The 144,179-nt window shown below is 38.9% G+C and overlaps 2 protein-coding genes across 7 annotated transcripts; one reads left to right on the plus strand and one right to left on the minus strand.

Annotated features, from left to right (window-relative positions):
• Window positions 1-370: 370 nt before the first annotated feature.
• pnpla6 (patatin-like phospholipase domain containing 6) lies at window positions 371-50,595 on the plus strand. Of its 6 annotated transcripts, none has more exons than XM_084716130.1 (37): window positions 371-454; window positions 7,656-7,744; window positions 12,488-12,541; window positions 13,302-13,389; window positions 13,493-13,575; window positions 13,715-13,806; window positions 13,932-14,072; window positions 16,964-17,123; window positions 17,554-17,634; window positions 19,063-19,191; window positions 20,085-20,165; window positions 20,427-20,562; window positions 21,370-21,444; window positions 23,053-23,153; window positions 24,057-24,236; window positions 26,411-26,488; window positions 27,383-27,588; window positions 27,820-27,951; window positions 28,080-28,203; window positions 29,346-29,459; window positions 29,535-29,610; window positions 29,926-30,075; window positions 30,195-30,258; window positions 31,432-31,600; window positions 31,735-31,917; window positions 32,176-32,294; window positions 32,868-33,024; window positions 33,980-34,096; window positions 34,576-34,645; window positions 39,483-39,599; window positions 42,677-42,793; window positions 45,339-45,487; window positions 45,672-45,824; window positions 47,547-47,663; window positions 47,788-47,875; window positions 48,209-48,354; window positions 49,726-50,595. In XM_084716130.1, the coding sequence occupies exons 2-37, from the start codon at window positions 7,697-7,699 to the stop codon at window positions 49,798-49,800; spliced, it is 4,170 nt and encodes a 1,389-aa protein (XP_084572256.1). In that variant the 5' UTR covers window positions 371-454; window positions 7,656-7,696; the 3' UTR covers window positions 49,801-50,595. The 6 variants fall into 6 exon arrangements, with proteins under 6 accessions (XP_084572256.1, XP_084572258.1, XP_084572260.1 ...); XM_084716132.1 differs by having other exon boundaries at window positions 372-454; window positions 48,212-48,354; XM_084716131.1 differs by lacking the exon at window positions 371-454 and adding an exon at window positions 582-599.
• Window positions 50,596-54,793: 4,198 nt separating this feature from the next.
• On the minus strand, window positions 54,794-58,930 carry LOC146330576 (ependymin-2-like). The gene is made up of 6 exons (XM_084714210.1): window positions 58,712-58,930; window positions 57,397-57,431; window positions 57,164-57,295; window positions 56,692-56,875; window positions 55,279-55,366; window positions 54,794-55,144 (listed from the first exon to the last, which is right to left on the minus strand). The coding sequence occupies exons 1-6, from the start codon at window positions 58,785-58,787 to the stop codon at window positions 54,994-54,996; spliced, it is 666 nt and encodes a 221-aa protein (XP_084570336.1). The 5' UTR covers window positions 58,788-58,930; the 3' UTR covers window positions 54,794-54,993.
• Window positions 58,931-144,179: the final 85,249 nt, after the last annotated feature.

Genomic DNA, 144,179 nt, shown 5'->3' on the forward strand with positions numbered 1-144,179 from the left:
TGTCTAATATCTCTCCAATACATTTCTCTGATGCTGCTCTTTCACATAACTAAGTAGAAGTCTAAAAAATAGTCTACGTTAAATTATTTCAAGGGACACGCATGAGGGGTCCCCGATATATTTTCTGTCCTTGGATGAGAAAAAACTTAAGAACTTGTCCTGCGTGTTCATGTCTAAGCGCAATATGTCAATCACTCCTAATATTATCCAGTCGTGGATCGGGAGGTTTTGTCCTTTAATAATCATTGGACACCTACAAATTATTTACATAGCGGGGGTGGGATATCGGGCCTTCGCCCCATTCTTGCATTTTGATTGGTCCAGCCTTACAGCGGCTCAGTTGTTGATTGGCCAGAGTTCCGGGGGAAGTAAAACAGGAGGGGATTCATGAAGCTGGTTTCCGTTGTGTGTTATTTGACAGTCAGTGGCGATTGACGGGAGTCCATCAGCTCAGGTAAATGCCTTCTTTAATAACTATATGTAATTAAATGACATGTTTTCTTTAAGATAAGTTTTAGCTCACGGTGGTGTGATTTACTGGGAGTTTCTCTCCGGCGTTGGCGAGAAACCAGTGATGAAAACAGGAGCTATCCGATCAAGTGAGTCAATAACGGGAGGGCTCAGTCAGATTTCTCCTGCGGAGGTCAAAAAGGGAAAGCCAAAAGCAACAGAGACCCCTTTTGTTTGACCATTTGTGGTGATTTTTAGGCGTTTTGTCTCCCCATCCCTTATGATGAGCACAGTGGATCGCCATCAGTAGCATCGATAGCTAGCAGCATGATAGCGTTAGCCACAAGAGATTACGTTATGGATGGGATAGTCAGCCAGGTGCCCTCTGCCCTGGATGGTAGAAAGACGTTTGAGTCCGCTATTTTCACACTACAAATTTATCCACAGGATAATGGCAATATAACCCTAAATGCTTAATGTTTCTCCAAGTGGAAAGCGGTCATTTTACACTCGTCTGGACATAAACAATAAGGCCTGACTGTATCTATTTAGCCACAATCACCTATAGGCTTCATATGACTGTTAGCTAGCTAACGGTCCACCACTGCGTCAAAACACCCTCTGCTGGTGTGTATTAGCCACATTTTGTCCGAGCTTCAGGTTTATTGAAAGGAAATGCCACATTTTAAGTCTCCTGTTAAATGTTTCCTCACCGGCTTGGTGTGTTTACAACACAACTAAACAATCCTGACAAGGGATTTACGAGAGGTCAGTAAGGCAACACCTCTGTGGGTGCAAATGATGCAAAACTATTTTGGCTAGAGGGAAATATGAGCTGAGGTCGTCCGCTGAGTTCACCTTGGTCAGTAATGTACTGTTGTTTGTATTAGAGCTTATGTTATGTTATTTATTGCCTTATCAGCTCCCAATTTGCTCAAACTTTGACGACGTGTTTCTCTGAAGGTATACTGTGACAGTGAAATTGAACAAGTTGACATGACTTCCGAAGTCAAAGGTGACCGACCAGCTTGTGTCCAAGCTAGTTGGTGCAGGTTTTTGTAGCACATTAATGTTGCTTTGTAGGTATTCAGTTATCATCTTCCACTGTAATTTAAAGGTATAATATGCAATATTTTTTTTAAAGACAACATATAGACGCATATAAACATAATATTATGATCGACTAGTAGTGTGTAGTGGTGACTGTATCTGCAGAGACCTTGCACTCTGTCTGTATTTACTTTTTTGCAGTGTTCAGGACCAGGAGATTATAGGCAACTGTTGTTGCAGTGGCATCAGGAGAAGGCTGAAATTCATAGTATTCAATCGCACATCTTTGTTGAGAATGAAAGGTGATTTTAAAGCTACTAAAAGGAACTTTAACATTGTGTTTATTTTTGATGGCCCCTGTAGACAAAAGTGGTTGTATTTTCTCTGCCATAACCACAAAATGTTATGTCTAAAATAAAAATATTTGAAGAAAATAGTTTTTTTTCTTTCTTCTGCTCTCTAACTAGCCACCATAATACTCTCTGTAGCTTTGTCAGGGAAACTGGAAACACAGGCTCATTTAATCTGTTTTTTACAGAGAACCCGACCCAGTAACAGGCAAAGTGATTGTAAAGAAATAGCTGTTCTTCTTGTTGATGGTCTCATTTGCTCATATAGGTCATATTGAGATATCATTATTAAATTAAGACTCTTTCATAACTAGTTAAAAGCTCCACATGAACAAAATAGCAGGTGATTGGTATTAAATGACAGAGGAGGCTAATAAGCTGTGGCACTGTGCCAGTTTGTTAGTAACTACCTAAAATAAATGACAAAAATACTTAACAACTGAAAAAGCTACTAAGATTTGAACGTAGTTAAACAACCACCCAGCTACTGTAATTGTACTTAAACTAGCAATTAAACCACATATAGTTAACTACATTCCAATTGCATGCATCATGGAAATGATGGGCTCAATCACATCCTAAGGCCTCATAATCCTACAGGCTTGTTATTGTGAATCTCATGGTCTGTAGTGTGTATTGTGTTAGGTGAATACAGAGGTGGTTGTGTTATTTGTCGGCCTAGGTCTGCTCCTGGACAGTGGAGTCAACAAACACTAGCGTCATTGTTGACAGAGAACAATGGGAGTAGGCCAGCATGGAGGGAGGCACTGCTAGGAGGCTAGAGGTTGACTACTGTCTCATCCCTCGGGGATACTGCAGGCCTGTGCTTTTCCTACAGTCTTATTACCACACACAAGGCTATGTAGAGACAATGTGAAGCAAAACCTCATCTGTTGCAACACGTTTAGGGTACCTTTCTTAATCAGAATGATGACAATGTTGTTACAGAGGCCACTGCATGCGACACAGAGTAAGAAATGTTGTACAACAAATGGGACAAAAGTTACAGTCATATCCCCAAATCCACAAGCTATTCTCAGTTTTTGACCAAGCAGAGTAGGGAAGTATTTGCAAATTATGACACTGGCTACCTCCCAGAAAACAAGTAACCACAACAAAAAAAAGAATAAATGAAAAGTTCAAATGAAAAATCCAACTGCGGCTGAAAGTAGCTAATATTTGGCTGCTGATGATTTCCCACTCTGAAAGACTGACACAAATTCCATCCTTAATCATTTGCGTGCAGCATTATGAGATTGCTTAAATTTCAATTTTCAGTCAGAAATCTACTTGCCCAAAGTCAATTTTTACTTTCCCCTGTACTAATTGTTTTATGTATTAGTGGTTATAAAATGGCAGCAAAGACTAAAGTTAATTGTCATGTTTAATCTAGGGCTGCATTATCTATAAAATGTCAGAACATAGTAGAGCTGCAACAATTAATCAATCATAAATAGATTATTAAATTAATTGCCAACAATTTTGATAATCGATTAATTGGTTTGAGCAAGAAAAAAAAAGTAAAAAATCTTTGATTCCAGCTTCATAAATGTGAGTTTCTTTACTCCTCTATGACACAAAACTGAATATTTTTGGGTTTTGAGTAAAACAAGATATTTTTCAAAGTTTTCTGACATTTAAAACAAACAACTATTAATCAGTTAATTGAGAATAAACAACAGATTGATCGACTATAAAAATTTTCATTAATTGCCGCCCAAGGACATGACGTGAAAAATGTGCATCCCAGTTTCTCAAAGTCCAAGGTGATGTCTTTAAAAGTCTAAAACCTAAAGATGTTAAGTTTAATATGTTAAGAAATGAAGAAGAGCGTGGAATCTCCATATTTGAGAGGCTTAAAACAGTATTGTCTGCCATTCTGCATGAACAGTTACCTTAAAGATTAATCAATTATCAGAATATGTTAAAAGTAAAAAAAAAAAAAAAATCAGCCAGATTTTCTTACCCAACAAGTCTTATCGTTGAGCCCTGCCACAGTTTCTGTTTACAATGAAATCCCTCTTATTACATTGGAATAAATACAAATATTGGAGTATTAAATGTAGTTTTAGTAAACACATACAGTATTTTAATGTTATGATTCGCTGCTGAACATAAGTAGTCAATGTATATGCTGAAAATTCTAATTTGAGAGATTATGGCCTTGAAACTCTCTGTCCCTCAGACCAGCATCCTGTTCTGTGGTTTGTTTGTGACTCACGGGGTTACTTCACGTAACGCAACACCACATCCTCAACCCTTCACTGATTGAATTTCATCCATGCAGCAGTGTAGCCACCCTCTCCCAGCCACTGATGTTATAGATTAAGCAGGAAATACATCAGACGACAGACGCAGCTGATGGCAGCCTCTGTTGACGCTTTATATGAAGGCTGGACAATATTGGAACGTTGCTTGCATCACTGGCAAATGGGCTTTGTGAATTTTAGATGTCAGTATCAGCACAGAACATAGTCATTGTTACAAACAATCAAACCTCAGATTATAGCTGAAATGATTAGTCAATTAATCAATTAATCAATAATAAAGACTAAAGTTGATTGCCATGTTTAATTCAGAGCTACAGTGTCCATAAAATGTCAGAAAATAGTGACAAATGTCCATTCCAGTTTCTCAGAGTCCAGGTTTTTAGTCTAAAACCCAATGATATTCAGTTTAAAATAATAATAAATGAGCAAAAGTGGAAAAAACCATTAATCAATTATCAAAATTATTTAATAGCTGAAGTCTTTGTTACCTCGTTTGGTTGGGCAAGTGAGCCACTAGATTTACTTGACACATTGCTTGCCCAGGGCAAGCTGGCAATCTTTATTATTGAGCCCAGGAATCATACGTTATAGTGCAGATACAGATTATTATTTTCATTATCAATTCATATGCCAATTATTGAAGAAGGTGGAGCCAGATTTTTTTTTTTTTTTTTGCTTTAAAAATGATTGAACAGATTCATCAATTATAAAAAATAAAAAGATAAAAAGTTTTTGTTTTTGTTTTTGTTAGTTTTTTATTAGCAGAGTATTTGCATCACAGTGTATTGACTTAAGGGCAATTGGTTCTATCTATCAATATTAATATACATTAAAATCACTGAGATAAACACTTGGGACACAGAACAAGAGGTCTATTTGTAGTCTATTCTATAGCTATGGTAATGCCTTTTCTCTAGTGTCCTTCGAGATTTGGCTTTTAGCCAATGAGATGCTTGTTTGCTTAAAGGCTTCTTCATGCAAGTGCTGTAGCCTACTTTGTATGCCCTCAGCAGACATGGAGTCCGTGTTGTTAGCCAGCTTGTTTTCACTCCAGCCTCACTTTCTGCCGGAGTCGTCACAGTAGGAGTGGGAAATCTGTGGACCTCGTCGTGCTAAGCTAGCATAGCTGTTTATTTGTCCGTAGACAGTGAATGAAGCTTGTTGTCCTGTCCCAGTTACTGCACATACGCCTGTGTCAGCTGAATCAGTCTGTACTGGCAGATGTGGGCAGGGAGGTGGTATGTAGCCGGCCTGGATGAACTTTAGGAATTATTGCTTCAGTGCAGTAGCTCAGTGACCAGTGTCAGAGGATTCTGGTTGTACTGGGCAACTACCAATAAAAATGCATGGTTATATGGCTGTGAAAAGGGGAAACTTGGGTAGGTAAAATATTAAGAGTATGTAGAAGTATCTGTTTCTTTGCAGGGGTAGTGTTTACATGAATGGTTGTGGATGTGCAGTAAATTAAAGAAAACCAAACATATGTTCTATTAATGCAGCAGTTTCAAAGGGACAGGCAGTGCAAGTACTCTCAAAAAAAGTATTACAGAAACCTACTTTTTTTTTTTTGCAGATCCTATCTTAACTGTTTGGTAACCACGGTCATTAAGGTTAGGGCGTGATGGAGGGGGAAGCAGTTCTGAAGGTGTATTACACAAGAATCCTAACTTCCTCAAACCTTAAATAAACACTCATTAACTTTAATAATAACTGTTATGCCATTATAACTTTTACTTTCACCTGTAGCAGTAACTAACTTACTAACTAGAAAACAGTAGCTAATGGGAGTGTTTGCTAATAGAAGCTAATGGTTTTGTTCACCAACAGTAGTGTTCGCTAACTGTTTTCTAGCAGTAGCTAAAGGTAGTGCAGATTAACAGTAGCTAGCAGTATTGTTAGGTAACAGTTAGGGTGGGACCTCACAATGGGTGACAGTCATCGACCACTGAGCCCTCTACCATTGTAACACTGTGATTTCAAAGCCCTCTGTATTTGATGCAGTGTGTCCCCTATGAGTTGCCATAGAATTGTTTGAGTTCCATTTTTTTTCTTTAAAAAAAAAAGAAAAGCTGTGGCTGCTGTTCATTGCACGGCCTCTCCATGTCGTGGTTTGAGGTAACAGTAGCTAATGGTTGTATTAGTTAACTTGATGAATTCATGTAGCAGCTCTTTTATTGCTTTCAAACAATGGATGCTGGATACAATGGAGACTGTCTTCTGTCTGAGCCCACTGTCTTTCTGTTATCTCCTGAGACATTAGTGTTGATAATTGATGTTGGAGGGTGAAAATAAGGTAGGATTCCTACAGTTAGTTAGGGTTTGCTTATGTAATTCCAAATTGGTAAAAATCTTATCTTAGACTCTTCTTAACTCAACTTTCTTCACTCAAGATTTAAGAAAGGTAGTTCTTGTAATATGGCCACTGGTTCTCTATAGCCCTCCTCACAAAGACATCAACTTGTATGTTGGCGAAAACCTCTGCATCAGTACCACAATCAATGAAAAAATTTGTGTGAAAAACAAAACCCACAAACATTTAATTTTTGTTGCTGCATTCAATGTTCTCTCTAAATCCTCAGCAGAAGTGGTAACAAGGAATTGGGACAGTAAGAAGATCATCTCACAGGGTGGCGAATAGAGAGGGATGGATGGATAAAAAGAAGGGAAGGGGTTACCATCTGGATAGGTTTTATCTGTTATCTAGATAGCCTGCTGTGTGTGTGTGTGTGTGTGTGTGTGTGTGTGTGTGTGTGTGTGTGTGTGTGTTTGTTCGTGTGTGTTTGAGAGAGAAAAAGCCTGGCCTAATGTCCTCTGCAGTGTGCTGCAATAATTTGATTTGTCTCTGACTCTAGTACTCAGTGATTTTAAGGACAGATTAAGTATGGTTGTTTGTTACAACCTGACTGTTAAGAATTCAAACAGGGACTTTCAAACCCTTTGCCCTGAGACAAGGCTACATGCTAACAGCTTCATATTCTTTAGCCGCACCATGTGTGTCTATAGTAACAATAAGACATTTTCTTGATAAGAGTGACAGCTGCAGGGAGGTAATTTGTATATCACAGGAAATGAGAAAAGCCTTGATAGCCAGACGTTACAGGCGGCAGCCACAATGAAACTCTGCTGAGTGTTGAGGTGTGAGTGGTTGTCTGAGGACGTCAAGTTCCTGCAAGTAAGGTGGCATCTTTCCATGGCTGCAACTGAAACATCAGGAAAGAGACGTGTTTACCCCTTTGATAAACAGTTTTCACAGCAGACTTTTGAAATCGTCATAGTAGGAAAATCACAGGTAATATTGAGTGTCAAGAAATTTATTGTGGTTTATGGTGAAACTGATTATCGTTTCATCCTTGTAACATTATCCATTCTATTCAGCTGTCTCTGTAAGGCACAGCAATGTAACAGAAAGCATGTACATCAGGAGCGGCTAAATGGAATTCAGACATCACTGATTTTCATATTCACATGTGTGGTTTTTCTGCTGTGACTTGGCAAAGTGACAGTTGTTGAGTATGTATGTCTGTCTTTGTTTTAGTGGCCGTTGATGGACCATCCCTATGAAGAAACAGGGTTACAATGGGACAGAGTGCCTCGGAACAAGAGGTCCAAGGAGACAGCCCAGAGGTTGGTGTGTTCACTGTATTTATTTGTATTATGCTAACCTCTGGTGGCTGCACACTACAATACATCAACTCTATAGAGCATCTCGGTATCAATTTAATAAAAAAGAGGAGTGTCTCTATTTATGACGGTATTGAAAATCATACCAGCAGGAATTCTCAATATCCTGGTATACTTAAATGCCAGGGTACACCGCCCAAGCCTAGCAACAGTATATGTTGTTAGAGTTTTGTTTAGATAAGTATGTTTATGGAAAAATGTGACTCGTCTGGGCTAGAGGTCCAAGAGGTCCAAGGAGACAACTCCGAGGCTCAGGGTTGTCAGGTCTGTGGGACAAAACCAGCCCAATTGCAAAAAAACAAAAAAACAAAAAACAGCCCAATGGCCAATAAAACTGGTGCTGGCACATGGAAAGTATAGGCACATCATATTTGTGTGTTTATGTGCTCATGTGTGGGACTTGTGCCAGGTGTGCATGTGTATGTGCTGATATGGAGTCAGTTTGGTAGTATAAATAAAAGATTTCATTTCAAATATGGATGAGTATTTATAGTATTTATAGTAATTTGCATGCAAAATCGATCCAGTGAACCAGCGGACAAAAAATTCCTCAAAAGTAGCCCCATTCCTTTGAAAAAACACAGACCAGGCAACCTCGCAGAGGTGTTTTTTTCACTGTATTTATTTGCATAATGTCAAAAAAACTAAAATAAAGCAATAAAACTTGTCTACAAGTACAGCAAATGCAGCTCTGCAACAGGGATGTACCTCAGAAGTTAGTAAAGACACAAAATCAGGTTGGGTATCATTTGTTTTTTTTCTGACACCGGGCCTAAAACGATACTTTAGAAACAGTACCAGTGCCTATTTCAATTGACAGCACAGACTGAGGCACCGTAAGGTACCAGTCATATAGGAACTGGTGTCACTATGGCACAATTTTTGGTACACAACCTAATTTTTTCTGCCAAATTTCATCCCTTTAAAGGAAAGGAAAAAGGCCTGCTTCAGACACACAGACAGTCACTCTGACCAGCCATAGTGACCCTACACCAGGACAAAACTGTGCCCTGCTATTTCATATTAGTTAATGAGAAAATAATCTTAGGTTACATATTTACACTGCACACATTGTAGTCAACTAGCAGCACAGAACACGATAACAATCTGTAATAGCAAACCGTTACTAGCATTGAACTAAACATGACCGTTTCCCAACATTGGTCAGATGAATGTGGCTGGTGTTTCCCAGCTTAACATGATGACCGTTCAAACTGCCACAATCACAAGTCATAATGTTCCCACAATGAAGCAGCCGTCCACAAGTAAGTGGGGATTTTGAGCTTCCCTTTAAAATAACGTTTTTGCATTATTTGTCTCTAGTATGGACTGTTACCTTGATTATTTAATGCAGCGCACAGGCTATGCTCTGTCTCTGTGTTTTTTTTCCCGGCGAAACATTGCTTCTTTTATTTTGAAATTAATTTAACCAAACCCAGACCATAAGCCCAAAGCTGTGCACAACAAATCATCTTGAACTTGACCCCAAGCCCCATTACATTGTCCAGACACATCAGGTTTGGTTTGAGTAGCACAACTTGACACAAGAAAGAGTTTGTCTAAATAAGTAGTCTAAGGAGGCACCTAAAAAAAATGTTAAAGCTAGACATGCACTGTATTAAATGTTTCTCTGATGTCTTACGCAATCATTTACTCTGTCATGTGAAGAAATATGACAGTGTCCTCACGTGAACAGCAGCATGTGAAACATTGTTTATGACACTTAGCCTTCTAGCATTGTGCAAACTGCATTTTTTTAGTTACATTTTCAGTTTGTCGATTTATTGAATCGGTCACCTTAACACTGTAAATTGCACACACACGTACACTTTTCACACTTACAGCATGATATTGAAACTCCATTGCGCCTACTTGAAGCCTCCAGCTAAAATACCTCTCTGTGTGCACATGCTGCCTATGCACTAACCCATCTGTCAGGCCCGCTGTCAGTATCCCCAGTGTCCAGCTTAGGCTTTTTACTGCCAAATAACCCTCAGCTCCTCTCACACTAATCAATAACCACTGATAACAGACATGTGCTCTCATTGGCTGTCAGCCAGAACACTAAAAACGTATTACTCTTGCTCTTACGAGACTGCATCTGATGGCTCGCTACCCACTCACACACATACACACCCACAGTACAACAAACAAGCTTATCTTGGCCACAGGATCTTTCCATTCCCTCCCCCTGCACTGACAGTCTTGCTTTGATGACTAAATAACTGATTAGTTGCTGAACTTAAGTGATTAAAGTCTCTTTAATCAAGTCAAAAGGAAAAACATCTATTTTCTATGAGTATATTTTACTTGTTTTTGGAAGACAGTGTACATGATTAGAAATAAGAAGTGTCCTCCTTGTTTTTGTTCGTTCCTCTTGTCTTTTCTCTCTGGGATTCTTTCATGCTTTGTTGCTCTTTGTTTCCCTCTACCTTGCCCAAAGTCCACCAGCCCCATCAGTTTTCATTACATCTTGTTATGGGCCTATGGGCCCCGTCTGTGTGTAGAAAATCTTACATCCCCTCACAGCATCAGGAGGCCATATTATTGCCTATTCAAAGCCAGACTGGACTGCCCCAACCTCTGGTGTAATAAGTTAGGAATTGGGGAGTTCTGGGCCTGATATTCGGCACAGGTTATCTTATAGAATGACCTGCAGGACCACTCAGAGCCTGATAGCATTTTTTTTCTGACCATCTGTTCTTGTCTGTCCCACGAATAAATTCAATTTAGTATTATCTGCATTCTCTTGATCTATTGTTGCAAAACGAACAAGTTTATCATGTTTACAGCAAGACTTGGGTGGTATCTACTGGTGATATATGTGTAAAACAGTTCAATTCAACTGTCCTCTGCTAAACTGTAGTATTCCCACACTGTAGGGAGAACTGATTGGCATAGCAGTGCTATTCCTGCAGTCGGGAAACAACACACACTCAGGAGCTTTGCTTTGGGTTTGAGAAGCTGCTACCTTTATTCTCTGTCAAACTCAACTGTACATTTAATGCCAGACCAAGAACTTCACTGCTCACCTTTTCCTTCACTCAGCACACAATCTTTGTGGGGCAACTGGACTCACAAGATCACGAGAGAATCCATCTTGCCAGGCTTCAAGTTATCTGTTTGTGTCTGCACCAAAAGTGGTGCAGCCAGTCAGTGTCCTAGGTGGGACTAATGACAGCTAGGGTGTAGTTGGTTGTAGTTGTGACAACAGTGAGAAGTGTCTATGGAAGTGACTTGTCTATAACAAACAATGGCAGCTCCTGAAGAGGTTAGGGTAGATACTGCAGTAACATCAGTTATATCAGAACTGGAGTATTTCTTCATTGAAAGAAGAGCAAAGAACGACACTGAATGCTTATCTCCACGAAAAATATTTTTTTGCTGTTCTCCCGACTGGCTTCAGCAAAGTTTGAGCTGATTGGTTGAAGTTAGCTGTTTCATCCAATCGCCTGATAGGCAGTGCCTGCCCTGTTCACCGTTACTACTTGCCACCATATACAGTAATTTGTCCGCCACTGTCCCTCTCTGATGCTTGTTAAAGTTACATACTCACTTCTGTACACTACTCTTACCAGTCAGTAGTCTGCTGGCTTACCTTAATCACTGGGACTAAATCCAAAATACTCCTTTTTTTACTAGTTAGTCCTGTAACTTAATACCTCAGGCGCCATGTTTCTCAGCTCAGCTGTGCTGCCTTGTCCACCAGTAGAGAGACTGACCTCTGGTGGTGCATGCTGCACACTACAATACATCAGCTCTTAACAGCATCTCGGTATCAGTTCAATTAAAAGAAGAGCATCTCTATTTATTACAGCATTGAAAATCATACCATCAGGATTTCTTAATACTCAGGTATACTGTAATGCCAGGTCACAGTATCTGTAGTCAAAGTTTTGTTTAGATAAGTAAGTTTATGGAAATAAATTTATGTTTATGGACTGGGGTTGCAAATTTTGTGCATTTTCCTTAACTGATATTTGAAAATGCTAATAATTGCTTAATCACTGATAATTTATAAGATACACAGCTCATGTTTTTTTCTCATTTTAAGTTTAAGTTGAATTTTTCTTATTCCACAAATGTCTTCGCGAGACAAAACAAATATCAAATGAGGCACAATTACTGCCATTGCTAGTTAATACATTTTTAAACAGTTAAATTCTTAACAGCGATTAATCAATGAATGAGTGATCATAAACATCCCTAATCTAGGCTGTATCGCACCATCCAGCCCCATGTGCCAGTTTGTCACCTATAAACCCAACATTTTCACATCGTGGCTCCTCAGTCTGTACACGGAGCAGAGCGAGGACCCACTGAGTGGTGCTCTGGGATAAAAAAAAAAGTGAAAAGTAAAGGCTTGGCATCATTACACTTGTTTGGGCACAAGCGTGGAGAAGTTCAGATAAGATGTTAGATCTTCATCCCCTTCTCCTCTCGTTTTCCCTGGCACTGGCAGCCAGACATTCCTGCCCCCGAGGCAAATCCCTTATTCCCACATTCCATTACAGTTCAGTGGAATTGAAGCCTTCAGGCCCTGACTCACATAGTGTTTCAGTCTTAATATACTGTAGAGAGGTAGCAGCCATCAGGCACACCACTAAACGACTAACATGCTTCCTTTAGAGGCCCGTAGAGCTGTTTGTTTGAATTAGTAATGTGTATGTCTTTCTGTTATTTTAGGACGGGCTTGATAACATTAAGAACTTTGTGGAGGAGGAACTACAGACGAGCATGGTGAGTTTCAGTGAGACACATTGTCCTTTTCCCATTGCATTCATTCAATAAATTGAAACTTAGCTCAATAATGTTTAGAAAGCACAAGCTTGTAGGTGAAATAATGAAGTACTCTCAGGCCATGGGTGCCTTAGCTGACAGAAAGATGAAGCAGGGACCCCCCCCGCTACAAATATCACAATGGATATTTTTTGGATCCTCTCCTGTTTGTGCGTAACACGTAGCTGCTAAGTGAGTGGCAATTGTAGCATGGCTAATGTTAGGTGCGTTAGCCTCACGCTCAGCACTTTCCTCAGTGGTTTATGAGATGGAGGGTGAGGTGAGGTTTGTGTCAGAGCTGATAACGATATGATAATTTCACATGTTTGTATTGTAAAAAGAAGTCCACATAATGTGAGGGTAAGAAAGGCACAGATGTAGTTAACAAAGACGGATAACCCAACATCGGCCAAGCAACCCCAATATTTATTGTGTGTCCCTAAAAATGATCCATTGAGTGTCTTTTTTTTTGTTGATAATATGTTGGTTTCATGATAATGTGTATTTTCAGACATTTTCATGTTTGAGATTAAAAAAAAAAATCAAAAAATTATTAAACAATAATTTGGTGACCCACTGTTGGTGACCTGGACAATAAAACATCCAAGTAAATATAATTTTATTGTTGCAGCCAGTGTGAACCAGTACATTTTATCACTATGCAATCTTTGACCCTGTACACACACCAATTCTCTTCCTCTTTTTGTTGTTTTCTCTTCAGATGGTGGGGATGGTGATTGGCGCGGGCATCGCCATAGTCCTCATTGCCATCCTCATCTTCTTCATCTTACGGAGGATCCAGCTTCGAAGTCAGTAACTGCTGAAACCCTCATCTCATCAATGCACTGAGCACATAAAAATGAGATCTTGAATTTATTTTTGCGGTAATTTGTCATTTGCTGTATTTCACAGACTTAGAAGCTCAGGAGGCACCCAAATACCGCTTCCGCAAGAGGGACAAAGTCATGTTCTACGGGCGAAAGATCATGCGTAAAGTGAGTGTGTGGCTGACAGAAAATTAAATCAGTGCTGTAGTTTTCACGAGTTTGCTCTTTATAGTGACTCACATGTTATTCCTCTACTACAACAGCAAGATCATGGGAATACCATTTAAACCAACATGTTTCCCAACAGGTCTCTCAGTCTACCTCTTCCCTGGTGGGTACATCCTCCTCCTCTCGGCCACGTCTAAAGAAGAAGCAGAAGATGCTCAACATTGCCAAAAAGTACACCAGAAATTCACTCTCACCAACAATAAAACTATTATAACTATCATTATAAGTTCACTGTTAGTGGTTCTTTCCCATCTCTCCATCTCACCCCACTGTCCTCCTGTCTTCCTCCTGTGCAGGATCCTGCGCTTTAAAAAGGAGGTGCCCACCCTGCAGGCCAAGGAGCCCCCTCCCTCAGTGCTGGAGGCTGACCTCACTGAGTTTGATGTGGCCAACTCCCACCTCCCCTCTGAGGTGCTCTACATGCTCAAAAACGTCCGGTAGGTTGTTGTCTTCTGTCATGGCTGTGTAATTCTAAAAAAAAAAATCAGTCTTCTTAAGGCCTAAACATGTCGAGTTGATTTGCATGTTTGATAAGCACCTTCTGCGAAACGCGAGTACCACTGGTACAGACGTGTCTTTAAGATGTGTGGTTGTGTTGTGAAGCGGTTGCCTAGCAAACCGTGCCCATAAAGCTCAGTTACTGGCATTCCATACAACTGAACACAGATTTTCTCTGCAACCACAATTCCAAAAAAGTTGGGACGCTGTGTAAATAAAAACAGAATGCAATGATTTGCAAATCCTTTTCCACTTGTATCCAATTAATAACAGTATACACTTATTCTGAATTTGATGCAACACGTTTCAAAAAAGTTGGGACGGGGGAAACAAAAGACTGGGAAAGTTGTGGAATGCTGAAAAAACACCTGTTTTGGAATATTCCACAGGTTAATAGGCAGAACAGGCAGAACTACATTAAAAACCCACATAATTGTACAAATACTAAACAGGCTCTGGAACACTTTGGAAAACTGTTGTCAGTAAACAGAGTTTGTTGCTGCATCTACAAATGCAAGTTTAGACTACCATGAAAAGTGAAAGCCATAAAGCAACAACATCTGGAAACACTCCAGACCTCTATAGGGCTGCAGCTCATCTGAGATGGACTGACTGACTGTGGAAAAGTGTGCTGTGGTCTGATGAGTCCACATTTCAGATTGTCTTGAGAAATCATGAACATCGTGATGTCTGGGCTAAAGAGGAGAAGGACCATCTAGATTGTTATCAGCAGTAACTTCAAAAGCCAGCATCTGTTTGGTGTGATGGTGCATTATGAAGCACAGATAAGACAACAATGACGCTGGGAGCATGAAGTTGTATATCAAGCAAAAATGGGAAAAGATTTCGCTTTAAAAACTTCAACAATTATTGTCCTCAGCTCCCAAACGCTTACTGAGTGTTGTTAAAAGAAAAGGCAATGTACACAGTGTCCTGTATTCAGTTGAATATAGGTTGGAAGTTTTTGCAATTTATTGCAGTCTGTTTTTATATAACTATTTTGGAATTGGGGCTGTAAAAGCCTTGCTTTTATGAATGTGTAAACTAGGGATGCACTGATACTGATACCACCATTGGGTATTGGTCTGATACTGTCCTCATGTACTCATACCTGTACTCATAAAACTACTCCGATACCTCACGCCCAATACCATATTATGAAAAGCAGATGCTCGACACAAGTGACTCGATAAAACAACTTAAGAACCAACATGACACAGAGTTCAAGGTAGAGCTGGGCAATATATTAAAATTTTCCAAATGATCAGCGTCAGCCCATCCATCAGCGAGTGGCGATATCATCGTCCCCCTGCCACCTCTTCCCGTCCTCTCAGGTCTCAGGTCACTATGTTACGTGTTACGCACGCTGCGTATATTTACTACGTCCATTAGACAAAATAAACTCACAAATTGTCTAGAATTACACGTTCTCACACTTATTTTCCATTTTAAACAGAGAAACACAACCATACACCTTCTGAATTCAAGTTTCTCTCTTTTACCGAACAAAGATGACCTTAATTGGCCTCGGAAAACACACTTAATTTAAACTGGACAGAAAAACATGTAAAACTCACCAAAACCGTCCTTGTTAGTCTGTCCACTCTTCCAACAATCATCAACTCTGGTTTGGTCAAAATAAATCCTTAATTCACCACATGAAAACAGTGTAAGAGACTCTGCAGGCTGTTTTCCTCTCACTCGTCACCCAGCTCAGAGCACTCATGGTCGGCTGAGTGGGTGTGTACTGTGCCGCTGGATGAGAGCGAGGTGCAGAGCAGAAGCTGTCATTCTGCAGAGTATTACATTAGCAAAATAAAACGACAAATATCGCCCTAAAAATCTGCCAAAAAGCAACTGGCGATGGATCCAGCCCATCGTCGATAGACGATATAGTCGTCCAATCGCCCAACCCTAGCTCATGGAGTTGATGATTGCTAATGATCACAGCAACTTTGGCCTCTGCTTGTTAAATCCATTTAAGTTAATTTAAAACTGAAACAACCTCAGACCACAGCCAGCCGCTGTTCAATTAGCCCTGGTGGGCGTTAAGTAGTTGAATGCCCTGACTAATTAAGATGAAGAAAAAAAACTGTGTCTTGGTAACAAGTGGGCAACAACTTCTCTTTGTGTACTCTTCTTTAATCTCCTGTTACTCTTCACCAAAATGGCATGACAGTTCAGTATACCCAGCTTCACTGCTGGGTAAACAAAACTGTTGCACATGGCACCACACTCATACCTGTCCCCCACAAACAATGTGAGGTAGGAACTAATTAGCTCTTAGACGAGAGGGACATGAAGAAGAAACTTAAATGTTTCACATGTAAATGTGTAATTAGTATACTTGTTAAATTGCTGTAAATGATAATGAAATAATTATATGTAACAGTAAACTTAATTCTGCAAGTCCATAACAATGTTGCGGAATTATTCCTACTGAATAATATAATAATATATAATGTACACAGTAAACTACAGCTTAATAAAGGCACACAAAATTAGAAAAGTAACTTACTACAATAACCCTAAAATGTCATGTGTACAGTAACTACGGTTACACTAGTAGCAGGAAACAGCAACAACAGTTTGTTTCCAACAGTTTGGAACATCTGATGAAAATAAAACATCTTTTTAAAGTGATTATAAGAACTGTAATGGCATTATTAAGTACTCATATTGGTACTCAGTATTGGCAAGAACCCAAACATGAGTGCATGTGCTTGTACTTCGTATGAAAAATCGGTAATGGTGCATCCCTGGCGTACACCCTATTCCCACCTACTTGAGTGTAAAAACCTCTTAACCTCTGTGTTGTCTCTCCCTGTAGTGTGCTGGGTCACTTTGAGAAGCCCCTCTTCCTCGAGCTGTGCAAGCACATGGTGTTTGTGCAATTCCAGCAGGGGGAGTACGTCTTCAGGCCAGGCCAGCCTGACAGCAGCATCTACGTGGTTCAGGATGGAAAACTAGAATTGTGCCTTACTGGAGCGGTACGCATGCCCCTTCATCGTGATTACCTGTGAATTTCACAGTTTGTGAGGATTTTATGGTCTAAAGTGGTCCGCAGTTCAAACTTATGGGACCAAATCTACTAAGGAGCTTAAACATGGGAGTTCTGGCTTTAACAACATACTAGCGTCTGTTCAGATTTGATTTACAGCAGATAATCTCATTAGGGAATCAGGGGAATATGGCTGTTAGCAAAGGTTGGTCTCTTAATGACTATAATCATAAGAATCCCACAACCAGTCTCAGTGGCTGTTAACAAGCTTTAAATGGGATATTTATCCTATTAGAGATTCTAGTCCAGTTGTTTTTTTAATCTCTCAAACTGATCGTAGCTACATAACTTAGAAAAACATATGATCACAGGTTGGTTGATGCGTACACTGATATTCGTGACTTCTTTCTGTCCTCCAGGATGGCAAAGAAAGTGTGGTGAAGGAAGTTTACCCAGGAGACAGTGTCCACAGCCTCCTCAGCATCCTGGATGTCATCACAGTAGGCCACGCCCACACATGTTGCTACACAAACGAAGGCATTGCGTACACACACAGGCTTCTCCAATACACGCACATAAACATGGAGCACACCTTTCCTGAATGTGATGCAGTCGTGGATATGAGTGTGTGAGACCGCACCCACTTGCTCACTCCTCACATCATTCACCAGCTGACTCATCCAACCAACCTTCTCCACCTGCATACACATGACTCATACATGGATCTTTAGCTATAATCCAACGCCCTGTACGAACTGATCGTAACCAGTATGATACCAATGTTTCTTAAATGAAGAGGGTTCACATGATAACCAGGGTCCAACAATAATATTAATTATTAATTATAATATTTTTACAGCACTGTCTGTGAGGTCGTCATAAAACTTAGAGTGAACTGTCGTATATCAGTCTTTTTCTCATGTTGACATTTCCATTAATCAAAATGTTTAATATTATCTGAGGGTAGTTGAGCTTTCCCCAGCACCAAACAGGAAGCAGTAAACAGGGTAATTTGTTGGGTAATAGCTGAAAAAACACACACAATAGACAGTGGATGAACAGTGTTCTGAGTCACTGTTTAATTTGAACTGTATCTGACCCACTAACCAACATGTATTTTAGTGAGAAATCCTAATATTAAAATGTGTTTGTTCATTCTCACAGTCTTCTCCCACTAAAACAGTGAATTAACCAGCTGAGGTTGGTAGAGTTGGTAGAGTTTTTAACATTTTGTCACGACTACAGAAACAATAATGTGTGTGTGTGTATTTATTACTGAAGGTGACTAAGTGATCAGGCTAATGAACAGCTGATGTACCCAGTTTCTGATGGCAGAATGCAGTAAATGGTTGACCTTTGTGCCCATGTTTTTAGACTACTTTCATAATTATAGAGCATCCATAGAGCAGTGGCTGAGAGAAAACCGATCTCTGTGCGCCAAAAGGTATCAGGGAGCTCACTCTGGCAAAACACTCAATAGAAAGTGAGTCTGTGTACAAATCAGAAAAAAAGACAAGATACATATGTTGGTAGAAACAGATGAAAGAGCGGGGGGGGGGGGGGACAGAAAATAGAATAATTACAATTTTATATGTTCTCTTTTAAATGAAACATCCCTGATACTTAGTAGCGTCATTCATAAAGCAATGGCTGGAAATTATTTAAGTAAAAGGGTGTTTTTGTTTTTACTTTCTCAGGCCTGATCAGGTAACTGGTTGACTGTATTTACTGTCCCACTGTCACTTTTAACTGGCCCTGTGCCATTGGTAAATCTTTATCATTGGACCCTGGATAACTATAAAGATTTCAGTTTGTTTTAAAACTGAAAATAACACTAGTCAAAGAATTGTCTAGAAGAAAAACCCACATTAGAACTTCCTAAAAATGTGAACATTTTGTGAGGTATTCTGTTGGTTGTTTGTTTGCAGGGCCACCAGAAGCCTTACAGAACGGTGTCAGCACGGGCTGCAGAGGTTTCCACTGTTCTCCGTTTACCTGTAGAAGCCTTCCTCTCTATATTTGAAAAGTACCCTGAGAGCCTGGTGCGGGTAGTACAGGTGAGTTGTGTGTAATTTGGTTGATTTGTTTTTTAGTTTAAATGTATATTTAAGGGCTGGGTATGTTCAAAATAATGATGAAACCGGTATCAATACCAATACCCTTAAAGTGATACCCATACCAATAGAACACTTCATGTGATACCTTTGTTCTACTCCATTTGATACCCATCATGTTAGTGGCAGCATTTGTGAAATATGCCTTCCGCATGTAAGGCATTTATGTTTAACACCACACCACAGACTGTGTGGGTTGTAGCTGCTGTGATAGTGGACCAATCACATGTCGCATTAAATCGAAGAACACTTGTCATGATTGGCTGCGAGCAAAACCACAGAAATATTTTTCAAGCTCTGGGTACAAAAAGGATTGACTGCAGGTATCATTTGACTGGAGACGCTACGATGCTACTTGATACTGGGTGATTTTAGTCAATGTCTGTCTTCTCTCCAACATAATAAACTAGAAAACTAGATGGCACTCAGCTTGTTGTGTTCAAAGTGCCCCCAAAAGAACATTTTGCTGTGTCTTTTTCCAGAAATCACAACGCAATTATTCAAGATAAATCTAGTTCCATTATATTGGAGAGAAGGCAGACATCTATGGCTGATTTTCCAATATTCAGCAGCTCACAACAAAACAATGTAAGTGGATAAATAGCACTACAGGCCAGGTGAAAAACATGTATTTTAGATTTTAAGAATGAACTGTCCCCTTAAAGGTATTGAGCACAGATACCAAGCCCTATACATATGCACACTGTATATGTATTTTATGAGTTTCGTTTTGCTGTACTATGCAGTTTATAAACTCATAAAACTGAGGAGGTTTTGATAAAGTTATCAGTTCACATCTGCTGTGTAATGAGTCACTTCCTGTTGTATCTGTTTAGATTATCATGGTTCGTCTCCAAAGAGTAACAGTCCTCGCTCTGCACAACTATCTGGGTCTCACCAATGAGCTCTTCAGCCATGTGAGTTTATCACACACACACACACACACACACACACACACACACACACACACACACACACACACACACACACACACAGAGTACACCAGACAGTCCCATGAAAACATCTGTGGCTGATGTGGTTTGGCATTTATCAGGAATTCTGCATCATTAGTTCAGCACACACACTGTTTTTATTACAATTTGAGTCTTTAAATTGTACCGTTGCGTCTCTCTTTCCACTGTCCCACAATCACACACATACTCACACTTGTGCCATAGGAAATGCAGCCCTCACGTCTGCCACCTCCGTCTCCCCACCCAACTCGCACCAGTCCCATTCGCCATGGCAAACGCTTCGGCAGCCTGACAGTGCCTGAGGAGCACCGGGAAGCTGCAATTAAGGGTGAAGCTACAGGTATATACATGACTGAACGTTGTTAGTGAATGATGAACTGCATCTGAATGAATCTTAAATGAGCTATATGTAGCATTTGTGTGTGCAAAATTGAGTACAGCAGTGCAAACAGCTAGTTGGAGCCATAGACTGTATTTTGAATAGGTTAAGTCCTATTTAATATACAGAACAGAAAGTTCAGCTTCCTCCTTCCCAGACTTTGCTGAGAAAAATCATTTTTCCATGCACAGGGAAGTTTGTGCTGACTGCAGGAACACTGCAGGAGTGCAAAATGTGTGCAACTTTGTAAAATGACAATAACAAGTGAGGACAAGTCCTACACTGTAAGTTATCAGCTGTTTATAACTGTCAGTTGTCTGTCAATGTAAAGTTAAGCCTGTTATCCTGAAAACAAAAGCCCACTGCTCTGAAAATACACACTCTGGAGTTTGAGTTAAGAGTCTTCCTGCCTGCCAGACTCCATTAACATATTGCTTAATTTAACTGGTTTAAACATCTTCTCCTTCTAAAAGAGTAATAATAATTTCTTACGATTCACACGCAGACACTTAGGTGAACATTCTGCGCTAATTTGGATTCTAATTAACATGAAACAGGCAAACAAAAACAGTAATCTCAGCCCGTAATATAAATTTCTATAGTTGTGGTCAGAGAGGCGAGTGCTTCGACTTACTTGTTTCCTCAATATCTGGTGACATATCATGGTCATTTTATGATTTATTACAGTTAATATTACAGGTTTCTTCTGTAATTTTTGGTTTTGTCTTGACTCTTCAATTCTGCATCTGTGCGTTACTCTATGTACAGGAGGGGAACAAGGGAAGGATGGAGCAACAGTGCCAACTCTTAGCAGAACCATCTCTATGCCTGTGGACATTGCTGGTGAGGGACTGTGGGATAATGTTTCCTCAATGTTCTTTAGTTTCACAAATAAACAGGATGTGTTTCAGCTGTATGATGTGCTATGCTGGGAAAGTACATTTGTGGAATTACCTGACCGCATCACCACAAAAAGGTTTGGCACGTGTCCTAAAACAACCCCACTCTGCTCTTCTGATGTCTACAGTGCACTACATGTCCCTTGTCTTTGGGCATGTCCACACCTGTCATACTGAAAGCATTTTATTCAAGTTACGAACCCTTTAATATAGCTTCTTTTGGACATGTATTAACAGTCATTAGCAGTTACTGTAGCTGCTTGAAAAAACAGGTCTCTGTTCTCTTTCACATGAAGCACAGTGAGGTTAGAAAGATGATCAAAGCTGTCTCTCAACCATCTGCAGGTAATGGCACGTTGACACAGATTTATGGATCTGAAGGCGCAGATGTTGACACGTGATAGCCAGCAGTGAGGTCATGCTCGGAAAGCCTGGCATGACAGAATGAAGTGAGGGCAAACTGCAGTCTTGCTGCTTACCTCTACTCAGTAATGTCTTCATGACAGTAAAGACAAATGAGTTCATCATGATAAAATTGATTGAAGTTACAGAGATTTGATTTGTTGAGTTTTTTACTCATCTGATTTTATAAACTTTGCATTCCTACTCTTATTTATACTCTGAAAAAGTGAACACAGGTGTGCCTTGAAAAGGCTCAGAGGATAGCAGCCCCCCTGGCTTCAAGAAATATGTTTCTGATTTTAAAAAACATTTCTCTTGTCTTTTTCAGACCTATCCTCACAATATAGTTGCTTTTACAACCCCAGTTCCAAAAAAGTTTGGATGCTCTGTAAAAGGCAAATAAAAATGGAATGGAATGGTTTGCAAATCCCTTTGACATCTGTTCAGTTGAAAATAATACAAAGACAAGTTATTTAATGTTCATACTGATAAACTTTATTGTTTTTTGTAAATATACACTCATTCTAAATTTAATGCCTGCAACATGTTCAAAAGAGTTGGTACAGCAGCAACAAAAGACCAAGAAAAGTTATGGACCGCCCAAAAACACCTGTTTGAAACAATTTCACTTTCAAAACTTCATCAGTCAGTGTTCTCACCTTACTGGGTGTTGTTAAAAGAAAACATGCTCCTGTTCAAACTTTTTTAAAACATGTTGCAGGAATCAAATTCAGAATGAGTGCATATTTACAGAAAAAGAAACAATAATGTTAAGTTTGAACATCAAATATCTTGACTTGTACTTCATTAAATTGAATATAGGTTGAAAAGGATTTGCAAATCATTGCATTCTGTTTGTATTTATATTTTACACGATGCCCCAGCTTTTTTGGAATTAGTTAGTAGATTGGCACTTGTGTAAATGTTGGATACAACATGTAGATTATAGTGCAGACTGATTACCATGTTTTTTTTTTTTAAACGTGTTACACATTTTGTCTCTTCCTATGATTGGATTACTGTGTTATGCTAGTCATTTGCTTTGTTTTAACATAATAATCACCCAGAGTTTGTATGTATATTTTTCAACTAACCAGAGAAGAATGTGGATCAAAGACTGAAGAGCACTTTGTACATTGTGTCTGTGCAGGTATACAGAAAAGTCTGAGATCAGACTTTGACATGGCATACGAAAGGGGACGGATCTCTGTCTCTGCAGAGGATGGCAACACCCCTCCTACTTTTACTCGGGTCAGTACACTCTATACTCTTGAGACACACATGAGATAAGGTTTACTTAACCGGCATAAAACGGGCTAAATGCACCAGCAGCTACACACCAGTGGTGTTTGAGTTCAGAGAAGTTCATTTCAGGGCATAAGTAACACAGAGTTTAGGGGAAAGGGGTACAAAACAATCACAAATCCAATTTTTATACAACAGAAAACATATTATTTATATTCTCCCACACTCTCAAATTTAGAAATTTGATGGACTTTAAAGCTGCACAATTTATGTATTAAATTAAAAATAAGATGCTTCCAGACTGTATCCAGTGGTTGTTTCAAATTAGAGTGAGTCACTGTGAACTGAGAGGAATTTGCATGTTTACAGAAACAAATGACTAGAACAAAGGCAAAACAAACATATGTATCAGTTAACAGACCAGACTAACAGAGTTATTTTGTGGAAGAGTTTTGAAAATGAAATGAAAATGTGTAATACACTAAATAGATTGCTAAAAATAAGATGATCAACAAAACTGAGGTATGAACACTAGCATTAAAGGGACCAAAATAAACTAAATTTAAAAAGCAATAACAGAGTAATTCAAGTGCCCCAAATATTTACAATGAATTGAATATCTCTCTTTGCCTTCTGAAAAATATTAATGAATTGTTACAGGAAAAGGTTATCGTATCAATAATGTTATCCCGTGGACAAAACAAACATCATCTAATCACCTCTGCTGTTTGTTATTAAAATATTTGCTTATCAGTTGTGAACATGTAAATGTCATGTTAACTGTTCAGTAGCTGTTCAATATATGATCTGACAGTTATGAGATTGCAAGTCAAAGTCGTATTCAATAATCTCATCGTTAGAGATTAAATTGAACCTCACCAACATTTTCTTCCATGTTCACTGTTACAGTCGGTATCCCAGGACCAGCGGGAGAGGAGGGTGACAGTAGACGAGGTTCCCTCAGGGATCTATCTGTATCCAGAGGAGGAGTCGGGAGTGGACAATATTTTCACTCCTGTATCCAGTCGATCCAGTACTGCTCTGTTTGAGGAGGCTCAGAAAGAGGTCCTCAAACTCATGAGGATTGAGGTTTGTTTCTTTTTTTTTCTTTTTTGGTTACTGGTTCTATGGTGGTATCACATTAAGCAATATTGTGTAACATTCTGATTATAGAACAGGGTACGAACAAAATAAAAGATTTAATCAAAATGTCTTCACATTGTGGGGCAATTTGCTCCCAAAATACAACTTTTTGCGAATGCTTGCTCTGTTTTCCTGGAAACACATGGGATTTAATTATTAACTGGAAAACGATCAGTCATGTCAGTAGACTACTATGTAATAAAACCTTGTTTACTACTCCAGTAACTAGGCTGGCCCTTAGTTACGACCTAGTAACACAGACGATTTCTAGTCCCTGTTGTGTTAACGTTAACGCTTTCTAGAGATTGTGGGATTTCTCAAACTAAATTAATACAACACCAAACACAAAACTGCTCAATCTTGTTGTAACTAAAATATTTGCTGAGAAAAATCATTTTTCCATGCACAGATTTAGCTATGTCTGTGAACTTTACATGTATTTTTAGTCAGAAGCACCTGTCAGACTCATCAGCACAGCTCATGAAGGATGCCAAACAGACTGTGTGATCTAAACATTTCAAAAAAATCTAAATTTATTGAAAAAAGTTGTTGTTTTTAAACCATTCAAAAACATGTTCACTGCAGTAACTAAGCTGTTTGCTCTGTAGCTTGCCACATCTGTATTAACGGGGCAGCATAGCAACAATCTAACAGGATCATCAGTTATATTAATCAAAGACGGTGGATTTAATTATTCTGTAAATGTTATTTAAAAAGCTACAATAAATAGCCGAACAGGAGGTCATAGTCTATAGGCCCACTGAAGTCGAGTGAATACGAATAAAACCTTTTCAAAAACATTCCTGTCTCTGAGTAACATCTTTAGTGATGAGCACCATGTGCTGTCCTGTCCTGTTTTATCGTATAATGGCTCATAGGTGGTATGGCACAAACACTATTGAGAAGAGACAAAAAATAAAATATAACTTCTAGTCAAATGCTTTCCACATGCTGGTTTACAGAACCTAAAGTGTATTTATTTTTAGCAATGTAATGAAACCCACAGGGTTTTTGAGCTAGGCTCCACAATCAAACACGAGTGCTTAATAGAATTTCCTAGTGTTTACGTCAAGAAAAATGTGTCTTTTTGTATTTGTGATCAATGACATCTGTTTATAAATATCAGAACACATTCATCACACTGGCTGAAAAACCCAGAGTATAAAATGTATAATAGCAAATGACAGCAAGATAACCTAAGGCACAGTTTCAAGTCATTTTCATTTACTTATGATTTCTCAACTTTAAAATCCAGATAGATGTCTAGATGTGTTCTATAATATGTTAAATGTGTTTTCATATTATTACATTAGTTATTTGTTCTGTTTTCAGCTGAAACAGTTCAACTACAGCAGACAAAGCAGGATGTAATCATGCTGTTACTGCAGTGCTCTCCCTGTCATTCTATATACAGTAGGACCAAATAAAGAAATAATAATAGTCTCATTACATTGTTCTGTTGGTTTTTTGTTTTTGCATGAATGAGCACATTGTTGCAAATCATTTAGGAGCATCTGCTGACAGATTATGATGTGGAAAGGGGGTCAGTCAGCAGAGGAGCTGTGCCCAGTCTATAGATGAGGGGAGGGAGGGCTGATGTGTCAACCCACAGTCTCTTAGATGCTGAGACAAGAGTTGTTCCTCTGCGTTTGATAATAAACACAAGTGACAATAGAAAATGCAGGCTGAATAAGTACCTCAAAAACATGAGACAAACCAGAGTTCAGCTGAACTGGACACTTGTGACTGTTACACATTGTATTAATCATTTAGAAGATCCAGAGTTATTGATAAAAAAAAATAAATGCTCGATGCTTCTGTGATGCATCTCTGCAGATGTAATTCTAATGCAGATTTCAGCCCAAGACTAAAACTGGTAGGATGTTGTATGCATGCATTTGATGCAATCTGTGGTAAAGCCTCTCTGTGTGCCTTTGCGCAAGTATTTCAAAACATCACATTGCTGTAGATCAAAGCATGATAAATGAACTAAATGTTGCAAAAGCATCTGCAGCTTGAACAAAGTAGAATGAAGACATTTCACTCCACAATGCTCCTCCAGTGACTCACTCTTTTATCACTGCTTGACTTGATTTTTTTCTCTTTCTTCTTACATCCAGGACCCATCTTTGCTAAATGGGAGAGTGACTCTGCATCATGCAAAAGCTGGGGCCGTCTTAGCCAGACAGGGAGACCAGGTACTCAACATAAGACATACTGGACCCCTGCTTTGAAAAAAATACAGTGTAATGGGCCAATCACCCTCCCTTGCTGTGTACTGCCACACAGAGGAAGAGTGCAGTAACTACAGTACAGGAACAGTGAAGTTTATAGAGAAAATAAGGATTTACATTTTTCAGGCTGGCTTGGATACTGTGTAACAGACAGAAATTTATTAATTAAAGTTGGTGCTTTCAGTTTTCTTCTCCGATTTAACTTAAATAAACTTCATTTTGATCATCCGCAGTTCATAGTTTATAGGCACTGAAATCAATATAATAATGTGCTGTTTTTTTTACAACTTAATACTTTAAATGCTTAACATTAAGCACACCAAGTTCCATGAATTCACTTGAGTCAAAGCTATTTAAAGACAGTGTTATTTTTGAAGTTACATTTTGTGGTTATTACATAATGTTTTACAGCTAATCGATTAATTGACTAATCGTTGCAGCTCTAGCGCTGGCTCTCTCACCAGTGAGCTTTCATTTGATGTAGCACTTTTGACAGCTATAGCCCAGAATGTAGTTTGTTCTTTAGTTCCGTTTTGTAGTTACTGAACATTTGAAAAGCTGTTTCCATAGAAAATAGCACCTTAGCATTGCCCTAATTTTCTTATATAGAAAAGTCAGGTTCAGGCCTTACCTCAGTTTTGGCAGGGTAGTTGTAGTGGTTACTGTGTTTTGCCTTTTGTTGGGCAGTATAATAAACTAGTAGTAGTAATTATAGCAATAAAATGTAGTAAATAGAACTGCAACACAAGTTTGAATGTGCCAGATAGGATAGCAAACTTATCTTTTATGTTTACAACTTATCTTGCATGTTTCTGTTTTCTCCAATTTCTCTTCCTCTTTTCGTTTTGTTTCGTTCAGGACGTGAGTCTGCACTTTGTCCTGTCCGGTTGTCTTCATGTCTACCAGCGGATGATCAACAAGCAGGAGGCTGTCTGCTTGTTTGTGACCCACCCGGGGGAGATGGTGGGTCAGCTCGCTGTGCTCACTGGAGAGCCCCTCATCTTCACCATCAAGGCTGTCAGAGACTGCACTTACCTCAAGATCTCAAAGTCGGATTTCTACGAGTGAGTCGATCGTATTAAAGGTGGACAAACAGGAATGACAAGCAGGCATACAGCCGTATCTAACATTATCTATGTGCTCTCATCAATAAAGAAACAGTGTCTTTTTATTGATCGTCCATAATTGCTGTAATCATTCAGTTTTGCTATAAATCATCTAAATACAAACAATAAAAATACTGTATAGCCAGTGTTGTTTAGGTCCATATCTGTGCTCTTTGTTGCCCCCTGCAGGATCATGAGGGAGCAGCCCAGTGTGGTGCTGAGTGCAGCTCACACAGTGGCCATCCGCATGTCGCCTTTTGTCAGGCAGATGGACTTTGCTATCGACTGGATGGCTGTGGAAGCTGGCAGAGCCCTCTACAGGTATTCTACTTCAGCTATTTCTTGGATAAGTGTAGAGACAAGGTGCCATTGCCTTGTTTTAACATCACATCCTTGTTAATTTAATCCGTGTATTAATGGCTGTGTTTTTTCTCTCTTCACATCTACAGACAGGACGACCAGTCAGACTGCACATACATTGTTCTGAACGGACGTCTGCGTTCAGTCATCCGCAAGGCGAATGGCAAGAAAGAACTGGTCGGGGAATATGGTAGAGGAGACCTCATCGGAGTGGTGAGAACCAAGCTCAGTCACAGTTGAAACTTCCATGTCCAAACTAAGCATGGGTGCTGATAATGATTATGTTAAAAATGTCTATTATATTAATGACTTGAAGAGCTGCTGTTGCAATTTATGCAGTGTTTTTGTTTTAAATTGCTTGTAATGCAGTATGGATGGATTTCTTCCACATCAGGACACTTTTAGAAAGATGTCTTTTCTATATTAGATCACTCTTTGAATATAATTACTGTATACTGAGTACTTAAAAATAGTTTGGCATCATTTTGACTGAAAAGACAAACCCAATCACCTTGCTTGAAATACAGATCAATTATTCATCACAATTTAAAGATAACCTTTTTTTTTTATCAACTTGGAAACCTATTTTCCCATGTTTTGTTATGCAAACAACAATTTTTGAAATTGTTCCAGTATTGAGGGAAGCAAAACTGAGCTACAACATAATCTCTCCAGGCGACTTTGCACTGTCAAAGTACATTTGCTTTAAGTGCTTGTTTTGCCATGGACAGGCTCAAATTGTTATTCGAAGTGTCTGACAATCGTTGTGAAAAATACTTAATACTAAACTACACAGACAAAAAAACAAAAACAAAAAAAACTCATCTTTCCACTGCTCCAGCAATCACTAACTCTGGTTGTTTGGTTGAAATAATGCCTTAATTCACAGAGATAGGTGTAGAAATATTCTGTCTGTAGGCTACATGCCATTTCTCCTGATACTCTCACTTCTAACACAGTGATTTAAAGGTGTATTTCCACCAAACCACAGTTGGGAATTTTTGGAAGAGTGGAATGATGTTTTTTGATGATTTTTATTTAGTTTTTTTGAGTTTGAATGACACCGACGATGATAAAATAACTGTGTCTGTAAATGGAGTTGGTGAATTTGGCGAGAGTAATACAACAGCAATGCACCTCACTCTGTAGGGATCCCTTCCTTAACAGTTAGAATAACAATCTGAGCCTCTCAGTGGCAAAAACAAACACTTTTAGTGGACACTTGCTCAATAGTCAAGGTCACTTAGACACAAAAAACATGGGAAAAAACAGGTCCAGGTTGAAATATATCAATGTTACCTTTTAAGTCTTTTAGTGCTAAAACATATCATGGTCTTTTTCTGTCCATACTTTAGGTGGAGGCCTTGACCAGACAGCCGAGAGCCACCACTGTCCACGCTGTGAGGGACACAGAGCTGGTCAAACTGCCGGAGGGGACACTCAATAACATCAAACGGCGATATCCCCAGGTCAGTGACTTTATCTTGGGGCTGATTGTGTTTGTCTTTTCATCTGAAGTGGTGCTGACCCTGATGTCTGTTCAGGTGGTGACGAGGCTGATCCATTTATTAGGCCAGAAGATTCTGGGGAACCTGCAGCAGGGTCGAGGGCCCTTTTCAGGTAAGATGATAAGTGAAAAAAGTTTGACACGTCTTCTCATTCAGTGTTTTTTTCTATTGTTTTACATTGTCAAATTACAAATGCTGGAGACATCAAAACTACAAAATATGAATTTATGTAGTCAGCCAGAAATGTGAAAACAAGCCAAAATATTTATTTGGTTTTTAGGAATCTAAAATATGAGACTCTCACACACTGTCCATTGACTGAAAAACACTGAATGAGGAGTGTGTCCAAATGTCCTACTGGCACTGTGAACATACTGATTCATGTAATGTACAGTGTACTCACACACTGTGTGATCCTGTCCTCCAGGTTCAGCCCTGAGTCTGCCCAGTATGACAACCAGTGCTGATGTCACCAACCCTGCCAGCAACCTCTCCACCGTGGCGGTCCTGCCTGTGTGTGATGAGGTGCCAATCAACGCATTCAACCTGGAACTCAGCCATGCCCTCAGTGCTATCGGTAGGCCCATGAATTTTTGTTTTGGATTTCTGTTAAGTTCCTAGTTATACCAGAAATATACAGTACTGCATGTTTTGTACATTTATACATGTCACACTGCCTCTGTTTTACAATTTCAGGGCCCACTCTGCTGTTAACCAGCGACATAATCAGAGAGCGACTGGGTGCTTCTGCTTTGGACAGGTCAGTCTCGTGATCGCAGAAGCATCTCGTCTTCATCTTTTTAAGCATCAAAAATCTTTCCAACTGTAACCTTTTTTCATTATCTCACACACTTTTTCACATTTAAAGGGATTGTTCCGATTTTTTGAATTGGAGCTTTATGAAGCTCTTATCCATAGTCAGTGTTGCTCAATCCTTGCCACCTAATTTCTTTGACAAAAACATTTTATCTTGCCAAACACAGGAGTTGCTCTTCTATGGTTGCCTGGATTGTTAGTTTGTTTATGCAGTTTTGTGACTTCAGTGTTTGAGAGGGTGTGCTTGCATTAGTTCATGACAAAAGTCACACAATAACACAAACAAACTCGCAGATTGAGACAGAAATTCAAGGATGGTTCAATAGCACTTTTTCATGTCCGATACTGCAACTGTGAGTATCAGCCAATACCAATACGATATCATCTTTTTTTTCTCTCTTTAACAACTGAACTGTTAATAATACGTTTCTATGGATGCAACAACTTAGTCATCTAAAGAACATGATATTAAAACTGTATTAAAACATGACTCAGTTTTGCTGCAGCTTCTTTTTATTTAAGCTTTTTCCCACTCAAATTTTTAAGCAGCTATTTTGATTGTTCAACTTTCAAAATGAAATTTATTTACTTAGCTGTTTTGTTTCATTCTTCCTTTTAAAGTAACTCCACATAGGTGCTGTAGCATGATGACACCTGCTGTTTAAGTTTTTTATATGACAGCTTTTGGATTGTGTGGGATTACACTCGTTCTTTTTTCCTGATATCCAGTCCGGTGATTTTGGTCCAGTATCAGACAACACCAATACCAAATATCATTTCAGTATCATTGCAAGGTTAAGTGGTGCAAAATATTCTACATATAGTGTGCACTTAATCTGATATAGAGCAGTTGTACATTGTTTAGCTTCCTATATGAGCAGTCCTGCTGCTTCTCCAAGCTGGGGGTATATTGACCGCCAGCTACTGTAGCTAACACACTAACTATCAATAACACTCCAAAAAATCAAACTGTCCCTTTAGGTTTGTCTGTATTGATCACTATGATATCCACGTACATCATCGTCCAGTTTTCTTTCTTCTCACTGTCGGTGTCTGTTTTGGTGAATTAAAACCCTGTTCCATATCCTCATCCCTGTTTTTCTCCTGCATCCATCAGTATCCACGAGTACCGTCTGTCTGGCTGGCTGGCCCAGCAGGAGGACATCAACCGAATTGTCCTGTACCAGACTGACAACAGCATGACCCCGTGGACTCAGCGCTGCATCCGTCAGGCTGACTGCATCCTCATCGTCGGCCTGGGGGACCAGGAGCCTACTCTGGGAGAGGTATGTGTGTGTCTCAGAGAGGACGTTTCTGGTAAAAAAAACAAAAAAACAAAAAAACAAAAAAAACCAAACCTTTCAAATACGAATAAGTTCTCTCTCTGTCTCTGTTTCCCACCTCTTCTGTTGCCCTCCAGTTGGAGCAGATGCTGGAGAACACAGCAGTGCGAGCTCTGAAGCAGCTGGTTCTCCTGCACAAAGAGGATGGGCCGGGCCCCTCCAGGACTGTTGAGTGGCTCAACATGCGTAGCTGGTGCTCCGGGCATCTGCACCTCAAGTGTCCCCGCAGGGTCTTCTCCCGACGTAGTCCCAGCAAACTAGTACGAAGCAAACTTTGCTGTCATTTTCTGGCTGTTATTCTTTAGTATACTACATTTCTACTATATTATGGTATGCTATATGAGCTAGAACTAGAAGAGGTGACCTAGTGGACAGTGAAACTGATGAGCGACTCCTTCATAACTGTAAACTAAAAACACGATGACGTGATGAATCCATGGAGCTTCAACATGAAAAATGTGTAGGAATGCTGGTCTTGTGTTGCTGTATTTTCATGTGTATTTTCCGTGTTTGTGCAGAGGGAGGTGTATGAGAAGGTGTTTGAGAAAACAGCAGACAGGCACAGTGACTTCTCTCGGCTGGCCCGAGTCCTGACTGGAAACAGCATCGCCCTGGTGCTGGGAGGAGGAGGAGCCAGGTGAGCAGAGAAATGTGCATGATACAAAAAAAAAAAAAAAAGTTTTGGAGATATCAACCGTAGAGATGTCTGCCTTCTTGGCAGTCCTGTGTTGCTGAAAACGATGAAGAATGTATTTGAAAAATTCTCAACCCGTCTCTCCTTGCAAAAAACATGACCAGGTTGCTCAAAATAATCCACAGACCTTGTTGTGAGCAGTTTCATGCAGGAACTACTTTCTTTCTCCAATAGGCTCTACTGGAACTACTTTAGAATCTTTTGGAACTACTTTCTGTGAATTATCTTGAGTAACTGTGTCATGTTTTTGGAAAGAGACGCTGGTTTTGAAATTTTCAAATGTATTTTTTGTGAGTGAACTGTCCCTTTAACAGTTGAGTTTACCCACCTGATGGAAATGTTATGTAATCTGTCAGAAACTCTAAACTTCCTTTTATAATGTCAAAATACACCTAACAGTCTTGTGTTAATTTCCTCTATGTTGAAACTTCAATGATTTGTATGTTTTCGTTGACACTAAATTCTAACGATCGTCCACCTGACTGTTCTCAAACACGTCTGTCTTCCCTCATGCAGGGGCTGTTCTCATGTGGGTGTGATCAAAGCTATGGAGGAAGCGGGGATTCCTATTGACATAGTGGGAGGGACCTCAATCGGCTCATTCATTGGTGCACTGTACGCTGAGGAGAGGAGTGCCGTCAGAACCAAACAAAGAGCCAGAGAGTGGTCCAAGGTCCAGCTCTATATCCATTATTCAGTCATTTCTGTCTCACCAGTTGCCACTATGTCTAAAGCCTTGTTTGCACAGGACTAGTATTACAAGGGATGTAGAAATTACCCCTCATGACTGTTATATTCAAACATTTTATTGAGAGTGGAATCCAGGGTGCACAATTCATGAATAGATTTATACATATAGGGACTATTGATATATAAATACACATGCAATATAAAGATAATCAGTAAAAATATACAAAACCTATATAGACACTGTTCTCTATAAAGACAGAAAGAAACTAACAGTAAAAGAAAAGAAAGAAATGAAAAGAAAAGAATAGATACTTTTTAAAAAAAAAAAAAAAAAACAAACTGACTGTGTTTCACATTCACACAGGATATGCAAACTCTATATTTTACTCAAATTTACTGACATCCATCAGATATGATGTATGATGGTTGACGGATAACATCAGCTTCCTGAATGACGAGAGCAATGAGCTGCCTGAATTTGCACCCAGAATGCTGTCAAAACTTCAGCGATGCAGCCTCTATAATTCTCAATCGGGAATGAAGCAGAAAAAAAAAGTGCAAGGAAAACAAAACCTCTTGAAAAAAAAAAAAAGCGACCCCTCTACCAAGATGCCACTTTACACAGAACTAATATTATCACATGACCTTTGTGTTTGATGAAATATGGTGAATCATTTGCAGTGACATTTTAACTTAACAAATTACAGACATAGCAGATGACCTCCGCAATTATTACAAATGCTAGATGTCCCCAGGTAATACCAGTTCTGTGTGAAAAGGCCTTAAGATGATAATTTTTAAACTTTGCTCTAAAAATGAAAAAGGTTTAATGTATCCAGCAGCCTTCAATTCAACTTTTTTAACTGTAGGAATTCCCAGCAGCTGATAAGAAATACCAGACTTACCATCCAGTTTCTCTGTGTTTTGTTTCTCAACAGGCAATGAACTCTGTGTTTAAAACAGTCCTGGACCTGACCTATCCCATCACCTCCATGTTCTCTGGGTCTGCCTTCAACACCAGCATCTATAAAGTGTTCCAGGACAAGCAAGCAGAGGTGAGGGATTGAAGAATCTTTGTTCAAGTTCAGGGAGTGTTTATTTTCCGCTGGAGTAAGACAATCTCAAGGGTAGAGTTGTAACGATTAGTCTGTTATTATATTTAGCATTTTGAGTCATTTTCCAAGGAAAAACATGTCCAAATTCTCTGATTTCATCTTCTTGGATATGTGTATTTTCTGATTTCTTTAGTCCTCTTTGGTTTATCTAGTCCTCTTTAGTCCCCTCAGTAAACTGAATATATTTGGGTTGTGGACAAAACAAGACGTTTGAAGTCATCTTGGGTTTTGTGAAATAGTAAATACCATTTTAACCATTTTATATATTTATGGACTAATTGAGAAAATAGTCAGTAGATTAACTTATAATGAAAATAATCGTCAGTTACAGCCCTGCACAAGTGTGTCATGATTTTATATCAGTCACTGGGAAAACAATAATAAGGTTAATGACACTGAAATACTGTCTGTGTCCCCAGGACCTGTGGCTGCCATACTTCAACGTCACCACTGACATCACAGCTTCAGCCATGCGTGTTCACCAGGATGGTAAGTGACAGCTGAGCTGACTGCAGGGGCCGCCACCCATCTCTGTCATATTACGATTGGTGTTCGGCTGAATGCTTTAAAGTTTAGACCAGCTCAAAACAGGACTGTTACATTGCTTTTTATATTATACGATAGCTGTAAATGTGCACACATACATGCAAACACAAACGCATACATACACAAAGGGCATGAGTAATTGCTTAAGTCTCTAAACATTTAACACAACTCAAATCAATAATACTGCTCTGATTGACAGAAAACTAATGTGTGAAATTGGCATCATCAATTCATGTTCCTGAAGTAATTAAACAGTGAGTAATGCTTGCAGCAGTCAGTCAGGAGTAAATGCCACAGTAACTAAAGCTGTTACTAAGCAAATATATTGTTGTTGCACTCGATTTCAGACTTCACTTCAGGCATTTTTTATCCTTTACACACAAGCCTATAAATATTGTATGAGCAGTTAGGCACAACTTGGAGGGATACACAAAGATTTAACAGTGTTACGCATCATCTAGAGTGACTGAACTGCATGCCCTTGGATTACAGCTGGTTTACTCCAATCTAAATTGAAGCTGGTGTGTTCTCAAACTCCTGCTGATGAAAGCCTGTATAGTTACTGCGACTCCAGTTTAATAGTTTTCTTCACATGCTGTAGGACCTTGTGATGCCTCTTGCTTAACTGGAAGCCACACGATCAAGCAAGCGGGTAAACAGCTGATTGCTTTTGGGGTTTTTTTTCCCCAATGAGGATGTCCTAACCTGAACAGGCTCAGCACCGTGTCACCCTATTTTAGCAAAGTTTTGCACACTTGCTTCACCTCCAGACTATTTCATTTGGTCAAAATCGATGCTTACATCTTTGACGTTTCTGTTTCCCATCATCAAAGCAGTCAGTAGGGAAGGCAAGAGACTAACAAGGCTGAGAAATGACACATTATATATAAGCTATGGCAGCCTTTTTGTGGGAATATCCTCAAAAGATGAGGTTTGGAAGATAAACACAGAGCTGTTGGGAGTTAAAAGTAAAATAGACTGTCCTCCAACTATATAGAAACAAGTCTGACTTAAGAAAACTAGGTTAGTTCTCAATAAATAACGTAGACACTTAACTTACTCATCTGCAGAGGGAAATATTACAAGTGGCGCCGCTATGACATCACTATATATATCTGGAAAATTTTTCTCCCTCTATCAGCTCAGGTTTGCTCTCTTGCTTCCAGTTAGGAAGATTCGTAATTCTCACTGGAAGTAGAAAGGTTCCTCACAACGAAGTAGTGAACATATTGAAACTACTAAAATTAAATGGATACAATCCTAAAACATGAGGCTCAGAGTGTAGAGTCACTGTGTAAAGGCTGTAATATACGCCAGTCTGCATTACAGCCATCAAAGGATGCTTCATTTTAGTCGCGACCCCGCTTATTTTGCCTCTACAAAAATACCAGTTTCAATCTGGTTTGGAGTAAGCCCCCCTGCCTCGGGCTTAGAAAGTAATTTCACTAAATCTGTTCAGAAGAAATCAGTGTAGATGTTTATTTGCTTGTGTCTGTGTTAGCTGATATAAAGGCAAATGTGTTCTGTTTGATAATATGCATAGAAATGCACCATCACTAACATTAGCTAAAGTAGATTTAGCCTGAAAGGACCCCCAACCAACCCCACAAATCCAGTGCATCGCATTTCAATCGCATTGTGCATCAAAATAAGGCATTACTACCTTCATTGTAAATGTTTTCAGTGATTGTAATTCATGCTGATTACTGGATTTGAGGAGTTTGCAGGGAAACAATGAATGTTTGCATCTTGGCATGTGTATGAACTAACTGCTGGAGCAAAGCCTTTTCTTCTCTCTGTCTCATTGTTCCCATCATCTGCCTCTCTTACTTTATTGCACTAGGTTTTCTTTCTTTCTTTCTTTCTTTCTGTTTAGTATTTTACCATTTTTCTGTTTATAAATCTTAATTTTCCTTTCTGTCTCCATTAAACTCCTCGTCTTAACTTTTTCCTTTTCATAAACTAAACTGATAAAGCTCTAGCTGTTTCATCATTTTCTTGTCCATCACATTTGTGATAATGCATATATGTATGTCAGGTCTTTCTGTACATAGAGAGACATCACAGAGCTGCCTATCTGTAGGTTACGCCATAGGCAAAATAACCTGTGTAGGCGTTGATTCCCCTCCTGCGTCCATGTCAACATGTAGGATCCAGAACACTCCACCTTGCCTCCCCCTACTCGCTCCTTAATGACATCCCATGTTGCTTCTCCCACTCCTTTACCTCCATTCTCTGCTTTCTGTAGTTTTTTCTGGTGTGCTTTTGTCAAACATTGCTAGGGTGGTGCTATTCTGAATATGTCACCTTGGCTCCAGCCATTGCACAAAAAAAGAGTAACTGTAGTTCACTTTGGCAGGTGTAAGGTTCACAGTGCCACTGGTTAACATTACGTCCTTTGTCCAGTTTCCTTTCAGTTTCATTCTACAGTTTGGAGCATTTAGCTTAATGCCCAGCAGCATTTATTGAAATGGTGGGCTCTCTCTTTCTTTATCTTTCAGCCTCTTCCTGCACTTTTCTGTCTCTCTCTCTCTGCTTGTCTTCTGCCCATCTTGCTTGTCAGACCAGATATCTAACCACGCTAATACTATTTTCTTACTATGCTTAATGAACACATCAACCATTGCTGTTTTTCTTACTTTTTGTAAAGCTAATTTACATACATCTAGTGTCATCCAACATGTTTGTTGTTATTTATATCACATACTGGTTTCAGTGATACGTAGCCTCAATTGTCTTGTTTGTAGCACACTCTCAAAATCTTATTGTGTGTATATTTTTGTTTCCTGTCATAATTCTGAGCAAATGTTATTACAGAATGAATCACAATGGTTGTTTACAATAACCTCTGGGTAGAAAACCCCTGCGTCACATACATATAATTTAATGGCAGCACGTTGAATGTTTTCTATTTTCATGCTGTTATTTTAAACTGTATGCATCTAATTCATTTGAAATACGTGTTAGATGCTTTCACTGACGTTAGGTTGGAGATGAAAAGGTTTGGGTGGTATCTATTTTTTCATACCTTCATAAATCCCTGACATTTTACCAGGGTATACAGTATTATGATGCTATTGTGTAAAACGGCCCAACTCGACTGTCCTAACATAGACGGAGCTGATTGTCATAGCAACACTATTCCCACAGCTGGGAAACAACACACACTCAGGACTCTGCTTCAGTCTTGATAAGCTTCGCTTTTTATTCACTGACAAACTCAAAACTAAACTGTACATTTACTGCCAGGCCGACAACTTCACTGCGCATCTTTTCCTCCTCTCAGCGCGCTTCCTCTGTCACTTTCTGCCCTGGTAAACTATAATTAGTCTGTCCCTTGCCCTCTTTCATACTCACTGAAGTTACACACTTACTGTGATTCACTACTCTGACCAGTTAGTAGTATACAGTGTTTGATGTCTTGCCTTTATCATCATGATTAAATCCCAAATCCTCCCAGGGCAGAACCATTTCTCTTCATTTTTACTAGTTAGAGCTGCAAATTTATCTCCTGGACACCATGTTTGACTGCTTAGTTGCACTGCAGCACAGAGACTGACCCCTGGTGGTATGTGCTGTGTACTGCAACACAGCTTCTCCTCATCAGTTTAATAGAAGGATGAGTCTTTATGTAGAACAGTATTGAAAATCATACTGTCGGGATTGTCCTAGGATACTGTAATATCTTTTAACTGCCCAAGCCTAGTTGTAATTTACCTGTTGTGCCACAAACTGAAGAAAATGACAGCTTGAGTTTACCCAAAACAGACTGTATTCAGACCAAATCAGGATTGTGTGGCTGTGTGAGGGCTTGGTGGGTGTTTGAGGTTTATACATAACCACTGTGGAACAATCAGAAACTGAATTTGGAAATCAGAAACTGGATTTCTTGCTACAATCCCTCATCCCATTCAGTCTCTTTGATCACTATGCTCTCTCTTTCAAAGAAATAGATACAAACCAAAGGAAGCTTCTTGGTCTCGCTATTTTGCAGCATAAACTGCAACCGGACACAGACAGTCAAACACGGGGTACACGAAATAAACCAAGCGAGGACACAACTGAGAGAGTATCATCGTTTCGTCTGTAAACTTTGCCTGGATAGTGACGGATTTCTCAGAAACAACCGTCGGTATTGAGTGGTCAACAAAGACGACAGCAAAGCAACGCAGCGCATGAAATAATCACAGCAGAAAAATCAGATAGGTAGCATCATGACCGTTACAGTGACAGCTGAAAATAACAGCAGAAATAAACAAGTTTGCTGATTCTACATGTCTCAGCAATTCCAATCAACTGGCAGTTTTCTACCTGGAAGTTGTTAGCATGATGTCATGGTGATTCCTTACTTCCTTAATTAGCCTTTGAATAGTTCAATTTCATTGGCCATGGAGTAGTCCTACAATATGTTTTTTTTTAAATTGGTCTTATTTTTTTATTTTTTTTACTACATTTGGTTAGAAACGTTTGGCATGAGTAAATAGTTTTGTTGATATTGTATTACCCTTCCTCTGTCTTACTCCTGGCAGCTTCAAGCACTCTTCTTCTCTATGTTGCGGGCATTTCTGTCTCTCCATTTCTTTCTCTCACCCTCCATATCCTCTCTTTTTCAGCATTCTTCTCTCTCTCTCTCTCTCCCTCTCTCTCTCTCTCTCTCTCCCTCTATCTCTATCTCTATTTCTATCTCTCTCTCTCTCTCTCTCTCTCTTTTTCCATCTGTGACGTGGAGTCCGGCCCATATTTGATGTGTTCCTCCTTCTCCATCTCCATTTCCCGACAGGTTGCGTCTGGCGCTATGTTAGAGCCAGCGCCTCCTACACCCCCTATTTACCTCCCCTGTGCGACCCCAAGGATGGCCACTTGCTTGTGGATGGTTGCTATGTTAACAATGTCCCAGGTCAGATTTTAAACACCCGCTCACCAAAACCTCCTCCCCCTCATCCCCAAGTCGACAATCAACCACTCGGCTACCCTCCCCCTCTTTCTTGTCCTCTCCCTCCCAAGTTCTCACTCGTAACTAACCCCACCCAGACCAGGTGGACACTGGGAGCCCATGGTTTGGAAGGAAAGACTCTTAGGAAAAGACTCACTGGCCATTAGGACAATTGGGTTTTTGTTTCGTACTCACACAACACACTTTATCCAGTTGACTTGGCACCTCCTCTAAAATAACCGCTGACCTTAACTTTCTTATTAAATGTGAGGTTCTGTCCACGCATGTCTGGACATCTCTGGGTCATAGAGGGATGCATGATGGTCTGGCTTCTTCTGGTGTCCTGTATTCGCTAAAATCTTCCCCTTTACCACCCCTACTCCAAAAAAGTTGGGATGCTGTGTAAAACATAAATAAAAACAGAATGCACCGATTTGCAAATCCTTTTCAACATATACTGAACATAGTAACATTGAATACAGTACAAAGACAAGATACATAATGTTGAAACTGATTAACTTTATTGGTTTTTTTTGTAAATATTCACTCCAAACACACTCTAAAAAAGTTGTTACATCACCTTTTCTTTTAACAACGCTCAGTCAGTGTTTGGGAACTGAGGACACTAATTGTTCAAGTTCCAAAAGTGAAATTCTTTCTCATTCTTGCTTGATATATGACTTCAAGTGCTCAACAGTCCGAGGGCTCTGTTGTATTTTGTGCTTCACAATGTGCCACACATTTTCAGTGGGAGACAGGTCTGGACTGCAGGCAGGTCAGTCTAGTACCTGAACTCTTTTACTATGAAGCCATCCTGCTGTAACACATGCAGAATGTGTCTTGGCAATGTCTTGCTGAAATAAGCAGGGACATTCCTGAAGAAGATGTCGTCTGGATGGCAGCATATGTTGCTCCAAAAGTAGTATGTGCCTTTCAGCATTAATGGTTGAGTTATCCATGATGCCATGGGTACTAACACACCCCTCTGCCATCAGATGCTGGCTTTTGAACTTTGTGCTGGTAACAATTTTGATGGTCCTTTTCCTCTTTAGGTCACGGTGTCCGTGATTTCCAAAAGCAGTTTGAAATGTGGATTCATCAGGGCCGCAGGGCACTTTTCCACTTTCCGTCATTCCCTCTCAGATGAGCTTGGCTAAGAGAAGCTGGTGACATTTTTGGATGTTGTTGACCGATGGCTTTCTGTTTGCATGGCAGAGTCTTAACATGCACTAGTAGTAGAGAATGACACAGGAGTGGATTTTCTCTCCTATCCCATCCCACCCCAACAAAAATGCTCCTGTCCCATCCCAATCCTATGACAAATTAAAAAACAACCCTGTCCCATCCCCCTTTGCCCCTTTAATACTCAATCGTGAAAGTGTCACCAGCTATCCTGTGGAATTTTCCACCCGGGTGTTTTTTAGCATTCCACAACTTTCCCAGTCTTTTTTTGCTCTGGCACTGACTTTTTTGAAATGAACAATAACGTTAACGAACAATAAAGTTAATCAGTTTGAACATTAAATATCTCGTCATTGTACTGTATTCAAAAGAATATGGATCAAAATGTTTTTGCAAATCATTGCATTCTGTTTTATTTACATTTCACACAACATCCCAATTTATTTGGAAATGGGGTTTTATATATTAATATATAAAGTTCTGGATGTGGCTTGTTCACACTGATGTCTTCATGCACCACCATACTCGCTTGTTTGTACATTTACAAAAAGACAGTTACTTACAAGTAGCTCAGCTTGGCCGACGTAAATCAAACTTTGACTGGTGTGGATTTAGCTGGATTTTCAGGTTGAGAACTCTTACAGAGACCAGACAGTACCGTGTTTGTTCTGATTAAAGGAAAGCTCATAGGAGACAGCGAAGGGCTACACCATGTCAACATCGCATCTGTCTGTCGTTGTGGATCATCGTGCGTTTCGGTGGGCCTAAATGTGTCTGCCCTTTGGATTGAACTGCAGCTTGTTTCCCATAAGGAGGTCCATGTGCTTCTGTTTCATTTCAATCACGTCCACCTACAGGAACATGTCCAGTCTCTCCTACACAGCACCTGTCCTCTCCCCTGGCTTTGCTTGCTTCTATGTGCATGCCAGTGCTAGACTCTGTGAGCCAATCTATATATTTCTCATGGATATATATTGATGGCATGTGTTATCTTTTTTATTTTTCTGTTTCTTTTGAATTATTCAAGAATATGTGTTCTGGATCCTGCTGTTGCCCATTGAAGCTCCTGTACAAACTGAATAAAGCCCTGAAGTTAGAATAAATCCAAAGTAAACAAATGGAAAGCCGTAGGTGGTAGTAAGTAATCCCTCTGAAACCGTATTGCAGTAAGATAAATTCTGCCTCAGAATTCACATATACTCCATGCACAGTTGCACCCCTCGCTTTTCTCTGCGGTGCTCCCTATCCTTCCAACCCATGCAGCACCCGGCCTGCTCCTGCCCCCTCTGCTGGCACTGAGCTGAACTGCAAGACTGGGCAGGCTGGGTGCTTCCCTGCCATGTTCACGGTGAAGGATCTTCAAACACTGTCACAACATCTACCGCTGCTCCTCCTCTGACATGTAGGCAGTTTAAGTAGGTCCATTATAATAATTTCAACTTCTTCTCCCCAAGATTGTGATGATTGGCTTCAGCTTAAATATTCAGTATCTGTGGATTTTGTACAAACTTCAGGAGCAAATTCCTATGATGACATGCTCCAAAGCGCTGCTGTTGAGACACAGTTTGGAGATCCAAACCGCCTTGGTGCTCTGTGATGGTTGCCATTTACTTTTTTACCTTATGCACAAGTCACACAGGGCCTCTGTGCAAGGTAATGAGGTTTGCAGTGGTGTACAACAGAGTCTAAAGGTGGACAGAACCGCAGTCCTTGCCTTGGCAGGGATCGGCTACTTCCCTCTGGTGTTTGGACTGCGGTCTGTGTCGACACTAACCTGAAACATATAGCAAACGTTATTGAGATGTTATCCCCCCCCCTTCCTCCTCCTTCCCTCCCTCCTTCCCTCCCCGGTGTGTCAGGCTCTCTGTGGCGCTATGTGCGAGCGAGCATGACCCTCTCTGGGTATCTGCCGCCTCTCTGCGACCCCAAAGATGGCAACTTGCTAATGGACGGTGGCTACATCAACAACCTGCCAGGCAAGTAGAGGTGGTACTCCCCAGCCCACCCCCACCCAATCTTCAATGTCCACCAAACTCCTGTTCTCCCAGAGGAGTGGGGAGGTGGAGTGAGAGATGGGGATGATTGTTATGAGGGGTTTTAATTAAATTGTTTGTAGGCTGGGTAAGTATATAGAAACTTCATAATGCTGATGGAGGGAAGTCCAGGTGGTGGTGGAGGAGTGAGCTGAGTTTTTCCCCATCTGATTGGATATTGAGCCGGTTTAGATCATCAAATAAGACAAACTGAGTCATAATCAACCACATTTACAAAAATAAGTTAAAAACTGAGTGACTTTAGTGAGAAAACAATCTATCAGACCTTGAAATATTCTGTATTCCTAGATGGGGAAAAAGTCAGCATTTACAGCTGTATTGTAAAGTGGATGACAAGTTTTCACTTGAACTAAGAAATACCACATTGATTAAGGGGGATGTGGTATTTCTCTGTCAAGCAGCCTGGTGTCAGAAAGTTGTTGAGTTGAAATTGGAGAGCAGGGGGATAATTCAGATCAATTTTTCTATGAGGTATATAGTTAGTGTATTAACTGCAATACATCAGCACACCCCCAGTTTGGAGAAGCTGCAGGAGAACCAGTGTAGGAAGCTAAGCAATGTAATGCTGTCTACAGTGTCAGCAGCAAAACATAAAGGTCCACCTAAAAAAACCTATATCAGTTTATGTATAAGCTGTATTTAGAATATTTTCACAGCTTTAACTTGCTGTCAGACTGCCTTTTTCCGATGTATCCTGCTGTAATATGAGCCAAATACTGATCTCTATGAAGCAGCCAGACTCCTTAAGGAAAAAATTTTACCTCACAGAACACGGGAGTTGCTGGTCTGCCATTGCCTCAATTGGTTAGTTTGTCTGTGTTATTGTGTGACTTTGATGAATCCAAACTATCCATTTAAAGCACCAAAGTCACAAAATAATGCTAACAAATCAAGGCAGCGGCAGTCCAGCAACTTTCATGTTCTGCGGTTTAAAATTACTACGAGTTTGGTTGAGCAAGACAGAGTGATACATATTTAGCTTACATAATAGCGGTTTCCCATCAGAAAAAGCTGTCTGATGGCAAGGTAAAGTGGTAAAAATAATCTCAAACAGTGGCTAAAATACATTTTGCTGCTGACCCTGCCCACAGCAGTGCATTACTTAGCGTTCATATTGTTAATCCTCTCTACTTCTCCAAAGTTGGGGCATGCCAACCGCCATCTGCGGCAATTAATACACTAATCCGAACTATCCCTTTAAAACTATAACTTCATTTGCAATTTTCCAATGCCATAAGATGCCAGTCTGCTTTGAGATTGAAGTCTGGTTCCCCTCATGTCGAAATGAGCACTGTTCTGCAGGGCTTGGCAATAATTCATTACTGTTTAGGGACTTTCACCAGAATCATACTGTATCATTCTGTTGTCAACAAATCAAAATTAGTTATTGAAGTTTTTGTTTTACAACTATGAGGAGTTTTGACTGATAATATATGATATTGGAACATATGTTTCTTCATATTGTGATAATGATCACACCCATATTGCCCAGCCCTACATATTTGTGCTTTATACTGAAGCTTCATTTTTAAAAAAAGTATTTTCTTCTATTTCACACAGAGTAAAAATGAGTAAAGTCTGTTTAGAAAGAGGGGAGGAGCTTTTTTTTGTCCGCGCACCATTAAATACATTCTCATTACCAGAAAGCATCTTAAATATACACCAGACCAAATGTGCACATTGCTATAATGTTTACAGAGGTAAGACATGAACTGTTTTTAGCTTCCATCATGGTGCGCAGATGAAAACTCCCCAGAGTCTGTCTCTGTAGTTAAATAAACACTGTATTGTACTCAGCCATATTTCACAAAGCTCTGGACTGAGTTATTGGTCTTTGTATGGGAATCATGTTCCATTATCGCCCAAGCTCTGTTCATTCCCAAGCAATGAGGGTTGTGAAATATGGTGCTTTCTGGGCCCAAAGATTGATCCAACTAAAGGAAGCCAAAATGCTTTATTTCTGAGTTTTGTTCCTCTGCCTTCTCCCTGAAGAGTTTTGTGCTCCATCAGCTGCATTTATAGTTGTTCTTGGCACACTGGATCAGTGCTTTGGGCTCGTGGGATGTCGTCCTGTTTCTGTCTTTGAATAGGCTCATACCACAAAAATTTAACACTAGTGAGTCAATGAGAAAGGTCATGACCTCGGGGCCTGTGCTCATTGGCCTGGAAAATATATATATATTTTTCTTTTTTTTTTTTTTTTTTGTTCAGTCTGCAATGTTTTCTGTCACTAATTGGCTATAAAGCCTCTGTAGTGTCTAAAAAAAGATATTTTTTGTGGTGTGAGTCTGTTAGACCGTTGTGGCTTCTAAAATGAAGGTTTAAATATAACAATAATATCCTGAAACAAGCTTAATAACACCGTATTCGTTGTTTTACCATCTCTGCTGCTGGATTTTGTCGTGCTGTGTTTGTTCGTCTGCACGGTTGTGTGTGAATGCTGGTGTACATGTTACACATCCAACAGCGGACATCGCGCGAAATATGGGCGCCAGAACAGTCATTGCCATCGACGTGGGTAGCCAAGATGAGACCGACCTCTGTAACTATGGCGACTGCCTGTCTGGCTGGTGGTTGCTGTGGAAACGAATCAATCCCTGGGCAGAGAAAGTAAAGGTACAGTACGGCCTGACAGCACAGGGCACTGGTAACTCTTCATGACTCAGCATCTCAAAATATAAAATACTGCATTTTAAGTTTAAGTTTAATCCTTCCGATCAATACATAGCAGAGAGGAATTTGCTCAAAATGTTTCTGTTTGTGAGTCCTGCAAGTGTTCTCAGACCGCCCTCATCCACAGGTGCCAGACATGGCAGAGATCCAGTCGCGGTTGGCCTACGTATCCTGTGTGCGGCAGTTAGAGGTGGTGAAGAAGAGTGCGTACTGCGAGTACATCAGACCACCCATCGACCGCTTCAAGACCATGGACTTCGGCAAGTTTGATGAGATCTATGTGAGTTATGCACGGACTGTGTGTCTCTATGCTATTTTGGTTCATGTACGTGCAGCAGCACGACAGACAAAAGGGCTGTGTGAGGGTGAAGACAGATCAGCAGGTGGTGATCAAATAGTTCAATAGTAGTTAGTTAAATTAGATTAAATAGTCGCATCACTGGTTTCAGCGCTCTGAAACAGATGTGCCAGTCACTGAAACGGATTTGGTTATAATTACATTGGACTGACACTGTTTTAGCAGGAAGTCTAATGTAACTCACTCTGTATGTTGTACTGTGGCAGCCTAGTGTTGTGATTTAATGAAGTTAAAACAGTGAGCAACCACCTGTAAGAGGCACTGCACTCTAGTGCTGCTACCTTTAGGTGTTTCAGGGATTTCATGAACTGAAGGAGAAGCTTCTCTTACAGTATGAATCAGCTGCAGTAGAGGAATTATCTACATTTATTCATAGATCTATAAAATAGATGTTATTTTTACCTTTACTAATTTCAGATACACCCTAATTAATTTTATTCTGGAACAGGAACTGTTGTTAGGGTCTGGAGCACTGAAATAAGTGTCCCTGATATATCATTTTAATTTATAATAATATAATTCTATATATAACTTTAATTTATCCTGATGAAAATATGTGTGCTGCTTGTGCATGACTGGGCGGGTACATGTAATTGTCCTGGGTTGGGGGTTGGACATATGGTCACTCTGTACTAGTCATATTAATAGTGGTTAGTGTCAAACCCACAGCATCATTCTGCAGAGAGGATGTTGTTTTTCTGGCGTCGGTCCATGTGCATTTGTTTTGAAGGCTACAGCCAAGTTCAGACGGACATTGAATTAAAAGACGCAGCCCCCTCATTCATTTCAATGAGGCCACTACGTTGACACAACATGATTGCTGATAGCAGGGCGCCAGCAAATGAAAGGAAGAACCACCTGTCAAAAAACTTAAACCTAACTTTTGTTTTAAAGTTTCACTGTGTACGATTTACAGGAATGTATAGGCAGATTATGACAGAAAGGGAATATAATATTCAGAAGTATATTTTTATTAGTGTACAATCACCTGAAAATTACAGTTGTTCAGTTTTCATTACCTTTGAATGTTAGAATGATACTGTTAATATGAGCTGTGGGCGCAGGTCCTCATCCATGGAAGCCGCCATGTTACACCACCATCTTTCTACAGTAGCCCAGAAGGAACAAACCAAACACCGGCTCTGGACAAGACCTTTTGAAAGTTTTGTGGCCACCACATTGAGCTCCCTTGCTTGTTCCTTGCTGCCTTCCAGCTTGAAATCTTGAATTAAGTTCTTTAGCTGCGTCATTGTACACAGAGCAAACAACAGCATGACAGGCTGTTACCTTTACAAACCCAGTCTCTGAAAGAAGCAGAGAAAAGTGATCGAAACATAGCGCTGGTGACGCGCTGTCAGCTGTGTACCTGAACTATGAGCAGAACACTTGTTTACCACATCATATGTTTTCAAATGACGGATGATAAAGAACTTAACTGGTAAAACACAGTCATGTAGGCTGAACAAATCTTCAAACGTTCTCCAGTGAACATCTAAATCTGATTCGACTGACAAAAAATCTGACTGATGCACATCCCTAATAATCTGGTAATCTGTTGTCAGGTACAAAGTATTTCCTCATAACATGTATCTACTGTGTTTACTTTATTTAAAGTTCTTCACATTTCTATTTAAACCACTTCAGGACGTGGGCTTCCAGCACGGCAAGTTGGTGTTTACTGGCTGGGCCCGAGGTGACATTATCGAGAACATGCTGAAGGACCACCGCTCAGCTGACTACAACGACAGCAAGAGAACTGACGTGAGAAGAGCGCGTGCACATACACACACACACAAATGAAATGTGATATGCTTGATGTATAAGTACATGTATGTTCACCATCAAAGTTATTACATCAGTGTAATAATAATCTCTTGCCTTGTAGTCCTGCACGTGTCCAGGAGCTGACTTCACTGACCTTGCAGAGATTGTATCCAGGATAGAGCCGGTTCAAAGCTACGTCGCTGCAGAAGGTGAAGGATCACTTGCAAATTCATTATTATCTGGAAATAATGGCTTTTTATAGTGCTTAAATTATACTAGACAATTATATTCTTATAAACTAGCAGGCATCTTGCTAAAAGTCCTTGTTGCAGCAGTCTTCTCCGCTAGATGTACAGCTCCCCTTCAAGATCATGTCAGTTTTAATGAGTGTAATAAATAAAGGGTCACAGCTTTCACCTGGCCTGTTTTATTGAAATACAGTAGGAGACGTCCCTGATGTTTTATGGGTGCTATTGAAACGCAGTGGGTCACTCACGCAATAAATCCTCTCTTTAATATATCCCTTAAATCTTTCCATTCAGCAGAGGAGTCCGACTGTCTGACGGAGTACGAGGAAGACGGAATGGACACAGTGAGGGAGGAGGAGGGGGAGGAAGAGGAGGAGGAGGCAGAGGACCCTGAGGATCACTCCCCCGGAGAGTGGGGTCAGAATGGAGTCTTTCAGACTGTAAGCACACACAAAAACAGACAATGTGATATAACAGATCCACGTTAACTACAGTTTCTTCTTCAGTGTTATTAAAATATTGAGTCAGTGTTTCTCCTGTCAGTTATATTCATTCAGTTCAGCGGCCACACGCTGGTTTTAGTGGCACAACAATCCCTGGCCTCTTTTTTCATTAGGGAAAAGTTATTTTAACAAGTTCCATCCAGTGATGTTCACAGATTTAAAACTTGGAAAAGAAAATATTCAAAATAGTTTAATCAGTGCCGGTACACATTATAAACTCAGAAATCTATACTTGAATGGCCATGATGTTTAAAATGAGAAAGTTTATATTTTTTTCTTGTTGTTAAGAATAGTAAAATAGATAAATAATTAATGTTACATGAGAAATTACCGACTTCATTAGACCTTATGATCAGTTTCAGCTGATACCACTTCCGACGGTTAATGATCGGCCCCCAGAAATCTTTATCGGAGCATCTTTAAGTAGTGGATTGGTAGAAAATCAGTATCAGCAGATATCCTCAATTATCAGGATCAGTTTTGGGAGACAAGAAGTCAGATGTTAGAAAAATACAGGCACGCAGGTGATTGTGTTCCCAACTCTTCTTTTATTTTACATGGACCGCACATTTGTAGTTGAACTATTACAAATATCCATGTAGAATAAGTTATTTTTTTTGGTATGTGCAAGGATGTATAGAGTGAGAGACCTTTTTCTAAACAGTCAAGTGTAGCACTATCTTGAGAGCTGCAGCAAGCTTGCAGCCGTCACCAGTTCTGGTTTGGTTTATACAAACCCCTTATTCAGGGCATGAAGGAGAACGGAGCATGCAGGGTAAGTGATGCTAGACAGCAGCTACAGTGTTCTTGCAACCCAGGGAGAGAAGCTCTGGTGCGCTGGTTTTATAACTGAACTACAGGAAGATGCACATTTCAACTTTCTCTGACTGTGTAAAAAACTGGTCACGTCAAGAAAAGTGTTAAAATGCGAGTCTTACTTGCCAAATAGACAAATGTAGGCTGATAAAGGAGTTTAGTGTGGCGCACTTGACTAAAAAAAAATATATATATTTCATTAGACTGAAAAAAAATGTTTGGAATGAAATAAACTATGCTGCCACTTTGAGGGAGGCTTCTGTACAGGCTGTTCCTGGATCTGCATGGGAAAGCTGCGTCACCAGCACACATAATCACTGACACCTGAGTCATTACCACAGTCTGAGCTGATCACTTTAAAAATAACAGTCTGTCTTAAAGATCATAATTGAGAAACAAATCTGATTTGCTGCCGTCTGAGCAAAGCCTAATTAATGCTTAGATTTCAGCTGTACAGAACCGATGAAGACGACTCTCTCTTTTGCTCTGCAGGATGAGGAGAAATCTGTGAGACAACGCAGGAAACTCACCAGTGACTCCAACACCTCCGAAGTCTCCGACTGCTGACAGAGGGCCATGGAGGAGTAGAGGGAGTTTTAACAGGAACAAGGGCCAAATGATGGGTCCATAAACTGTCACGGCTAAAGACTCGGACGCAACACTTTGCTTTTCTGGATGAGATCACGGTTCATCCTGGGAAAATGTCGAACCTTCTTTGCATCAAGTGGCTTCCTCCTCGCTCTCACACTGGCTGCATCTGTTCTCACTCTGACACCACTGTCAAAAATGAATACTCTGGGTCTCAAATAAGACCATCTACCCCACCCAGTTGTTTCTCTCAATACTTTGACACCAGACTGATACGGTTGCCAGATTCCCTGCTTGCCAACTCCCAAACCTGCCAAAACCAGGATCCCCCCCCCCAGTAAGAAACAACCAAACAGAGAACTTCCAGTTCACTCTCCTGTTCCTCAGTTTCAGATGGCCAGAAGGACCCGCCTACATGTCCCGTCTGCATCTCTGTATCTTCGTTCATGTCTCTACTGTTCATACATCTTGATTGCACTCCATTTTTTTTGACGGTCCATTGATTGCTTGTGCGAGTGTGTGAGTGTTGTCTGAATTAGTATGACTGTCGTAGCAGGACACCGAAAAGAAAAGTGAAAAATCCACACAATAGAGCCGTAGCTGTACTGTAGATGTCATGTAGGGAGTCAGGTAGGGGAAGCTTTAGTAGAGTAGATGTTCATGTAGACATCAGAGTAGACTTCATGTTGAATAAACAGAGGTGGACCAGTGCAGAACAAAGACATTTAAAGGGACAGTTCACCCTAAAATAAAAAATACATATTTTTCCCCTGGCCTGTATTTAGAGAGAGTAGAGTTTTGGAGATATCAGTCATAGATGACGTCTGCCTTCTCTTCAGTATGATGGGACGAAACTGCACTCGGCTTGTGCTGCGCAAAGATCAAAAAATATATTTTTAAAATTCAAAAATCAAATACAATGTCTTTTTTTCAAAAAAATAATGACCCAGTTAATCAGGATAATCCAGACTTGGTGTGAGCAGCTACTTGCTTTCTAGTAGAAAAGGATTATAATACAATCCAATATATATCCAATATAATACAATACAATATACTGAAGCTGTTGGCAAATATCAGCCTGATATAGGCTGACTGATATATTGGTCTAGCTCTAGTTTTGTTTGCCATTTAGCCCCATTGTGTTGGAGAGAAGGCAGACATCTCTACAGCTTAAATGTCCAAAACTCCACTCAAACCAAATAAAAATCTAGATGGATAAATTACACATCAGGCCAGGAGAAATATATGTATTTTTGATTTTGGGGTGAACTCTCCCTTTAAAGAGAAAGAGGAGTTCAAATGAATGCTTTAGAAAGTTTTGAAATGTGGATTTAAGTAAATATATTAAGTGTGTAGAAAAAAAACGAGATGGACCAGTCATCAAAGTGTTATTTTAATTTAATTTATTTGAAATTTACTCACTATAAAGTAGAGTGAGCTTGATGCGCTGTAGGTAGAGAGCGAGCGTGGGGAGAAACGTGGACTGAAAATTTAGGATGAATGAGGTGATTTCATGAGTGGATGACGTTGTGTCTGCGTGTATAAGAAATTCCGTGTTTTGCGTGAGATAAAAGTCGATGCCTTTTCTAGAAGTGTTCGATCCGCTCGCAGTGAACAGTGACTGTGGAGAGGAGAGCGATCATTTGACTGACACTACATGACAAACCAGTGTGGGCCCGCCTCCGCCTGCACGAGGTCACACAGACGATGCTCAAGGTTCCTGCGTATATAGTGAACAATATCGTGTCTGATGCTGTGAAGTAAAATCTCTCAAAGACTAGCCAACAAATTATCGTCGAAGAATAAATCACGTAGACATGGATAATACGCAGAAACCCTGAGTAATCCTCTATTTCAAATGGGCAGAAGTTCACCTCATGTAACTATTAACATTTAATTATTAATATGGACCTCTTGTAGAAATTGTAACAAGATTATATTATAATATACACATTGTTAATATTCATATATGTATATCAGGTGGAAATTTGTAAGTTGATGCTTTGCTGCAAAACAAGGGAACCTACACCTAAACAAAAAAAAGAAGTTTTCTTCTCTTAAAATTCTGTTTTATTTATACATGTTAACTACTGGCTTTTTAAAATTGATTTCCTTTTTTTTTTTAATTTAGGGATGGGGGTTGTCCTATTTTAATTAACTTGGCTTTAGCTGTTTTTGCACTGAAATATTTGAAGTATTCCTTGCTCAGAAGATGTTTGGTTTAACAATTACCATCCACCTTGAGATGCCAAGAGAATCTAAAGAATAAAAACAGAGATGATAATTTAATATGCATATTGGAAAATAAACATAATATGCATCATGTCATGTGGCAGCTGAGTGTTGTTCTTTCTTATACCTTTTAATTGCATGTTATGAGCTTTATATATTAATACGTTAACACTGGAAGTGACAGATGTCCTGATTCTACCAGGGAGAGCCTACTTTAAACTGAAATACCTAATAAAGGATTTTCAGTTTTATGACTTTTATGAACATTTAAAACTGATTTTTAAAACTTTTTTTTTTGGAAAGAAGCAGTTTAAGACTATATAATTTTTATTTAAAAAATATGCATAATAGGCAGCAGCACACAGTGGAAGAGCCCTATTCAGGCACTCTATGATGCATGATGGTCTATAATACATTTCTCTACTTAAACGCTACATAATCTGGGCACAAGTTGCAAAGAGGTTGTACTGTATTTAGTCTTGAAATTAATAGGAGTGTTTTGGGCATAACATGCATTAATCTAATCATCTCCTATTGCCCTTCTGATTAGTATGATGGTGCGGTTGTTAGCATTGTCGCCTCACAGCAAGAAGACTATATTGCGAGTAGGTGCGAGTGTGAGGGTTCTTTTTGTCTCTGTTGATGAACTGGTGGCCTGTCCAGGATGTGTCCCACCACTCGCCCAGTGTCAGCATAGATAGGCTCCAGGTCCCGCCCTCCACAACCCAGTTATGGATAATCAATGACTGATGATCTCTTATTCCTTTTAAGAGCCATTTGCGCCTGTCCCTGATGCGTTGTTATTAAACAGTAAATTCGGCAAGTTGCAGAAGTGAACGTGGAAGCTGAAATGACTGCTCAGTCCAGAATTAAAACTGTGCACACTGTGGTTAATAAGCGGGTCGGGCAGGCAGGTGGGTGAAAAAGGGTGAAGCATCTTCCTATTAAGAGAGACACTGTGTGCCTTTACGCACGAGGCACGGCAGCTGTAACTACGTTGATTGTTCAAATCTGACAGGAACAGTCAGGATCTAATGTTTATTAATGTCCCCTGTCCTACGAATCTAAAATGAGGTAAAGTAGCTCTTAAATCAAACCTGTAAACAAACCTACAGAGTAACAATCATCTGACCAGTAGAACAGTACTTTATATATAAGGATATTTTGAGTACATAAAAGTGTACATAAAAACAGAGATGATGATGTGTCATCTGTAGTTGGTGTCAGGAAATTGTCCATGCTTAAATTTATCTCCAAGTACTAACATTATGACTGACATGAAAAAACATTTGCATATGCAGAATTCATGTAGGAGGCAGGTTTATTCCAAATAAGAATATTATTTATTGTTGACTGTTGCCAGTCACAGATATACTGCCTTCACAGTAAGGCAGTGGCTTACTGCTACTACAGTTCAGCTCAAACCTCCTCATGGATGACGTGTGCATACAATACATGCATCAGTGTATACAGCTCTGAAAAAAATGAAGAGACCACTGTCACAAATGTTTCTTAAATCAGCATCTCTACATGTATGGCAGCCAGTCCATTCCAGTGTTTGTTGGATTCCAACACAAGCCTCCTCATTCTACTTAATGAGACACTGATCAGATGATTCTAAACTCTTAGTTAAAATATTAGTGTTCTGTTGTTTAAAAATCAATATGAACATGTTTTCTTTGCATTGTTTGAGGTCTGAAAACTGCATCTTTTTCATTTTGACCAGCTGTCATTTTCTGCCAATAGATGCACTAAATGTCAATTTTTTTATTTCAGATTTGAGAGAAATGTTGTCAGCAGTTTATAGAATAAAACAAAAATGTTAATTTTACTCAAACACATACCTATAAATAGTAAAACCAGAGAAACTGATCATTTTGCATGGTCTCTTAATATTTTCCAGAGCTGTATATGTAGCAGACTTAAACAAGCAGCGATCAGCGATCTCCTTCTTTATGTATTTTTAATCTGAAACTTTGTAGTATTTTGTTTATATGTTTTTTAATTAACTTCTGTAATTGTTAAAATTTTAATACATTGCTCAGTGTACCACTAGATCGAGGTTGAATAGCCATATTCATTACCAACAGAACTTTATAGCAGGAATATTCAACACAAATATCAAGTGTTTAAAATGAGTACAGTCCAAATTCAGAATATGGGGGACTGGGGCTGAACAATTCATTCTATCAAAATCGCAACATGGTCTACTGCAATGTTTAAATTGTAGGATGCGCAGTATTTGTTGAAGGTGAAATGTGTGTTATAATTCCATTTTAAATTAAATGTTGTGGTGTCCTGGTCAGCATATCATCCTCTATCCTTCTTAAAACATCTGTGTTTAGTGGAGCTACATGGAAAAAAATAACACACCATAATCATTTTGTGTTTTTGAAGAGAATAATGATGTAATAATTATTCTTTACTCTAAAATCACAAGTTATATCACAACTGCAATTCGAAATAATTGCATAATAAGCACCAGAATTGAAATTTCAAAGGAGAGCATACTGGATGTATAACATTGTTGTCAAGGAAGTCATCATTTCAATTTAGCACATTTCCTTAATCTCTGATGACATATCCTGCTCATTTTATAATTCAGTACAATATATTACATATTTTTCCTTTAACATGTATTTTCTTTGAAATGTTGTACTGTTGTATTTGTTTTTCCTGTTATTTCCGCTGTCTAATTCACTCAACCATTCAAGCATCCAACTCCAAATAAAGTACAGTGTTATTTAATGCTTTCAATCGATTTTATTGAAGAGGCTTACAGAGATAGAACACACAGCAGGGAAGGCTTGTTTTAGTTAGTGCTCATCGTGTACCTCTACTTTTCACTCTCATCAGTCTGGATTTGCTCCTAATATCTTACAAATATCCTTTAATCTGGGATAAAAAAGACTGATTATGTTGGTGAGACGCTCCAGGTGTTCACTCCAGTTTCTTGCTCTTCATGGCCAGAGACTTCAAAGCGGTGAACATGTTATCTGGGGTGTCGGTCTCCTCCAGTTTAGACTTGGCACAGAAGAAGGGGGGGCTGTAGTCCATGGGGTTTGTGTTGCCCAAAACCCAGTTGAAGGTGCTGAAATGCAAAACAGAAGTTAGCTTTTTGAGAGCGATTCACGATTCTTCTTCTTATTATTATTATTATTATTATTGAAGTTGAGTATTTGGCGGTTTCTCTGCTCCTGTGGTTTTGTCAGCTCAGGCTCTCACCTGACTGTGACCCATCCAGTTGCTGGAGTGACGCTGGTGAGGGTCAGAGGAATGCAGCCAATCTCAGTGAAGACGCTCGAGTACATGCCTGAAGACATGAAGCACAAGTCACAGGTGAGGGCTCAACAATAAACAGAGAGATAGTGATTAAGTTCAGCAAATAGTTACACTCACAAATGCAAACAGTATTTTTTTATTTATTTTTTTATTCTCTGCCCTGCTTGGTGACAGTTTCATTGAAACTTACAGCACGGAGATGCACAGAAAAGCATATAGCTTATAAGCATATATGAGCACACTTCAGAGAATAACATACACACAGATTTTTCCAAATGTTCATTTATTTGCTGTTGGTCTCCAAATATTATCCAGTGTTAATTATAGGGACACTATTAAAAAATTAAAATACTCACCAATGCAAATTAAAAATAAGTTGCAAGTGAATTGTCACTTGAAAACATTCATTTTAGGACAAATAAACATTGTTAACAAAATTCATATTATTCCTTCTCTCTTCAGCCCTAAAAATCGCTATGTTATGGAAATATCACATTGTTTTTATTATTATTATTATTATTATTATTATTATTATTATTATTCTTGCTTATGCATCAGAAGGCTAAACTAAGCCTTAAAACAACAGGCATGCTGTATATTGTATAACCACAGAAAAACAAATTTTAAAGATAAAAGGCTATCATTGTAAATAAGAGTTACCTGGTTAAATAAAGATCAAATAAAATGTTGCTGGGGGTCTTGTGAAAGTGACATATAGTCATTTGTTATCTTAACTAATATTGTCAAAACACTATTTAAGATCCAAGTAGATTAAATAGCTGGTTAGCTAGTGTTTTCTTTTGCTAGATAGTTGCCAGCATTTTGCAAACATTAAAGGGATGGTTCACACAAAAATGAAAATTTGGAGGGTTCTAGTAGACCTGGATTAAACCAGACAAGCAGTATAGTGGTATTTTATGGACATTTGAGTGTAAAACATAAGAAGCCTAAAAAAATCAGCAATAACCAAGGGCAGCAGCTAATAAGGATTCAAGTTGAAATTTACTGAACTAACTCTCACTCTATATTCCTCCCCTGGTCATCCACTCCCTCCTGCAGTGGCTCCACGCCGCCCAGTTTGCAAACCACTGAACTAACTTAAGATGTGACAACAGGCCTGTAAATGTTTCTATTACAGGTCAGCATTTTTCAACCATCTTCAAAACTTGATTTTCTTGTCAACATAGGCCTAACAGACATCTGAGTTGAGGAAACAGGAAATTGCACAGACGCTCTGTGAAAAAGGATGGGACTTAGGAAGGTCAGTGTCCTCATAAAGCCAGGACCAGGCTTATCAGTGACACGGAGCCACCATCTCTCCCTCCTCTGTGTTTGACATACAATGTTTCTTCTTACCAGAATTTGGCAGGCTGCCGTACCAGTTGTTGACCAGCACGCCCATTCCCCAGGAGGAGGAGGAGCCCATGAACACCTGACCCATCAGTTTAGCATCAGTGGGAACACGCATGGGAATGAAGGAGGTATCCAGTGGTTTCTTCTTGCAAGAGAATCTGCTCCAGTCGATCTCATAGTAGACTTTCTGAAAGGACAAAGACAGACAGATGTTATCTTTCCTTTCACTGTTTTGTGTCCCATTTTTGTAACCCCCTGTATCTTCCCCTGCTGTAGAGTTAGCAAACATGAATGTTCAAACACAAAATAATTATTTTACATTATGATGTAATGTTAACTTCTGTGGATCTCAGGCAGAGTTGTTGCTGTCTATGTAGAGGCTACTGGGGGATCCAAAAATGTAACAAAGCCCACTCTGTACAGAAATAGATTAAAACAAATCCTGACACATTTGAACTTGACTTTTTTTTTATACCTTATTGAAAAGCATCAGCTGGTCCAGAGCAAAGGTCTCGTTGCCGGCATACCCGAAGTTTCTGACCCGCATCCTCTGACCAAAAGCATCATAGCTTACTGTTCCTGTGGATGTCATGAGTCCACCGGCCATCTGAAGAGACAGAGAGCAGAAAGTGAAGGGACAGACGGAGATCACTGGACATGAGTTCATCCAAGAGAGACTCCATGTGTGGAGCACATGAGCAGACTCACCACAGTGATGCCTCCACTCATCAAAGCTGGTGACACTGTGGAAGAGGAAATCAAAATGTTGAAGACAAAAGAGGATATGTATCAGCAGCATGCTGGGTAAATCAACTCTGTGTCAGCAAAGTCATACTTTTTTTTTTACTTCTTTTTTACTTTTTAGAGATCTGTCTTCATCACTGATTGTTAGATTGTAAACAATATTAAGACAGAATAAAAAATAGAAATTTATCTGCCTCATTTGTTTTTGTTGGTAAACACAAATAATCTGTCATACAGTTTGAATTAGATTACCCCAAATTACAGATTCAGACACATAAAAAGTACATCTGTCAAAGGCACTAGTATTATCATACATGGTCATCAAAAACTAAAATTTAATCTCAACTAAACTGCAAAAACTGAAATCAAAATGTAAAAATAACACTAGACAACAAATCAAAACATTAACAGTTAATGTCCAACTGCTCTTCATGTATTTCAGTATTGTAAAAGACAAGTGATCACCATGAAAGTGAAACCTATCCATGTATGAATTCTTCGTGCCAGTATTGTTCTTTAAATGCTCTTCGGGCCATGTGTGAAAAATGTAATGAAGTTCTGAATTTAAAGTCAAAATTTCAAGAAGAAAAAAACACAATACTGAGAAAGAACATTTACTTGGGTTCTGAGTGTAAAGTCAGATTTCTAAGTTTAAGAGTCAGAATTGAGAGAGAAAAAGCCCAATACAGGCAAAAAAAAAAAAAAAAAGAGTTGTGATTCGAAGTATAAAGTTAACAAACAAAGAAACAAAAACAAACAAAAAAAAATTGTTTTTTGTTTGGAGTAAGAATTCTGAGAAGTCAGAAATCTGATGGGAAAAAGTTGAAATTCTGGGAAAAAGAGTCAGAAAATCTATTTGAGTTCTGAGTTAAAAATCAGAATTCCAAGAAGAAAAAAAAAAACTAGGAAAAAAGTGTTTTCTGAGTTTAAAGAACATTTACTTGGCTTGGAGTTTAAAGTCAGAATTCTGAGAAATAACAACATAAAACACAATATTGAGAGAGAGAGAAAAAATGGTTTAAGTAAGAAAATATACTGGAGTGCTGAGTTTAAAAGTCATAATTCCAAGACAAAAAGCACAACACTGGCAAGAAAAAGTTGGAATTCTGAGTATAAAGTAAAAAAAAAAAAATTGCTTGAATTCTGAGTTTAAATTCATATTCCGCCTTTAACATCAGAACTTAGATACATTTTTACATGTGATCCTGATCCTCTTCTGTTGCCTTGTTTTTATTTCTCCCCGTATAATGAAGTTCTACTTGTCTGTGGTCATACTCACCGCAGGGTTTTGGTGCTTGGCTGGCAGCAGCGGCCAGCAGCAGGCTGAAGCAGGACAGCACACTGACGGAGTTCATGCTGAGTAGCTTTGGGAGCCGGACGGGGAGAACCTGTGAGCGCTCTGGTCTCAGGGAAAGACTCCCACCTCCATATATACCTGCTCACAGCTGGCCGCCCACACGCCCTGTGCTTCATCGCCCTCCACGTGTTTTCTGGCTGCCCCAGTGAGGGGAAAATATGACATATGACCACTGATAAGATTATAAGTACTAATTAATCACATGCTTGTTTTTATGTCCAACAAAAAAGCTCATCAGATATCAGTGAGATATTATATTTGCCCTTTACTCTGAGAGCATTTTTACATGTTGTATCTCATCATGGTTATTTTTCCATATTTAAGAAGACTCTAAATTTGATATTGAAACTTTGATCAGATTCTATTTAATATGTCACATAATATAAGTATATGTCCTGAAAACGTGAATCGATGTTTAAAAGCCTCGAGGCAAATTTGTATGAAATGAAATGAAATGAAATTTTAATTAATGTATTTATTTAATATTAATGAATTAAAAATATAATTAGAATTTTACTGTAAACACCTTTGATTGATTGTTTTACATGTAACGTCTTATTTCCTTTCCTCATGGTTATTCACCAGTGTCTAAAGTTCTGACTGCAGGTGTAAATGTTCCCATGTTCTACAGAGAAAATCCATCTGCTTTTTTTCTCAGCCTGTATGGCTAAATTTATCTGAAGTACCCGTGAATGCAACAGTGCATAACTGATATCTGCAGCGCTGGCCTTCAGATGGGCTGTACTCTGTAAGTTTGTGTAGCTTAAAGAGAGGCGGTACTACTGTGTGCAGAAAAGACAAAAGGATTGTGATTTGCACACCTGTCACCTGTTAGTTTACTATATTTTTGTCAGACAGACTAGTTTATCACTATCTTGGCCCTGCTATTTAGGACTCCTTCTCTATATCACTGCGGTGCATTTCACTGTTGATTGTCATTTTAAAGCTGAATGCTTTCACTTCTTTCAGTCACTGACATTATGTTATATCTGATTGTGATGTGCAGGGCCTGGTTTGATAGTCTTGCATTAGGGCCCAGTGCTGACTGGTTACACCACTGAGTTTAAATACCAGCTTTAAAAACTCACTGGTATTAATATGCAGTGTTCGTAAAAGTCACAATACTCAAAATCTAGAATCTTTTCACTACCAAATTCAGTGTCTTTGTCAGTAAGTTAAGAAGTGACCTAGTTTTGTATAAATTATGACAGTCTAATAATTTCTGATAGTAGAGACAGCACGAGTTTACTTCACCTTTAAAGATGAAACAGAGTAAATCAGCTTAAACAATCGCCTAAAATGAATTCTTTGAAGTAAAGGAAGGTGTCAACTTAAAGAGACAGTTAACCCCAGACTCAAGAATACATATTTTTTACCCTGGTCTGTAGTGCTATTTATCCATCTTAATTGTTTTGGTGTGACTTGCAGAGTTTTGGAGATATCAGCTGTAGAGTTGTTTGCTTTGTCTTCAAAATAATGGGACTAAGTGCCAAAAAAATACATTTGAGAAACTCAACAGTAATGTGTTTTTGTAGAAATCATCATCCACTTACTTAAGATAATCTAAAGACACTGTTATTAGCAGTTTCATGTAGGAACTACTTTCTTCGTTCCAGTAGATTCCACGGTGGAAAGAAGTAGTTCCTACATGAAACTGCTCACAGCAAGGTCTGTAGATTATTTGAAGCGCCATTTAGTCCCATTATACTGAAGAGAGGGCAGACATCTTTATGGCTGATATTTCCAATACTCTGCAACTCAAAAAGAAAATTTAGATCAGGGGTGTCAAACTCATTTCAGTTCAGGGGCCACATTCAGCCCAATTTGATCTCAAGTGGGCCAAACCAGTAAAATTAAAGCATAATCTATCAATTATTCTGCCGATTAATCAAGTAATCAGATAAGAAATATTGCGTGTTCTGCATTTTTTTCTATTAAATTACTTTTGTTTTATTTAAGAAAAATGGTAATATACAAAAGAGAAGATAAGACAGGTCTATTAAATGAACAACTATAAATTGCTAACGTAAACATACTCAGTAAAGTAACTTTACTTTTAATGTAGATTTACTTTTACTGTATTTACTTTAGCACAAAGGTAAAAGTAAAGGTAGTAATGTTTGCAGAAACCACAAACAGAAGATGGAACAGTCACCAGAATGTTTTGTTCACATGTTAAAATCACAACATTTTTCTTCTGGAGCAGGACAGACGCTCCCAGACCACCAGAGGACAGAGGACTGGTTTACTAACATGACACCTTTTTCTCCTTTTACGAGTTTGCAGGTCTGTATTTAGTCATCAAAAAATACCAATAAGGATACCATTAAAGTACAACAACAGCAATAAAAATATTGATTTTTCAAAAAAGGAAACAATAACATGCAAAATAGTTCAATTGTAATTAAGTAAAAACACTAATACCACAATGTAAAAATACCTAAATAAGAATGTGAGTATTTTTTCCATCACAGCAGGTCAGTGATCAGTGTTTCAGTGACTCTCTGTGACTCAGTGAATAGTGTTTTATTTATGGCGGCCCGCCACATTAAAAACTTTGGCACTACGACATGATTTTCTATTTTTGGAGCTGCGCACCTTTTTCGGTCGTGTCTAGAAGGTAACTCTTTATTTGCACAACTCTCGCGAGATTTGTCTTCCTTTTTTCTACTAAAATATCAAACTCGCGCGATCTTTCGCAGGTCTAGGGTTGCCTTCTAGACACGACCCTCTGTCTCTCTGTCAAACTACAGACAGCAGACTGTCTGTAAACAGCACGATGTTTCACTCTGCAGTGTTTCACACAAACACTTTATTTGTGTGGACACCCAGGTTTGGTTTGTCACAAATTTTGGCATTTTTTTTTAATCAGTCCGAGAGAACGACGGTATCAGTGATTGATTAGTGATCAGTCTGCCCTCCTCTCCTCCCTCACCTGTTCACTCTGCTGTGAGAAGGTCTGAAAGTTTCTCTCAGAGAAACACAGACTCTCCTGTTTTACGTTTAGGCCTCCTTATACAGTTGTTTTATTTTATAAGTGCATCTGGTTGATGTCGATGTCATGAACCATCACGTTAGTTTCTGTTGTAATAAACTCCGTCATTAACAACAGATCTGATCAGCTAAACCAGCGCCGGAAAGACTAGAAAAGCTGCGCCAGTTAAAATAGAAGCGTCCCGTCAAAATTTAAATTCTTAATAATTTATTGGTTATAGGTCCGGGTCCGTATAGGATGGCGTGTGTCCGGACTCGGACCGCGGGCCGCCAGTCAGGGACCCCGGATATAGATGGTATTGTTCTGACTGGGATTCGTACCCGGGTCGTCTGTGTCATAGTCAGTAGCATTACTTACGCATCTAAACAGCTGCGGGGTGCCTATCATGTATATATGTATATATGTATATATATATGAAAATGAATATATATGTGTAGCAGCTGTTTAGTGGTTAATGCTACTGACTATGACACAGACGACGTGTGTATACATACATATATAAATACACACATATATATACATGTTCCACGCATTGAGTGTATACATATATATATATATATATATAAATACACACATATATACATGTTCATAACTCATCATGCGCGTAGCAGCTGTATAGATTAATGGTTAATGCTACTGACTATGACACAGACGCCCCGGGTACGAATCCCAGTCAGAGCATTACCATCTATACAGTGAGGGCCCTTAGGCAAGGTCCTCAGTGCTACGAGCCTCCACCACTAATGGTGTGGAACGTGGATGGCCAGATCAAGGCATTGTGTGTGTATATATAAATACACACATGTATATGACATCCATGTTCATATATATGTAGCAGCTGGTTACTACAGTGAGGGCCCTTAGGCAAGGTCCTTAATGCTACGAGCCTACACCATGAGGAGGACTACAGCACGAGGAGGACTACAGCACGAGGAGGACAAGGATCTACTGGAACATGGATGGCCTGATTAAGGCATTGTGTGTGTATACATATAAATACACACATGTATATAACATCCATATATATGTAGCAACTGCGGTTAATGCTACTGACTATGTCAGTGCAATACTACAGTGAGGGCCCTTAGGCAAGGTCCTTAGTGCTACGAGCCTACACCACGAGGAGGACTACAGCACGAGGAGGACAAGGATCTACTAGACTGCGTGTGTGTATACATGTTCATATATATGTGTAGCAGCAATAAAATAAAATTCTTTTTCATTGTCTGTCATTTTGACTGACAGGGTCATAAAATCTATTTTTACCTGTCACTGTAATTTTTAAAATGATAATAATTACATATTCAATAGCATTTAATTTTGGTTCATTTTTAATTAATATTCAGTCCGAACAAGCTGAACAGAGAATCCACACCGTACCTCTTTTATCAACACCATCATCGTTACTGGGCTTTTTGAAGCTGCTGACACTCAGCTGCCGTGACACTAGGTGCGTTTGAGATGATCCAGGCCTGCCCAGAATTGATCAGCGGTGATCGCCGCATAGTGCATGCCGGTTAGATTTGTGTCCCGACTTGATCCCGACTTGCACATGTGGGCAACAATAACCTCACGAGATCGAGGCGGCCGCAGTTTGTAGAGCCATGTGTGTCAAAAGGAGGATCTCTTCTATTTTAACTTCAATCAACGATCAAGAACACACTTTATTTCTTCAGCTATGATCATGATCTGCAGACTACAGGTAACCTACAGGTGATCTAACAGGATGTTCGCGTCTCTTCCTCTACTCTCTCGTAAGTCTGTTCGTTCATCTCGAACGAACCTAATAGCTAATTAATATGCTCACTTGCCACCAAGTGGTCAGGAGTGTGAATTTCAACGTGTCAAAATGACAGATGACCTTCAGCTTTTTCCGTCACCGTTTTAAAAAACCGGTCAGCGACGGAAAATATTCGGTTAACGCGAGCCCTGAACTGTACACTGACACGCATGGAGGAGATGAACAGGAGAGACAGACTCTCTCATGACTCTTCATCATGACTTACAATAATGCAGGAATTAAGTACACAAGTACACAAATCAGACTTGGAGTAAAAAAAATCTCGCGCCACAGAAGTGTACATTAATATTATGATTCATGATCATAAAAAGTTTTTTTTATATCAAGTCGACACGTGTCCATATTGACGCTCTCTCTCTCTCTCTCTCTCTCTCTCTCTCTCTCTCTCTGCTGTGGGTCAGTCTTATTTTTATTTTTACCTGGTTTCAGGTGGAGCTGCAGTTCATCTCCCTCCTCATATACTTGTGTTTCTTTGCACTGAGTCAGTTGCCTAAACAGACAAGCCTGTTTACATTGTCGTTTGACAGAAACTCGCGTCTTCGCGACTGCGATTTATTTCTCGAGTTGCGCGGCAGCTGACGCAGTGCATTGTGGGACTTGTAGTAGGAGTGGTGGGAGTGCTATTTAGCGACGGGCCATTCATAATAGACACATGAAATTATCTCGCGGGCCGTATATAATTGAATCGCGGGCCACATCTGGCCCGCGGGCCTTGAGTTTGACACATATGATTTAGATGGATAAATAGCATGACAGGCCAGAAGAAAACGGTGTATTTTTGATTTGGGGGTGGACTGTCCCTTTTAATTATACACGGTAGATCTGTAGTTCACTGTTAAAGACACTGGCTGATATCAGAATCTAAATAGGATCTATTCTATTGCTTTAATACTTTGCATTCATCTTGATTTAGAGTATCATGACAGAAGAGGTATAACTATATTAGGTGAAAGGAAAAAGGCTTTGACATGCAGATAAAGCTGCATCACATGAATGTTCAGAGGTTTGGTCTGTTCTAATGGAAATAACCCAACACTGATAATGATCATAAAAGCTATTAGCTCAGAGTCAGGTGCCTCGTCTTTATCTGAAGACTGACGGCACTTTATCAGTGACACCCATACATAATCTACCGGAAGTATCGTATTAGAAACTCTGAACAGGTCTGATTTATTTGTTGATCCTCTGAAAGAAACTTTATTATTAGCAGCATGGCTCTATGGCAATGTTGTCTGTTGGTCCACAACTTTGTTTCAGACTGAAATTTGTCAACAGCTACAATTAGAATCAGATCTTTTATTTATTGATTAGGTTTTTAAATAAAGGAATTTGCCTTGGTATTTTGGTGCGTAAGAATAAATATAGTAAGTGAGAATATAAAGAAAACTGTAAACCCAAATTTGTTAACAGTGCTCTAAAAAATTGAGGCAATCAGTTGCCACATTTTTTTAGAGCTCATAAACTCAAAAATGTGAGGTTATCAGAGATGAAATTTTTGGATTTATGTACTCTTTCTTTCAGTTAAATTAAAATGATTGGTTAAGCCAATGCAAACAAGTAAATGCAGTAAATTCACCTTTTTCATTGCAAATGTTAACAAAACTGAATGGTATATATAACATTATTTCATCCTCAGAAAAGTTCATATTAATTGAAAGTTATGAGTTTAATAAACAAAAAAGAAAGAAAATGTTGTTGGCACTCACCATTTTTAAGTTGATAGAACTTCAAAAAAAAAATGTAAGTTTTCACTTCTTATTACAATTATTTAACCTGCACAGTCAGTTTAACAGTGTGCTAAACTAAAGAAACTTACATAGGACTTGCTCAGGGGGTCCTGGGTTCCTCCTCTTCCTCCTCTTCCTCCTCTTCCTCCTGGAGAATAGGTGTGTTAACCATCATCTGGTCTTGAAATCTGCCACAGAACACTAACAGGGAACACTGGACCCAAAATGAAGAAATCTAGTTCAATTTTGACAAAACCTTGACTTGTTAGACATTCATACCTGTGCGAACATTTTTAAGTGCCGCAAACCAATTCAGTTCTACTTTTAATAAACGTTACGTAGGTTATGTACATTACCTTAAAGCTACAACAAAGAACTATAATATTTTGTTGATTTCAGAGGCCCCTTTGGACAAAAGCAGTAGTCTCTCCACCATATTAACTACAAAATACAACATCAAAAGTAAAATTACCTAAATAAAAATCTCCTCCTGCTTCACTTTTGCTGGCTAATGCACAACTCACTGTTACTTCACTGCAAAAATGTAAATCCTGGCTCTGACAGACATTTAGAATACAGAAAAAATTAACCTTTTTGCAAGAGGACTTGTTGTTTCATAAATAGTTAAACAGTTTTTGTTACACCATCAATTTACTTAAAGTCTGTGTTAAGGAAAAAGGGGAATTTTTCTTTAAGACACATTATACATGTAAAAAAAAAAGTTGCTGAAAACATGTGAAAAGACTGAGAACTACAGTATGTATTACTGAATTGTGGAGACAGACCATGAAATGGTTGTTCACGATTTCAGTGACCTGAAACATGGCTTGGTGACGTGCTGGAGTCATTGTCCCCCAACACTATATAAGCTCTATGCAAGCTCTAATGCACCTTCAGTGACTTTCTCAGTCCAAATCAGCCCAGCTGTTCCCTTCAGCTCACTTCAGTTCCAACAATATGACACAGAAGATAAAAAAAAAAACCACCCTGCCACCGTCCTCTGGATCTTGTGGCCCGAATATGTCTGGACATGTCCAAAGAAGCTGCTAGACAGGGTGTCCATATTTCAGGCAGTTTGCAGGTCACAGTGGTGTTTGACACTGAGACAGCAGAGCGGACAACGGAGCTGAGAAAACTGCTTATTTTTTCATGATTTTGAGACCCAGTTTCTATATATATGCTTATATGGGTAACACTGCAGCCCAAACCACGATCTTTTCCTAAACCTGACCTAAAGCAGATTAAATGTCTTTATTTTGAAAGTCTGTGGATGTTGAATTTTTGTTTGTATAGCTAACTTAACTGTGGAGCCCTGAACATGCAAAACTGACACTAGATGTGTCCCTACAGTGTCACTGGGAGTGACAACATCTTGCTGATTAACAAGTTCTATATCTTTCTCTGTACAAACAACAAACAAATGTAAACAATGAGTCTGTATGTTAAACTAACCACTGAATGAGTGTATTTTGCAAAATGACAAATTTCTCATCATCATCTTCGTTGTCTGTTGTCTGTCTAGTCTGTGTGTAGTCTGTCACATACTCTTGAGCCCATCAGCCTAATATTTCTTGTGAACGTTTATGACTGTATGCTCAAGGTTTTCTTGTAGTTGCGGAGATTCACCATTTTTGAGATACCTTTTCCAACAACGACTGACCCCTCACACCCCTCAACCAGCCACTAGGGGTCACAAGTGAGTGTGCTTGAGACAATGTATGTGGTCGCGTCAGTGTTGGAATATTCTCCCAGATTCACTTGGCAGAGATCTGCATTTAATCGAGCGCTCTCTTTTAGCTACATCTGTGAGAATTAATTTAATTCCCACTAATCCTGAATCATATCATAAACATAATATCTGCCACAATAATCACAATGATGATTTTATTTATTTTTTGTTTGCTTCCACAGCATGCAGTCTGAGTGAAAAGTCTATGTTGTGTTCAAGTAATGGTCAGTAATGGTTCTCAAAAAGTTAAGCTTTGCTTCTATTTTAGAACCTGAAACTTGGAATTGGGCACCACAAACTTCATTCTTCCTCCCCTTTGCACCAGATACTTTGCTTCCTTTGGGACTTTGGCAAAGATGACCAGTCCAGTAAACATCTGGCTGACCCACCAGGATCATCACAAATGCTGATCCATTCAGTGCAGCAGAACTACATTTTGACCCAACTGATTGTGGAATGTTACGCCATTAAAATTGAAACTTACTCGACTGACACATTGTCGTGCAGGTTAAAAGAAATAACAAGAATGAATCGATGCTACGAGACAGAAAATTAGATCTGCATAGTGTGAAGAAATGGAGGGAGACCTTTTAATAACACCTCATGTAGCTGCATGCATAATGTCAAAGCAATGAATAATGCTTCTTTGGAGTTGGATACTTGGATAAAGAAATAAAATGACAAATAGTATATATAAATGTACAGAATTTAAAAGAGCACAATACTCTTTACCAAACAAAATCTGCTATATATATGTGCTGAGAAATGAAGCACACTGGTGGCAAACTAATTACAGATGTTCATACCTTGAAGGAGCAATATATAACAATTATGCATCCGAAAAAAGAATATTGCCATCCAATAGCTGGTTAGAGCCATACACTGTATATTTGATAGGTTGAAATCCTATTTAATACTCAGTTTATGGTTGAAATAAGTTGTTTCTTCCCATCCACTCCTCTCCAGATTCGGGGAAGCTCATGCAAGCAGGCTGCAGAAATGCGGCAGGAGTGACTGATAAGTGCAACATCATAATTTGACAACAACAAGCAAGGACGAGTCCTCCACTGTAAGTTTATCAGCTGTTTATAGTGATCATTTGTCTGACAATGTAAAGATAAGCCTGTTATCCTGAAAACAAAGCCCTGAGAAATGCTCTGAAAACACACTCTCTGGACCTGGAGTTCAGTGACTGCCTGCCAGACTCCATTGACATTTTGCTCAGTTCAACCTTTATAAACATCTACACCTTCTAAAAGATTATTAATGATTTCTGGCAAGTCATAAACAGGCGCTTACTTATTCGGCAAACATTCGGCAGTAATTTGAACTCTGATTTACCTGAAACGGTCAAACAATAATACAAGGTATGCCCTGGAATAGAATTTTTAAAAGAGATACTGCAGCTGTACTGCCGTTTTCAGAGTAGTAAGTATTTTAATTTAGCATGTTTCCTTAATCTCTGAAGACATATCATGGTCAGATTATGATTTATTACAGTAAATATACTACAGACTTCTCCTTTAAAAATGGTACTGCATATACTGTTGTTTTCAAAGACGTCTTATTTTGAAATGTCAGTGTTCATATAGTTGCTCCTGTTCAGTTTATCCTGTCTGTTAAATCCCCTCATAGAGAACTGCAGTACTGACCGAGCTACAGCAGATGGAGGCAGCATTGCTCTTATCTCAGCTCTTCCTGCTTTGATTTATGCATTTGCCTAATTTGTCAGTGTATCTGAGGGTTTACTAAAATAATTAACTTAATGAGGCTAGATCAATTACTGGAACACTCTGGGTGTGAACACTATTCTAATCCCTTATTCAACACAAGCAGTATTTAATACATGCTGCGTGTGTTTTGACTATGTAGTTACAACACACACATACTATAACAGAGAAGGATGCAAGAAGAATTCATAGTGATTACAAAACCACATTTATAGCAATTTATTAAGTGTATACTGCTTAAAAGGCCTAAATGTATTGGTTAAAGTTTTACCCACAATGCAGTATGTGACTTGCACTCAAGGTAAAGGGATTAAAGTGATATCAATATGATTAAAGTTAAATACATCAGTCTGGTGCACTTTGAGAGCAAAATTAAGAGGCTAGATCTATAAAGGACTTTGTGCTCGTGTAAAGAGTTTTGTGCTCTAGTATACAACTTAAAGGGATAACCCTCATGCCAATTAAAGGTCAGGTTTAGTTTTTAAGTCCACAAAACACTGCTGGAGTTTCACTGGAAAACAGCATTGCAGAATCTCCCAAACAATGTAAGTCAATGATGACCAGTTTTCAAATGTAAAAAAAACAAAACAACAGAAAACAAACATAAAATGCCTCTGTGTGGCTCGTCTGCCAAGCTGACTTGAAATATGTCATTTACACCATGTTTTTACCTAAATCTTCACTGTAGATCCTTAGCCTGGAGCCACGTCCACATGTGCATGCACACTGGGTGTGTTCGATGTGACAGCATGCGAACAGCATGTCAGGGCTTTAAAAGACTTGGATTATAAGATTATGCCAGACGAGCACTTTAAGTCATCTAAAGAGTTTTTCTTCTAAATACATTACACATATTCATTTTTTAGACCTTTTCATAAACTTATCATTGGTGATTTTTAATTATTCCAATTTAGCTGAGTTGTTAATAACATGATTCTGGAGTGTGACGAACTCAGAGCAAACATTTTTATTGTTGCTTTACACAAACTTAACTTAATGAATGTCATTGATATATGCTGCTTAGATATAAGCACTAGAGATGGGGGACTACATGACTTGACTGAAGTCAGACTTGCGTCACAAATTTGGGGACTTGAGACTTGCTTGACTAACACTGAGAACTCTTGAGAAATAATGCAGCCAGTTGCGGGCTGTAATCTAAACCATTACCCAGCTTTGGACTCAAGTAAGAACAGAGCAGCAGGGTCATATGAGAAACACATTAGACAGATGTGTTAATGGTTGGTGCCGGTGAAGAAATGTGGTGCCCCTGAAGGGAACCGGGGCAGGGATTAATATCGTGATGTAAATTGCTTGAGTCACACTTCTGTTCTCAATTCAGAAGCCTTTAGACATACAGATCTATATTGTAATTTCAGAGCCCCCCTCTCCATTGTTATTCATGTAGGGGGATTGTTATTGACTGACACAAAATATCAAATATCAGTACGATTTATAAGGTATGAGCAGGCTGAAGCAGTTTTGGTTAATGTTGAAAATACTTCAACTGATTTCACTTGATTGCAGGGACTTTATGATGGTTAGTTTATTTTTCTAAAAAAGACAAAAAATGGGGCACCAAAACCACAACTTTGCTCCCTCTAATGAAATAATGTAGATGTGTTTGCTGCATTTGCTCCACTGCTCAGATGCCTTTGGCTGCAATGTAACACACACATATAACACATTGGAAAGGCAATATCTATTTAAAAGTTGTCTTTTGTTGCAGAATCTAATTGAAAACTTCTTAAGCGAATCACTCCTCTGTGTCTTCTTACAGTAATGACTGACTAACCCACTGAACATCAATAATGAGAGCACCTGTTTCTTATCGTTGCGGGTTCTTCTCCGTTAGAGATTTGTGAGTCATCTTCTAATAATGAAAGACAAGGTGTTTGGAGGTGGCCATCTAACCTCACTGTCATAGTTACTCATCTGTCCTGTGTGATTAAAGAGGTGAGAGCACGCTCTGGAAGCATTTGCAGTAACAATAGCCTCGCTAGTCTGTCCAATTATCAGCCTAATGATTATCTAAGCATGCTGGGACTTCGGCGTAGGTCTGCGCAGGAAGAGACGAGGCTGAGTGTAAAGTCCCTGTTGTGATAAAGGAATCACGGTGTGAAAGTCAGTTCTAATTTCCAGTTTTAGCACATTTAAGTGAACATAAATGTTAAGGTGGGAGACGCAGATTTGTTAATTTTGTGCCTGACTGCCAGTCAATGACAAAGTCAGTGGAAAGTCGAGGCAATTTCAACCCCTGTCGCCTTAAAAGTCCCAGTGGTATCACATGTACAGGCCTAAAATAAAGCTCATTTACCTGCTGCAGACAAAAATGAAGTGGCAAAGCACTTAAACACAAAGGTAAACATGTAATATAAAATGTTTACTGAACTGAAGTCATTTTGTTGTCTGTGAATCAGTACTGAGCTGCACTTGGCAATAAATCTTCAGACTTGAACCCTGTTATAAACTCTGCTGTGATTTCAGTCTGGACTGGCTGTCTAACAATTTAGCCAAAAGAAATAAATACTCAAAAGGTGCATAATAATGACATTTCCTGTGAGTATTAATGGTTCCAGGTCTGGCTGCTCTTTGTTTTACAAATATAAGAGCTAACAAGCTGTACTTTGCATCAAATAAGACAAAAACTGGAAATAATATGTTCTTTATTAGTCACTAAGCAGATAAAACCATACCCTAATTAGACACATACACCTTAGAGCACACAAATAAAATACAATAAACTGTAATCTGAAACAAATTACACAAAATCTAGCAATATGTTCTTTATTGGGCACTATCAGACCCTTTATTAGACCCGTATTAGACTTTATTAGAAGATAATCAGGGACATACTACAACAGAACTGTACTGTCAACCAAAGTGTTTTCATTCCCACTGTTATATCTTTACTTTATTAAAGTACAATAAGGGGCACATTACAACAAAAGTAGGGTAATGTAAAATGTAATATATTAATAATAGTAATGATGGCTTAATGTGTAATAATACACTTTAATTTACTGTTCTGTCATAACGTTTCTTTAATTACCTTCCAGCAAAGTCTAATAAGGGTCTAACTGAGAAATAATAGACTTAAATTTACAGTACAGTTCTGTTGTAATGTGTCTCAAATTCCCTTTTAATAAAGACTAACAAGGGCTTAATAAAGAGCTTAATATTGCCTACCAAACACCATGTTTCCAGTGTTAGTCTAATATAATTTGATATAAAAAATATGGCTTGTTACGTCTTATTAATGTACAGATGCATGTATGCTGTTTAATTAGAGTTTGACTACAGTCTAATAAAGACAATATTTTTTTCTAGTTTCTGTCTAATTCAGTACAAAGCACAGCTTGTTACATCTTATTAGTGTGCTGTAAAATAAAGTGTGACCCAAGATTTTATGTTTTGCTTATCCTTCACCTTCCCTAAAGTACCAATGAGTTTTTTGTCCTCTTTAGACCTACAATGAGTAATCGATTAGTTGTTAAATGTTAAATTAATCACCTATTAACTATTTAACTATCAACTATTTTGATAATCAATTAATAAGTTTGAGTATTTTTTATGTGAAAAAAAGTCAAAATTCTTTGACTCCAGCTTCTTAAATGGCATTATTTTCTGTCTCAGTGACAGTAAACTGAATATGTTTGGGTTGTGGACAAAACAAGACATTTGAGGACATTGTGTGCTTTGATCATCATTTTTCACCATTTTCTGACAACTTTAAGACTGACCAACAATTCAATCAATAGAGAAAATTAATGACAGATTAATTGATAATGAAAATAACTGTTAGTTGCAGCTCTTGTCCTGTACAAAAAAAATACTACACATTATTTTTTCTAGTATCAAATGCTCTACAAAAGGTAAAATCTTAAGTATGTCTTTAGTCCTAAACATAGGCTATAACATACTAATTATAATTTTAAGGAAGAAAATTACAAACTAAGATACAAACCTTTTTGGGCCCTTATAATTACAACTTTACAATAAGTGTTATCATTATTTATCATATTGGAGGACCACTGTCTGTTTCTAAGCTTGAGAGTCATCTGCCATGCTAGCAGCTCTGTGAGGCTGCACTTACTAACGTCAAGTAATGTTTACTGTTGCCACCGTCTTAGTTTAGCTAATTAGCACTAAACACAAATTACAACTGAGGCTGATGGGAATGTTGTAACTTTTGCAAGTAATAAAAAAGACCTGATGGCCTGATGATGGCAATATAATAAAAGCTGGAGGATAACCAAATTTATTAGAATTGGAGGATTAATCGATGGTCATTACATGCTGCTAGCTTGCCTAAAAATATAATAAAAGAGTAATCATTGTAATATGACTATCCTGTACAAATATGATTGAATGAGTAGCACTTAATTTTATATAAAAGTGCTGATGGAATAAGCCCCAAAAGCCAGAAATTAGTTAGCATGTTAGGACTGGCAGTTCCCATGGCCTCAAAGGCAACAGTTTTTTTTGAATGGGATTTTGGTTAAACGCCTGAAATAAGGTATGTGGTGTAGCTATGAAACTACAGAGGTTGTCTTGGACATTAAACATCATAACATAACTTCTGGGTAACTATTTGTCATCCCTGCAGCACTCTAAGGACAGAATAGACTGTCAATGCTTCCAGTGCTAGAGTGAAAAAGTGTTAAAATTCAGTAGCAGAAGTTGCATTCTTACACATTTTTGCTTTAAATAATACGGAGTAAACAACTTTACTCCAAAATCATTTGGTGCAATTCAAGATGACGTATGCTACTGTACTTGGTGCAGTGTGATTGTAAATCCACACAGTTCTAGTGATTACAGGCTTTCTCATCCACATCTGATCCTCCATCAGATATGTCCAGATGCAAATTAGTGCTCGCTGTCATCTGGAGAATTTTAGCGACTTATTGAGTTCTTTCCCCTCAATTAGAGTCAACCATACTGTCTCTGAGAAAAGAGAAGAAGTCAACACAGAGAGGAATCAGCTGAGGTGGTGGAAAAAGTGGATAGCAGACGTTTTTCCATTTGAGGATGTTTGGTCATGCCCTGACAGAAACCTGTCATCCTGCGGTCACATCACATGATGGATGATCGTCAAACATTGGTGCAAACCGGTGAGTGTACAGAGAGGCTCTTGTTGTTTGATGCCAACACCCAAAGTATACATACAAAAATTCTTCCCTGATGTAATCTTATCTCTGTGTTTGACCAGTCGAAGGAGGAACAGGTCCAAAAACACAAGTTGCATTGTGATAGCTGTTTTCAGAGTCTTTTATTTTTGCAACAAATGGTGAAACACCTACTGCAATGCCACCACAACTGCCAGGTGCAACCAGCAGAGAATAACAACAGTCCCGCCAACATTCACATGACCTCCACAGCAGTTGTCGATCACTTGTGGGTCCTTGCAGCCAGTTTAGAAGAAGGAGAAGTCAGCTGTCAATGGTCGTATAAAACAGCAGTCAAAAAATAGCAGAGCAATTACAGCCTCACAGTTGTATGTCTCCACCAACCAGTGAAATTACAGTTTCAGGCATGTCCAAACTATTCCACAAAGGGCCGAGTGGCTGCAAGTTTTCACTCCAACCAACCAGCAGCACACCTGACTCGACTAATCAGCTGTTTCTGATTAAATGAGTCAAGTCTGTTGTGAACAAAGACTGCAGGCACATCGCCCCTCATGGAGTAGTTTGGACATGCTTGGTTTATATCCATGTCTCTCCAGACTTACATAATGTATGTACGTAAGATTTTGAGGGAATTAAATATGGAACTTACCACTATATTGTCCTGTAACTTCAGAATTTAAGGAAGGAATTTAATAAAAGATGGTAATAAAAGATATGAAGTAGTTTTTTTTGCAAAATGGAAATTATCACTATACATATGTGATTCCTGTGAATAAGTTTCAGTGAGAAACATGCTGCCTTCACTTAAAGAGTATTTGTACTGAGGACTGGTAGAGAGCTAAACATTATGATGTCAGAATGGGTTTGACCTTTGACCTTTTGGATATAAAACGTTTAGTGGCCTGGTACCTCAGTTGATAGAGCGATCACCCCATGGCTGTTAGTCTTCTGCAGTGGCCATTGGTTTGACTGCCACAGTGGGCCCGTTGCTGTGTCCCACACTCTCTCCTCTTCCCTGTCCTATCAAAATAAAGGCATAAAAGCTCCAAAAATATCTATAAAAATATTTGTGTGTAATTTTGTCACAATTAGCATATGAATTCTTGAGGTATGGCAAAAAAAATATGTGAAGTGAGGTCACTGTGACCTTGACCCTAAATCTCTGACCACCAAGATTTAATCAGTACATAGTCCAGCGAGTCTAGAGTGAGAAATTCTCTCAGGGCATTCTTGAGATACTGCATTCACCAGAATAGGATGACTGGAAAACATAATGCCTCCATAAAAGGCGTTAAAGTTATTTTAAAAAAAAAACTTTTTTCATTTTACTTTTTTTTTTTTTTTTTTAAAAGTCTGAATCACAGAGATCCCTCAGCATACAGTCGTGACAGTGCACAAAAAATAGGCTGATCAGTCCAGTACTATTCAGGATTAGGTGTGGACAAGCTGCATGTCAGGTGATCACTCACACATACACTCACTCTCTCACACACACACCTGGAAGGGCTAATAATTATCCTTTAAAGCCAACACAGCATATTTTAGTGTTTCATCTCCACGAAACACTAAAATGGGCCTGGTGTGAAATTGTCGCATCCTTCAATATTATGACCCTGTCACATTTAGCAGTCACTGCGTATTTGCCTTGATTTCAGAGGAACCCTGTATTCTATCTGTTGCGACAGGTTAACTTTCTTCTCTGAGCAGCATGTACCAGGAAAGAAAAATACATCAGCAAATGCATGCATGCATGAACCCACTCATTCACCCACCACACACACAACACATGACTCAAACACCTCTTTTATTACTACTCAGTGTACTTATCGAGTACTCATCCAGCCTGATCAAAGAGCTCTAATTACATGCATTAGTGAGTGACGACTCCACTGAGTGGATACTACACATACAAATAAGACTGCATGCAAGGTTACAGGTTTCCATATGTGTGTATGAGAATGTGTGTGTGTGTGTTGTGTGTGGGTGTGTGTTTGAGCTTGAAGTGTGAACTGCGGTGTACGTTGCAGCGTGTGTGTGCATGTGATGCAGCTGCTCCTGGTGCACCAGAACAGCGTTAGTCACTGTTACCTCGCTATTCAGCAGAGGATGATGGACGTTGGAGGGTCAGGCACCAATTATCCTCTTTACACTGATAAGAGAGGCTGGTCCTCCTCTCCATGCGCCCCAAACACCTCCCTCGTTTCTTTCTCTTTCTTTGTCATTCATGTTCTCTCTGTCGCTCACTGTATGTCCATCTGTTAGGAAGAAAAGGGGAATAATAACCGCCATATTCATGGACCAGAGTGAGCTCACAGCGAAAAAACAAACAAACCAAAATAAGACACCATTTGCAAATATTTGCGAGTGCCTCCAGCTACTGTAACAATTGCCCCCACTAAGGAGGCAATGTTAAGACTGTCTTCTTGCATGAAATTTTATATTACAGTCTTGTCCTTATTCGTGAAATTATATCAACTGTCATTAATTAGGGCACATAATATGTTATTTCATATAAAAAGATGACTAAAGTATTTCAAGTAGTCTGTAAGTTATGGAGGCAAATGCAAAAAATGTTACAATTGCCCCAGGTCTCCCCTATCTCAAAATATTATCTACAGTAATAACTTGTATGTAAGTCATTGAGAAAGTTCATTTTTCTCAGATACTTACATATTACTGTGGTTTGTTGTACATCTGATCTTTTGTGACCAAAAAACGTCTACTCTGCTTCACTCACTTCAATTTTTGGAGGTCGGAGCTGGTGGCAACTGATCGTCCCCAGAAATTATTATTAATGTGGATATAATGACTAAGTGCGCAAAGGCAAATAATAGAACAGCTAGAACAGTCTGGCAAGTTTGGTACATCGAAGTGCATCATGTTACTGTGAACTGTATTCATAATTTGCTTATTTCATGGACACTAGTGGTTGAGGGACCATTAGCAGCCACTTGCTAATTATGTGTTGAACTGGAATTCAGTTTTTTAAGTACAGTATACAGCTGTGCTGCTGCTGGGATTACCAGGATCAGATCATTTTGACTAAAAGGGACTCTGATTTTAGAATTTGCCTCATAATCCTGCTGTGGTGATGGATCGTTTCATGTTTTCTCGCTGCATGCTGCGTAAAGTGAAACCTGTTTTAGAGAAAAGGCAGGATGGAAGAATGAGGAGAGAAGGCCACCGTGCTGTGAGTGACATTTTCTATAAGCTACTTCAGTGCTGCTGTCCAATGCTCTCAAAATGTTGTGAATTTACATTGTTGTTGAAGGGAAGGGGGGGAAAGCAGAAGTTAATGTACAATAACACCGCATGACTTTACTGAGTGGCTTGTTCTGTGACACCCACTTGTTTAAACAGACTCAAACATATTTGCACAGCATATGGCCATGAATATGTTTACATACATACACGTGCAGAATCCCAGGCTCACACACGAACCTGACATATGCAGTGTCTGCCATCTGGGAAAACAAAAAAGAAGACATCATTATTGAATTTGCATCATATGAACACTTACATAAGGAGCTGGTGAAACAGGTACACGATGTATTCAGGGCCATTCAGGACTGTAGTGCCCGGGTGTGGAAATGAGGTGTGAAAGCCATAGGTGAAGATTAGAGGGCACAAGCACAGAAAACCAGGCCATTAGTGTTTTTTTTTTTCTTTTCTATTTTATCTGTCACCGTTAATTGGCAGGGTACGAAATGTCCAGGTCCATGGAGAAAACATATTGCTCACTTTTCAACAATTATCCAAGAAAATCTCCCCACATGGGCAGCCCAGCTGAACCTGTTACCTTCTCACAGAGGGTGACTTTTAGCAAAAAGTTGAACAGGATTAAAAAACAGCCTTCCACAGAGCGAACGATTAAATTCAGCCACAGGCAAAACATGTTGTCAGGGGGTTTTAATCTAATTACATGCCTGTTCTGGGGTCTCTCTCCCAATGTGAACAATCTGATCTCAGAAAGCTGCTCCAGCTCTGCATATAGGTATGAAGATATAGTAAAACGGATAAGGTCACTGCAGCACATTAATCTGATATTTCATGCTTTCCAAAGTACTGCTTCACTTTTCTGCTTAATAAGTTTTTGCTTTTTTTTTTTTAGCCTAAATTATAAGGAATTTCTGCTCAGAGCTACACTTTAATTGGTTTTAATGTAGAAGGTTAAAAAGAATGATAAGTGTTGTTTCTATTGTTTTCATTTTGCTGTTATGAGCCCTTAAAGGTCCAGTGTGTAAGATTTAGGGGGATTTATTGGCAGAATGTGGCAAAAATGGAATGTAATATTCATAAGTGTGTTTTTATTCATGTATAACCACCTGAAAATAAGAATTTTTCAGTTTTTGCTACCTTTTTCTGACATGCCCAACTTCAGCAGCTGAAAAAGCTGCTCCCCATAATTATTATCAATCATTAACAAAACAATAACTGGGGAAGTAACTGGTAAAAAAAAAAAAAAGGATTCAAGTTGAAATTCAGTGAAATAAACTCTTGGTTGTTATTTTCCATGCATGAATCATATTCATTCAACTTTATTTCACATTATTTCTCCCCTGATCATCCGGGCCCCACTGCAGTGGCTCCTCAATTTGGGAACCACTGCCTTAGAACGAGCTGTTTACATGCTTGGTCGGTACGGAGATATTATGATATACCAGGGTATTAAAATCCAGACAGAGGAGGAGGAGACCAGATGTTTAATTGACATTTGGTCTGATGACTTTATGGAGAGTCAGCTGTAAAAACTCACAGAAATTCAGATATTTTTTAATTGTGTTCTTGGAGGACTCACACAGGTGATGACAAGACACAGTTATTTTATGAATAGGTCTTTAGTGCACTTACATAATTGTGATGTGAAACCAAAATACTTGAAATGACACAAACCCTGGCTCTAACTTTCTGGTATGAAAAGGCCCTAGCTAGAACTAGAAGGTAAAACTGAAAGTCAGCACAGTAAACATCAGACGTTTGTTTAGCAGGTATAATATTTACCATGTTCACTATTGATGATATTATTATCTAATAATCTCTAAACATACGTACAGCTGAGACTAATGGGAATGTCATTAGTTCTGCAGGTATTTGGTGATAAACCAAAGTGTTGGGTAAATCCAAATTTTAACCTGACAATGTTAGAGTAAAAATGAGGTGATCACAAAGTTAATATAATTTATCCTGAAGGGGGACTTGATTATCTGTGCTAAATTTCATGGTAGTCATAATGCATGGGGTCTCTTGCCCCTGGCTTTTCAGGTGGGGTCTCATAAAACACACTTAATTGACTGGATTATGTTAAGATAAGATAAGATTAGATATATAACTTTATTGATCAAACACTGGGGAAATTCACGTTACAGCAGCTCAACAAGCCGAGCTAGAAAAAAAGGGATGAGTCGCAATAGAAATAGGAGAAAATAGAAGAAAAAAATGTAAGAATTAAGAAATATAAAATATAAAGTACTAAATTTGTCAAAACGATATATTTAAGACTATGTACACTATATACACCTTTCACATATAGAGATATATGGAGCTATTTGGATGTATGGACAGATATAAATATAAATATGGGTAACTGTGCAGGATAACTGCACACAAATTGTAGTACACACGGTGTGTAGCATCATAACAATGAGGAAAAAAAATAATATACGTAGTGTTGCCTTGTGAAGGCAGATTGTCAGAATACTAGCAGCAAAAAAATCACATTTCTGATTTATAGTAGAAAAATATATATTGCACAGAAAATGATTTAGCACAGAAATTGTAAAAACACAAGATTACACAAGGTAATTGTACTATATGCTGATGCAAGTGATGAGTAAAGTAATAGATGCACAACAGTGCTACATACTGTAAAGACATGCTGGTGTTAAAGAGTCTCACAGCTGTTGGGAAGAGGGATTTTTTTTCTTCAGTAGTCTGATGCTGAAGAAGCTGCTTAATGCACCTACAGTCTCATGCAGGGGGTGAGAAGTGTTGTCCATGACTGATGTCAGTTTGGCTAACGTCCTCCTCTCACCTACCTCCTCAGTGGAATCCAGGGGACAGTCCAGGACAGAGCTGGTGCTCTTAAACCAGCCTGTTCAGTCTTTTCCTGTCCCTCTCGGTGCTTCCACAGGCCCAGCAGACCGCTGCGTATAGAGGATGGGAAAAGCTACCATGTCATAAAATGTTCTTAACAGCGTCCTGCACGTTCCAAAGGACCTCAGTGTCTTCAGCAGGAGTGTCCTCAGCAGGTGGAGACAACTTTGGCCCTTCTTGTATGGGACATCTGTGTTTGCAGTCCAGTTTGTTGTTGAGGTGAACACCCAGGCATTTATACCCTCCTCTGATCTCAATGTCCAAACCCTTCATGTTCACTGGTGCAGTCTGGGGCGACTCCCTGTAGAAGTCTATCACCATGTCCTTTGTCTAACTGGTACAGATGTTGAGTTTGCACCAGTCAACACAGTCAGTGATGTCCCCCCTGTATTACAGTTTGTTCCCCTCTGACATACAATCGACAAGCTGTATGTGTTTTATCTGGAGTCCAACGTGTACAGGGTGAAGAGAGAGGGGGCGAGGACTGTTACACATGCCAGCTGTTCTCACTGAGACTGGAAAAAACTGTTTTTCTCATTGTGCACATGCAACCTGGAATAACATGCAGAACAATTTAAATCCTTTTTTTTTTTTTTTTTTTTTTTCTTATTTTACGTTTTCTTATTGTGGCTGTTATTATTTTTCTTTTTATTACCACTGTAATCTAAGTATCTTATATGTGTTTCTTTGTGCCTAAGAGTTTTTTTTTTCATTTTTCACTTAGCTACAATGTAAATGAGGTGTCTACCACAATGTATTTTCAAGTTAAAATAATAAATTAATGAATAAATGAAATGAGGATACTGGAGACCTCAAATTTCATATTTTTTGATCAGAAAACTGTCAGATTGACATTTATGTTGACGGAGGTGGTGTAACTCTCAGTTTTCTTTAATTGCTTGAAATTACTACATTATTTTCAATCCAAATCACTTTGGACACCGCATCTAAAAAGTCTGGACACGCCCCTGTGTGTGACATCAGCTCCATCAGTTTTCTGTCAACTCAGAAGTCCATAGAGAACTCACAGTGATTTTTTTTTGTTATATTTATTAAATATATGTTCATGAGGATTTATAAATTAGTTTATGCCAGCAAAATTTGATATAAATAAAATAACATGTTGTTTATTACAAAGACAGATTAAATTTTCAACAAAAATGGTAAGTGGGCAACATTGTAATGGCATTTATGTCTTGAATAAAAGAATATCAAACTTTATGACTATACATATGAATAAATAATTTTGTATTTAATGCAATAAAATCCACTCAGCATTTCCTACATGTTTTATATTATATTACTATGATTTTTTGTATTTCTCATGACAAAATTCAGGTCAGCCACAAAAAATTATTATTTATATTTAATTAAAAAGAAACTCACTAGGAGCCATTTAAGGTTTGATTTGCAAGAGTTAAAATATATTTTCCCACCATTATGGAAAGGTAAATATCAAAACAAAAAGTACAGATTCATCCCAGTTCTCAAGAATCAGTACTATATAGCAGTTTTGTTGTAGATGGTGTTTTTTGCTTCTGTAGGTCATAAAGAGGCATTAGTTATAAATTGAGACCAGTTAAAAAGTCCTTTAAGTAGCTTTAGAGATTGAGGCCAGAGCTGGTTGGCCCTATGCGCACACTGCACGAGTTGCGTAGGGCCCCGCCTCCCCCTCATGTCAAAGCAGGTGTTAGTATTATTGCATTAATGTTACTGCTGTTTACTGCCGTAGATGTTTAAATTTGAGCTCATTTTAACTACTTTAAAGGGCCACTGTTCGCTGGTTTAATCTACAGAAATGCATCATGGTCTATAAACCATCAAATGTCTGTAGTGTCACTGTCCTGTGAGAACCACATATCTCTAAAAAGTCAGAAAACAGCCTTTTTTTCAGCTTTGTGGATTAAAAAATACAGTACTTGTCTCTGGAATGTAATGTAGAAGCGTTAAGTTGGAAAAAATGGAGCTCAAGCACAGTACAAAATAAGTACAGTACTTGATGTAAGTCTGGACTGACTGATGATTGATTAAATATTGAATTTAAAATAAATTAACTGACTAATTATCAGGCATCAGACCCAAAACTCTGTGTTATATGTGTGTTTTATTAAATAGTGTTTTTTTCCTACAATATATATATTCTAGCATTTCTTATTTATATTAATGACAATATTGAGTCATCTTGTGATTCTACACAAAATATTCTATTCAATAAATATTGTTTTTTGTACTTCATTCTGTTCTATATAGATCTACTTATTCTTTGACTGACAGATGGAGCAAACTGGTTTAAAGGAGGGAGGATTGTAGTGGGAGAACTGGGGTGTGACTGTGTGGCGAATGGTTTACGTGGCTCTCTGGTCAGTTAGGACCGGCTCTGACTGAGGCTGCTGAGATATTTTATTCTGTACCAAAGTCTTTGAGTTTACATGAGATCAGACTTCCAAAGTTACTGACAAAAGGCACTGACCATCACTGAGTTAATATTAAAACCCTTCAATGACACTTTCCCCAAATAAAGAATTTCACACAAGCAATTTGAGATTCACAGTGAGAGGACAGGTCAGGTTGGATCTGCAAGGCTAACCTCTCGTTTACAGTCCGAGTCTGATTGCACCATTTTACGAGGCCCCGGCCCTGACCTGTCCTCTTTTAACAGATGAGCATGCCGGCACCATCAACAGATACAAACAAGGCCCCAAAATGAATAGTCTAATTGATTTGTGTGGTAGACTCTGAGCACACTGTGTCATCATCAGCTATAGGTGCAAAAAGAGAAGCATCTGTGTAATTACTGAGGCACACTGAGGTCTGGAGAGGTCTGTTCTAATTCTATAATTACGTGTGTATAACAGTATGTGTAAGTGTGTGCTTGTGCGCAGTAGAGTATCTGTGGAAATGAAAAACACCCACCACACTGCTAGCACTAATACCTAACCCTACATACATTATACTGCCCCCAGAGCATTTCATCTCACATGACCCAAACATCAGGAATTTAACAGATTTTACACTTGTTCAAAGTCCACACTGGTATTTAAACGTCCAGCACATTATCGCACAGTCCTTTTTTTCCTCTTTGCTCCCATTTTAAAAGGTCACTCAGCCGCAGTAACATACCCAAAGTCATTTGAACTAAACTCACACTTGATAAGCCATTAGAAAGGTTACAGCAACATTTTGTGCAGGTTTAGCCATCAGTCGAGCAGGTAATAACATTTCAAATGGTAATGAGAGACTGCAATTTTTAAAGTGCAGGTTACTTAAAATGATAGGGAGAAAAACACATTATCCACTTCTTTTATATTGTTTCTCCTCCTGTTTTTATTGCTTTCAATTGTCTCTTTCATTTTCTCGGTTTCCTCAGTGTTCTAAAAAACGTCATAAACATGCCCTAAACATGACGCCCTAAAACGTGATAAAATGCCCTCTAGGGTGCCCTTCTAGAAGACAAAGTGTTGATAAAGTGCCGTCTGAGGTGTCCTTCCAGTGGACAAAATGTGGTAAAGTGCCCTTCCGGTAGCCCTATAGCTCAGTTGGTAGATCGTCCGGCCCGTTTACTGAGGCTGTTAGTCCTCTGCAGCGACTCCCCCCTGTGGCCCTTTGCTGCGTGTCATTCCCCCTCTCTTCACCCTGTTTCCTGTCTCCTCCTCAGCTGTGTTATCCAATAAAGGCATAAATAGCCCAAAAACATAACTTAAGAGAGAAAAAAAGTGCTCTTCCAGTGGACAAAACACCCTGTGTGTTCTTGAAAAAAATGGCACAAACATGCCCTTTTGGATGCCCCTATGGGATATAAAATGTGATAAAATGCTCTCTAGAGGACAAAATGTTGGTAAAGTGCCCTCTGAGGTGTCCTTCCAGTGGACAAAATGTTCACTGGGGTTCCCTACTTGTGGACATACTAACTAACTACTAAAGTGTCCTTCTAGTGGGCAAAATGTGATAAAGTGCTCTTTCAAGTTCCCTTTTAGGACAAATTGTAGTAAAGTGCCCCCAGGGATGCCCTTTCGAGTTGACAAAATGTGGTAAAGTGCCCTCTAAAGTGCCCTCTCAGTGGACAAAACATGATGAAATGCCCTGTGTGGTGTCCTTCCACAAAATGTGATAAAGTGCTACATAGGCTGCCCTAGATACTAAAAAATGTTTAGCTTTAAATAGTTAAATATTTCCTTGTGTGTTTTACTACAGAGTTGTAATAATGGTTGTAAAAACTATTTTAATCAAAACCAAGAACTGGAACTTTTTAACTTTATTTGCATCATGACTTTCACCCCACTGGTGCCCCACCACATACAGCTGGTGCCCATTTTATGTTCTTGCTCCTGCGCCTCAGACAGCCTGACTCCACCACTGCTCAGTGTTTAATGTGGCACTCACTGTTGACTGTCCCTCAGATGATCCTGTTAGACAAATGAACACACTGTGCAGACGCTGTGGTCCGAGACACTTTGCTCTGCGGCTCACCATTAACCCGTGGTCACTGGTTCACACGGTGTGGAGTTTCTGTTGATTTATGAACCTTTGCTCAGTGGACAGCAGTATCACACGGTGGTGGCGAGAGATCCGGCTCGACATCCGTCATCCAGGTCCCATCACTCATGCTGTCGATGCTGCATGACAAATTACAGCCTTTCATAGGGCTTCAGTGCTCTGGGTTCTGTTTATATTTGCATTAACACAGAGTGTATTTGAGCATGATTGTTCTTGTTTGTTCATGTGGGAGGATTCTGTTTTAACGCTACCAGGGATTAGCAATATTCTCGTGATAGCTTCGTCTACATTTTTTACACCATGACACACTGCAGTCAGCCAGTAAGAAGTCTGCTCTGAAATATCTTGTTAATTACAAATTTTGACATTTTAATAATATAAAACTGTCACTGCAGTTGTTCTGGCTGGGGCTCAGAGGGTTGTTTAAATGACATTAAAAAATGCTGTGAATTCAAGCAAAGTTATCTAAAAGTTTTCCACATAAAATATAAATATGTTAATATCCACTCTGAGTGACACTTTATAAATGACACAGCTTCAGCAGATGATGAAAGTATATATTAGCTCTAGTCTCTTACCTATGAAGACTAAAATGAAGAGAGGCAAAACCTGTATCAATACATTAAATAACTGTATAATTACTGTAATTAAAGCATTTTTTGGCTACTTGTACTTTCAGTATTTTTTGAATCCTGTGCAATCTACTTAGTTACTTTTAAAATCATAATTGAGTTCTGGGGGGAAGTGGGGCAAAAGGGTTTAGTGCCACTGTGGTCCTGCCTTCAGGAGTCTACAATAATAATATAATGATCACTTACCTGCAATGATATGGCACTGGAAACATGTCATTCAATACCAAATACCAATCAAATTATGTTATTTTTTTTAGTAAAATGAGCCTAAAAAAATAAATGATTAAAAAGTAATCAATACTTCTAAACTTAAGAGTTATTTTAACACCAGTAGTGTAACTTGCAATTGAGTAATATTTCACAAATGTCTTCAAATGTCAGTACTTGTATTTTTGAACTTTAAAATTTTCAGCACTCTTTCAGTCACTGCTGTTTGGTATGTATGAGCTTCTAGTTTCTTACTTCTTATCATTTTCCAAAACTGTAGTGTGACTTTTGGATGTTTTAATGTTTTAATGGTAAAACTAAGCAGTCAGTCATTACACTTTCCTCAGTTCCTTTTGACCTGAAGCTGGAATTATCATTAAATGCCCTGAAGATGTATTTTCTCAATTAGCTTTTTACTGAGTGATGAGGTTCTACACGAAGGAAGAACTTTGAAAATTTTTTGTGTTTGTGTTTTCCTCACAGCTCTTCTTTTAGAGAGGCAAAGGTCCTCCATTCCACTGTTTCATTATTTTAGAAAAAATAAGTACAGGAGTCAACAGCAAGAGAATTTTTTTAACCTGTTTGAACTGTGCCAATAATTACACATATGATGTTTGTCAATATAAAAGGTATTAGTGCAAGTTGAGAAAGTCACAGTTTGTCATAAAGACAGTAAAACACCATAAACTCATATGGAACTGGCCAATTCCAGTTTATGCACCTAATTTTGAACCACTCTGGGCATTTCCACCAAAAATAAAATGGTTTGGAACCTGAAAAGTTGGTTCCCAGCCAGAACCAAAAAACAGAGTTTTCCTTGGGAACCACACTGGGCATGTCATATTCTTCAGGTTGTCTTGCATTGTGCAGCGCCCTCTATTGATGACATCCTTCATTATGATGGCTCCATGAAAAGCTGGTGGAAATGTGAGCTTGTTAGCACCAAGGCTGCAACAGAACAGAACCAGTACAAGAACCAGAACTAGTTTGAAGGAAAGGGGCCTTCAGTGAACTACATCTTCTGTCTAGCACAATATACAACACCAACAACTAAATGACCCATGTCACATTATTCTCATTACACGTGTCTGACCATGTTGAGAGCTGCAACTATGTGAAAGGAGACTTAGTCAGTTCCTTAAGGGCCAGCTAACTGACAAATATATGACATATGACAAATATATATTTGTCAATTTATGTTTATAATAATATTTAAATTATTATCACACTGTCGACTACTGTACTATTTTCCAAAATAATGTCTCCTGGTGGTTCACTGGAAACAACAAGCCTCTCTGTGTCTCTATTAGGGATGTTCCTGGTGACTAATTTCCCTGTTGATGAGACATTTTTAATTCAGACTCGTCTAAAAGCAAAGAAACACTCAGACAGTTATAGTTAATTAATTGACAATTATGTTAAACATCATCTGAAAAAATACTGCATCTGTCAAGAGCCATTTGAAGCTGTTAATCACATTCTTCAGTAACCAAACTGTTTGATGAAATGTGAAGAACTTTGCACCAACAAAAGATGACAACATGACAACACAGTAAATACTCTCTTTTTTTTTTCAGACCAAGCAGGATCACAGTGTCTGTGGGTAAACAGCATTGTCCACCTGGAGCTGATGTTAGCTACCACACACTTACGGCTAACGTTAGCAGTGTTAGCAGGTAAATGTTCACTTTTCTGTGCTTGATGTGGTTACATATTGCTCTGGTTGAGTAGGTATATGGCAGTTTAATCTGACAGCCTACTTACAACCTTAATCGACTAGACCACTAATCGCACAAATCCCTACTAATTACACATATGATTTGCCCATTTAAAAGATAATTTTGCAAGTTAAGAAAGTCACAGTTTGATGTAAAGAGTTTTGTGTGAACTCAGTGAACTTTAGTCAGTACTGTAAGATGGCTCTACAAGGTTTTAGTGACTGTTAAATGAGTGACTTGACTTACGCGCCTTTTGGGTGTGTAGTCTTTCTAATGAACTATTTTCACACTCATATACTTTTAACAAACTGCAACTTTCTTTTTTCTTTACTTTTTTTTTTTTTTTTTTAAAGGATCAAAAGGATAAAAAATTGATTTGTATCTCACCATTGACTACCATACATATTTTCTCAAAAATAATGTCTCCTGATGGTCCACTGGAAGAGGAGGGACTGTCTCTTTATTGTCTTGAAGTGAGGCTGAGCTGATTTGGCAACATTTGAATCCAAATCTGCGAACAGCTGGTGGATTGTTTGCTTATGTTGTTTGGTTACTGTGAATAAAATCTGATTAAACCACAGGCACACAGTCTGCTGATGAAGCAGATTAAGAGTTTTTACTGGTAAGCTTTTAATAAATACCAAAAGATGTTTTGTGCTCTTTAAATATTTGCATTGGACCTTTAGTACATGTGCAGAGACTTCTCTTATCTTGAGTTTTTGGCCTTTTTGCAACTTGACACTGTGATGTGAGTTTCCAGGGAGCCATGACCAGTCATTTCTATATGGTGTAAAAATGTCTCAATTTATTGCCATCAAAGTTAGATCATCATCGTCATCTCAATGTGTGACAAAATTAGTCAATCAATTGATCAATTGATTGAAAGAAAATGACCATGCACCTGTAATTATCATCAATTAATAATTTTAGTTATTTCTCGATTATAAATTCCAAACATTTGAAATCTCCGGCTTCTCAAATGTGAGGATTTGCTGCTTTTCTTTGTCATGTATGAGATTAAATAAATATCTTTAGTTTTGAACAAAATAAATAATAGCACATTTCCCAAATCAGTGTTTTTCAAATGAAGGTAGTGCTCCAGGAGGTATATGATTTAATTTTTTATGTTAATGTAAAAAAAAATTCTCCTGCATTCTAAAATCATTATACTACAATAAAGTTCAACAAAAAAAATCTAAATTTGATTTTGATTAAACCACACTTAGTGTCAAAATTCCTATTTTCAGTGCAGTTGTTTACTGCTGAAAACGTCACAGAAAAAGAAAGCAACAAATGCAATCATGTTCACTGTGAGCAGGAAGCCAGTTTCAGTAGTGAATGACAGACGAAAATCAAGAAAATTAGTTTGTTGCGTAAATGTAGCAGCAATACAGATGAAGACACCCAGGCAGAAGTGAAAAAGGACATGAAAACAGAGCCAACAAAATCATTTCAGGATCAGGAAGAATCTGTTGTAATGGGATTTACCTCTGCAAGCTGACACTGATGGTGCAGCTCTTCAAATAGCCTCTTTTTTTCTAAAAGAAAAGTTTTGCAATGATCTAAGGGAAACTTGGCTGACAAAATATTTCATTATTGAAAAGGTTTGAGAACCACTGCCCTTGACTAAACATCAGTTTATTGATTTAGATAAATAATCATCTTAAATTGTGATAATGCTGCATTAAATGACAATTCAAAAACAACTGATGGTAAATCATGTACATTGTAACTGTTATAATGAAGTTGCTCCAAATTCATTCTCGTACAGAAATAAGTGGAACCAGCTGTTGAGAGAAAGTGTAAAAACCCACTCAAACAGTATGACGGGGCTTTTCAACTTCAATAGCAAGTGGGTCAAATGCGAAACTAACTGCGGGGGTTTGTTTTAGTCTTTTAAGAAGAGTTAGTTTTTAAGAATACTTTGCCCTTTTATTTAAGTATTTGTAACAACAACATTTTTACTTGTAACTGAGTATTATTTCAGTAATGTAACAGTACTTACATTTAAGAATGGATTTCTCTTGCCACCACAGTATATATCTTTATTATTATTATATCACATGCATTTCAGCCTGATTTGTTGGCAGCTTCTTGAGTTCCACAGAAAAATTCAAAAGGGCCGTATCTGACTGGTTGACATTCTTTGGAAAAGTGTTGGCAGTACTGTCATGTGAAGAATCTGTTATTTGTAGGACGCGGGCTAAAACAAGTACCGGTACATGTAAAATGAACCAAAACACTTATTCATCTTTTATAGCTTTTGTAGATGCAACAGGTTTATAGACTCTTTTTGAGCCAGAGTCATGATCACCTGTTAGCTGGAGGCAAAACAAAGGAAAGACTGGAAACACAAATCACCTAAGAGTATTTCACACAACCCAGTGAAAATGTTGTATTGCTGTGTTGTTGGGTGCCAGAATCAAAATAGTAATGGCTCAAAATTTAAATGTTATCTCATATCACTGCCAGTCAAAAAAAATGGCGTGTGCAGGCTGCCACAAAATAAACAAAATTAATTCACAAAATGTCAAGTAAAGAAATATTCTCACACTGTGTAACTGCCTCACATTGTCAGTTAGTTTTGATTTGTTTATCGCTCCGTTCCTACTTGTAATGCAGTATTGCTTAACTAATTGCTGCCGACCTAACGTTCCACTCGTCCTATGAGATGAGATCTCAAGCTGAATTTAAATATTAAAGATCTAAACTCACAGAAGAATAAAGACAAAAATAAGGAAGAGTCAGGCAAGATTCAAGTTTATTTTCACATGGTGAAGAAATGTGATAAAGACAAAGAGATATACTACCTGTTGAAAAGCTGTAGAGACATACGGGTTGGTCCGATCTTGGAATAAACACGGTTTTTAACCATGATGTTGGGCCTTGTGTCTACTCCTTGAGGGAGCTTCACACCTAGCTTCCTTATTAACTCTTCCCCCACTGGTGACAAGATATTCTGTCAATTGCTGTTTTCACTGGCAGCCAGTAGGGGACATTGTGATGGATCATCTGACAAAAATTTGTCACTTGAAGAAGAAGAGAACCGCCAGAATCAGCAGAATTCTGAACATCAGAACACGCAGCTAACGTCACATCACACGTAGTGTCAAGTGATAAAAAACACGTATTATTGGCAAATTCCATTTTATCAGATTCACAGAACTAAATATTGTGTGGGTGTTGAAAAATCAGTGAATTTTGTTAAAAATGCTGGCACTAGCTGGTAACTTAAAAAAGAAAAACAATGGAGAGGAAAGAGTTAAAGAGAAAAACACAACCGATCACCTTCTGAATTCATGTTTTCCTCTTTTACCAAACTAAGACAAGCTTTAATTGCCTCGTTAATGTCATTTAAACTCAACAGACAGAAACAAAATAAAACTTACCAAAACCATCTCGGTCAGTCTTTCCACTGTTATAATGTTCTATCTCTACAGACTGCTCGTCCCTCAGCTCAGCGGGTGTGTGCTGTGCTGGTGAGTAATAAAAATGACAAAAATCGACATATATTTGTCCACTTTCCCAACCCTATGGTAACTGTAGAACGATTGTCCATCCATGGTGTGTGCATGTACAGGTTAGTTGTTTTGACCCCATAAGTTAATGTGAACTTTTTCAAGTAACACTGGAGAGTGAGTGACTGTACATCTTCAGATGAGCTTGCATTTTCTTCAGAACTTGCTAGCTAGTGTTAGCTAACATGATTAGGGAATTATTTTCCTCCACCTAAGCTCCACCCACAAAAAAACCCATCATAATGTTTACCAAAAGGGGTCTACGAGAATGTGAGAGGACAAACAAACCAGGGTTTCATCTCAGCTGGTGAGACTTTATCTCGACCTACAGTAAAGGACCCTTGCCCAAAATAAACACCACAGCCATTTCCAAGACAGTGATACAAACAGCAAACTGATGATGGAAGAAATAATGGACCCAGCCCATCAACAACCTGCCATTATCCACTCGTTAGTCCTCACATATCCGTTTTAAGTTCTGTTTTCGTGTTTGTCCCTGTACGTGCAGCTGCTGAAATAGCCTGCTGAGTGGATGTGTAATGGGGAGCCAAGGTTAAGAACGGGTGGCCTCCATTACCTGGGATGCTTCTGCTCTCAGCCAGTTTTGTTCAGATGTTCTCCACTGATCTGACGTATTTTTTATATATACGGCCATTACGGGCGGCTGTTCATAAAGGAGGTGAGGGCTGATTCCAGAGCCAGACGGTTTGCAAATGACCCTGCGTTCACTGCCCTCCTCCACCTCCTTCTAACGACGTTGATGAGTTCGACTCATGTCTTTTTTAAGTGTTTGCCAGATCTGCAATTAGCTCGTTCATTTCATATGTGCATTAGTTTGCATGAGTCACGCATGATTCATCACAGTAATCTCCTGATGGAACGAGGGCATGGGCCATGTCATCCATACTACTTCAGCTATTATCTGGTCAAAATGGGCAGATATTGAGAAGGAGAGAGACAGAAATTTAAACATATGCCAGTTATGGTAGGATTGTGAAAAGTACTTAGATCCTTTAAAGCAAAAGTAGTAATACAGAAAAGAAAAATACTTCCAGTCAAATAAATCCTGCATTCAAATTTTCATGCCTTGCAGTTCTACATCCATGTCTGTTCAGACTACTTGATATATATGTAGTTTGAAGGAATTTAAGAAGAGATATTAAGTGTATTTTTTGACAAAATTGAAGTTTTAAATGTTTTTTTTAGTTTTATACATGGGTGTGTGAGTGAGAGTGTGTGTGTGACTGATCAGTGGACCTTCAGCTTGTCTGCAGCAAATCTTGAATACTACTGGACCAATCAGACTATTTTTTATTTTTATTTTTATTTTTTATTTTTTTTGTGACATCAATGACTGCATGCAGATAGACCTCTGTGATTCTGAATTTTTGAAAAAACGTTTTAATGAATTGTGTGACTTTATCTTTTTATGGCCTGTGGCATCATGTTTTCAGATCATGCCATCCTTGTGAACATGATACCTCAAGATCACCTTGAGGGAATTTCTTCAGACTTGACACAAATGCTCACTTCAACTCAAAGATGAACTGATCAGATTTTGGTGGTCAAAGGTCAGTGTGACCTCGGTGAGCGCATTTTTGGCCATAGCTCAAGATTTTATATGTTAATTATGACAAAATTAGACAGATATCTAATTCACAAACATCTAGGTCAAAAGTCAACTTGACTGTGACATCATCATGTTCAGCTCTATATCAGTCCTTTGTACTGCTCCGTAAAAGTGAAAAATGTTTCTCACCAGTGTGTTAGGGTTAGTTTGATTTCCAATGAGAAAATGTATTTAAATGTCTGAATTGGAAATGGACTCACACAATAATCCAAACAAAATTCTAATCATTATATTTCATGGTGAAGTGGGGAATTGAGCCCGAACGGTGTGGGATTTTTGAGAGCGATACAATTTCAGATGGGGAAAACTTCATCAATAATTGATATGGTGGCTGAAATAATTTTTGAGCTGGAAAAAATAGACCTTTTCTATGTGGATTCTGCACTGATTTTGTACCAACATGACTATGCAAAGGTACTCAGAACAAACAAATAACTTTATTAAAGAACATTTTATATTTTACTTAGCATGTTAAATAATTAACACATAAATTGTCAACCAATTGTATAAAGGAACACTGAGAAAATAAAGAATAAATAAAAAAGTCAGTAGCTAATTAAACATCAGAACCAGTAAACTGTTCATTACTTTAACACTACCAGTCAATTGACCCTTTCTAAGTCCTGCCCCTTTTTGCACTGCGCTCCAATAACAAATGAGCAAACTTGGTACCTCAGTCAACGTTCTCCCTTTTCCCAGACAAGCGATAAACAGGGTCACATTTTAAGTTAGCTAATGTTAGTGAAATGATAGCTAACTAGCTAGCTAATGCAGGCAAAATGTTATCAAACTAGCTAGCCGATGATTGATGTAGATTAGCTTGCTAGTTACCCAACAACCTGCTGACATTACGTAACGTAAGATGTGCCTGTATCTAGCTTTTACAGGTCCCTTCAACAACGTCTTTTAAGCATCTTCAAAATTCAGTTTCCTTGTCAACATAGGTGAGCCTGGCAGAAAGCATGTCTAAGTACAGGAATTGATCAATTGATTTGAATTGAAGTTAATCCATCAAGTAAAACTGAATCAATCTGCTGTCAAATAAGATCTGAGCAAACTTCACATTTTATCTGATATTCAAATATATATTGTTTAATATCTTACTATGTTTCATAGGCTATATAATGCCTATAAACAGAGATTATGGAATATGTTGCTGTGGAAATAAACTTTGATTGAGGGGGAAAAAGCAAATTTGATCATTTTGGTACAGGCAAAATTGTTATGTAATTTGGTAACAATTAACCAATTAATTGGTCATTAATATTGCCAATGATCAATTGAGGAAAGTGCTCACAATTTGCAACCCTAGTATACAGATACTTTTCAAGAATGGCCCAGCAACAGACACACCGCCTTCATCCACGGGAGCGTTTCTGTGCTCAGCTCAACTCAAAACTCACCAGAAACTTCTGTCCGTTTTTTCCCTGCAGTCTCTCTCCTTTTCTTCTTCTTCTTTTTTTTTTTTGCCAAAGTTGAAACATTTTCAATTCAGTAAATTCACATTTAATCGGACCTTCTCATTGACTTTGTGTGAAATCATGCCGCCTCTAAAATTCACTTTGCCCTCTCTGCCTGAATACACAGTAGGACAGGTTTAATATGCCGGCGCTGCTTCCTGAAATTAAACTACAAAGCACACGGCGACAAGGCTGTGTGTTAACTCACCTGGTGTGATCATAATAAACTGAAAAGAAATAAAAGTTTGATGCACACTGAGTGGAAATAAAATTAGTCATCCATTTATTTAAAAATACAATACAAGCAGATCCCCCTCTCACCTCTGAGGATATGAACCATGCACACGTCCACATGGACCTAAAATACCATCCTGCCGCCCAGGCAAGTCCTAACTCCTCACTAATCATACTGAAAGTCTCATCACAGCACACACACACACACAGAAGGACAGCTGACACTCTGCAGATGGTGTCCAGTCTCACAGCGGAGCAGCATACATATGCAGGTTATAACTCAGCCAAATCCTCTACACTGAAACCTGGCAGAGCGCTGAAGGTCTGCAGCCAACTGACTAACATTTACAGGGAAATCACCCACCTGCACCCACAATCCAGCCACAGATGGTGCTCAGTTTCTGCTCAGGGAAAGCAGGAAGGACGTGATCACTGATTCTGTCAGCTGCCGAGTGTTTGTTTACAGACATATGGAAGAGACGGACGGAGGTGAGAAGCGATTACAGTGAGGCCTATTGAGGATGTTTCCTTCACAGTCTTTTGAATTGTTAGCTGTCAGTTTCAGGTGATATGATGGCAGCAGAGTGGCCTCACAGGGAGAGATCACAGGAGGAAAAATCATCACCTTTACGCAAAATTCAATGTTTTGAATGAAAAATACGGCACCCATGTAATTCATGTAAAGTCAAAGAGTTTTTTATTTTTGTCTCCGCCTGGGACACATCTGCACTTGGTCTGGTTGCTTTTGCTGACCCACTGAACATTAACTTTTCCAAATTGAGGTAATTTTATCTTTGTTTGCTCCAACAACAGTGGCAAAAGCAATGTGTGGCGAATCCTGGTTCGTAATCATAGTCATTATGTATGGGATACGAGTGTTTCATTTTTCAGGACAGTGTAGCACACAGCAGATGATGCACAACGTAACATCCACACTACACACCAGTTGCATCTTCACAAAAGCAGCAGTTTTATCACATTTGCTCCCCAGATTGGCACATTTGGGCTACTGTACTCTGATTACATCTTCTGACAGTGTTGTGCACCCGATGTGTGCTGCCTGCTAGGGCTGGGTGATGTCCACTGGCATATAACAGTGTCCACAGTGAGACATCACGATGAAAGATGATATTATTGTTTGTGGACGAGTCCGACTTTAGAGTGCAAATAACAACGGCATGACTGAAAGAAACGCCGCTGCCAGCAATGTAACCGAGCATCTTGGGTTTGTCTACCTAAGGAGGTTTAATAAGAAAATAATAAACAGGACATTAGGAGGTACTGTAAAAATGGAACTTCACCAACCACTCCTGCCTTAGGCTTGTGTTATGATCTCCTGATATGGTCCATTAGTCCAGTGGTTACCAAATGTTTTTTTCCATGCCCACGTTCATCACGCCCCCGCAACCACAATTATTAGCAATTGTACCAATAACTGGGGACCTTACTAGGATACTAGGATATAAGTTGAATATTAGTGGAACAAAGGTTAACATAATAGCATGAACAAACTCAGGGATTTACTCATCCATGTGGCCACTACAGATGTCGATCTAGTGCGCATGTGTGGAGCGCTTCCTCAGACATGTTTGCAGCTGAAAGGCTTTTCAAGTGACCTCAATGCAAAGTCACTTAGCCTATATGAGACACACTGGACTGCTGATGTAGTATAAAGAGGGAGAAGATGGATGGATAGATCAACCAAACTGAGGACTTTCACCCAGGAAACTCATGTCCCATGTGAGAACTAAAATGCAAATAATATCACATGCAACATGTGACACTTGTCATGTGACTTTTGCCCTGCAAATCAACATGATGTACGTAACATCTGTAATCCCAAACATTTTCTTATCCTAAACTTAACCAAGATTTGACCTGAGACTGAAAACTGAGAGCATATCACAACATTAACCATGTGTTTACAAGGCTTTCTGGCGGCAGCCCAAACAGCCACTGAATGGTACCTTGTGCTTCGAGGCCTTAACAAAACATCAGTATCTGAATAGTAGAGAACAGGCAGGCCGCTTAGTCTATAAATGTAAGACAACAGTAAAAAATACTCTCCAGAATTTCCCTGATCCCAAGGTGATGTCAGATTAAAGACATGGAAGTTTCATTTCCACAGCAGTACTATAATAAACTCCTAAAATGAGAACTGTAACAGAAGAGTAACAGTTACCTTGGAATTAGTTTTCATGGCAACAAAAAAAACATCCAATCAGATACGGTAATGGATTCTGACATTTGTCCGACAATTTTATCTCATTGCTGCCAAAATGATTTCAATGTAGAAAAACACATTACCTAACACAGGCTGGCTATGTGCCAAGGTTGCAACTGACAGACTCTCAGCCACAGATAACGACCTCATTCATGTTTTTTTCATGTGGGTTTTTTTCTCGAAGCCACTTTACATACATACATACAGGGCAGGCTTGAATAGAGCAGTTGTTGGGAACTACTTACAGATGTGGATTAATACATATTTGGTGCTCTGTGGAGTTTTTCTGTCAGCAGGACGGTGTTTGTAGGACTCAAACTAAAGTTCACATTTTCATTATGATGAAGGAACAGCCAGTGCGGTGGTGCGACTCACTGTGTTTTAAAAGGCAGTTCACTCTAAAATAAAAAAATACATTATTTTCCTCTTATCATTATTATTATTATTTATCCATCCAAAAAAATTTGGCGTGAGTTGCAGAATTTTGGAGATATCAGCCGAAGAGATGTCTGCCATCTCTCCAATATAATGGGACTAAGTGGCACTTGGCTCAGCCAGTGTGTCTCTCTTTTTGGAAAGAAGACACTGCTTTTGAATTTTTACATGTATTTTTGGTGCTTTGAGCAAACCAAGTGCCATTTAGTCCCATTATATTGAAGAAAAGGCAGACATCTCTACAACCGATGTCTTCAAAACTCTGCAACTCACATCAAAACAATCTAGACAGATAAATTGCACTTACAGACCAGGGGAAAATATGTATTTTTGATTTTGGGGTGAACTGTCCCTTTAATAGTTCTCAAACAACAATGAAGACTTTGATAAAGAGTATTTGCAGTTGGCATTTGTTGGTTATGAAATTACCACCAGCCTTATCCTTTAATTCCACGGCAAATATTCAGTTGAAACCCTGAATGATACAGTCTACATAAATAAACCTTGATTATGAATACAAAACTGCTGCAGAAAAGAAAAATCAAAAGAATGTGACTATGACTGGGACCTTTCACTGTCATGATAAAACAGGTACAGAACATGGTATTAACTTTTCACCAAGCACTTGTGGTGACTAATACAAGCTTAGCAGACAATTTTAGCTCCTCACTGCCAAAGAATTTTCAAAGAGGATGTATTTATCGTAGGTCGACTGCCTGCCAAAGCACTACATACAGTAAAACTCACGTCTGACTTCATTTCCTCTGCATTTTATCTAGGGCTCAACTGACAATTATTTTCTTTATGAATTAATCTGTTGATTGTTTTCTAATCTAATCTAATCTAATCGATTGGTTGGTCTTTAAGATGTCAGAAAAATGGTGAAAAATGTTGATCAGTGTTTCCGAACCCAAGATGACATCCTCTAATGTCTTGTTTTGTCCACAGCACAAAGATATTCAGTTTACTGTCAGAGAGAAACCAGAAAATATTCACATTTAAGAAGCTGGAATCGGGGAACTTTGATTTTGAAAAAAAATCTCTATATATCTCTAAATAGTTGGTGATTAATTTATTAGTTGACAAGAGAGGCTGACATTTTTTCAGGAATGGGATTCCCGCATGATTTCTGTGGGATGTGAGTCAATTCAGTATGCAGTTTTGTCAGTGTGGTGGGTAATGGTGATTTCTTTCTACAGGAGTGAAAAAACAATCAAATTATTGTTTGTTTCCTTTTTTTTCAAAGAGAGAACTAGGATTGGGTTCTGAAATGTGGTGCCAAGATGGCGACCAATACCTTCAGACTGGACCACAACGCAGATTACGCCACATGTGTGCCACATTTCACTGCCACGTGCCCAAGCTGTCAAAAATGAAATAGTTGACCTCTGGTGAAGACAGACGATTGACCAAAACGCTGGTTAACACTGCGGCTGCACTCACTCTACATGGCTCCAGCTGCAGGTAGCCTCCTGCTAGCTTGTAGCTACAGTAAACATGGTTAAAATGCAGAGCTAAGCAGTCTAAAGTGGCTGTGCTTCACTTGAAAGTCCTCGAAAGATGAAGGGATACAACATGTAATAATGACTTGACATTTCTATCTACAATGTGGAGACCACTACTGATGATGACAGTAACCTTTCCCCAAATTAGCAAATATAGTAGTATTTCTGCAAAAGAATTGCTTAAACTTGAAGCTGGAGTTTGTAGAACACCAAGAATACCAACTCAAATTTATTTTGCTGTTATTAGAACTGTAAAATACTGTTATTTAGTTCAAAGTAAGTGCAGTTCAATTAGGTTTTATTTATTGTATGAATTTGTTATAGCAAATGATAACCCTAAAGTGAGCAAAACTCGGCTGCAATTGTGTTTTTTCAAGTTACGTGTAAGCTGAGGTTGAACCTTGATTCTCTGCCTCTCCAACCAGAGGTGAACTTTCCTATTAGCAAATGTTTCATGTTTCCCCCAGAGAGCCCTAAAATGTAAATGAGATGAATAAGGGATATTGTCAATTTGAAGCTACGCCACAAAAGTCCCTTAAGAGGGCTTATTTGATCCATGCCACTGACAGGTAATAATGGATGATTCTAGCTCACTTTGCATCCGCCAGCGACGGTTCAAAGAGGAGCATTGCAGCACGGGATCTTCTCATACTGATCCACATACAAAGATGAAATGCATTTATTCAAGTGGAAAGAAAAAAGCAAATTACTAAATTCCCCAAAGGTAGTATCTTTTTCTTGTTCTCTGCAGACGATTCTACCTCCAAAAGTGCTGTTAGACATCAGTCCAGCACAAGTGCAGTGATGGTGGTGTTGAAAATGATACGCAGCGTGGATGGTGATGGTGAAAAGTGTTCTTATTCCTGAAACTGCAGTATTATTTTCACATGCTGAGAGAACGACACAACAAGCTTTTCAGGACCGATTGGTCTAACAGGGGACAAAATACAGTACATTCCTTCATTTAGGACAGTCAAATATCTTGAATTTAAGAGTTTGCTGAGGGTTTTCACAATTTTAAGTATGAATTTCAAGCTAAACAAGGTAATAACACAGTATATAATGGCTCAGTTACAAGATGTACAGTAATACAAGAAGGTCTAATTATTTAGACAAACAGAAATCTCAGGGCCCAAACACCCTAAAGGGGTCGGTGCACTTCAAACAAAATGTTTGTTGGATTGTCAAACAGCATCTGAAACCCACCAGGTTTTCTGGAACAAATACAACAAGCGAGAAAACTTTACACAATGTTCAGCCAAATGTACCTAAGTGATCAGGCAGAATTTGAATTTGTCACAACAGAACAGAAAACAGAAAAACAGAAAAAAGTCACTGAACACTGACTGGTTTTGCAATGATCCAAGTCAAATTTCAGGCCGGACAATAAAGGTTGCACTGAAATACTATAATTAACGGATACTGTATTATTTTAAACATGTGGTATTGATAAAGAATGAAGGTATCAATTCTTTTGACAACCTGACAACCAACAGCAATAGTGTGAATGACTTTCAGGAGAAATGTGTCCAAAAATGTGCAGCATTATCCACAATTGAACACTGACTTTTCATCCCTGACAGTCAGCTGTTCAGAACAGACACTGGTTGTCAGTTAGTTCATTTCAGGCATTCCCCTGGCTTAAAGGGATAGTTTTGATCATTTGAACTGTGGTGATGAAAGGTAATAATCCATAGCAAGTGTATTACCTACAGTAGATGGCATCCGATGATATCTGTTTGGACAAGCAGAGAAGAGTCCCAGCACAGAAGCCAAACAATTTACTGCTGTGGACACTTAAAAAAGGCCTATCTAAAAAAATCTATATCAGTTTAAGTGTGTACTTTCCTTGCTGTCCGGCAGCATTTTCTGACTAGAAGCCACCAGCTCAACCAGACTCCATTGACAAAATTGTTCATTTTAACTCTCACAACATGGGAGTTGATAATCTACTTGATCTGTCAGTTTGTGTTACTGTGTGACTTTGGTGAGTCTGAACAAACTTCTAAAAACACTGAAGTCACACAATAACAGAAACTAACAAACAGATTGAGGCAGCGGTAGACCAACAGCTCTCATGTCTTGCAAGGTAAAATTTTTGATTTTGCCAATGGAGTCTGGTTGAGTAAAAGAGAGCAATATTCTGATTATATAATGGAGGTTTCCTGTCTGAAAAGGTTGTCTGACAGCAAGATAAAGCGAAAATATTCTAAAGACAATGTACACTTAAACTGATATTGATTTTTTTTTAAGTGGCAAAAATATGTGTTATTGCTGTCCACAGCAGTACTTCACTTTGTGCCGGTTCTCCTCTCTTCTTCTGATGCATGATGACTGGCATCTACTGTAGGTAACACACTGACTATGGATACATACCTAATATTACTTCATACAAAAGCTGCTTCAAATAATCCAATCTCTCCCTTTAACACCAACAAAAATTAACAACCTAGCTCAGTTTTTGCCAAAACACAATGTAACATCATCTTTTGTTGGCAAAAGCGGAGATACTGTGGGTGTCATGTTGTGACAAAAGACCTTCTGGTAAATAGATGTTCCAAATAAACCTCTTCAAATGTTTGTGTATTTGACAGTCCAGACACTGGGGGTTTGTTACATTCAATCGGTGGTGACATTTTCAAGGTCATAACACAAAGACTGAAAATCTGCAGTCCTTGGAAAGTTTGATTGGTGTTAGTAAATGAACCATTCCACTCCTCTGAATGGTGGTGAGTCAAAGGCAATTTAATCAAGCCAATCTCTGGGGTTTTATGCTGCTTTGCCTGACATTTAGAATATCAGTGATCGTTTTACCCTTTGCAGTTGGTGGACAATGAGAAGATATGGAGGCTTGTTGAACTGAAATGTTTTTTCTGGGGGATAGAGTCATTTGACAGTCAGTAATCAGGCGCTGAATGTCTGTAACCTGGAGGATATGTTGCCCAGATAAGGGATAAAACAGGGGCAATCACCAACCTGGAGACTTCAAAGATAGGGAGGATTCAAAACCAAAGAAAGAGTTTAAGAGACTTTGTTTCCTGCATTTTGGTGACTTTTAAATGAAATGAAATGAATGAAAATAACAAAATAATAAGCACAACAGCATTTTTATGTTATATACTTTACTTTTAATTCGAAGGACAGAATTCAGAATAAGTTGCTCCACTTGTCATCAGTTTTCTTTCATTAATTTATTTTTTGCTCCTCCCCCTAAAAGAAATTTGATGCAGAAGATTCCTTTAAAACTTTCCCCAAAAAACATTAATTTTTCTTTCCAGAGAGTCTGGTTTGGCGTAGCTGAATTGCTGTTGAAACAGTAGACCTTTGTTCTTAGTTAGTTAGCTGTCAGAAACAAGTTGTGATCATGAAAAGAGAAAAAAGTGTGAAAAACTGCCATAAAGCAGGAGAAATACAAGAGTACTGTGGTCCAGGGAGGAAATGGGGAGAGGACAATAAAAATCATGAGTATCTTTTTATCAATTCTCAGATAATCAATATTAGAAATGTGTGAAATGTTAACGTTAATGTTAAACTTATTGTTTATTCTAAGACTAAAATTGGTTTCCAGGGTTCAGAATAAATTACTGTTGGACTGTAAAACATAGAAAAGAAAGAAACTAGTTAATTGTTTATGAAATGTTTTAAAAGTTGGCACATGACATGTACATACACTGACGGGCAATCTCGGAAATTCTATGTATAACTGAAGCAGCAGAAGCAGTATTGCGTTTGCTTTACCGCACTGTTGTGACAAAAAGAGAGCTTAGCCGGAAGAAGAAAACTGAAAGCATACTGTCTTATTTTTAATTTAAAAGAAGCATACTAATATCACACTTGAATAGACTTCTTTTTTGAAAGGGTATTTAAACAAAACTTAAAAATGTAAATGTAAATTGTATACCCTAAATGTGCAATGAATATTAGGAGATACAGAGTGTAAACTGGAAACTACAGGTCATGTTTTGAAAAAAATATGTATGTGCATGCCCATTGAAGGATTAAAGCCTGATGAATGATCTTTCATCATTCTCTTTCCTTCAGCCCAGGAATCAAAGCATGAAGGATGCAGGAATTGTTGTTCTCTTCAGTGCCTAATGTTCTCTAAGTTGGTGGCTGTTATCGAGCCATGCTTGCAGAAATCCATTTGAACCTCACCTGCCTGGCTGGAACTTTGCTTGGGCGTGTTTGATTTTTCGCAGGAGCGCAGAATCTGTCATCGACGTGTGTGTTCCTCTCAGCGATTCCTACCTGCAAATGGAAGCTGTATTTTTTTAAAAATATGCAATATCAGCAAAATGAATTTCCTACAGGGCTATTTGTTTTGAATAAAAAAAAAATATATATCTCAGTCTTAGTGTGGCTGTCATTATCAGAAGCACTGAACAAGGCACTGCAAGAGACAAACCCCCAAGAGGATCAAAAATCCCTCTCCTGTCTCTCCGCAGCCTCCGATTTCAAGTGACGGTAACCAAGCAACCGACAGCAACGTGATTATCATTCATGTGGTAAACCACTTACTTTTCCAGAAAAACTATTTTCCTCGCTGCCCCGCCTTGCCCCGTTTCCAAACATGAGTGCTGAGCTCGAACAACGGAGGGTGGGACTGTTCTGTTGTGGGAGAGTGATGGTGAACACAATTTTGTCCAACTTTCTGCTTCTGTATAGATTTTTTTCTTGTATACATCAAAGTGGGAGATGGGTCTGATTCTTACAGCGAATAGAAAAATGTCCTGTGTATATTCTGCCTCAATATATTTGAGATACAAAACGCTGGTCTCTTGTGTTGAGACATTGTTTGGATACTGGTTTTGACCCTCAGACCTTGTCTAATTGTTTATTGTGTCAATATTTGCAGTTACACTGAGCCTTTTATTCTAATAATAATGGGAATAATGCTTCACGTAACAAACCTTATTTAGGAAAAAAACACCTCCCTTTTCAAGACAAATTATGTGAAAATGTTTTATTATCTGTGTGACAGACTACATTGTCATGCAAATGATCCATCAGATTACTTTATACTCACTGTATGCAAATTTTTCCATCTCTCTCTTTTTTAAAAATCCATTGCAGTGCTTTTGCCTGTTTGAGTCTATTTAATTACAAATGGCACAATTAGCATTATTGCTGACCATTTTCCAGAGCAGCTTGTAGGTTTGTAGATTTGATTTCCTTCCAGGCTGCAGTTTTCATTTCAGTTTTTATTTCAGTATGCAAGGACAATCACCCTGCAGCGACTTGAAACTTCTCTGAGATCACTTTAATTTATTCATCACTTTTATTCAAAGCTTCCTTCATTATGTGGTGAGACTGCTGCAGCTGCAAAAGCCGCTGCATGAAAGTCGACTTACAGAGGCTGGATTCTCAGTCACAGTGATCGGCAAAGGGCCTTTTTTTGTGCCGTGGTGGTGTTATCACCACGAGTTTCAGCTACAAGGAGTGACCATGTTTAATACTCCTCCAGTTGATGCATTCAAGGACACTGTGACATCTGTGTTTTTGAATTTGAGCTGCTAAATAGCCAGCTCCTTAAAGACTGTGAAAAGGAAAAGGGGAATCTTCTTAACACATTATACATGTTAGAAAATACTGTAGCTGCTGGAAACTATGAGAACTATGCGTACTGACAGACAGTAAACTTTTGTTCATAATTTCTGCGTTCAGAGTTTTTGGTCTCCCTAACACTTTTTTTTTATTATATACTATAACCCCCATAAACCTGTCACTGTCCTCTGGCTCTGATTGCTCAAAAATATCTGTGCATGTCCAATAGAGCTGCTTGAAAGAACATCCATGCTTCAGGTTTTCAGGTTGTAGCTCATTTTAATCATTCAAATTTGGCTGTGTGGTTGATAACACATTTTTCTGTGGTGTGACAAACATTTACTGTTGCTTTACACAAGATGTTGGCGGTTCTGCCTCAGCTATGTTCTTTGTTTTATACTGATAGATGAGGGATCTCGGGTTGCTGCTCTCACTTTACATCGTTGCTGGCATGGCCTACAAATTATCATGATCCAGCCTAGGGAGCAAGACATGTTCCAGTTATAGGTTTGGCAGGTAAGGGTCTAGTCCTATGATGACGGTTGAAGTAGTGGGGCTGTTTAGCTTTTTCCTTCTTGTCCTTTTCTGTCACAGCTAACATTGCTGGGAGCGACATTTTTCTACAGAGTGGGAAGTGTGGTCCTGATTTTGAGTTTGCGTGCTTGATGTTGATGGCAGGTGCAGCATTCCTATGAATCTAGATTAGTAATCTGAGATTATAAAGTAGTGTGGATATGAGAGTCTCCCTTTGCTGTGCTCTTTTCAGTTCACAGCACACATGGTATGATGTCACAAGCTATTGCCACAATGCTAACTTGTGCAGCCACCTCCTCATACTGCCTGACCATGTCTCTGGTCAGCACGAATGTCAGGTGCTTTGTCATCTGCAGTTTCCATGACACAACATTATCTGATATTAAAACAACAACCCTGTCACGGATATTCTCCTCTCTGTTTGTTGCCATGTCCAGATAGTTCATACAAAACCCAGGAAAGGAAAAGGAAACATGTATCACATTCCCTCTTGGCACCTTTTGGCTCTCTGTCAAAGTCATTTCTGTGTCTGTTCTTGACAAAAGCAAACAATCTGTAGATGTTTTCTGGCTCGCTCCCCATGACGTTTATCAGGCGGCTCACCTGGACGGCGCCATCTTCTTTGTCGAGCTTAGTTGCGGCCCTGAATCTCACAAAATGATGCTTCCAATCTGGCCACTTGTCAGGCTTATCAAAGGAAAAATTTGTCAGGGGGTTAAACTTTGCTGCCGTGACTCCTCTCATTCCTCACTTTCACTTCTGACACCATGTAAATAATTGCAAATGAGGCATCTTAGCTGGAGTCTTCAATGAAACACTGTTAGGCAGCATGTAAACACAGCAGGCACACTTGCAACAACAAGCAAGGTCTTGTAGTCGCCTACTGTTCAGTGCCGATTAGTGTTTCACATTTAGTATATGCACAGGCACTTTCCACATCTTCATATGACAACGGGTTCACACATAAATTAGTACTGGCTGTTTCATACTTGATACACACATTTTCAATATGACTTTACTACATAACATAACGTATGAAATGTTAAGTAATTATAGGTTATTTCAATTAACTAAATACTCATACTATTTTTTTTTTTTGTTACTGTAACTTTTTCAAAATTAGGGAAGATTTCTCTGAAAAATGGGCCAGTCACTATATGGAAGCAGCCATGTTGGATTTTGTACTCAGAGGCCAGCTGCTGCCTGCAGCGCAGTGATATTCCACTAGAGGGCAGAAGACCTGTCTCAGATTGCATAAAACAGGTTTTTCAGTAAAATATTGATCATATTGATGTGTAGAGGTTTCAGAAACTCACGTATCAAGTATGATGCAAATGGCATTATAGGGTTAAAAAGAACTGCTCTGTTGTTTTAGAGTCGACTAGTAGGATTTCAACAATTATTAAAAATATTCCTGAGTGTTGCAGTTGGTGCACGTATCAGACTTACACTAACAGACCTACAACAGACCTAATCAGCTGTCATTACCAATTTGTCACTCTATTGTTTGGTTTGTTAAGCTTTTCTCTGTTAGAAAAGACTGCCCAAATATGATTCTGCCTCTTCCAGTTTGTTTCAGACAAACAATAGTTGCAGCATTGTATTTTTACATTTTGTTTGCACAGTTTTTAGATTCCCACCAAAACTTGTTTCACAATCACAATGATGTGAAATAAAACTATGAATTGTTTATAAAGATTAGCATAATCCTTCATAATGATGCACAGAAGATCAAGAGCAAATATGACTAATATAAATTATTTCCACCCTGTCAAGTTAATGCAGCTGGTGAAGCAACAGGAAGAGATTATTATAAACTGCCCTGGCTTTGTGCCCTCATGAGGGAACGCTGGTGTTTCCTGCCAACATCGCCTTTCCCTCCCCTCTTCTTCACCCCTTTACCCCGCTCTCGTGTCAGGGAGCTAATTGGGCCGTAAAGTTGACTCAAGTGCTGAAGCTCAAATAGAATTAGCCCCGTTCTGCCTCATTTGGCAGAAGCAGAGTAATCCAGCCTCCTGTCGCCGCGCCGCCGGCAGGCCGCTCTGTGGGCCAGCACTCTTTGGTTAAACAGCTGTGGGTAAACACGGAGGAAGCAGGATCACAGCCTCCTCCTCCTCTGACGGATGTTCAGTACACAGCATGACGAGCTGCTCAGGTAACAGAGCTGCTGAGCCAATACAAAGCCTTTTTGTTTTCTTTGGTTTGTTGACTATAAAAAAATAATTTTCATCTCTGATCTGAACACTATGTTCAATGACGTCTGGCTATAAAGCAACAATTCACTACAAACCCTGTAATAGATGTGTTCTTTACTGACAAAATACTGACATTTAGGACATTTAAAAATATCTAATCATTTCACATCAATTTGTTTTTTCAAGTGGGTATAAATTATTTGGAATTTAATCACTGGGTTGCAGTTTAAAATGTTTTGAAAAAAGGGACGTGAGTTATAATCTATCACAAAAAACATAAACTACTGCCCATTCATTGTTCTTGACATTTAGCTGATGCTGCCACAGAGCTATTTTATATGTCATCATTTTAGTGCTGGGAAAAGATTTCACACCCCTCACTCAAGTGAAAATAACCATGGCAAAATTCAGAAATCCTTCATGTATATAAAAGCAATGCATGCAAAATGTTATTTAAGTAAAAGGACCCAAGACTTATCAGTATTAAGTAGCAGAGTGGCCCCTTTAAACTGTTATAATGTCATACATAATTGTCACTTTTGGCCATGCCAAGTAAAACTGTGCTGTGCTGATTTGCATTTCCATTACCACTTTTAACGTGCCTAGCTGTGCCAAGTCACACTCAAGACCTTCTCTGGATTTGGGCCAAAGCGAGCCTGACCTGCCTTCAATCTGGCTGCAGTGACATCTCTTGCCAAGTCATATCTAAGGTTTGTCCTTTTTGCAGGTATAGTCAACAGCATTTCCATTCCATGAGAAGGTTATAGGATTTTAATGATTGTTCCAGAGGTATGGCTTGGGAAAAACTTTACTTTTTGATTGAAAAATACATAAAAATGTGACTTAATGGTTTATTCTTTATCTTTGGCAAGTGGCCGTAGTATAAACTGAATAATGGCCTTTGAGGTGTCCATAATTAGAAATGAATGGCCTCCAGGTGGTCCATTAATTCCTGGTAATGGACACCACACTGGGCATTATCTCTCACTTATTGGATTATTGATGTGTGAATGTGCAAGCAGCAATTTAATGTCACAGCTGGTTGAGGTGGAGCTGATTTAAACTCCTTTATACACTACTGGATTATTAAACTATAGCAGTTAGTGGTGTAGAACTAGAAAGTAGCATGAACATTACAAGTACCTGAAAAGTGTATTTATGTGTAACACCTGAGTAAATGTTCTTGATTACATTCAACCACCATTTAATTTAGAGTTATTAAAGCAATATTTGTCTTCTTTATTTGTCTGGATTGGTCCATAACACTGCCTCAGGACTGTTTTCTGCTCAGTCTTCAAAACTCACTCTGGTGTGGACCAAACAATAAGACCGAGACTGCTTGAAAAGGTGCACTGTGATTCTGGGAGTACTTCCTCAGAGAGGGACGGTACTCAGTTTGCTAGGACAAGAGTAAAGACTTCACCTGTTGTGTCTGTAGTTTCCACATTCAGACTTGTCCCTCTTTTTATGTATGATCACTATTAGAGCACCCCTGAGCTCTGAGGGAAGTTCTTTTTCCAAGACTGATGTGTATGTGGCACAGGATCCCTGGTCCACCGTCCTTTCAGATCTAAGCTGAGATCCCATCTGGACCAGTGGTCTTGTTGTTTTTATGGTTCCTTAGGGCATCTTGGAACTATCTTGGCTAATATTTTAAATTTAGTCTGTCATCGTCCAACATTATTCAGAATTACATCTTATGTTAGTCAGAATGGTTTGAATGGTAATGAGTTGGAATTAAGTTGGCTAAAAAACTGTAACAGAGTTTTGACCCAAGAGGGACAATCCACCAACATATGTTCCTCAGGTCATAGCATTTTCAAAATAATTAATCATTTCTGGTGGTGTTCTTTTACTCAAAAATTAAATAGAATTTCTTGTAAATGAGTATTATTGACCATAAATTCCAAAAGGAAGTGTAACCCGCAATTTCCACCAGGCACAGCTGTGTCACGTTACAGCTGTGCCGCGGCAGTTGGAGCGATTCGCAGCCATTCTAGACAATGCTTGTGTTACCAACAGAAGCACTGTGTCGCATTTCAGACGCTTCCCAGAAGTGGCTCAGCACTCCGCTCTGCAGAGAATATGCACCAAGTCTATTTTTGACGGATTCTGCGTCAGTTAGCAGGTTCAACGGGCAGTAAGTCAGACACGGGAGATTGTGGTTAATTTTCAAAACGATCCCATGCAGACTCACGATCATAAAGACAGACAGAAAAGAAACTATTTAACTACGTAGCCTGTTTATCCATGGTAGAAGCACAAAGAGCAAGGAAAGAGGACTTCATCAACAAAATCAGAGCAAGTAAATATAATCAGACAGGCAAAACGCTCCACTGCTGAAACGCTTCTGAAACGCTGCTGGTGGGAACTGCAGTCGCACGTATGACGGAACAAAACCACGGCGCACACGCAACGTCACAAAGCTGCGTCTGGTGAAAACCCCGGTTAAACCTGTGGTGATGAGTTGGAATGAAGCTTGGTAAAAAAGATTTAACACAGATAAGTCAGCTGCTGTTATTGTATCCTACTCCATGAGCTTTGTGAGATTAAAAAGTGTGACAGTGATCCTACAGTAATAAGCCCCGAGTCATTACTGTACGAAGCTTCTCCTTTTCATCATCTCTCTGCCTGTTTGTCACTGTAATGTTAATGTAATGGTTGTTAGAACTCCTGTAAAGTGGTTTTACTCTTTATCAGCACTCACAGAATGTCCAATCAAACTACTTGGTTGGAACTTACTCTTGTTAAAAACTATAATTAATAGATTATAAAGTGCAGTGTGTAATTTCCAATGCAATAATGTAGATTTATGTGTTAGAGCACATTTCTGCTCAGTGAAGACAGTTGTGCATGTTGAGTCAGGCTCTGTATCACTCAGGCTCCTGATCGTGCTGAATTAAGACAACTGCTGACTGAGGTCTTATACTGTATGCTGGCTGCACTCCTTATTCCTATGACTCACTTTAAAATTGCCTTTCGGTTGATTTACTGTGCTGCATCACAGTGTATGCTTGTAACACTGCGGATTTCATGGCTATTTTCTCCAACCAATTTATTCTGTTCAGCTACACTATGAGGTTATATGAAGAATAAAACAATACAAATATTTTGCATTCCTAGCCTTAATCCTTTGGGGACACTGAGATCTCGGTTTGTGGAAACAGACGAGGCCATGTGCGTTTGTGCGATTTGGACATCTTGACAGTAACATCTAACACCAGTGCTGGCTGGTTGGCTCTGGGCTCTGGAGGAGCCGTCTCTTGGTGAGACTGAGTGGGAGCAGGTTGTACTGTGTGGTGGAGTATTTGTATGAAATACTATCCTGGAACACGAGGAGGAAGAAGAGGAGGAGGAGGGGAGAGGGAGGAAGGGAGGCATCCCAAAGCTAGTAAATAACACTGCCCATGTAATGAGCTGCAGGCTGGGCACTGACATCCTAAATTTGCTATTGATTTGGACACATCGGCCTGAGCAGGACCACTGCTGTCAGATTTGGATGTTCGTGAAAGGGAACAATGATAAAGTGTTTTGATTAATTTAGCTATAAAAACTTTTTTTTCCTCATTCTTTTGGGTCTCCTGCTTTTATAAAATGAGACGATAAAAGTCAGGGAGTAATATGTGTTTGAATAAGATGTCTGAATGTAATATTCTGTAAATCATTTACTCTAGTAGGACAAATAGGTTCCCATGCACCTTAATGGCATTTTTTGCAAATCTGGTTTTGCAGGACCGTAACGGAGTCTGATTAGGAATTTATGATGTCGCCAAGGTCAACTAATGTCCCATGGAGTTCGTGTGGTGGCCATCTTGAATTGATGTCCTGAAGTCTAACAGAGAGGCAGCAATATGCCGCCACTGGGCATGTGGTCTACGTAGCCTGCCCTGACGAAGCGTTTCACTCTCATTTGTGATTTTCCATATGTGGTGGGAATACTACCAGTAGTGCAAGGGAACATGTGCGTCAAGTGAATGCAGCCTGGGCCCGACTCCTCCCTTAGCCAACCTCCTAATCAGGGCCAGGCAATGTATGGCACCTGTAGGCCTTTGTTCTCCCATTCATCTCATGCCCTGTCCCTGCTTTGGCTGCTCTCGTTTGTCTGCACCAGGTATGTGCCAGAAGCACCTCTTCATTAACAATTTTACCTATATTGCAGTTCTAGCTGTTTTATTTTAGCAAGTGTAATGTGTTGGCCGGCCAGATATAAGTTTGACTTCCCTCCTGCCCAGCTGCATCCATTACAGCCCCACACTTAAGGTGGTGAGTAAGTTACCTCAAACTCTTAATATACAGTATGGTGAGCTCGGCTAATCGTGGGTTCCCCTCTTTCAGGTCATCCTGCCCCATTTACCACTGCTACATGGCCCCTCCCTTTTAGCTCACCTTTAGTTAGCTTTTGCCCATATCGCTTCATTATTTTTTTGGGTTATTAGTTTAGTTGTTTTGCCCTTTAATTATCATTAATTTATTCTTCAGTTACTCCCTGCTTTAATTATTGTTTTGTAGACTCAGAAAACAGCACACACATCCAAAACTGATGAGTACTGGGTGCTGGACAGAAGAACAAGTACAAAAATCAAAAATTAGGTCCGCACACCAGAAACTGCTCCTTAATAGTATCACCACATGTGATGTTTCGGGCACCAGCCCTGCATCAGACATGAACAAGATAAGGAGACACACCTCCATATATACAACCAATGTTGGTCACCCCATAGATCATGTGATCATACATGCATACATACAAAAATATACAAAATACAACACACTGCAAAAACAGTATAAAAACACATGATTACTGGGAATACATAGACAAAATTAATTTACCCCCAAAAAAGGGCATTTACAAGCAAAGTATATATTACAACAAAATGGCCAGCAGCGCCCAGGGTAACATCTTGAATATCACATGACAGAAACATGAGGTGAAAAAACGTCATAATGACATGCAAACTCAAGGTGAAGCGATAGAAGCAGATGGTTTATAATACATATATTTTGGATAATTGCTTTTTTAAAAAAAAAAATTAGGTGGCTCTAATAATGCAGAAAATAGTGATACTGCATGAAACATACCACAGCAATATAACAAAACCTGAGCAGCATGTGAACATCCCTCCTACCGCAATGGAAAAATACATTGTATCATATAGAACCAAATGCTGGGGGAACAATGTCCACACAAGCTCAGTCACATATCCAAAACAGTATGAAACAAGCTTCGCCTGCAAGTGCAATTCAGTATTCACAGAAAAGGTCTCAAATCAAAGTCTTCATTTGACCCCCTTGGAGCCAGAGTGTCCAAAGTGTAAATTCAAAACACTTCCCTTCTCAATAACTTTAGAATTTACATCACCACCCCAGCAATGTTGTTTGACCTGTTCAATTCCACAATATCTGAGAGGAGAGACATTGTGTGAGGCTTGTGTAAAGTGCACCGCCACTGGGCTTCTGGTATCATGATTATAAATATTGGATCTATGTTCTGAAATTCTTATTTTGAGTAGTCTAGTTGTTTTGCCAACCTAGGCCAAGCCACATGGGCACTTAAGCATGTAAATGACATTATTTGTGTGACATGTTATCACCTCTTCGATGTCAAAAGATTTGCCAGTGTGTGGATGGTTGAAGGTAGTAGTTTTATCTGTGAAATTGCACTGGGGGCAGTTGCCACACCTGTAATTACCAGTAGGCATGGATTGTAAAAAGTCACATGTGGTGATACTATTAAAATGTCCGGTATGCTGACCTGTTTTCTTTTATTTTAATTATCATTTAGCCCATTATTGCTTAACTATTGATTTGTGATTTAGTCATAGTAGCCATTATTGAGTTCCCATAGTTCAATCTTGAGTTATTTTGCATTTGTTAAGCCATCTGAGATACATTCTTGTTTGTGTTTAATTGTTTTGTGTGAGCTTCTTGATTTCAGGAGTGGAGAGCCATATTGGTGAGAGGTAGTTGCACTGGGACACCACAGACTGCACCATTTTTCTCTGAGGATTGCTGTGTCGTTTGCTGTGCCTACTTGTGCTGAGTAGTGGTAACACCATAGACACTCCTCCGTGTAGTTTGCCTCTCAACAAGTGGCCTCTGCTCAGTTTCCTAGTTTCTTTAGTTTTGCTTATGTTGGGCTGAGTTTTAACTTTAGTATCATTGACTTTTTTTTTAGAATTTATATCAAGGCTTTTTCAGCATAAATTGTAATAAAGCAATTTTATCCACCTTCAATTCTGGTTATTTCATGTGTATTAATCTTCCTTTTCAGCAGCTCAAGCCTCTGCTTCTTGCTTTGTTTGTTTTGCTTATTAAAAATACAATTTCTGCTTTAATTGTTATAACACATCTCAGCCTCTTATTCAGTAACAAGCCTGTGTGCCTATCTACCTTTATACACAATATTCAAGGTATTTCCTGGGGTGAAACTCCCCAGGTGGCGTTGTCTGGCTTACTCTCTATTCTCCTCTTATTGACACCACTACACCATACCAACTCCACCAAAATTTACCTACCCCCTTGCCACACATTCACAGAGCTGGCCTGGCTTGACTCGCTTTGGCTCAACCCATCAGTCCAATACGGCAGCAGTTTGCATTTCCAGTAAAACAGGACTAGCTGTTTGAAGGTGTCTCTCTAACTGAAGATGAGCTCTAGGAGGCTCGAGTTGACCACCTAAAGTGGTGGATAATTTGTTCATATATGTCTCTGGGATAAACACTGTTTCCTTAAATTCTTCAGAATAAAAGTTCCCTGTTCTTTTGTTATTTAAACACTTTTATTATGAAGCAGTACAATAATTAAATGTTTTCATTTGGATTTCTTCACCAGTAACTTAACGTGACTCCGACACAGCAGGAAGTGAACATGAAATGGTAAAATAAAGCAGATACCTGAAAGTACAAACAGCAACAAGGAGAGAAACTAAACTTTAAAGCACAGAGATTCAGTTAGACACTACAGAAGTACTGAGAGCTGAACACGAAGAGACTTTTAGAAAAATCTCTCTCTGCTCTCCTGCATACACATGAGCTCAGAATCCCAACACTCACTTGTTTGAGGGAGAGAAAGGAGGGTCTTCACAGTTTGGCTGTGGGCTTGCTTTGGCCCCACTCCAGATCTTGCTCATCTTGGGCGTGGCTCATCGCAATACACATGGTAAAGGACATGCAGATCAGCACAGCACAATTTGACATGCACGGATGTTTTTGTTTTTTTTGTTTTTTTCAAAAAGCCACCAGCACTGCTATCCACAGAAAGTGGAGGGAAGTCTTCTGGATCATTCAAGACAGTGATCTGAACAGTGACTTTAACCAGCTGCTGGCTGAATCTTGTGTTAGTTAGGCCTAATTTATGTGTTAACATGTGTTCTCCAGTGCAAGACATTGCAGTAGAAACACAAAACATTTTGTAGTGCACTCCCAGATCTCATCAACTCCTAGATCTGCCCCCTGCCACTGCTCTCTCCACAGGAAAACAATAGGACAGCCAGAACAAAGAGTTTTTACCACTGATGGTGTGTGAGAGCCTTAAGGCATGAAAGTCTGAGAAACTGAGAATATGGCATGAATGTCTGAGAATATAGAATGAAAGTCTGAGAATAAAAACAAAACAGCAAAATTAACATTGTTTGGAGCATTAGATATGATATGCTCCTGTTGCGTTTCTCTAATATAGAGTGGTTTTACGATGTCAGTGAATATTATATGAAGTAGGTTAATTTATCTTTATATGTTGTCTGATTCAGGAGTCATGAAATCAGCGTTTTTCACCATTTGTGCAGACTTCAATTCAAGATGAACCACATGGGACGTGGGGTTCATTTGGCGTTGACCTTGGCAACATCAAATCCGATTTCTCCTATTTGACTAATTCACTTGCATTTCACAATGTTCCTTCAGTTTCTTGGTCATACTACTAATAAATCACAAGGTTTCAGAAACACGCACATGTACTGTGCATGTTTCATTTACAGCACAACACATTACAACAGAAAAAAAACAGTGAGCCACAGAGACACTGTCTGCACCTTCCCAAACATTAATAACCTTTTCATTGACACAGTAACCGTTGTGCCACCAGCTCTGTGGCCCTTGTGTGCTATTTCGCACCATTAATCTTGCTCTGTTTACTCTGGTTAAAATCACTCACCCAGGCACCTGTAGGGAGGGTTTAATGACAGTTCCCGTGGAGAGACTTGTGTAGTCAGCCGAGGTGCATGATGGCCGGCTAATGCGGTGACGATTAGCCCGCAGGCTTTGCCTCCATTTTTCTTTCCACACATTCTGACTCGCTGTGTGCCTTTTTTTGTGTTTGGCTTTTTCCCCCTGTTTTTTACCCACTTACACGCAGGACACTCTGCCAATGTCGCTCTCTCCTCCCCATCTTCTTTTCTCTTCTCTGTCTCCCATCATCCACTCTCAAACACACAAGTTCAAACTATTCATCTTGCCTGCTCTCCCCTCAATCTTTTGACACTTTTGTCAGAGTACAGAAATTACACCTGATGGCACAGTGAAGATGCTTTCCTCTTTGTCTTTCTCTCCTTCTTGTCCCTTCTTTTCACACTCTTTCGCTCTCCAATTCTTTTTCATTTTCTTACTCTCCTCATCCTCATTCTGGTAGATGGTTTTCCTGAAAAACTGTGAGTCATTTTCCCTGTATCTCATTTTTCTTAGTCCTCCTCAAGCAGACTTTTCTCTCCACAGAGATCATGCCATCATACCAGCTATGGACAGCAAAGAAACATGTCCAACAACCAATGATTTTCTCTGTTGTTGAAGCAGTTAAAAATCTGTTTTTAAGCAGCAGAATAAACTGTAAATGCAACACTGACATATTGTCACTTTGTAATGATATGGTGTTTTGGAAAAATATATTAGAAAAGTTGCAGACACAGAGCAACATTAGTATTCATTTTGGGTCAAATATAACATTAGATTAGATTTTGTTTTGAACATGTTAAAAGAAAATACATTTGAATATACAGTTTTCACTAAACGCAACTTAATCAAATGTGAACACATCATAAGAGCAAATAAGCAGAATAAAATAAACAAAACTGTGCAAATCAAAATCAGTTATGCATCCTGTCCTCTGTTCTTACCTTACTAGTTTGCCACTCTGATCATCTATCCAATATGCATTCAGTGTGTTATTTTTAAATATTCTTTTAAATTTATTCAGTGTTGGACATGTTTTCATTTTGTCAGTACAGTTATACATTTGCTTGTAGTGCAATGGCTTTTAGGGTTGGTCCTCACTGGTTGCTTCTTGAACAAAAAAATCCCTCCCAGATGAGACCAATCTGCACTCTCTTTTAGCTCTGTTTTGTTCTCCACCACTCCTGAGGGAAATATCTGACTCTTTGTGTCCTGTTTAGATTATCTTTTTTGCATGGTCTAAAGAGGATAGCACGTGAATTTGCGGTGTGTCCTACTCCACTTTTGCTAGTTAGTAAGGCGCAACAGGGTTGTGTTTCGTCTTTGGCGTAACATGAATTAAACTGAACAGAAAATAATTTCCCATTCTCTTTAAAAGGTTTGCTCGCCTGGCAGGAAAATACTGCGTCACTGACCTAAAATCAGGTTTTTCTTGGTCAATGGTGTAATCGATTTCTGTTGTGTTGATCGGACACTAACAACAGGTGCGCTGCACCATGCACCGCTTTGTGCCGGGTGTGAGATGGGGCCCTTTGGTGGTTAAGCGTTCCATTATGTTCACCGGCTAACTCCTGCTAGCCGTTTATTGTTGAACAGGTTGTGCATGGTGAGTGAGTGGGCACAATAAGGAAAGCCGGGGGCTGAAACACATCCATTGTTCTGCTGCCATGCTGCATTAGAAGTATTGTGGCTTATCAGTTAGTGCTGATGATTTCATGACGGCATTTTGCATACAGATTTACCAGAGCAGTGAAAATAAAGCAAATAATATAATTTAAGTACAATAAAACCAAAACAATGAGCTAAAAGACACTACAGCACTCAGGAGCGCTAGGGGCAGTCACACTCTGTGGATTCATCACTACGGACTACGTTTTCCATTACATATGATAACTTGTGTAAGTGTTAATATAAAACTATTTATTAGTGCAGCCTTAAATTGTTTTATTCCCACTTATTAAATAAAGCAAGGTACAAACAGCTGACAAACATTTTAGGTTTAGTCTGAGATAAATAATAAAGTGTATAACCAAAAGTAACCCAGAACAAAGTAACCATGCAGCATTACATAATTAAATGGAAGGAAAACTCAAATGAAAAGTAATTTTGAAAATGTGTCTGTATGCACAAGATTCTCTGAAGCTACAGTATGTCTTCATGACCACAAATCAAACATTTCTCTTCCTCCTCACACAGGGCCAAAAGGAATCAAGAGGAGTTCATTGCCTGGAGGTGGGAGCAAGGGGGTAATATCTGAAAGTTCATATTCAAGCTCTTTCTCATTTATGCCTCAAAAGTGCATCATTGTCATGGAAACCATCTCCCATAACTGTAGCAAGAGAAGTATGAAGATGCTGCTTCAGGCAGCATCATGCAGTAAAAGTCTCCAGTTACCTCTTTGTGCCTACACTATGAGACGAACTTTGATTCATCGGAGCGTTAACGCCATTCTTTATTCCTGCTAATTCAATTTTCCTACAACGTAAGAGAGGTAGAGAGGACTGTTCTCTCACCTGCATATGAAAAGAAGCAGCGCAGCAAATAGAGGAGACAATTTGGGGAATGGGTTTGTCTGCAGAGTGCAGTGACAGTAAGTTTCAGTAAGTGTGTGAGACAGATCAGCTCAGAGATGTGAGTTCTTCTCTTGCAGCACATCACAGCCTCAGCTTTCTAACATTAACAACATTCCAGATGAGTTTGGCATGAACTCATATATGCATCACTGGACCTGGCACATGTACGTACGAGAGTCATGAAATCTCAATGATATGCCATATTTATAGCCAATTAACTCTTGACCTGTTTAAAGGAGCTGCTGTTAATGCACATCAATCATGTGCCCTCTATAGGAGTCATGAGGTTTCCTCAGCTGCCATTCTGACCTTGCATAATGACTAGATATTAGAGTGCATGTGAGCAAGAACATTAAGCTTGAAGAGGATATCAGCACTCCATACATGCACAAGGAGGAGAACCTTTCCAACATGTGAATGACAACTAGAAATAGCACAGAGGTCAAGTCTTCTCTTGCTATGTCACGCAGCTAATGACTCTGGCTATTGCAATGTCAGTCTTTACATATATACATACACACTCAGGAAATAGTTTTGTAGTTCATTATACAGTATGTTCAATATTGTGGCTACCTGCTGCTGCTCTGATGCTCAGAGCCACTGTATATATTCTCTATCATCAAGCTGGTTCCTTTCGACCTCAGAGACTGTGTTTGGTCCTGGTTCGGCTGTGTTCACTCAGAGACGGCTGAGCATGGTTCAGTTTCCTGTGGTGCAAACATAAACATTCCTCTGGTGTTCTGAACTGCAGGTCCAGCCAGACGGCCAAAATTTGAAAGTCTGGATTTGAATAAGTAATGAATACTACTGGGAAGCTACAGAATGGTATGAAAAACCTAAAATAATGTAGAATACCCTTTTATGTAAAACATCAGCAACAAGATAATGTTGATAATATGGTCGACATCTTCACATAAGGGGCCCTATCTTATGCTGATCTAAAGTGTAAGTGGAAAACACGATGCACAATTGATTTAATTTATTCAAAGTGTGTCCAGATTCACCTTTGCCGCCTTGCACCAGCAGCGCACAGCGGGATACACCTATCAGCTCCACCAAAGTACGCTGATTAATTCTCAAGTTTAGGCTGAGCATGCAATAAGCCAATCAGAAAGTCAGCTCTCATCACCTTTAAAAAGCAGGTGCACCAGAGCGGAGGCAGTATGGCTCTGACAGAAGTACACATACTGTTTTCTCCCCGGGTCAGACTGATCTCGTGGTCAGATACAAGGATTTCTGGATCCCAATAAACCCACAGACACAAACACTACAGCTGCTCCAGCTGTCATGTGACTGATCTGTTAAAGACGATCTGACAGCTGTGATCCCATCCCATACGCACTTGGCAAGTCTATTTACTGATCTTTCTGATTATAATAATAATTCCTGATTCCTTTTTAATGAGAATAATTTTACACACACACACACACACACACACACACACACACACACACACACACACACACACACATACACACACACACACACACACACACACACACACACACACTGTTTAACATTAATGAAAGGTGTTTTTTGACCGTGGAGATGTGTATGTGTGCCTCAGCCAAGCACAAGACACACACACTCCTGTATGCTTTTAACTTCAATATTTATTGCTGATAGAAAATATGTTCAGAGAACACTTTACTAGTCCACACTCCTGTGTGTTCTGTGTTTAATTAAATTACGCACAGGACAGTAGATTGCACATTTCATAGTTTCGTCAAGTCATATTTATTATTCAAGGTAAATTCTATAAAGATTTTTGCCACTGTTCCACACTGTTGCACGTCGGTGCAAGCTCTATGGGTTATTGGAAAGTTGGTGTCAGTCCCAGCTGCAGCATGGCTCTTATTCCCGCTCTTCTCCTGGGGTTTCTTGTGCAGTGGTTCTGGTGGTCCGACAGGTTTAACAATGCCATGTGCACTTTGTCAATCCTCTCAGGATCCGTTGCTCTTAAGTTTGGAGTGTTTTTACTAAAAGAATTAATCCAAACCCCATGCTTTATTTTCCCATGTCTACGAGGTATTTCTGACATGTGCAATGCATGTTTCAGTAATAAAGCTGAAAAAAAAAAAACAGATTAAAGCGAAAAAGTAGCTGAGTCTGAAGGAGCTACCAGCTGCTGCTGCCAGCAGTGCATGTAGCATGTTAGTATTGTCACTGTGAGCACGTTAGCATGCTGAATTTAGCAAACATCAGTTAGCACATACTTTCACTTTCTGAAGGAGGAGAGAGTGCAGTGCTGTAACCTCCTTGACTGCTTTTCTTTTTTCTTTTTTTTTTTTTTTGCTGAACAGGACTTTCTATTTGAAAAAGCCAAAAAAAAAGTACCCCCCCAAAAAAACTACTCAATTTAACTTCATTTGTAAATAGTTACTTCCAACCATGACCTTATGTGCCTCAAATCTCTTTGGTTATTAATACAGTCAATTCCAGTTTCTTACTCTGCATAATTTAAATGACAGGAGCTAATTCATATTCTCATCAAATATAAATTAAAACTGCTGTCAAAATAAAGACTTACTGTTCTCTGGAAGCTCAGACATTCTTGCTGCTTTCCTTTCAGTATCCCTTTCCTCTCCAAAGAAGGATGGGGAACCAGAGATTGTGATGGATTTGTGAGCTCGCTGACAAGTACATGGATGTCCACACAGTGCCTATGCACACACCCTCTGATGACCTTAGCAGACACTAGTGGGCCGCGGCGGACCCGTGCAACTTCGCAGATGAGCCAAGTATAACTCTTGTTTACCAGTGTTTTGCATTTTACAATTTAGTGTTGATGCACTGTTTATTCAAGCACAAAATACTTGCGGTGAATCCATGCTGTGAGCGACATGCTGAAGGTCTCACCAGACGTCCATTCATTTCTGTTACAGCTGTTTTCAGACTTAATATCAAGCTACTGAATTTGAATCGCCATTAAAAGCCAATTAAATCTGAAGATTTTATTCCCTACTGATGTGACAAGAACTTGATTACCGCCATTTAAATGCTCCATGTATTATTTGAAAGTCTCTTAAAAGCGATGCTTGTAGAAAACCGTGCATTCATCACAGCAGTCGAGGACGAGCTGTAAAGCCATTTTAATTTTGAAGGCTTCTTCTTTGTGAGTTCTGCTTTTTTTTTCTTCTGTTTTAATTGCTGTCCAAATAATGCTTTGCAGCTAACAAGATCAGTCTCGTCTTTGTGCACATCGCTACCTAGACACAGTAGACACTTGAGCTGCAGTTAAGGTTCAAGGTAATTATTTGGAACCAATCCTGCAACTTTTCCAGCAGCATCAACCAGTGCAGTGGTTCTCAAACTTGTCAGACAACATACTAATAACTCAGGAAACATTTGGCTCTCCAAGTACCACCATTATGCCGCACTACCATCACAGTCTGGCTTGATTTCCCACCTTCAGGACGTTTCAAGACCCCTCCGCTTCACGTCTGGGTCCTGTATCACCCTGTTAATTTATTTCATAATAATCACCTGCTCACTGTGCATTATCCCTTACCTGTGTGCTGTTTGGCGCTGACCAGTTAGCTTTTTTGCTTGAAACAGCTGCCTGCTGCAGCTGGAAATGATCATGTAAGAATAAATATGTAATAAAGAAATTATATCAATAGCTTTTGGCTTACTGCATTTAATCCAATGATAGACAATAAATCATTCAGGTGGGTAGGAAGATTTCAAACTTGCAAAGTCAATGCAGAGGACAGCAAGATCTAGAGACAAATGTGAGTTTCACAGCTGTTAGAATGAGATAAGGTAACCTGTCATCAATCACCATGTTCAGCTGCTGTGCTACATATGTATTGTAGGTTAGTGCTGTATTAACACATACACCATTTGATATGAGAGAAAGGGAGTGTGTCAAATTATTGTTTTTGTGAAGATGTCTAAGTCAATTGAATTTTAATTTTGTCTAGCAAATATTGTCCTGGGAGCCAAAGTGAAGAAAACTGACAGTGCCAATGTCCCACAGTGCTACTGGGGATGAGACAATTACCAGTTTTGCAATAAACCACAGTAAAACTCCTGATGTGTGGTATTAGTATTACATTTGAATTGTCATTAAAACTGTGTTTGATCACTGCACATTGAAAAACTCACAGAAAATTCTGTCCAGCATCAACCAAAGTCAGCAACAGTCTCCAACACACAGACACAGCAGCAGCACGGGCCTGTTTAGTGACATCAAAGGACATGATTCCATTTTCAAATCATTGAGAGGTCTTCAATATTAAAATTGGTGAAATGTTTTCAGTGTGTGTATCAGTATTTTTTGAATATTATTAATGACTCCTTGAATACTAAATGAAGGCAAGGTGCAGAGCTATATGGAAGCCATTTTAACAAGGTGTTTGACATTACTTTGCAAAGAACATATCAGCAATTAACAATAACAATTTTGCACTTTTTGAAGAGCATTTTATGTTATTTGAAACATGACCGGAGGTGGGATTTGTCTCTACAGTATCTTGAAAATTTCTGTGACTGTTGCAGAGTCTAGCATCACCCCTCTTGGTTTGTGTTATCTATTTGTATCTGTTTGTTTGACATTGTTTTCAACATGAGCACCAGCTGGCAGATGCTTGCTCTCATATGGTTCTTCACCACACACACATGCTGGCTTGGTTTGACCTAGCATGGTGGGGACTTGCATCTGGGCCACCCACTTGATGGTGTGTCTTGATATACTCTTGTCTCGAGTTAACCACATTTCATTTCCTATAAATTCTTAACAATAAAAGACTTTTTGTTTTTTTTTAAATGTTAGCTTTCATTATGAAGTACAAAATAAGGAAATGTTTGGTTTTCATCAGCAGTAACTTCACATGACTCCTATTCAGCTGAAAGTGAACATGAAACAATAAAATAAAGCAGATACCTGAAAGTACAAACAGCATCCCAGAAGAGAAACTCAGACAGGCAAACTCTCCTCCATTTTCTTGGTTACCAGGGCGACAAGTCCCCATCTAATATGATTGGCTTCCTGAAACAGTGACAGCAGACTTCTTTTTTTTTCTTGACCCAGAGGGGCACTGACCTACAGTATGCAGGGGTGGCGTGTGGTGGATCATGGGTGTGCATGCATGTATATGCACACACCATACACATGTTGGATTAGCATTAATTAACATTTCTCATGTCCACTTTAATTACCATCTTTAAAGCATCTTACAGTTTCTTTTATTCATGTGTTTAAATTTTTTTTATTTAAAAGATACCAGAATGGCACCACATAAGTAAAATATAAAGTCCTTAAAAAGAAATTGAAATTAAGAAATAGTTTTATTTTTATGATTTATTATTTATTCACTTTTGCTGTATACATTTTTTGTGGACAGTTTTGTGTACAACTAAATCTCATTATTCAACCATGTGTTGTAAAAAGATCAATTAAGTAAATTAACCTTAAATGAAAAGTATGCCACATACAAAAAAGCAATGGACATTGTTTGACATAATACTACTAATACTAGTATACAACTCATTACTGCTCAGTTTTAGTGAAAGCATACACTCCTAATGGACTGAATAATGGACTCCCATATGTGCATTTGAGTGAAATTAATAAAGTACTTCTTACTTCTTCTAAATGTCAGGTTAATCCAGCACGTGTGAACAAATGTTTTGATGTTTTATACTCTTTTGCACATTATAATTCAGTTACGCAGGTGCGTGACTAGAATGTATGAGCAGAAAGCAAAGAGTTTTCAAAGGTAGTCAACAGCGCTGATAAGTGAGAGAGATCACACAGACAGGGGAAACAAAAGCATCTAACAAATTTTCAACAAAGAAGCAAAACATTTCACACTTCTTTTATGTGCAATTCAGCCTTCCAGAAAACCTGCTTCAAAGTGATGAATGATGGCATGAGAGGAATTTTTAAAAAATATGCATGTAATTATGTAAATATGTCGATAGGAGGACGCAGTATATTATCATATGCAAAAGCCACATGATATGAAAAGGTTGGTAAACAACATTTTCTTCTCCGTGATCTTCCTCCACATCTACATATACAATCTAGATTCATCCCACATGCAGAAGATACTGTATGTTGTTTGAATTCACCTGTGTGTGATATGAGAGGTTTTCTGGCAGAAAGCCAAGCAGCCCACCTCTCATCCTCTGGAGTGTAGCGAGTGCTTCAAGAAGTAAAGTCCTCCATTTTACTGTACTTCAGCCGGTGAGAGGCGTACCATCACAAACAAAACACAAATAAATTACTCGACGCCTTCTCAATGAATTCACAGCTGGCCTACACACACACACCTCTCTGCTGGACACTGTGAGAGATGTTATCCTTCATTGTCTGGTTCCACAGAAGTAAGCATGAAAATGTTTATTTTGATAGCTTTCTGTATTTCGTGACTCGGACTGAGGGAGAGATGTTGTGATGGTGATTCACGATTCGTGGGAATAATCATTTTTGCATCACAACTGTAAGGACGTCTCTGCAGCACTACAGTATTTAATTAAAACACTATTTTGTCACACATTTTTCTTTTTTCAAAAAACTGCAGCTTCTGCAATGTGGATATTACACTTGGGCATATTTCAATTTTGGTAATATTTTTGATTCATTGTTCAGCATTATTCATGGCAGCATTATACAATGTAATAATGCATGATTGATGACTTATTTCTGTTAAACAAAGAAAAATTTTAGGATAATAGAATAGAAAATACATGCAGAGGTGGCAAAATACACACATTCTTTGCTCAAGTAGAAGTACAGATACTTGTGTAAAAGCCTGATAAAAGCAGAAGTACTGATTTGGCTTTACTGAAGTAAAAGTGAAAAAGTACAAACTCTGAAATTTACTCAAAGTGTAAAAGTAAAAAGTCGCCTCTGGAGGACATTTCTACCAGCTGTTTCTGTGCAAAGTCAACCTGAACCTTCCTCCACACTCCAGTCTTCCTCTCTTGTCTCTGTCTTATTGTGTCTTTTGCCCCATTTTTGTCTTGCTACATCTTTTTTGTCTTGTGTTTTTTGTCTTGCTATGTCATTCTGGTCTTTTTACATCTTTTTTGTCTTATGTTGTTTTTTCTTGTTACATCTTACATTGTTTTTTGTCATTTATGTCATTTTTGACTCATTACATCTGTCTTGCATGATTTGCATTTATTGATACACTGATTGTTTTTTCTATGTCTTATTATCCCATCCATTTAGGTTGAAATTGGTTTTGATATTGAGAAACCGGTGTGCAACTATGCAAAATAAAATTAATCAACACTCCCATTAGATGGGGTGGCCAGGTAGCTAAATTGGTAGAGCGTACGCCCCATGTACTGAGGTAGCAGCTGTGGGTTTGACTCCCACCTATGACCCTTTCATGTCTTCCCTTCAGCTGTCTCTCTGTCAAATAAAGGCATACAAGCCAACCAAAGTTTGAAAAATATAAAATAATAATCATCCCGTTAGATATTTGTTACCCCTGGACTTTAACATGAGTGTATGATCAGACAGAGACAGCGATCTGTGACATCATGGATTCATCTTCAGCTCAGAATAAAATCCATACATTGTCCCTCTATATAACGCTGTGACTGTGTGGACATGAAGGCAGCGGTCAGGTTGTCAATGTGCACCGCACATTACTGTAGTGATCAGTGTTTGAATTGCACACTGATCAGTGATTAATCATTTGTCATATTGTTATTGATCACACTGATGGAACATCCCTATCATAGTTATAGTCACATTGGAGATGATGAGTATACAGCATCTGAGTGAGGATAATTGTGGCGCAGCTGAAACCACTTTAAGATGCTAAAAGTTTAAAAGTGACATTTCAAAAAAATATGCTTAATATTTACACACACTGAAACAGAGAGTGCTGTTGAGCAAAATGTTTAAATAAAATAGCTGTGTAAAGATTTACTGTCAGTTTGAACCTAGTAATGACAAAATCAATATTACTGGGTCAATATTTTTATCTTCAGTCACTGTCTCCACTGTATCTCCACTGGATTAAAATGGATGCTCTGCCTTTTGTTTACCTGTTGCCATGGTGAATCATAGCATCAGTGTCCATTGTTGATGGCTTTTCCACACCCGCTTAGCTCAGAGTGAACATACTCAGAGTTGATTGAACCAGTTCTCATCAGCTGTTATGGAACCGAAAACTCAGTTTCCCATCTCAGACAGGATGAGGCTCAGAGTTTGTTAATCCTGCTTTCTGAAACAGGCTGTTTACTGAACATTTACTGGCTCCAAACTAACTGACACCTGAGTGGATAAAAAGTTCATTTTTGACGACCAAATGTGTGTGGATTTGACCTCACCTGACTGCTTTCTTAATGAGCACCTGCCACTAAGCTCAGGAAGTTTTCCCATGTTTTTTGTTGTTTTAGTGTTTATGTTGTAGGCTATCCTGTTGAATTTGGTGCTAGCATGTTGCTAATGTGGTTATATAGGCTGAGGCGACATTGGACTAATGTTGTAATATTGATGGACAGATAAGAGAACCATGTTAATGTTGAGCTTCATATGAGTGGTGTTGTACAGAAGCCTGCTGGAACAGCCGGTGTGTATATGAGTGTTGGTGCTGCTGCTGTATATAATGCTAATTTGCTATATAAACATGGCCTTAAGGTAACAATATAGCTACATGTGAAAAAGCATGGGAAGAGTCATTCAGTTCACTGTGGCCAATCAAATTATTCTGTTCATCAAGAGATAGGGTGCAGTTTTTTTTCCCATGAATGAACTGAAGAGTAGGTAGTATTCGACCAAAGTTTTCTGTGGGTGACTACAGCACTACATTTTACGTTCTAGCGTGAAACTATAAAAAACAAAAGCAGAGAAACTGGGCAAAAAAAAGCTTTGCAAGAAAAATGATGATGAAGTGCACTGTTGTAATGGCACTTCATCATCAGGTAGCTATGACAGCCAGTAGAAGAGTTCATGAGGTTTGAAGAAGACACCTCTGAAGTTCACTAATTAACACTTTACATCTGGTTACATCTGCTCAACTTTTTACTGGCTTGGAGCAGTTACCAGGCAACAAGTGGAGACTCCTGGAAGTTAACGCTCCCAGACAAAAAATAGTCCAGCACATAACCACCAGTAAAACAGCTAAACATTTGTTTGTTTGTTTGTTTTTACTTCTGTTTGTTTTTTATTTCCTCATTGCTAGACAGAGCCAGGCTAGCTGTTTCCCCCTATTCATAGTCTTTATGCTAAGATAAGCTAAACAGCTGCTGGCTCCATAATTTAACAGGCAACAGACATAAGAATGGCATAGACTCTTTGCAAGAAAGCGAATAAGAGCTTTTCATCCATCTAGATTTTTCTGGTGTGAGTTGCAGAGCTTTGCAGATATTGACCGCAGAGATGTCTGCTTTGTTTCCAATATAATGGGACTAAATAGCGCTCGGCTTGTGCTGCTCAAAGCACCGAAAAATACATTTGAAAAATTCCAAACCAGTGTCTCTTTCTAAAAATCATGAACCAGTTACTCGAGATAATCCACAGACCTTGTTGTGAGGAGTTTCATGTAAGGACTACTTTCTAGTAGAAAAGAAAGTAGTTCCTACCTGAAACTGCTCACATAAATAGCACTACAGGTAAAAGGAAAGAAATGTATAGATTTTGGGGTGAACTGTCCCTTTAATGTGTGATGTACCTTGCTGGCTTCATAAATGTAAAAGCTGGTAAATTAAATAACTGACAGCAATCATCTTTTTCCTTCTTCCACTTCACCACTGTTTTCTTCAATCAAAGCTTTCCCAACACTTTTCTTGCTGTTCAACTGCACAATCAGTATTCCAGACACGTTACTCATCTCCTATAGCTGCACAACTCACAGCTTGCAGTAACCCTACATTGTCTATGAATCTCTCCTCTGATCTTCACCCCACCGAGGCAGACGACGGCTCCTCTGACCACAACAAGCTCATAATGCAGCATTCGACCTGTTTTCTGTTCTGCAAGGCTGACAGAGTCAGAACAGAGCACCTGGCTGTACGTGGGGGGCATTCACGCTCACTTTCTCTCTGGGTCTAAGAAACCATGATGAACCTTTTTTTTTTGTACCACCCCTCCTGCTTTCCCAGCCTCTGTGATCCCTCCACTCCACCGCTCTGCCCCTCCCTCCCCTTCCAGATCGATTCCAGGCGTTCTGTAGGGGAAAAAACCTTTTCTCTGCAGACCTGTGGTGCTGACCTACTCACTGGTCACATCAGGTTCTCCACCAGCCTGATTTAGAAACCAGACGGCTTTTAAAGGGACAGTTCCACCCAAACATCAAAAACACATATTTTTCCCCTGGCCTGTAGTGCTATTTATTTATAGATTTTTATTTTATTGGTTATAAGTTGCACGGGTTTGGAGATATCGGCTGTAGAGACGTCTGCCTTCTCTCCAGTATACTGGGACTAACTGGCTTGTGGTGATCAAAACACCAAAGACTATGTGAAAAATTCAAAAACAGTGTCTCTTTGCCAAAAATCATGACCCTGTTACTCAGGAAAGGGTTTTTGTTTTTATTGCACTCTCTCTGTTTCCTCCTGGGATCTCAATTCTCCTGTTTCTCCTCCCAAGTCATAACAAATATGTTCACTTTTTTTCCCTTTTCACTATAACAACTAGAAAAGTCCAAAAGATTAAAATATTAAAATACTAAAGCAAATTTCAGATGTCCCTTAAAGAGGAATTCCTGTTTTTACATAAGGTTTTAAAGGGGTACACATTTTGTAAAATCTGCCAAAAGGGTGAATTGTTCTGAATTCTCAAAATTAACCTTAAAATTAAAAGTATTTAACATAAAACTGCTTTTGTCACTGTACTTATTATTTTATTATTTTCATTCTTTAACTCTTTCTCCCCCATTAAAGATATTCCATCATTTAGGACACAATGCTTCCCCACCAAAGATGAGATATGTCATTAATTGGTATTTTAACTGCCACGAACCATCAAACATTTGTCACACAAAGAGGAGGAGAACTGTAGGAACTCAGCAGTAGAAGACATTGATGATGTTATGTAGCTTGAAAACATCTGTGCTCAGCTGCAGATCTGTGGAACAGAGAGCACTGCAACCCGGGCACTGCTCGCGCCACTGTGTCGCCCCCACAGCCAGGGCAGTACTACACTACACTTTTTACCCCCCCCCCCCCCCCACACACACACACACACACACACACACACACTCAAAATCCACTCATGGAAAGAAAGTAGTTCCTACATGTGGGGCTTTGAGCAAGTGCCATTTAGTCCCATTATACCGTCAAGAAGGCAGACATCTCTATGGTCGATATCTCCAAAATGGTTCATCTCACAACAAAAAAATCTAGATGGACAAACAGCACAACAGACCAGGGGGAAAATATATATTTTTGATTTTGGGGTTAACTGTCCATTTAAATCAATGACCAAAACACTGCTACATGCTTTAAGTATCATTTTAAGTTATATCTTCATGCTGGGAGTTTATTTTGAAATATCTTTACTATGACTGTGTTTCAACAGAGCTGCATTGGTCTCATCATTACAGTGACAAAGTGTTGTTTTGGAAGCACAGATGCAAATTGTTGCTAAGTGTCGTCAATAGGCTGAAAGAGTAGCTGTTTGTTTTGTTGTTCGTGAGAGAAGTTTGACAGTTTTTTTCTCCTTCAGAAACTTCTTCCCCGACCTGAATTCATCATTGTTGTGCCTGCAGTTAGGTTTAAGTGTCCTTCCTTTTCCTCCTGCGAAGACAAGTACTATTATTTCAAAACTAAACTTTTGTTCTCATTTTCTATGCCTTTGCCTCCACTGACGCGCAGAATTTGGTGTAATTTGAACCAGTTTTCTGTAGAGGTCTTTGTTTTTTGGTGTAACCGGTGCACGACCAACGGGCTTAAGGTGTAAATACCTAATAAATATGTTCATGTTTTGCAAGCACTTTGAAAAGAGAGGAAGGAAACAAAGAGAGAGGCAGAGCTTGCCAAAGCACAAATGCAGGTGTATTGACATAATTAAAAGGCAGTTGGATGTCTCCTCCTTTGCTGCCAGCAATCCTCAGCAAGGACATATTGGACATATCGAACTCCACAGGAGCCATCCATCTCACTCAATACCGACTTAACATTGTGGAATTTCTGAAGCACATATTTGATATCTGTGAAAACATCAAGCACAGCACTGACGGTGTCTTTAAATCACCATCACTGTCCTTTTTGAGTGGTTCAGTGCACAGTCCTCTGGAGGAGTTCATGAAGGGTAGACTGATGGAACTAATTGCGAATTAAAGAGAACTTATGAATACTTGAGTGGAAAGTGTATCCCTGAGTAGCTTGATAATTATTGCAGCTGAAAGAGTGAAAACATAGGCTGTTGGATAGCTGTGATGGGAAAGTTTCCAAGGGCATGTTCACATTGTTAGCTAAATCATGTAGGCAGTGTCCAAATGCAGGTAAGAAACAAATTGCTTTTGGTTGCTGAAGCTGCATTAATAAATCTTCCTCCACTAGGGAGCAGAGAGTCTCCAATACAAACTCACAGCAATTAGCCTTTAGCATATCAAGTTGAGCTAACGGAGAAGCACACAATTTCCTACTCAGTCCTCCAGCAGAAATAGAGCAATATTACCATCCCGTTGGAGCTGTTTTTTCTGGCCACCTGACAAATGTAAGTTCAATATTCATGTAGCCGTTAGGTGTCTTTTGGTATCCAACAACTCCTAAAACATTTTATCTAACTCATTTCATTGGCCACCAGCCAATGAAACAACAAACAAAACAAAGATTGAGCCTCTTGATTCTGTTTCTCTTGTTCCTGTACCTGGTTCAAGAATATATTAAAGTCTGTGTAAACTAAAAAGGGAGTTTTTCTTCTAAACATATTATAAATGTTAGAAAATAGTTGCTGGAAACGAGAAGAGACTGAGAACTATGTGGTACTAAATAAGTGAATTGTTATGATTTCTGTGGATTTTTTGGGCAGACCTGAAACATGGCTTGGTGACACGCCAGAGCCACGGTCCCCCAACGCTGTATAAGCCCTATGAGCCGACACACAATAAACACCGCCTCCCCCTCTCTAATGAACGCTCCTTCAGCGACCCTCACGGTCCATATCGGCCCAGCAGTTCACTTCAGCTCACTTCGGTTCCAACAACCTGAACACACAGAAGAAAAAATATACCATCCTGTCACCGTCCTCTGGCTCTGGTGGCTCAAACATGTCTGGACATGTCCGATGAAGCTGCTGGACAGAACATCCACGTTTCAGGTCATTTTCAGATCATAGTGGTGTTGGACACAGAGACAGCAGAGCTGACACACCCCCAGCATTTCAGAGCAGAGAAAACTGCTGATTTTTTCATGATTTTTAGACCTAATTTATATAGTTACCATTTTTTTAATTATTAAAATTTTGCTGGGTGGTTAATAACACGTTTCTGTTGTGCGACAAACTCAGAACACACGTTTGTTGCTGCTTTAGAAGCTCAAAATGCAGGAAATCCAGTCAATTTAAAATGCAGTTAGGGCTGGGCGATATATTGATTATATCTGTTATATTCGAGTGTAAATTAATGTGCATTATAGCAGATGATTATCACATTGTATCCAAGTTTAATGTAACATAACCACAGCATCTTCCTGTACTCTTCACAGCCAGGCTGTCCCGTGAAAAGCTAACTTAGCTAGATAGCAGCTACAAGTAATTGTGATATTTTTTCACTCTGGCAAGAAAAAACTCATGTGATGATGGATGGGTGAGGATCTCCAGTTCACAAAACACTCCCGGAGCTTCAGCGAAAAACAGCGTTGTACTGGATTTGGCTGCAACGCTGTTTTCCACTGAAGCTCTGGGAGTGTTTTGTGAACTGGAGATCTTCACCCATCTTCACATCAGCACAGGGGTGAGTAGATATTGAGTGAGATTTCATTTTTGGGTGAACTATTGCTTTAAGCAAAAGTACTAAAGCCTCATGTTAAAGTAAGAGTTCTGCATTCTAAACTTTACCAAAGTAAAAGTATGTCAGTATTATGAGTGTAAAAAGTAAATGTAGCATTTCTCATTGTGCAATAAAATGATTGCTGTCAGTCTTTTACTATTATTATTATTATTATTATTATTATTATTATTATTATTATTATATTACTATTATACTATTATACATATATATATATATATATGGTGAAAGTTGAGCTCTTCTTCTTCTTCTCTAACTTTTTTTTTTACTGTTGAGTAGTTTAATCTACAGCAATGCATCGTATTCTATAAGATTATAATATGTTTGTACTATTTCAGAATTTAGAGTATGTTATTTTAGAGCAAAAAAAACATGTGTATTGTATAAATATCAAAGTATCATGTTTATCAAAGTATTCAAATGCAGTTGGACTGGAATTGCTCATATTTTCCAGCTCAATACTACAGTTTCGTCCCTAAATGTTTTGCAGCCTGCTGCAGCAGTTCTCCTCGAGGCCTTGCTCTTGGAAAAAAAAAACATCCCTTTCAGCTGCTGGTGAAATAACGGCAATAAGAGAAACAACAGTGGAGCAAGAGTGACTTATTCAGGGCTAATCATGTTTTCTTGTTGGCTTTTTTTCCCTATCAGGTTTTGAGAGCTCTTAAAGGCAGGTAAGTTGAGAACTGGGTAGCAACAACATCAAAGACAGCAACCCTGCTACAAAACATCAAACGTACAGTTGAGATGGATCGCCTTGGATGAAACTGTGAGAAGATTTCCTTCATATTTCATCATATTATCAGATACAGTGCAGACACTGTATGTGGATGCTTTACATGTTTTGTTATCATTTATATTTCATACACAACCCAGAGCAGTGGTAATGAATGAATATTGCATTTATCAGTCCTTTGTTTAAACTCATTTCCCAATACAGACGCAAATGTAATACCCCAGAAAAAATTCCTTTAAAGAGACGTCTGTCAAGGTGAACTTCAGTTTTTGCCGTTTGTGGTGCTACAGGCAGCATGCTGAATTTGCACCTTTGGGCGTTAAAGAGAAGTCTGACTGCTATTGTCCACGTTGCCAACTCAAGACCCACTGTATCTTGAATCCTCAAGAACAACATCAGTTCCAGTATTTCATTTTTAATTTTGTGACTTGTCTGATTTAAATGGGCGTGCTGGTACTTTGATGTAATTTTTTAAAAGTCTCAAATTAATTTCTGAAGTATTTTGTGTGTATTGAGTTCACAAGAAATATGGTTGTTTGTCAAATTTTATTTGGGATTAGTAAATAAAAATAATATCTTGATATTTTTAGGCTATTCTGCAATATATGACACTTTTTTTTTTTCTAAAATAACAGTGTAAATTCTCAGATATTGCAAACATATGATGATCTTATAGAATATGACTACCCAACAGCATATAAAGTACTTAAAATGAGCTCAACCAGATCTACAGTAGTAAAATGCAATATACACATTAATGCAGCACTGATAGCACTCAGAGGGGCCGTTTTATTGCACAATGCGTAATGCTACATTTACTTATGACATCTTCAGTAAATTTTGCAGCTGTACATCCTCTGCATCTGTGTTAGAGGCCGAGACTTCCCCTTGGGCTTGTGGGTTACCTGTGTGATGGAGGTGTAGAGAGGTTTATTGTGAAAGTGTGCCAGTTAGTTGGCTGCTACGAGTCACAGGTCCCCCAGATACTCTTTGGTGCTGCATGCCGTGGGCAGAGTATCAAATGCACCGGCTGATGTAGCTTTTCATGGAGCAGCTCTGCTGTGAAGAGTACAACAGTTCAGTAACTATTATACTGCAGTCTGTGCTGATCTACACACTTTATTCATTTTCTGTAACAGCCCGGGGGGCTGGAGCCTATCCCAGCTGACACGGGGCGAGAGGCGGGGTACATCCTGGACAAGTCGCCAGTTCATCGCACGGCTCACTTTATCATCATTTGTTATATCACACATTCATTCATAAATCAAATCAAATGAATATAATCAAAATATCATCCATCCCTAACATGTTATAGTGGCTATTTTCCACTGATATGAATACGTGTGCCTTGAGATTTTGGTTTGCCCTTTGGTGTGCCTTGGCTGTATACTGCAATGAGTACTACTAGTTAAGATTAAAACTTTTTATTTAATTTTGGTGAGAGGTACTATAATGCTTATGATTCCCTGTTGGAGGCATTTTATGTTTTTATTCTGCTGTTCTTTCTGTTTGAAAATTTGTCACCATTTTCATACATTGCTTGGCAAACGCACTTTTCCTGTGAAACTCCAGCAGTGTTTTGCAGACTAACAAAATAAACCCGACCTTCAATCAGCATGAGGGTGAGTAGATAATAACTGAATTTTTATTTTTGGATGAACTATCCCTTTAACCGATGGTTGAACATGTTAAAAATTGAGTGACTGATTAACCATTAACACTTAATAAGATACAAAACATATTTTTCTTTTCCTTAGTTGAAGTTGTACTTGAACATTTTTCGCAGCACATTAGTTATGAGAAACATTAATTCAGGAAGCACAAACAATTTAAACTAACAGAATAATGAAACAATAAGGCTCTCTCTGGAAACAGCTGCTCTCATCTGCCTGTCCTTATTCAACAGATGGTTCTCCCACACAAACCAAACCATGTAAAACGGGGAGAAATTACAGCTGTTTCTATACTAACAAGGCAGACCAAACTAAATTGTGTGTGAACCTGTGAGCTCCAGAGGAAACGCACAAAATATACTTTATCCACTAACTGGTTAAACCAGGGGTGTGCGATCTTTATGATCAGAAATGCCACTTTTGGGGAAAAAAAATGCTTTGAGCTGCAACTATAAAATTCTCTCGATCCATAACTACTTTCTGGAAACTCAAGGAAAAGGTGCAGAGTCTTTGACATAAGCTATGACACACATTTTAGTTCATGAAATAACATATTTTTTTCTTAATTTGGTGTCTGGCTGCACATTTTTACAGCTGGAGTATGTTAGAATCAGCAATTATAAGTAAAAACTAAAATGCTAATGTTAATTTCAACATGATTTTTTGCTAAAGTCTCAGGGAGCTACTGGAGACGAGCAAAAGAGCCAAGCCGCAGGTTGCAGACCCCCGCAATTGAGAGTTTAACTCTCAATTGCAATTAATTCATTAATTATTATAATTAACTTCCCTAGTATACAGTATTGTTTTTGGTGTGGACCCCAGGAAGAAACACTGCTGCTTTGGCTTCTGATCCATCAAAATGTATCGATAATCATTTTATAATCATATCTAAGGTGATTGACCACATTTATCAGATGTTGAACTTTCAACATACAGATGTCACTCATATAATCATCATCATCTTGTTGCTAGTGTTTACATTCAACCATTCAAAACGTGCACTACAGTATTATTTCCTGTATGTAATTATTTGTTTTATATTTTCACCCTATTCCTATTCCACTCTAATTTTGTTGTATAACCCTGTGTTGTATAATGATATTAAATGTCCTTGAATCCTTGAATCCTTAAAAGAGGCTAAAAAGACTAAAGGAACTACAGAATTGGTGATAATTTGCTGCTGACGAACCACCCAACATCCACAGACATTTCTTTTTAGCTAAATCAGGTCAGCCAGTCATGGCCGTTATTTTATCTGTGATTTTGACCTATTTAAAAAATGTTCTATGTTTGTACATTCTGGCTTTTTCTCTAGTAATTTTGTTAAAGATAGAAAGTTGTTTTGGTCCACATTTAGTCCAAATGCAGCCCATATAACTTATATTGCATAGAATTATGATTTATATACCTTGATTTGTTTTGTGTATAAATTAGCTGTTTTTGATTTTACATATATGTGGATTTATCACTATGAGAGGCCCCTTTTGATCCAAAACATTTGATTACTGTGGCTTTAACTTTAAAAAAAGATAGCATTATTTATTTGGATGATTGCTGTGAATTGTATTGAGAATATTCACCCCAAGGTGATAAACAATCTAAATCTTACTAACTTGATGATGACCATCAGGGCTAATTATAAATTCTTAGCTCCATTACTGACAGTGCAGCTCGTTATTTTAATAATGAGCAGTGATATTTTTGACATTGTGGCCTCTGGAGGCTTAGCAGTGTTTTTCAGTTTTGGTCTGACTTTTGTTTCTGTAATGTCCATCTTGCTGGGATTTATAACAGTTCAACTCTTTAACTACCTTCACACAGTTCGTGCTCTTTTGTTTTTGTTTGCTGCATCGATTTTACAGAATTGTGCCCTGCAACTACCTAGATGTATTCATCTCTGGAGTTCAACTCTCACTTGCTGTATTACCATTGTGCACCACAGGGATTATTTTTCTTTTTGTAAAGCTCAAACTGTGCCCCCATTTCACCTTCTTTTCGGTCATGACAAGTAATGATTTTGCAACCAGTGATTTGAGAAATATGAGTTTTGTGTTAGAGACACATTCAAACCAGGACTGTCTTTGTCTCCTGTGGAACAGGTGCGGTGTGGGATGAGCTGCTCCTGCCTTGGTTACCAGAGCAAGACTACAAGAGCTCAGAGAAACACAAGATGTAACATGGTGTATGATTACACCTTTCAGCTGGGAGTCACACTTTTTCAGCATCTGGGGAGAATTTGGCCATCAAACTATAACAACGCACACAGAAAGGGTTCTAACTGAAGGGGTGATGTTCTACCCAGAACCATTTGCTTCTTAAGACGAAACCCTTACATCAAGGGTTCTTTTTATGAACTGGGGGTTCTATTAAGAACCCTTATCATACAAAGAACCTTTTTTGGAAGAAAGAGTTTTGTCAACGCTTAACACACAATATTAAAGAGCTCTTGTTAGGTAGATAAAGCCTTTGACATATAAAAGGTTTCTCAGTAGAACTCTCTGGAGGAGTAGATGAAACCCTTTGAATATAAAGGGTTCTTGAGCGAACACCCTGGGTGGGTCCTATAAAAATCCCTTGGAGGATAGAATGGTCATCAGTAGAACCCCCGGGTTGCTTCGAGAGAAAGCATTTGGAATATAAAAGGTTTCTCTGTAGAACCCTTTGGAATGCTGAAGGGTTCTCTCGAAGGGTTGTCAGGAGAATGCCCAGGGCGATTTCTAGGTAAAACCCATGGGGTTCTTGGTAGAATCCCCTAAGTGGGTTCTTGTTAGCACCCTTAGAGGGTGGAAAGCTTCTGGACAGAACTCTGGACAGGTTGTTATTGAATTTCTTGAAGAACTCTTTCGTCAAGGGTTCTTTAATATAAGAGTTCTCATCAGAACCATCTAGATTGGTACTAGATAAAACCCTTGGAAAGTAGAATGATCCTTGGTAAAACCCCCTGGGTTAGTTCTAGATCAAGCACTTTGAATAAAAAAGTTTCTCAGTAGAACCCTTTGGATGGGTGCTACCCGTAAAACTCTTGGAGTACCAAAGGATTCTCAGGAGAATGCTCAGGGCGCTTTCTAGATAAAGCCCTTGGATTATAAAAGGGTTCTTTGTAGTGGGTTCTTGAATTGAATTACTTGAAGAACTCTTTTGTCAAAGGTTCTTTGAACCACATAAAAAAAGTTCTCTACAGAACCATCTGGATGGGCGCTAGATTAAACTCTTGGAATATAGAAGGTTTCTTGGGAGAACCCCCGGGATCAGTTCTATATGAAGCACTTGAAATTTAAAATGGCTATTGGTAGAACCTTCTGGATGGGTACTGGATAAAACCTTTGGGTACAGAAAGGTTCTTGGGAGAACATCCAGTGTGGGTTTTTGATAAAACCCTTGAAGAAAGCGGTGAATGCCCTCTGTGAGATTTTGTTAGCACCCTTAGAAGGTGAAATGATTCTGGATAGAACCCCCAGAGAGGGTTCTGGGTGGAACCATTACACCATAGAGGCGTACTCCTTTAGAGACTCTTACAGAGGGCTGTGGGTGAAACCTTTCACAGATGGTTCTATGTATAACTCTTTATGTTAGGTTCCTCTGAAAGAGCTCCAAGTGATAACTTCTTAAAAGGTTTTACCAGTCACCAAAAAGGGTGACAGGGACAGGCTGAAGAACCCTTTATGGTTCTAGTTAGCACCTTTATTTTTAAGAGTGCATCTAGGTTGAATCTGTGGCTGGGAGCTGCAGAAGGGAAGTCCTGACGGTGCATTTCTGTGGGTTATGGCACCTGTCTGGAGACAAGTGGCAGATGTAAATTCAGCATTTGTTTTCATTGTGAGACATTTAAAAACTTTGAAGCATACAGGCAAGTAGATTAAAAAACAAATTGTTACTTGATAAAGATGGCCTGGGGAGGAAAAGGGCCTCTTCATAGTGGGAAAGCATGTTGGGATTCAAATAAAGGACTAATAAAACACTCGGCAGAGGGAGAAGGGGACAGTGGAGCAGAAAGAACGCATAACGTGCAGCAGATGAAGCAATGAGGCTAAAAACTGGCAAAACAGTAAAAAAGGAGATCAGCAAAGTACGGTGGGGGAAAAAAAGAATAAAAGGAGCAGCAGAAGACGGCTACCACAAATACAAATAACCTGAGAGGCCACTTCAACCTGAGGGGAAAACATGTTTGTTTATGACAGATGGAGAGCAGCAGAAGCAAACACAGCCAGAACACGGTGAAGCAAACAGGAAAGCGGTGAAGCATCAATCACTTAATACACCTGTTCAACATTTGCAACTGTCTACAATAATTTAATTGGATTTTACAGGGGTTTCAGCCGCTGTTTTGATAATGTTTTTTTTTTCCCTCCTTTCCTGCACAGATTTGAACAACGCATCAGTGTCAGAGCTGTGGTTGTAATGTTCAGGTAGAACAGTCAAATTAATTTCCCCAGTGAATCATATCTATTCGCTCGTATCTATTCTCCCATGTAACAAATATGAATCGCTCTAACGTTGATAAAAAATTTGTTTCCCTGCTTCCACTCCTCAACTGCTTTTCATTTCTTTCCCTCACACATCTCTTTTCTCTGATGGCTTCAGGTCAGAGGAATATTTTCAAATGAATTATGAATATTCTCGCTTGTTAATGCACTTTTTGCTATGAGTCATATATGTTGCTGATCTTGGAATCGACCCTTTGGACCCTTTTACTGGTTTAATGCTACACTTGTCATTTCTGATCTATCACTACTCATGCAGTTTGTAGCTTTAAATGTTGCTCATTCAAGCATCTCTATTTGAGTGTTTAGAAGAATATACTCTGCATGTCCTGGCAGCACGTTAGATTTACGTTTTATTGTTCATATAGCGTTTTCCCAGCCTATCTAACTTAAAATGCCTGCATATTGCTTGTCTGTTGTAATCATAAGCTCCCACACGCTATTCACTTGCTCGTGTACACCGTCACACACCACACAGGCCTAGTTCAGCATGTGAATGTGGCTCCAAGTTAAGGATCTACAGTAAAAACATAGTGTAAATAACATCTTGCAAGTCAGCCTGGCATTTTGGGGCTTTAGGAGACTTGGATGAGCAGTATGGAGGCATTTTGTGCTTTTTTTTGTTTGTTTTTTCCATTTGAAAATTGGTCACCACTCTCTTACATTGTTTGGGAGGTTCTACAGCGCTGTTTTTCTGTAAAACTCCAGGAGTGTTTTGTGGGCTAAAAAACTAAATCTGTCTGTCATTCTGAAAGAGGGTGAGTAGATAATAAAAAAATGTCATCGTTATCGCTTTAAGTTATAAAAGTAAAGAGAGCCAGTATGCACACGTCAGCGTGGGTATTTTCCCTGATTAATAGGTCAAAAAGCTGTTAAAACTGCCGTGCTTGTATCCTACTCTGAGTGCTTTGTCACTTCATCAAGTCCATTAAAAAGAGAGTGACAGCGATCCCACAGTAACAAGCCCTGAATCATCACTGTACGAGACGCCTCCTTTTCATCGTGTCTCTGCCTGATCAGAGGCATTAAAGTGGTGCATAAACTTCTGTCAGTCACCGCTTCAATTTCTCCCTCAGGAGTCCTGATGATCCACTGATTTTTTTTTTTTTCACTCTTGTTCTGGACCAGATGGACCGAACTACAGGTGTGAAAGCAGAGAGCACACTCAGGGGAGGATTAGCTCACCTGAAAGCCCTCGTTCTTAACCACAGGGGTCTCATACATGGACCATCAAATAAATGTTATTCTTAATACCGTCATGCTGACTGGCCCATAATGATGAAAAATTACACTAACTTGGTCTCACATAGCACACCTATTTTAATTGCTAATTTGTGATTAATTTATTTAAATATAAAGGCCAATATTATTGTGACAGTATACAATCATACAGAGTACAATTACACAGTTAACTCATCCTAATACAGTTGGCAGTCAGTGTGTAGTACCTGGGGACCAACTCCAGATATTCAGGGGTACTTAACTGGAGAATTGACCATGTACATGTTTTTGACGGGGGAAAGTGGAGAACACAGAGAAACCCAAATATAAATGAATGAACAACATAAATATAACATGACATAAATATTTGAAAAGAAAAAAAATTCAACAGCTTCCTTGTCATGGACTCCAAATCAATACTGGATTGTATTACTGCACTGGACAAAAACAAATCACTTTTTATTGAATTTAAGTGGTTCTTCTTTTTTATATTAATACATATTGATGGAGATTTCATGATTTTCTTTTTGTCCTTTTCTCTCCGGGTTCTTTGTCTGCACTGAAGTTGATAAGCAAAAACAGAAATCATGACTTTTTTAAGTGCAGGGCACCCCAGCCATTTCTGCCACCTACATTCTCCACGTTTGGCCACTTGTGTCAAAAAATAAATAAATAAATAAAACTGAGGGGAAAACCCTGATATGTTACACTTTTACGAGTGGATGGGTTCTGAGGATGAGAAGTAGCCTGCTGGATGTCTTGAGAAAGCTATCTTTGGAGTCAAACTAAATGAAGTGCTGGACTGAGCCACTAACGTTACAATGCGCTTTGATATGGAGGCATGTTGGCTTCACACAGTGGATGTGTCAGCCCTTCATAAGGATCGTTCTAATCAATCGATTCATAAGGATCCTCTCCCATGAGTGTCATACATGTTATTTTCTGCATTCTGGTGATTTTTTTATGCACCGATTTCTGCTTTTAATGCATCAGTTTCAAAATCTTCTACTACTCTGAACACAGATATAAAGGACATAAGGAATCAATAACAGTAAAGCATCAGTTATATCAAGGATTCAAACATCAGATCATAGACATTGAACAAAATTTTCAGTCTGTCAGAATAACTGCACTCCAGGCATCTGCCCTTGAATGTGCTCCGGGTCAGACAGTCCACCACAGGTGATAGAAAATACTCTACAAACTGCACAGCTTGCCTTGTACTCATTCTCACTGAGAGGACTGATCTACTCGTGGTCTGTCCGCCATGTAGCTCTGTATTTGGACCGCTTCTCCCTTTTTGCAAGTGGACTTTAACTAACTGTATTTATTTATTTATTTATTTATTTATTTATTTTATTTTATTTTATTTTATTTTATTTTTTTGGTACTTAAAGCAACAGTCTCCATGGCAACAGTGATGTTGAGTGACAGACATCTTGCCTGTCATTCTGGTTGAATACTTCTCCACTGTCTCATGAAACTGTTTTGGTTTTATTATTTCTCATGTCAGTCCAAGTATGTGAAAATGTAGTGTTATGCACTAGAGTGGGATGCACAAGAAAATAATAGACACATTGCACCCTGTATTGATTCAGTAAGGCATTTTATTTTTCAATACAGGACAATCCTGTATTGGCAACCCTACCTCTGACCCCACAAAGTAATGTGGTTGGTTAACAAAAAGCTCCTTTTAAGCTAATTATCCATACATGCTAAGGTTTGCCATTCCTTACAATGTTGCTCTTGTGTTTCAGCAGCCACATGCAAATCATGGTTGACCTACTGGTTGCTACAGGCTAAGCTATGATTGGACACGGGGTAGACGAACCGTCAGTTGGAGATTATTTCTACTGTTGCTCACAGTTTTCCCACTACAGCTCTTCCCACATTACCTTCCTCTCACACCAACAAGCTTTTAATTGAGCACCTCCATTGTGTCAGGGCAGCCTCTCTGATATCAATTGCTAACACTCTCCGTTTCTGAGGCCTCCCCTGGCTGTGTTACATAACACCAGCTGCCATCTTAGCCAAGCGGAGCAGATACCAACTCCCTGTTGTCTTTGCATTAATTAATTGTACTAAATGTCAGTGGCTGCTGGCGAGGGTGCGGGCGATTAAAGACAGCCATCATTTAGCAGGTCATGATTTTGATAAGGGCAATTAGCTCACAAGCTGCTGCAGAAAATCGATGCACAAAGGAAGAGGCTGCCTTCCAGAAATTCCCAGTACTGAGGCTGCCAGTGTTAGGAGGAGGAGAGAGACACACAACAAGACTCATCTGAACAGAACAGAGATGGATACAAGTGAACCCTGGGGCGTCATCTTCTCACAGCAAGCTTTCAAAAGTAAGGCGAAAAAGTGAATAAAAAGCTTGTTATGCAAAACAGGAAATCAAGCTGTCATGCAACTGTTGATGGGTGATTAAACTGAAAAGGGAAAACAGGAACTTTGTCAACTTTGTAAGTTTAACTCAAAACAGAGAAGCTTGCATCCAACTTTTTTTATTAAATGAAAGTCCAGTTTTCATACAACTCTGATCATAAGTGCGCTTTCATTTGTTCCAAATCTTCTGGCGGTTTCAGAAACCATTATTCAAACACAATAAAACCCTGCAACGCTTAATATCAAAGCATCATAGATTCGTTTCTATCTTTAAATAATAACAGTCATCCCAGAAAAGACTTAATGTGTCAATAACAGGCTTCCCCTCATCCCGTCCTCACAAATATTCATCTCTATTCCTCTGATTATGTGTCCGCGGGCAGGTTTGGTTCACATGCATATGAGTGATGCTGAAGGCAGATAAACCATCCTGTGGTAATGAAATCCTCTGCAGCTGACAAATGGCACTCTTCACAGCTCAGCCTTTATTAGGTTTAGCCCTCTTTAAATGTCTCCTCAGTGGCTCGGAGAAAACTTAACTTTCAGCTGTGAGGCGCACACAGCGCAGACAATGTTCAGGAGCATTAACTTTACTCGATCTCAAGGTGGTGTCGGGCTGTCGCTGTGTATCAGGTGAAAACCTCTCATCCGCCAGCGCTGTTTTCTCACAACCAGAGAAAACAGCCATGTGCTCATATTGATGTATGGCTGAAATTTCACTGTGACATTTAAAGTCTCCTACACAGAGGCCATAATATCGACGCGGCGTGTCTGACACGAGAATCTATCAGCTATACCGTGACATACAGTTTTAAAAGGACGATGGAACAGATTGTAATTGTCAGTTACTGTATGTCATAGGCTCTCAGGTCACGCGAAGTTTCTTAACCCAGAAGTGACCACAAAATAAAAGAAACAGCCAAAAGGTTTTCATAGCAAGATGTCTTTTGGGGATTTTTCTTTGACATTTTGAACTTTTGTGGCTAATGTTTCTTCAGCAGACATTCGTCACATTGTGGGAAAATGCTTTTCATTGCCTTTCTACTGTAAGCATTCCTCAGTGAAACCTGCACTGCCTCATAACTTCAGTGATGAACTCTACCTTCCACTGTGATATAGGTCTATGATCTTATCTATCTTGCCTCCATTAGCATTGATTGACTTTCTTTAGGCCAGTAGAGATGGCTGTGTCTCAAACCTCTTCATAGTATAATGTAGTGAAGAGTTCAGGTTGACAGACATGTAGGGCTCTGTCTTCCACTTTCGTTGCTATTTTTTCACAGACGCAGTTATTTTCACGCCTACCTACGTGTGTAGGTAGCAAATGTACTTGCACCCATGCGTGCGCCCAGGGTTGTTTGGTCTTAAAGTGAGGTGCGGTTAGGCACATTGGGCCTCATGCCTGAATGTTTTCTTGCTTTCTTGCTTTTCTCTTTGTTCTGAAATAAATCAGTAGGAAGGAAATACCAAAATCCTACGTGGGATTCATGACACGTGCACTGACATTGAAGCCCAGCAATAAATCCAGCAGAGTTACATGCTGCATGCAAACCACAAAGCAACCAAAGCACTGACAGGTGACGTTAAAAGGAGAAAAGAAGGGACTGGAACAGGAAATGAAAGGCCACTGAAGGACAGCAAAAAGAAAAATGTGACCAATGTTACTTTTTACTTTTTGGGTAAAAAGACATTTGGTGGTTGCACGTTTCATTTGTGGTGACTGCAGCTGCCCGTGTGTGTGTTCTTTTGACACCAGACTCCTTTTGACAGCGGTGAGTACCTGCTGATAAGGTGGATTAGATTGTTTTGTCTCTGATCAGAGTTGAGGCTCCAGAACGGCACACAGGTTTTGAAGAATCTCTCTCGGTAACTTGATCGTCTTTAGGTGTAAACGTTTTAAATTATTGAATGAATAAAAAGTTGTATAATATTTTTCTGATGTGTTTTCATTAAGCAAATTATTTTTTCTTCATCATCATTAATATTCAGGGATTAAAGTAACTAATTCCAAATACTCAAATTACTATAATTAAATAGTTTTTGGGGTACTTGTACGTAAGACAAAATGAAAAATTTAACAAAACACTGCAGCAACGCACATTTAGAGTAAGGATGTTAAGGATTAATCATTGATCAATTAATGGCCGTTAAGAATTTAACCAATTAGAAATATATTCACGGATATTTATGTTGTATTTTGACATTGTTTTGTCTGATGGAGCTATTTGTTGAATAAGGAAAATTTAACTTGGACTTAGAATGAGGAAAAACTGACAAAAAATAAAATTAGGAAAAAAAAAACAACCTGCTTTGTATCTTATTAATTGTTAAGGATAATTCAGTTGTTCACACTGTCAGCTATTGGTTCTGGAAAAAGGTGACTTGACATCAACAAGTAAAAGAAACTAATACTCTGAGTAGTTTTTGCGATGAATACTTTGTACTTTTACTGAAGCATATTTCTAACACCAGTGGTTTTACTTGTAATTCAGTAATATTTTAGCAGTGTAACAGTACTTGTACTTCAGTACAGATTTTCACCACTGGTAATATTTCACAGCACAAAATGCTTTTGTGCATTCTGGCTTACAAGAGGTCTGGAGCTCTCATTTTGTTCTTACGTAAGAAACTTGAAGTACAAAAGTATTGATGAATGTCTCAAAACTTCTTAAATTGTTCGTACAAACAAAGATCAAACAAAGATCA

This window comes from Lutjanus erythropterus, chromosome 3 (assembly GCF_056507025.1).
Source record: "Lutjanus erythropterus isolate fLutEry1 chromosome 3, fLutEry1.hap2, whole genome shotgun sequence".
NCBI lineage: Eukaryota > Metazoa > Chordata > Actinopteri > Lutjaniformes > Lutjanidae > Lutjanus > Lutjanus erythropterus.

Bases quoted from the DNA above. Each gene is read 5' to 3' on its own strand.
- pnpla6 (XM_084716130.1), top strand. From the start codon at position 7,697: ATGGGACAGAGTGCCTCGGAACAAGAGGTCCAAGGAGACAGCCCAGAG. The intron at 7,745-12,487 runs GTTGGTGTGTTC...CTGTTATTTTAG, and splicing joins TCCAAGGAGACAGCCCAGAG to GACGGGCTTGATAACATTAA. The intron at 13,576-13,714 runs GTGAGTGTGTGG...GTTTCCCAACAG, and splicing joins GGCGAAAGATCATGCGTAAA to GTCTCTCAGTCTACCTCTTC.
- LOC146330576 (XM_084714210.1), bottom strand. From the start codon at position 58,787: ATGAACTCCGTCAGTGTGCTGTCCTGCTTCAGCCTGCTGCTGGCCGCT. The intron at 56,876-57,163 runs GTATAAAAAAAA...TTGTCCTTTCAG, and splicing joins AGCTGATGCTTTTCAATAAG to AAAGTCTACTATGAGATCGA. The intron at 55,367-56,691 runs GTAAGAAGAAAC...TCATGTCTTCAG, and splicing joins CGGCAGCCTGCCAAATTCTG to GCATGTACTCGAGCGTCTTC.